The sequence below is a fragment of the Cydia amplana genome, chromosome 13 (assembly GCF_948474715.1).
Source record: "Cydia amplana chromosome 13, ilCydAmpl1.1, whole genome shotgun sequence".
NCBI classification, from domain to species: Eukaryota; Metazoa; Arthropoda; class Insecta; order Lepidoptera; family Tortricidae; genus Cydia; species Cydia amplana.
Window position 1 is genome coordinate 10,322,528 of NC_086081.1, and position 144,179 is coordinate 10,466,706.

General features: G+C 35.6%; 1 long non-coding RNA gene and 1 other non-coding gene across 2 annotated transcripts; both read left to right on the plus strand.

The window, feature by feature from the left end:
• Window positions 1–3,672: 3,672 nt before the first annotated feature.
• Trnaa-agc (transfer RNA alanine (anticodon AGC)) lies at window positions 3,673–3,745 on the plus strand. Its single transcript has one exon. It is a non-coding gene; the product is annotated as a tRNA-Ala (tRNA).
• A 43,876-nt stretch (window positions 3,746–47,621) lies between these two features.
• LOC134653278 (uncharacterized) lies at window positions 47,622–109,469 on the plus strand. The gene is made up of 2 exons (XR_010097244.1): window positions 47,622–47,670; window positions 109,254–109,469. It is a non-coding gene; the product is annotated as an uncharacterized LOC134653278 (long non-coding RNA).
• Window positions 109,470–144,179: the final 34,710 nt, after the last annotated feature.

Here is a 144,179-nt window from a genome sequence, read left to right on the forward strand (position 1 = left end):
TTTATAGGCACATAGTTCTTTTTTACCTTAAAGCCAGTAAAAGGTGTGCCTGCTACGTTCCTGGGTGCTTAACAAGAATAAAATAATATTCCCCGCTAACTATTTTTTTTTGGAAATAGAATAGGATATCTTTCTAAAGGTTCTTTTTGAGGTTGATATACAAACTGCAGGATAATAGGTTTTAGTATTTTAGTATTAAATAGTTCTGACTTAAAAATCATAGAAACGATCTAAAAATAAGTTTAGGTTGATATAGCGACTTCACTTTGAATATTACCTTAAAAACAAAATATTCGTATGAAAAAGCACTGTTAGATTTGAATATTTTATGGTAGGTATTGTAATTCTTTTTATTTTCGACCATTATCTCTATTCTCTTATAAGTTTGCATAATGCCTATTTTGTTTAGTCAAATACGTCTCATATTTTGGGATGTCGAATAGGGCCCATGTTGTAAAACTTCTCTGGAATAAGCAGATCAGAACATTCAAATCTAATAGGTAACAACTAGTATTAACCTATTGGTACGGTACCCTAAAAATAAGTTTGTATCATAATTAACCGAACCGAATAGTTATAATTAAAAGAGACTATAATATTTGCTCATGTATAAAATCGACATAAATATACAAAATTAAAGTGAAGTCTAACCTAACTCGTTTTCTTTGACAAAATTTATTGTTTCAAGTCGTTAGTGCGTCGTGGTACGATTTTTTTTTATTTCTACGTTAATGATTTTAAAATTTGTGATGTTTTGTGTAAGTTTTTTACTTACCTATCGAAACTATTAATCTTGTAAGTAACAACTACTACGTAAATAACTACAAAAAGAACATAGTTCTCGCTTATCCTATAATTGTAAAAAAACTTACACTTACTCGTACTTAAAGTGATATAATGTAATTAAAATCCAATATTTAAACTTTTAACAAAAGGAGTTTTTACTTCTAAAATAAGTTTGCACTTGACAAAATCTGAAATGTTTTTAGTCAAAATATACGCTGGTTTACTACGAAAAATTGCCTTTCCTGACACACGACACGTCTTACAAAATTGATTAAAATTTTGCGTGCCGCCGTTGCATGCTCGTTGACAGAGCAACATTGCCATGACATGTCATGTCTCGTAGCATGGCTGCACACGAGCTTTACAAGACCAAAAAGCACACAAATTTACTGATTCACCCGTTTTTCAAGTGGGAAGACAAAACTTTTAGTACGTTAAGAAAAACTAGCAGTGTCTAATTTACGAATTTTAAAAAGCTGTAAATAAATCATTATTTGGTGAGGATTGATTTTAAAATTTCAAACATGGTTTAGATACTTAAATTTATACTAGTAGTTCACTTTAGTTTACATCCACATTGCATGCTCATATTGTCTCTCCTTTCAAGTATCTTTTACACTAACTTAGTAATTATTGATGACAAGTTTAACACTTAACACGTCGATTTAATATTTGTAGCGGATATTACTTATGTACGTCATATAAAATGTCGGTTCATATTCTACTTCCAACAAAATCATACTCAAAATAATAGTTATGCTGTTTCAATCCCATACACAAATCAAAATGTTACACGAACAACTGTTACTAAGCAACAACCTTGGAACTATACTTTTATAACACATTTATTTGCAGGCAAAGTCGGAGTTGAAGGCAAAGACAAATTTGCCGCACAAGTTAGGGAAAGTTGACGGTTTCTACAACGTTCCAGCCGTATACCTTTTGTCTGATCCCGTCATTTCCCAAACATTGTTGGAACTTGGAAATAATTTCTCAATTAAATTACGGAATCGCCTATTGATTTCTCAATTCATAACAACGAAATTAATTTATTTTCTGTTAACATTAAATTATTTATGTCTACATTTGTGGGTCAACCAAATAATTTTGTATTTTTTTATGTAAATCAATCTAACAATACATAATCGCAGTCACGTTATAAGTATGTACTTTTTAAGTTGGTTCTATAGTTTTATAGTTCTTCCGTATTAATATGAAAGAATAATTCGTTTTTTACACTTCAACAATGTCATGAATGATTTGATTTAATTCAATTTTTACCAAGTTTAAAAGCCTGTCTCTTTTTAGTAGTCTTTTTAGTATATCAATAAACCTCGGACAATCTTAACACGAAACCATCAAATCGACCTATACATATGGAACTATCTGTTCTGAATAATGTTATTACAGAGGGTCATGTTTAATGGTACAGAAAATCCTTATGAACGACTCGCACGCCAGGGAATGAAGAGGAAATGGAAAACAAATATCTGGAGGACTCCGGGTAAAGATGAGGTTTCAAGAAAAGAGATATTAAGGTTCACTATCAGATGGTGGAGGTTATAGATTAGGGTGCCCGACCAAGTTTGGGGTTAGTATTATTAATTATTCTAATATGAGTAAGTAATTGGGAGTACGGGTTCGATGATAGTGATAAATACTTGCCCACTTGATCTTTTGAGAACCTTTATCTAAAAGGTTGAACAACTGTACTTTTCACGCTATACATTTTTGTTTTTGATAGACAGGTCAGTCCAAATATGTAATTTAATGCTCTGTAGAAAAGATTTTATAAATTTAGCATTTCTATTCAAGTTTTTTATTTTTTATTTATAAAAGAATAATTTTAGTATTCACAAATAATTAGGATTACATGGCTGGTTCTGAGAGAGAGAGCTAAGATAGTTAATTATAGTAAACATAACAGTAAAAAAGAACGGTAAGCTATTTATTGCGCAAATTAACACACAAAAAGAATTAGTTTTTATCGCGTAGAAATACTCGTTAAGCTGAAATCTTATCAACAAGAATAATTTCGTGTCCCTTTAAAGCCAAAGTCTTATCCAACTTGTTAATAATTATCTCAACATTTCAAGAATAGTTGCTTAATATAAATTCTACGACTGTAGATCAGTTTTATTGGCGCTGTATACATTTACAACGGACCTGTCCGGTCGTCATTACGTTCGGTTGCCGGCTGTCGGGGATTATAATCAGTACGGTTTTACATAATTCTTTGTTATCCTCTTTTGATGTGAAAGAAAAATTAAAAATTTGGAGCACGATTTGAAGCCAAGGGTTCATTTTAGTGATCCATATTACTACTACGCTATGTGGACCCCTTGGGTTTAGTGCTCTTAAATTTTTTGCTCCGTTATTTTTTCTTGACAGTAGGTACTTATAGATATAGTTATCACATACGTAGTTAAGTTTGTTGATTTGATGTATTATCGTGGCAGCATTAAGTATTGAACACAAAATAAAACAAGGCGATAGAAAAACTGAATAGAGTTAGATCAAGATAACTTTGGCAGTGATTTTGATAGGACTGACTGTGCAAGTTTAGTGTTATTTTAAACGTCAAACTTCTATGAAATTATGAAGTTTAAAATAACACTCGCACAGTCAATGCTATCAAAATCGCTGCCAACTTAGCTTGGTCTAACTCTAACTAGTTTTAAGCTTCGAAATAAATTAAAAGTGGAAAAATTCACTGTCTTGGGTGGGACTTGAACCCACGACCACTGGATCACTAGTACAGTGCTCTGCCATCTCTACAGTACTCTGGTAGCCGTTTAAGAAGTGTAGGACTCTTACGGTAGATGTCGCTTAGAGCCTACCTAGGGCTCATATATGGTGGAAATAATATTCGCTGAATTGGGTACGGTCTTAGTAGCTCAGATGGCAGAGCACTGTACTAGCGATACAGTGGTCGTGGGTTCAAGTCCCACCTAAGACAGTTAATTTTTCCACTTTTAATTTATTTAATTTTTTTTTTTTTTTATTTATTGTTCAGAACACATACAGTCATGAATAACAAATATAGATAAGATTACAAAATATGTAAAAAAAAGACCTGGAGGTTCATAATGTAAACATGTAAACATCAACTGATACAAAAGCGTTTTTGCGAAAAGAAACTAAGTAAAACATAGCTAATAATACTAACTAATATACAACTACTTATACTGATAATTTATGTTATTAACAACAGTTTGGATCTCGTATGTTCTTTTAAAACAGGAAGAGAGTGCATAAATGGATCGATATCACAGAAATAATCATTATAGTTTTTTGATACTCGTTTGAAAAAAGTATGCCTATGATAGTTAGTACGTGCGAAACTCACATTAAACAAATTACGAGGACGTAAGGAGCGATGCGGTACATTAAACATAATATTTTGTAGAAAATTTGGGCAATTGATTTCATTTTTTAAGATTTTGAAGAAGAAAATTGTATCTAAAAAGAGTCTTCTATTACAAAGCGAAATCATATTGAAATGTTTGGCTGACTTGGCTGAGGATTCCGAAGCTTAATAGCATCGTTCGCAGACGTTTCTGCTTAATACAAAATTAATCTAACTAGTTTTTGTGGTGACATAAATATAAACACCATACATAATTACATACCTAAAAAATATGCTTTTCCGTGACCTCAAATTAACCGTACCCTAATTACTATTGTGAAAGTGTCAAGCTACCCTTACAAACGTGATAAGACTTATTTCCATATTACCGTACAAACACTAATTAGAATAATAAATGAGTTAATCCGTTCGTGTTTAAAAATACTGTTAAATTGGTAGCACGAGGAATAAATTAGTTAGGTAGTTGACGAAGTAGGCAAGTAGGTATTTATTTTCACAAAGAAACAAGTCACATAAACATAATGCACTGGTCGAAAATAAGTATATACCTAAATAGTAGATACGACCTACATGTCTACACGACATAAATAGTGCAAATTAGCGGCCTCGAACATTTTTTAGTGATCATCTAAAACCTGATAAAGACATAGAAATCTGAATCAAGGCCGGTTTCCTTGAAGGGGTTCATATATTAAGGGGTTTGTAGCCGAAATGACTAAAACGGAAACCTTAGTTTGATTTGGTAGTTGCAGTTAGTTGTATTTTATAATTGTTGATGTATTATTATTATTATTATTTTATTGCTTGTATGTAAATTCAATGTTGACGTGTAAAATTAAGCACTCTTGTGGTCTATTTGCTGAATAAATGTTGAAGTTTTAAGATTGAAGCTTATAATTTTACTCTTTTCGACTAGTAAGTCAACTCTTTTCTTTTAATATTAAATTAAAAATAGAAAAAGTAACTACTGAAATGACGTAAAAAAACATGATATATAAAAATAAGAAACAACAAAGTAATTAATTACAGATACTTACATTACTTATCTTCGCGAAATCAGATGCCGCTTAGCATAATTTATATATACGACACTGGTTTTCAAGGCATCCTGGAAAAAATAAAATAGAAAATTAAAATAACATAAATGTATTATTTAATAAAAAAAATAAAAGTAGTATTATTCATCTTATTGGAAACAGGGAAAAGAGAGAATCACCTGAGATAAATCTACTAGAAGGCAAAGTATTTTCAGAAAAACCAAAATGATAACGAAGTTCAATAGAAAATACTGAACTAAAACCTTTATTTTAGTAGAACAGTACAAGAAAAAGAAGCAGAAAGCTTAAAACACCCGGTGCTGGTAACGATCCCGTCTGTGTAGGACACAGACAAGACATCCTCTAGACTGAGCATAGTAACGCTACCCCCTCTGCCACTATATACGGTAGTTTTACTCCATCTTCGAGTCAAAGTGTCAGAGTCCCCTCACCCGCCTCCCCGCCCTCGTCCGCTCACCTCGTCCCCCCGCACCCCCGTATTTTTGACGGCATCGGTTTCATGAAATAATTGCTCTAAACTCCGTCTAGAGGATTCCTAGTCTATGGTGTAGGAGCATTGCAAATGTAGGTGCCTACTCGTACACTACTCGTCCGTTTGTTATTTTGTTTGCTCTCTACTCAGTAAACTCTATTACCCAGTCGATGGTTTTGATTCGGGGAAGTCTATGTTTACATTGACTGCTTAGCTTATGTTGTTGTTGTCACAATATTTTACTTATGATCCACGCTGTGAGAAAGTTTACGGAGTGGACATCATTGTTTATCTAAGCGCGTAGGCGTGTCATCAGTTGTATTATCTTTGTAATTAAGAACTGTTCATCGAATAACTGAATATTTCCTGTGCGTTATCTGAGACGTTTTGTTTCATTCTATCGACTTTCTGCTATCGACTTTTTATTCCCGCACTACCGCCGCTGCCTACTTGGGTCAAAACAACTAATGGACTACGTTATTAGTGGCCACCTCAACGAAAAAGTGCATTAGTGTACCGTAAGTGGTATAAAACTATTTGAATATAGCTCAAGTAAAGTGCGCGGTGAGTGCTTAAACCAGTTTCCATGCAGCGATTCGCCTCAATTACTGTAATCGCTATAGTTTTATTTGAACTATTCGGTAGCCGCCTTTGTAAATGTGCAACTCAGTGAATTAAACGACTGGTTATTTACATGATAAAGCTGGATATTGCGTTTTAAATGCGCAGTTTGTAATTTTAACTCGTGCATAATCATAAATATTACATAGGTTAACTAGATTATTTTAATGTTTTGTGACTTTATTATAAAGGAAAATATTATTTGTTTAAGTATCCAATTTAAGTAGAGCTTTGCAAGTTTCACGACTTCTTTCTTCTATCTGTTTTATGGAATGATTTTGGGGATAGGACAGTTCTATGAAAATTGGTCAAGGATTTAGTTTGGGGTGGTTCATCCCGTAACCCCTTTTTGACTCTTATCACGGTTAGTTAGGTGCGCCTCGGGAGAGGATACGCTAGTTTGTAAAGAGAGTGCCCTTTCTTTGAATATTGCATTTGACATCTGAGAGGCCGGGCGGGCTAAAAGATAACCATGACGGAGAATGATCTCATGTTTGCAATACCTTATTACTCCCGAGAGGAACGAACCAAGTTTAACCATATTCACAAGAGCAGAACATTAATTACTTTGAAACTGCCTATTCACGGCTCTGCAAAAACTTCGAACTTCATATGTATAAGTCTCTGCTTACAAATTTAGTCATTAAAAACCTGCCGAGCTGACAAGAAACGCTTTTACTTTTTGAAGTTAAACAAGCCCTTAGTTTGTATTTATGGGTCGTTTGTTACGAATTACAATTTCGCATTCAGTTTCACCTTGTAGCTTAAGAACCAGTGCGCTTGCAGACAAAGCCATGGACATAATGAATTTTGAAGTCTGAATTTTCAAATAAATAATTCATTGTGAACAAGATGCGAGTTCCTAGTAATGTAAGAAAGCATATTTTAGCTCATATCGTAAACTGCAACGAATGACAACAGTCGTAAAGTTTTATGTCTCGTACCAAGTCGTCAGACTCAATTACAATTACAAATTATTACAAATTTTCAAGTGTCGTGTGGAATAGGTATGCGTGAACCGGCGCGAATCTGCTACAATGTTGGACTGTGATTTTATGGTTTCATTTTTACGCGTTCGCGCAGAAAAGGCACTGCTTTCGGTTTATTTATACATGACGAACAATAAACTGGTCGATACTATATACATCTATGGGGTCCATAGTAATATAAAGTAATATCTGTAAGGAATAATGTGTACTTACCTACAAATGTTAACAATGTAAGTCGTCGAATTTAAACTGCTGTGAGACATACCTACTAACATTGAATAATTTTACAGTTTAGATACACTTGTTTTAAGTCACTCGCGCACAATATTACAACAAGTGAGTTGTTGTGCGTGACATTCAATTTAAGTCGTTATATTTTATAACTATTTCAAACTGCGATACAACAACTTGAAAGCTTTTTGAAGTCAGAAATATGATTGCGGTTTGAAATTTAGAAATCAAATAACATCAATTAAGAGAATAATCCAAGATGATAAACATAATTCATTTTATTATACCTGGACCTCTGAATAAAGTCATCATACAGGGTGGCCCAGAAATACGTTGACAAAGTTTTCTTACACATTGTTTACAAAATTTAATTAATTAATTGAGATTATGATTATTTTACTAAAACAAAACGTATTTTCATCAAATGCCCCTTTAAGTAGTTTTGATACACAAACGCAAACGTTTGTTAACATTCTACTTATATGAACAAAAACCTCTGAGAAAATTTTTAATTTTTCACTTTAGGGAACATTTAATGAGTATGAGAAGGTTAAAATAAAATAGTCTTCGACGACACATTTGACTTCCTTCATGAGGGTTTAGAACCGCAGAGCGTAACATTACTTGCAACCACCTGTGGTTTTGTGCTCGTTTAGCTATTTCCATATACATACAATCCCATGCCATTGCCTTGAGTGGCTTGAGATTGTATATGGAAATAGAGAGACAAAATGAGTAATGTAATTGTGTATCGCCATTTTTAGTCAAATGTTAACATAAGCTTTAAAGTTTGCTCAAAAATTTTCAAAGCGTCTCTTTTCTATAAATAATGTGTCCCTACACTTGAATATACATCTATCTATATAAATAAATGCAAGTGTCCTGACTGACTGACTGATTCATCAACGCAGACCCGAAACTACAAAAGATAGAAAGTTGAAATTTGCACACTAGGTTGAATATATAAAGTGTACAAGAGATAAGAAGCGATTTTGAAAAATTCAACCCCTAAGAGGGATAAAAAGGGGATGAAAGGTTGTATGGGGTACAACTTTTATTTTAAGCTAGGAATTTGAAACTTCGTAAAAAGGTATACTATTAAAAAACAAGAAAACTAATTTCAGCGTTTTTGAAAATTCATCCCCCAAGGTGGTGAAAAAGGGGTTGAAAGTTTGTATGGATATCAAAAAAATTTTCGAACGTGGGACTTGAATCTTTGTATTTGGAGATATTATTAAAAGACAGGAAAAGTAATTTCAGCGTTTTGTAAAATTCATCCCCTAAAAGGGTTAAAAAGGGGTTGAAAGTTTTAATCCATTAGAAATGCTTTGAAACTTCTTAGAAAAGCATAATAGCCGATAACAAAAAAAGTATTTGCAAGGTTTTTGGAAATTCAACCCCTAAGGGGGTTAAAAAGGGGATGAAAGTTCGTCTTGGGGTGCAAATTTTATTTTAAGCTAGGAACTTGAAACTTTGCAAAAAGGGTTTAAACTAAAATACAAGAAAACTAATTTCAGCGTTTTTGAAAATTCATCCCCTAAGGTGGTGAAAAAGGGGTTGAAAGTTTGTATGGATATCAAACATTTTTTCGAGCGCGGGACTTGAATCTTTGTATTTGGGGATATTATTAGAAGACAGGAAAAGTAATTTCAGCGTTTTGTAAAATTCATCCCCTAACAGGTTTAAAAAGGGGTTGAAAGTTCGTATAGAGTTCAAATTTTATTTTAAGATAGGAACTTAAAACTTCGTAAAAAGATATATTATTAAAATACAAGAAAATTTATTTCAGCGTTTTTGAAAATTCATCCCCTAAGGTGGTGAAAAACGGGTTGAAAGTTTGTATGGATATGAAACATTGTTTCGAGCGCGGGACTTGAATCTTTGTATTTGGGGATATTATTAGAAGACAGCAAAAGTAATTTCAGGGTTTTGTAAAATTCATCCCATAACAGGGTTAAAAAGGGGTTGAAAGTTCGTATAGAGTTCAAATTTTATTTTAAGATAGGAACTTGAAACTTCGTAAAACAGATATATTATTAAAATACAAGAAAACTAATTTCAGCGTTTTAGAAAATGCATTTCCTAAGGTGGTGAAAAAGGGGTTGAAAGTTTGTATGGATATCAAACATTGTTTCGAGCGCGGGACTTGAATCTTTGTATTTGGGGATATTATTAGAAGACAGCAAAAGTAATTTCAGCGTTTTGTAAAATTCATCCCCTAACAGGGTTAAAAGGGGTTGAAAGTTCGCATAGGGTTCAAATTTTATTTTAAGCTAGGAACTTGAAACTTCGTAAACAGATATATTATTAAAATACAAGAAAATTAATTTCAGCGTTTTAGAAAATGCATCCCGTGGTGAAAAAGGGGTTGAAAGTTTGTATGGATATCAAACATTTTTTCGAGCACGGGACTTGAATCTTTGTATTTGAGGATATTATTAGAAGACAGGAAAAGTAATTTCAGCGTTTTGTGAAATTCATCCCCTAACAGGGTTATAAAGGGGTTGAAAATTTGTATGGGGTACAAATTTTATTTTAAGCTAAGAACTTGAAACTTCGTAAAAAGGTATTATTTAAAACGGCAAAAAACTAATTTCCACGTTTTTAAAATTCATCCCCTAAAATGGTAAAAAAGGGGTTGAAAGTTTGTATAGAGTTCAAATTTTATTTAAAGCTAGGAACTTCAAACTTTGCAAATAGGTAGTTAGGTAGTAAGTTTTATTAAATAGAGGACATGAAAATCTTCTAAGGGGGTTGAGAAGGATTATATCGAGAACAATTTTATTCAGTTAGGAGCTTGAAACTTCGTAGGTTGTGAAAGACAAGTCTCATGCGTTGTATAATATTAATAATTAACAAATGATTAACCGTCCTACTGCGATCTTTTGCTTCATAATTTTCTAAGCTAATGTAGAATATATAACCACCAATATACAAATCCACGCGTACGAAGTTGCGGGCAACAGCTAGTTCTTCATATATCTATTCTGTACTCACCTACACTAAAGAGCAATGAAAGTAAACGGCCTTATTATTGCCTTGAGTGTATTCAGACAAAATACTTGAAAATACACCTACGTTTCGTACCTCAGTAATCCTCTAAATAATACAACCACACATTATTGGCACATTATTAGCAATTAAGTAAGCGCATAATATATGTCAGCATTACTAGCAGCATTCCATTTAAGCAAAAACATGAACGCAATACAAGCAAAACAACAAACTAAACAAAATTGATACATAAAAGCCATAATGATACAGCCCAAGCGTAAAATGATTTAAACATCTATGTCCAAGTTCAAAGTATGTCTTAATGCTCTTGTTCAGTGAAGTTACTTCAGAAAGCCTCTGCTCAAACAGCCCCTGGGCTAGTCTAGGGCTCTCTGACCTACTATTAAGGACTGTCTCGGAGCACTTCGCAACATACTAAGTTTGCAGAGCATTCATCTTGCTTATAAGACGCTCGGTCTAGTTGCTAAATATGAACTTATAAAGTGCAGTATCTTATGTAATTAAAACGGAATATTGAATGGCACAGTTAGGTAGTTAATGTTATTCGCTGTGAGAAAAAGGGACAGCAGGAAAGCAGTGAATTTTTACATTATTTGATATACATATATACTTACATAAAAGAAAATTCTGCTACCTAGTATAAAAAATAATCTACGAGCAATGTAGCCGTAGGTAGCGCACTGTTACAGTTACCGGTGATTTTAATACGATTTTGAAAGTTAATTCCATTGCTTGTAGTCGTCGTTTTTTTTTGTGACTATACTGCTTCTATACTGCTGGGCAAAGTCCTCCCCCAGTTAATCCATATTTGTTGTCCTTCAGAATACACTGGATATTCTTTTAAATTTACGTGTTCTGCAGTCACATAAACGAAAGTATCATACACTAAACCATACCTGTCTTTACCCATTATCACATAACAATACTTATTAGCACTTATTTGTAAATGACGTTCTGACACCATCAATCTCGTTCTAACTGCGTCCATCCCCGATGAATTGCGAATAATTTGACAATAAATCAGACGGCTTGCCTGATGAAAAGCCATTCGTATTCATACAACAATACCTATAGCTGGCTGTCTGATGTGAATAAAAAGGTAGGTAGAGTTTATTAGTGTATGATTTGCTGGCATTAGGTAGTTTGACTCCATAATCGAGAATTGCACGGCCGTAAAATGCTTGGTGCTTACTTTTATTCGTAGTTAGCAACTCTTTTAAAAGTAGCTATGTAGATGATAGTGAATAAATAATGATAATATTTGGCGAAGTGTTTCTAACTGACATGTGTTATTAAATTTTTGTAAGTTTAATAAAACATATTTTTGGTTTTTATCCCTTGGTTTGTAAAAAATAAAAATAAGTGCTGAGTGTAGGTGGCTCCTCTGCGAATAAAGTTACACACATACACAATAAATAATAATGCCACAGAATAAAAAATAATGTTTCTTTAAATGAAACTACAACTGCCAAAAGCTCAAAACCTGACATCTGCGTTCAGTTCAGACCTTTATGTACAGACCATTAATGTAAGCTTTGCAATAGTCGATATTTGTATGTATGTATGTTTATTTATAAAAAAAAGTCTTTGTTTTGTTCATAATAATATCAACCTACCAAATCTCAACCAACATTTTAAACGGCGTTTTCCGCGTCAAAGTCTCAAATCTGTATTCCATTCTCCTCTATTCCTTCCCATATGCGACGCGCACTGTAATTTGTGACAATACGCAGATTGCGCGTCTAAGATTTATTTACATAAAACAATAGAGCACGGTGCCGGTACACTGTCATTATAGATTTTCGACCCTGAGAGCAGCCGGTAATTGTAACGAAATGAATTATTTATGGTGCATTGCGTGGCGCATTGAGACGTTTACTGGTGCAGTGCTTAAAGATTTAATAATGATGTCACGTTTTTGAGCATTGTGATGTACAGTCAGCAGCAGAAGTTGCTAAGCGGGCGAAGTGTTCAAAATTACCTTGACGCGCTCTTATTCTCTTAACAATAAAGTCGCGCCAAGATCATTTTGAACACCTCGCCCGCTTAGCAACTATTGCTGCCGACTGTATCTAACGTTTGAAGTATTCCCATATATCTTACTAGCGACCCGCCCCGGCTTCGCACGGGTTAACCAATTATACATAAACCTTCCTCTTGAATCACTCTATCTACTCGTATTAAAAGAATCTGCATCAAAATCCGTTGCGTAGTTTTAAAGATCTAAGCATACATACAGACAGACAGCGGGAAGCGACTTTGTTTTATACTATGTGATGTTCAGTAGAATTCTTGTTTAATTTACATTTTCGCAGGAAATTAAAAACATTAATTAAGGAAGTAATTACAAATTTTAGAGGAATGGACTTTTCTGTAAGTAAATTGAATATTATAATATACATTTGCCCATTAGTATTTTAACAGGATGATAAATTACTAGTAATTCCATGATTGGTAGTTGTAACTAGCTTATTTCACACTATTATAGCTGTTTGTGCTAAAAGGAAAGACAATTAAAATTAATAAGATTTTAAAACCGAATGCTCTCCTGCAGGCATATTTTCTATTTAAAATATTTTGCCAGAGATAATTAACGCTTTGTGTAAACCCTTCCCACCCTTCCTCATATCTCGGATTAACTTGGTTTCGTGCAGTTAAAAAAGTCAAGAGCAGAGAGCGAAACTCTGGTGCTGGTGACGTCATTATGACGTTAAGTCGCATATAGGATGTTTTTTTAAAACAACATTGTAACACCTCAATAGTGGTTTTGGCCGAATACCGAATATTCGGCTCCTCTCTCGGCGACCGAATATTCGACATGACATGCGAACATTTTGAGTCACAATTATTATGAAAACTGATCGCTAACAAAGCTCAACGTTAGATGACGTTAGTTAAGATATATTTTTGTTGAACAGCATTAATGATTAGAGTCAAACAAAACAGATTCATGATAAAAATAAAATATTTTTTAATCAACAAATGCTAAAAAGGGTCTTTGTATTTTAACAACTTTCCAAGAACACATTCTAAATATACCTACTTACATAGTTTTTGGTTATTTTTATTGTGCAATTTTTCTTTTTAAGTAGGTGCAACAGATATTCGGTATTCAGCCGAATAGTAGGCAAATATTCGGCCGAATACCGAATATTCAGCAAAGTGGCCGAATAGGCCGAATACCGAATAGTTGCCGAATATTCGTGGCATCTCTAATAACAACACTCTGTATTTAGCTTGACGTCATACGTCTGTCATCGGCACCAAAGTTTCGCTCTCTGGACAAGAGTTTTAAGTTTTTGCAGTTTACGTCTATTGAAACATTTTGTTTTCTGCATTTAATTTAAGAGGTACCTGCTTTTTCATTTTTGAATAGAAACCACGGAACATAAACATGACGAATGAATGTCATATTTATGTTTATTAATAGTCCATTGCTGGACAATCAGAGCTATAACCGCGAAAATCGAAGTTCGCAAATTGCGGGCATTTTTCTCTGTCACTCTAATTACGTCTTCATTGGAGTAAAAGAGAAAGATCGGATTTCAGTTTTCGCGGTAGCCCCTGAGCTTATGAACATAGTTCATAAAGAAATTGGCATGAAACTGCCATAATATAATTATTATAAGTCATCTCACGCATTTACTTTATTTAATTAATAATTTTACAGTGACAGTAGACGTCACCATGACAACTACATTGCTAAAAGTTAATTAACCCATCTAACAACGCTAGTTGTAATTAGGGCTGTGCTCTCAGTTTTGCCGCAGCACACTGCAACCGCATAGAAACACAACAACAGTATAATGTAGGTAACCATGCTCAACACACACATAAAATTTATTTATTGTTGTGCAGGCATGCCGCACGCACGTCTATTTCGCGGTGTTATTTATCGTTTGCCGATTCAGCAGTGTGCAATACGGTCAGCAATCGCGGTTGCGTTGTTTAGGTAAATAAGAGTTCATGGCGTAGTTTCGAGTGCTTATCTGGACCTAAGAGAATAACTTTTCAATCCCATTTTACGAATAATGTCTAATTTTTTTGCCAATTTAGCAGTAGTTACTTGTATGCAATACTCGTACGTATTCACGGGACACACATGAGGATATTAGAACTAATGAAATGATAATTTGGAAGTCCGAGCATTTTTCATACAAATGAATTCATCATCATATGCCAAATAAGCTGCACTGCTCGGATTACTAAATAAATCGACAATAAGACGTAGTTACACAGTACTTAAACAAAACAAACTAAAGCATTCGCTGTCACGATTGCGAATAATTTAAAGATTTGTAATTAATTTAGAAAGCAGATTTAAAGTATTCACAAGTTTATCAATGTTATTATGAATATTTTCAATCACAAGTAAATCGTTTATGTTACTTTATATAATACAACTTTAATATAAATGATCAAGTAGGTATTTTATTCAACTTTTCAAATTAAGTTACTCGTACCATAAAGAAAAACGCATTTTTTTTTGTTTCTAAATACAAACATAACGTTAAAAATGAATAATAATTTTATATCCATTTAAATAATCGAGGATCAGAGGTAATATTTCTTTAAAATAAAATCAAATGTTAGAATTTGTTTGAATAAAATCCGAATCCGCACGCCTTCTTCAAAGCCGTTAAATGTATGGCTTCGAGAGCCCATAGTTAGGTTCAGAATAACCACTAAAAGTGAACTTTGACTAAGCATTGTCAGTACGAGTATTCAGATCAGAGCTTGACACCGGTTACAAAAGGCGAGTGGTCGGTAACCGCTAGAAATAGCGAGGAAGGGAATAAAGAAGGATGTGCATCGTAAACCTCAATGATACATGCCGCTGCCGAACAATGAAATAAAATCCGAACCGTTGTTTCTATCGAGAACTTTCTGATCCATTGCCTGTTCCCGTGTGTTGCGTAACTTTGTTATCTTTTTTAAAATTTCAATAGCATTCGTAAATAATTTATCAATATGGGTATACAAATGCAGTTCATCGGCAACGATATAATAACATGAAACTAAAGTTTGCCAGAAACGGAAAATCGGTAACGATATAACGGATTTTGCTGATTTTTATTTTACTAATAATGATTTGTCTGTGAAAAAATGAGTGTGAATCATGAGCTTGGTTTTCGCATTTGAATATTTTTAACACGTCTGAACATGCGACACCGGGTAGCGTCGGCAGATAATTCTTCTATTTATATTATCCACTTACAATAAAAACATTTTTTAATTGGTCCAAGAGATTACTTACTCAATTAATTTGTATTCGTACCTACTTATTTAAATCTAGCAATTCTGAAGGTGTGGGCGCTATAGGTTACGATGCCATATGCTTGTTTGTTGCCATCGTGGTACTTATGTGGTCTATATGTATTTTATATTGTTCTGAAGCATTATTTTATAACTTATGCGATGGTATACCTAAATTATTCAACGATTCTTGTTATACAGTCGTTCCAATTAAGAATAGCCAAAAACTGATTAATGTTTAATTATTGCCAAAATACAACGGAGAACAAGTTTACTAACGGAACTTCATTATAGCTTCCTTAATTAAAAACATTGAATTTACAGGAAGTCTATTTTAATCAATCCCTATAAGGTAATTTTAGTACTCGTAAAAGGACTTTATTGTATTATTTTAAATAATTTTATGACGCTATAAAAGAAATATCTATAAACATACTTTCTATGGACGACAGGAAGGGTGAGATCCGAGTTATAGCGATACACGCATATGATGATAATAAATAGAACACGCAAATGTGATATTATAAACAAAAGCTACTAGTACGTTTTTGCTTATTTATAGGTAAGAATATCCGTATTGCAGAAACGAACTTATGACCCAGTATATTAAGTAGAGTTTTGATTGGAAGCAGCCAGCAGCTAAAACAATCTCACAATTCTTTTACAGTACATATGGCCCTATTTTCACGCACTATTGCGTAAAATAGCACTTTTCGTGCGATGTCAAAAGTTTAAAGGGCCATATGTACTGTAAAACGTTGTTCGATACACGTGCGAATAGGTAATTCGCAAGTCGTGTCGATTTAAAACACTCCCTTCGGTGGTGTTTTAATTTATCGCCACTCGTTTCGAATTTCCTCTTTTTCGCACTTGTATCGAAAATAACTATTGCTGACAAGTCATAAGTCATTTCACCTTTATAATCAAAGAAGGAATAGAGTGGCCCGCTAACATTGCGGCTGCACCTTTCGCCTTTAAATTGAACTTTGTTATCAGTCTAAGCCATGAAACGTGCTAAGAAAATTAAGCGACGAACGAATAAAATGTTATTACAAGGAGGAAGCTTTATTCACACGAATTTTCTATGAACCTAACCTTCTTTCCTGACAGCTCATTTTGAGATTTCAAGAAAACATTTCCTTCCTTGTACGGGTATGGTGGTTGCACTTTTTTCATCTATATTGTGTGTTGTGTCACTCTTGCACTTCTGTAAATGTAAGAAAATACAGGTAACAATGGGAGACGATAAAATCTGGACCATTTTAAATCTGCTGTACTGTCTAAAAATTATAGGTATTTCGATTCTACAATCAAGTGTTACTGTCGCAGTATACGCCAAAAATATGACATCAGTATTATTCCTGTAGCCTACTACCTCATAAATTAGGTAGTCCTTTGGATTATTTCAGGACCACTGTGTAGGTATACTATAATATACAATTTATACCTACAGTAGGTAATTCAAATATTACTTGTACTAAGCCGATGCCTTATTGGTGTTAAATAAATAAAAAATAATTAAAAAATTAAAAATAAACAAAAATAAAACCAAAATAAAATAACTTAATATAATATCTTTTTTAAAAAAAGGGAACCGCCTTCAAAAAACCAACCCACTGAAAAGTACAAAATAATTTTTATATGGCACCCCTTTACGTGTCCAGTCCCTACTATCCCACGGCGTAAAGCAATTTTTTGCCAAAAAGTAATTAATACCTAATAATAAGAAAATTAATAATCATCCGGGTAATTACTTAGTTTTTGAAGTCGGTGCCAAACCAAAATTTTTGAGAACCGATATTTTAGACAACGAAGAACGCTGTACTTACTTGCATTATAAAGACATACTTAGTTTACTCATTAATTTAGTTCTTGTAGGTACTACGTACTCGTATTGTTTTTCTGATTGGTAGTAAAGACTGTTTTTGTTGGTTTGGCACCGCCTTCAAAAACTAAGTAATTACCCGGATGATTATTAATTTTCTTATTATTAGGTATTAATTACTTTTTGGCAAAAAATTGCTTTACGCCGTGGGATAGTAGGGACTGGACACGTAAAGGGGTGCCATATAAAAATTATTTTGTACTTTTCAGTGGGTTGGTTTTTTGAAGGCGGTTCCCTTTTTTTAAAAAAGATATTATATTAAGTTATTTTATTTTGGTTTTATTTTTGTTTATTTTTAATTTTTTAATTATTTTTTATTTATTTTATTTTATTTTTTACTTTTTAGTGATAGGTAGATACTTCATTTATTTTAGGTTTTGGGCTAAAATACTAGTTTGTTAGGCTCTCCATTTAGTCTATAATGTTGGTGATGGCCTAACTCGATGATAATCGCGACACAACATAATATGACGTTTTGGTGCTAAACGATTTGTATGTATATTGCTCCAACTTCCACTCCCATTCCCATTCCCAGTCCCAGTCCGAGTCCGACTCCCACTCCCACTATTTTATCTAAATCGATTTTAGCAACATAAATTTGTTGGTAGGTATACCGATAGCATGGCCACCTACCGGGTCCAATTGGTTTTTCAAACCATCCATGTACTGTACACTAAAACCTTCTCCAGAATGTAACAAACACTTTTCTGAAAACCGCATCAAAATCTGTTCAGCCAAACGCGAGATAATCACGAACAAACATACACACATAATTACGTACATACATACGGGTCAAACTGAGAACGTCCTTTTTTTTTTAAAGGCAGTTAGAAAAAAGTTCATCGACCCACCTAGTGGAACTCCGCAACATAGGCACACGACGACAAGTCGGTTAACCAAAACAAAGTGTGCCTATGTTGCACCAAACCTAAGTTCCACTAGGTACAGCCAGGGTTCAGCATCAGCTCTATCTTGGGTACTGCTCTCCCAAGTGCTCATCAAGATGTGACAGATTACCAAAATAGCGTGGGCCTATGTTGCACCAAATCTGAGTTCCACTAGGTACAGCAAGGGTTCAGCATCAGCTCTATCTTGGGTACTGCTCTTCCAAGTGCTCATCAACATGTGACGGATGGCCAAAATAGCGTTGGCCTACGTTGCACCAAACCTGAGTCCACTAGGTACAGCCAGGGTTCAGCATCAGCTCAATCTTGGGTACTGCTCTCCCAAGTGCTGATCATGATGTGATGGATGACCAAAATAGCGTGGGCCTATGTTGCACCAAACCTGAGTTCCACTAAGTACAGCCCGGGTTCAGCATCAGCTCTATCGTGGGTACTGTTTTCCCAAGTGCTCATCAAGATGTGACGGATGACCAAAATAGCGTGGGCCTATGTTGCACCAAACTTGAGTTCCACTAGGTACAGCCAGGGTGAACCCTGCCAGCCAGGGTGGTTTGGTGCATCAGCTCTATCTTGGGTACTGCTCTCCCAAGTGCTCATCAAGATGTGACGGATGGCCAAAATAGCGTCGGCCTATGTTGCACCAAACCTGAGTTCCACTAGGTACAGCCAGGGTTCAGCATCAGCTCTATCTTGGGTACTGCTCTCCCAAGTGCTCATCAAGATGAGACGGATGACCAAAACAGCGTGGGCCTATGTTGCACCAAACTTGAGTTCCACTAGGTACATCCAGAGTTCCACTAGGTACATCCAGGGTTCAGCATCAGCTCTATCTTGGGTATTGCTCTCCCAAGTGCTCATCAAGGCGTGTCGGATGACCAAAACAGCGTGAGCCTATGTTGCACCAAACCTGAGTTCCACTAGGTACAGCCAGGGTTCAGCATCAGCTCAGATCTATGTATACTAAAACCTTCTCCAGAATGTAAGAAACACTTTTCTGAAAACCGCATCAAAATCGGTTCAGCCAAACGCGAGATAATCGCGAAAAAATATACATACATACATACATACATACATACATACATACATACATACATACATACATACATACATACATACATACGGGTCAAACTGAGAACCTCCTTTTTTTTTGAAGGCGGTTAAAAAGTAATACCAATAGAAATTTAGGTACTTTAAGTCAGTTGGGTTAAAATATTGTAATAAAGGTACAAAGTATACTTATTCTACTACGTACTTTATTTTAATCTCCTTTTGCACACTCAAATTCCTAATTCCAATGTAATAAGGTTCTAATTCCCATGTACTGAATGCTGTACTATACTGACTCATCACATATTTAAGCGGTCAGCTCCGAAGGATAGGTAATTAAGAACCTAACCCCAAGGCTGGTGGCCTACGGCGCTAAATGTGAACTAAGTGCATGGCTAAGCTTGTCTTTCAAGGCATTAGGTAAGCTACGCATTTACATAGCCTAACTAGGACTGTAAAGCTTCTACGTTTGAAGTGGTGTGTAATATCGTTGTGAATTGCAAATTTTAAGTAAGCTGCGCTGCGAGTATTTAAGTACCTACCTATTAAATGAATATTATAATGAATCCGTCAAGAAATTATTAGATTTAAAATTAGTAAATGTAAAATATTATAGGTCCATCAACCCTTGGAGTTGATGCTTCCGTAAGCTTGTTTGTCATAAACGTAGAGGCCAATTCGAACGTACACTGATATCAGAATGACATCATGTCGTGCAATCGTCTTATTTTATGTACCTACATTTTTTGTGTTGTGTTCTTGTCTGCTACTTCATTCTTTAAAATAATTGTACAAAAATCCAATATTGTAGAATGCGCGTTGTGGACTACTGTCAAGAACACATAGCAAAACTACTACTACTATCGATTCTACGGTGTCTTTACTTTTTAGCACTGAAAACTTGACAGCCCTCTAAGTAGCACTTCTAAATACAGTTATCAAACCCACTAGGAACAACTCTAAAATCGAGAAGACTGCACATTTCGTATTCTTAGTTTGTACCTCTACCACGCTCAACATGTCCGTTGTATCTGAAGTGAAAGCTCGTTAAATTTTATACTTTATTCTCATATGATAAGACACATAATGGAACGAGTTTTCAAATGCAGATATGGTGAAAATATTTTGATGACATTCCAATCGCGGGCGACTTGATCACTCAGATCATAGTTTTAGAGCAAAATTTCGTTACGTATGACAGCAACAAGTCTTTGGCTCTTCTTACGCTGGTTTGTTTTAAAAGTTGAGCAACGTGCCAATAGGAATACACATTCTTAGAGCGGCAGAGCACTCATCAGCATGCGACTCCGTGGTACCCGCCGGGACGATATTACGTACAAAAATGTGGTATTAGCTATAGCTAGAACTTCGTGACTTACCCACAGATGTCTGGCCGGGGCACTGATAAAATGAAACTCAGGAGATGTTAGGATGTCGGAGCGTAATTTACTGGTTGATGGCGAAAGTCGGAGATAAATCTCAAATGTAGTACGGTCGTCCACAGTGGTCATTTCGAGAAAAAGTAGACTGTGTGTGATCAGGAAACTATTACGGAAAATGCTATAAGAATTACGTTGTTAATGAATATGAATTGACAAGGAGATACTCAACTGTGTAATGTATATTCGTCATAATTTCTGAAATATTAGATGTAGATAATAAGATAAACAAACATATGTATGTGCTTGAATTCGTTGATATCCAAAACTCACTAAGAAATATATACCTTGGAACATCTAGTATGTAAAGCTTGTATTAATTTAGCACTGAACCATCAACACATGATTTTTTGGTAAATTTCATTATCAACTGATGATATGATATGAACTGCCCACTGATCCTCTATTATTTTACCCCAGTAAACGACTCTTTGGTTCCGCATAAAGCACGCGGCTTCTATAAAAACATAAGTTTCCCAGAACTTTCTTAGTTTTCCACTTTCTCTTCAGAAAAAAAAAATATTGTCCGGAAACCTTTATATATTAGCAAGAAATTCATACACACGTATGACGTCCCCAATCTAGGTACCCTATAGGGACAGTAACTAGATATTTTTCATCTTTTCATCTTTTGAATTCTGAGACTTCTGTTATTCTAGGCGCTATAAGTGTTAAAACTTAGCTGTAAGTGTTAAAACTTAGGATCCACTTATTTTAAGGCTTCTATTGCCATTTTCAATTATGCTTCTTTTTTCTCTCTCTTTTTGTACGCATGTGTGTGTGCGTAGGTGCTAGCATTAGTTGTAAATTTAATACTTTGTAACTACCTGTGAGTTCCTGTAATTGGCTTCCTGTTTTAATCTTGTTGTCTATTGTAAGTTGTAAAGCTGTTGGTTCTCCTAACATAAATAAATATAGTCCAAATTCTCTTGTTCAATGTCAGAAAACTAGATGTGGGACAGGGGTGTGGGGTGGGTAGGCTGGCGATGATAATGATGAATTAACGATTTTCTTGTCAACATAAAAAAACACTGTTAATAACTACATAAAACATATTCCTGTTTCGGATAAAGCCGGCATGCAGCATCAATCATCTTTTTTCGTTGCAAGGTGAAGGAAATGAATTAATGCCCTAAGTGTACTCAGTCTCGCGTGAAAAAATGTGTGAAAAATTGCTCCGATTACCTTTAATGACGGAGTTTAGTGACGAATTTCGGTAGCCGACTGTACATTAGACAGAGTGATATAGCTTTGACCTTCATCTGTATTCCTTCATTACCGTTTCTAATCCGTTACGGTCCCGTGAAGTAAACAAATTTCGGGTGGCCGATGATGGTGGGAATCTGGTTCTTTTTTAGTTGTTTTACTTCAATTTTGTTTTAGGGTTGAATCTATTTATTTTAGATTTATAAAGAACTACAAATAAATATTTAAAATATAGTAGGCACTTATAGTTATTTTCGATACAAGTGCGAAAAAGAGGAAATTCGAAACGAGTGGCGATAAATTAAAACACGACCCAAGGGAGTGTTTTAAATCGACACGAGTTGCGAATTACCTATTCGCACGCATGGACCTAGAATATTACGGACGGACTGTCACCTAAGACAAACTGTGACACTGCAATGGCGGACGGTTTGAATGTGTGCGTGTAGACGAGTGTTACCATGTAACACAAATTCTCCCCTAATGGTGAAACAATTATTTTTAATATCGTCCTAGTTTTTTTTAAAATTTAAAATAAAAAATTAGGACAGTTTTACGTTAGACAATAAAAAAGGTGTGTACGTATCTGATTTTATAGGTCTTGAAAATGCGCAATATCGCACAATTACTTTGTGCAAACATTATTTTCAATACCTAATGATATTTAGCATCATCTTCCTCGCGTTGTCCCGGCATTTTGCCACGGCTCATGGGAGCCTGGGGTCCGCTTGGCAACTAATCCCAGTAATTGGCGTGGGCACTAGTTTTTACGAAAGCGACTGCCATCTGACCTTCCAACCCAGAGGGTAAACTAGGCCCGTATTGGGATTAGTCCGGTTTCCTCACGATGTTTTCCTTCACCGAAAAGCGACTGGTAAATATCAAATGATATTTCGTACATAAGTTCCGAAAAACTCATTGGTACGAGCCGGGGTTCGAACCCGCGACCTCCGGATTGCAAGTCGCACGCTCTTACCGCTAGGCCACCAGCGCAGCCTAATGATATTTAGCATCGTAATGAAATCAGTTCGTCATGTTTTTTTATTTTTTCATTTAACTTGAAACATATCTGGTTTTCAACAAAAAAAATATAATACATAACAAACAAACGTTAAGTGTCGCTCCTTAGTATCGGGAAATTACCATACCGACCTAGTTTGAAATGCACAATCAATAATTTAACCATTTACCTAAATGATCTCTTAATAAATAATGATTTAATAAGAAGGGTATCAATTACCCTACTTTCGGGAAATTACCCTATTCATGTTACTGGTCACACTCCTGTTTAGCAGTTTGATAATTTAAAAACAACAAATTATCGTGATTTTACGTACTGATTGATAAACTTAAGTATGAAAAGTTATTCCGTGACTTTTTTTCTTTCGATCGGTACAATTCTAGCAGGATTTAACTACGCATGCCGGCATATTTTATATTTTTCTTCGACATGTTTACTTCAATGACGTTTCGATTCGTCTGACGGCTAACTGGTGGATGTGGGCTGTCAATGTGTGTGTGTCACGCGTAAATACTTAGAAACTGGTGGATGTTGGAATCACAGCTGTGTTGTAAGCGAAACTCTGTCCGTAATATTATAGGTTCATGTTCGCACGTGTATCTAACAACGTTTTACAGTACATATGGCACTTTAAAGTTTCGACATACGCACGAAAAGTGCTATTTTACGCACTAGTACGGAAAAGTAGCCCCATATGTACTGTAATAGTACTTTTCACGTGCATCAAACTAACGAAAACTAAGACTACTTTTATATAGTTGTAAGACCTTAGGTACGTCAAAGGTCATTCAATTAGGATTGCGTGTGGAACATAGTCCATAGGCCAGGTCCTTTAGAAGGACGTAGGAGTCGTAGGACGTACGTAAGCTGATGGTGATTATGCATGGTGATGATTATTCAGCCCTTTCTAAATACCTACATACTTATCAGTATAGTTAGTTAATAGTTTAATCGATTAACATTACAAAGAAAAAATTAAGACCGAAATAAAATTACAGCACAGTTCAACAATAAAGAGTACAAATGGTGAACTAAACCGTTCAACCATTGGGCTAAACAGAAGATTGTAGAGAAAACATGAGAGTGGACACAAGTCAAGACTATGTATAATACCTAACATAATTCGGACAAACAATTACATAAATATACCGACATATATTGAAAATTGATATATCCAATCATATATATACGTATACATATAATTCAAGCTAGTAAAATGGTTAAAATAAAACAAGCGTGTGCGAAAGAATAAAAATACCACTATATACTCACCTACGTACTGCATTACCTATAAATTAAGCCTTGACTCACCTGGAAGCTGACAATACTCATAAACAGGGAGATGAAAGGCGGCCCCTATAAGTACCTACACGAATAAATATTGGATCGTACTAATTATCATAAAAGTACGCCGGGTTAGTCGTGCGCCCATTACCAAATAGCTGTCATTAGCGGCTAGCGATAAGCTCGGTCTGAGTAAACGCCACCCACAGCGATGCACAGACTGTAAACTGGTATTATATTACTCCTAGCATCCCAGGCACGCTGGCTATCTCATCAAAACTTGCGTCTGAGTTTATACTAAAATGCCAAAGAGCTCCCAGTTATCTTAAGCAGATCTGCGCTTCAACGATCCCTATAGAGTGCATACATTACCGCGGATTACTCAGCCCGAGATAACGCGAGTAACGCGCAAAAGTTAGGGTATAAATCGCGTCAAACGTCTGGTTTCGTCTCGGTCGAGGATCGAAGCCCGCAGATAATCCCACTTCGACAGTTCCAGACTACTTTTTCCTGTGAACCCGTAATTTATGCAATAACTTTTGTTCTGTTATGGTCAAGTACGATATTTTACCGCGTAACGTAAGCTGTGGGTTTTGATATTTATCGTTGTAAATTGTGGGTTTGGAATCTATAAGCGAGGTTTAGTTTTTATCTAGTTTAGTAATAATGTCGTCACGATAAAAATCAATTGCGGTGGCTCACCTCGGGAGCTGATAGTAATAACAGTGATCGCGGGCGCCCCGAGGCTGCGCGGGCGACGGGTTGCACACGTCCCTATTCTGATCAAAGCATATATTCGTTCAAAGCTTAATACACCGACTACTCGCGCTTCATAGCATTTTTTAATCACTAAGTGCATACCAATTGGCACTAATGAAATGAATTTAAATAGTTTAAACTTAGCTGTACTAAATTATGTATCTAATTAAAAACTAGATCACTTATCTAACTTTAAATAAACCTACTTAATCTTTCTGGTTTGACCCATTGGTTGACTGGTAGAGAATGCCTTAAGGCATTAAGTCCGCCATTTGTACCTTCATGTATTGTGCAATAAAGATTAAAATAAATGACTCATTCTTCTTCTTCTTCAACCTAGCGTTTTCCCGGCCTAGCGCCTGGATCCGCTTTCCTACTCAATCCACTACTTTGCCCGCTCTTCGGCATCCTCAAGTGAGAGATTGCTCTCTTCCATATCGGCTATCACGACTTCTAGCCAGCGCTTCTTTAAATACTCATTACTCATTACTAAGGCCGGGGTCGTTTTCACCCGCCGCCCGCGGCCGACAGCGGCCCGCCGCCCGCGGCGTCTGAATGGTATGTTCGGGAATGCTCGGAAGTGGTCGTTTTCGCCCGCCGCGTGCGGCGTCCCCCCGCAAACGACCACTCCCGAGCATTCCCGAACATACCATAGCGATGTGACGAGTCCACTTTTTTTCAATTCGAATCATTCGAATTGATTCGGCCGCTGATTCGAATTCAAAATCGAGTTAACTCGACTCGACGATTCGCGTGGTTCGCGACAAGGTCACAGGCACAGGCGCGGAGTTACGCGGCAGTTGTTGTAAGAAGAACCTTCAGAGCACGGAATTAAGGTTTATTTTTGAATGGCCATACTAGCAGTGAACTCGAGTTGGTATACTTGGAATAGCGAATCAAGCGGCAGTTGTTGTAAAAAGAACCTTCGGGTTACGGAATTAAGGTTTATTTTTGAATGATCATAGTACCAACTCGAGTTGAGATGGCGAATCGAGCGGCAGTTGTTGTAAAAAGAGCCTTCGGGCTACGGTATTAAGGTTTATTTTTGAATGGCCTTAGTAACAGTGTGATAGCGTTGGCTCGGCGAGTTGGCGATTTCGCTGAGTTAGCTAGTGGTCGAGTTGATTCGAATTGCCAATAGTCTTGATTCGAATTAACTCATCTGTAGACTGATTCGAATTATTCGAATCAGATAACTCGACTCGCCCATCGCTAACATACCATTCAGACGCCGCGGGCGGCGGGCCGCTGTCGGCCGCGGGCGGCGGGTGAAAACGTCCCTTACTAAAGAAAAATATAAAACAAACTATTAGTATTGGTGAAATATTCAATTTAAACGACTTCCAGACTCCAGGAATGAATTAATGTTATTTTTAAACTTTTCGCAGAACAGTAGTATTTATAATCTTTATTTGTACAGCCAAAGTAATAAAAATGCTTACTTGTTTGGAACACGGAAAATGAAATATCAAACAAGTATATATATCTCTGAGGGAGAAAAATGGGATAAAATACATTTCCTGTTCAGAATAAGACTTTTCTGATTCAAGATAAAATCAGTTCATTATAGTCCGACAGTCATCAATTACTATTGGTATCATAGGACTAGGTGATTTTATTAATATCATTGATTTTGAAACGTATCTTTTGTAGAAACTGCCAATTAACAATCACTTTTCGACATACGTAGGTACTTAAAATAAATACTTAATAAGTTTTAGTGGCTTTTAATCTTAAAAGTAGGTACGTTCTTCTCCTCGTAAACAGACAAATATTAAAAATAAACAGTGGATTTTCCATGATATTTACAAGGCAGATTTCGTCTTGAACTAAACGAATTTTGCTTTACAGATCCACATAGGCAGTCTATTTCTTAGGTAAGCATTAGTTATGTCACCGTAAGATTGTGAACCCGTTAGTTTATAATCTAACGTAGGTTAGGTTAGGTTAGATTATAATCTCCCTACCGTCAGTTTATAATGTAACTAGCGAGATTATAATCTGACGAGTGTTTACAATTTTACGGTGACAGTTACACATTGTTAATCATTCAAGGGCGCAATTCACAACCACAACTGTCACCACTATATCATTGCTACTGATTTTACAATACAATTTTTGCTTATTTGTCAGATGCCTCCAAAATTGGAAGACGGCTATTTAACAATAAATCATTCAACCAGCCCGTACATCTTCCTTATTAGATAAATATTACCGAGTTAACGGCGAATATGTGTGTTCAGAAACATACCAGTATGTTGGCATAAAAACTCAATCTTTACTTGGAGTCTCTCCACAAACTCGTAACAATTTCATTCATACCGCGCGTAGATAACAACTTAATCGTGCAACCAACTTTTTGGAATCCCATCGACATCCATCGAAATGCATAAGCATAGGGGCGTGAGTGAATAATTTCCTCTGATTTATGTATGTTGCCTCTACCTCCGCGTCCTACCTCATTACAGGTTGACATTGAACGATGATCAGTGACAGAAAATATGGTGAACTTTATGATTTAATCGAACTCATAATTGAGCGAAAAATGGCGTTTTCAACAATCTTTTATTGGTTCACATAGGCACTTTATAATATTGTAATACCGATGTCTATTTAAGCAAAACTTTACGCTATATACATTTGCGCATTTGTATAAAAATTAACCCACTTATGTTGTTCTTGAGTGCACTTTAGCAACTGACACAAAACTTAACCTGACGCCATTATAAACCTGAAGTACGGAGATCAGTCAGCTTAAGTCGGTGTTCTTAATCAAAACTTTGTCTTCAAGAACTTCTCCAAAATGCAAAGTGACTGCATCTGTTCAAGACAATAATCCGTGAGATACGACTTAAATTTAATATCACAAGTTACTCGAGACCAACAGTCTACCTGAACCTTATAGTTTTATAACCTTTATACCTTTACATTTCTAAAGTACCTAATTATTAAACTTATATTGTATTTGGTGTCTAAGACTAATTGTGTTACAGATGTCGGTACCTACATAACAGTAGTGCATCACTGTTACAGAAACCTATTATACTATATTTAATCTAATTATGAACTTAATGGCATACAGCGTTTGCTTTGGAACAATTTTTAATACATACAAGAATATATAAGAAATTTGATATGCGAGCAATTTATATAATGATACGATCGCAAAATACTTGATTAAAATGATTGCATATAATTTGGATTCCTTTCAAGTGATTCGCTTGAACTAAGTACGTGTCATTCTGTCATTAACCACGGCAATAAATTGTTCATTAAGTAGGTATAATACGTCTAAGCAATACATACCTTAGACTCTGCTTTTTTTAATAATTCATGTTCATATCACGACTTCACATACTCCGAAAGTAAATGAAAACACTATCGTTAATCAAAGAGGGCTTAAATCGCGTTCGAGCTCAATTAAGTGTACCTATAACAAAAGCGCAATATAAAATGACATGTAATATGAATGATTATTAATATAATGTGATAGCAGTATGTAATGAGATAGTGACATTTAAATTATTACCCAATTCCTAATTTTAATTGAATATTAAACTGATATTGTAAGTTTTTATTACTAATTGTAGGTAGGTACATAGGCATATGTTAAGGCCAGTTGACATTTATATTTATTAAATTTATTTTTCCAGTTTGTAACTTATATTTGAATTGTAAATAATTGTATTACTTAGCTATATTTTAAATATCGTAAGCCGGAAAGGTACATCATAGCTACTGCATTGAAAAAACACCCTAATATCACCTGTACTAATGTATTTATCTTATTTTATTTTTAGTATTTGTTGTTATAGCGGCAACAGAGATACGTCATTTGTAATATAATAATTTCAACTGTCTAGCTATCGCGGTTCATGAGATACAACCTGGTGACAGACAGACGGACAGCGAAGTCTTAGTAATAGGGTCCCGTTTTTTACCCTTTGGGTACGGAACCCTAAAAATCTAAATATAGGTAGTATGACATTTTCATAAAATCTTTTCGTTACCATATCCGTTTTACAATGTATTTTTGGGCGCAGAACAATAAAAGTGTGGCACGTTTGCGCTGTCAGCCATTTTTCGGAAACGGATGTTAGTTGGCACTTCCGGTATCGCTTCGACGAGGCACCATGCCAACATTGCGAGGATATATCGATTTGGGTGCGAAACTGTAATTAATACTATCACTAAATCACAAATACATTTTTATTTTAGGTTTATAAATATTTTACAACTTTGTACAATTGACGAATTTGTTAATTCATTATAGAATTTATAATGTTAAACTTATTAACATCTCTTAGGATATATTTTTAAAATTGTAATCTGGAAGAGCGAGGTCTCCTGATACAGGTACTTTATACCTAATAGAAGGACTCGACCACTATGTATTTACCAACTAAGATTGAAATGAAATAAATTATTATCTTATCTTATTGACCGAAGCGTAGCGAAGGTCTACGTTTTGACTCGGGCATTTTGCTTTTGTATGTCCGGATGTTCTCCTCTACAGGTCGCAATTCTTAACCGATTTTCGTGAAATTTTGTGACCGAATTCTATGACTAAATAATTTTTTTTTGTCGATCCGGTTTTTGGAAATTTTTGAAAATGGCGGAGTCATGATAGCTCCCGCCTAAACAAATAGTCGTATCGGTATCATAAGAGTTTTTTCTTTTTGAGATATGTTTATAGATTAAATGGCCAAAAATTCAGAAAATTTGTATCGCTGGTTTAGGCGGTATTTAGATATTTAGTTTTTACTTGAGAATGAGTAGCTAAATTTCGTCAGCTTTAGTAAGAACTATAATGGCCTATTTTGCAAACGTTCGCCTTTTTTGTTTGCATCGGGAGGTCCCTGGTTCCATCCCCAGTAATTGTATACTGCTACATAATTTTTTTATTTACTTTTTGTATTTTTTTTATACTTAAATTTCGTATAGTTGTTTTTTTTTTTTTTTGAAAAAATGAAAAATTTCGTGTTTTTTATTTATCAACCGCGGGTTAAGCGTATTCGTTTAATTTTTGTTTGTAGCTTTATGTAGTTTTTAATTGTTTATTTTAATAAATATTTTTGCCATACATTTATTCAGTTTTAAGCTCTGCTTGCGAGGTCTACAGCTCACAGAGCCACTAGTCTTATCTTATCTTAAATATCGAATCTTCTTGATGGGTTTATTGGGGGATTATAAGTTCACCACCAGAATAGACCAGGAACGAAATTAGTATTTTACTAGAAGGGGGGGAATGAAAGGGTAAAATGTTTGCTACCTTCACGGTCAATAATTATAGGTTAACATTGTTAACAACTAGTAGTTCGGTTTTGTATTCTGTATACTAAATTTACATTTTACTTAACCGGGTCAACGGTATTCCGTTGACCCGGTTAAGTAAAATGTAAACCCCACCACATGTTGCATACTTAACCATTTTAGTGCTAGGTATTAGTACTACATTTAGCTTTTAGTTACCTAAAAGCTAAATGTATTGCGAAATATGTTGCAAAACGTTTTAATATAACTAAAAACATGCGGCTTGTATTCCTAAATATTACTTTTGTTTAAATTATTCTTCTGTTTAGACAGAAAACTAATCTATAATATTATTATCATTTACCTACACCGGCTACAACTATAGTTACCTACAATAGATGACTGTTTTAGAATAAAACAGCCTATTTTGGCAATAATTATAATCGCGTTAGTTATTAGGACCGTAAAGTATATACGGAAGAGTGGTTCATTTATATTCCCTGATTGCCCGCTCACTACTAGGTATATGTATATTATGGTAAGCAACAAATATATATATGTAAGAACCTAAGGTTAGTACGCCAGAACCCTTCCGCACCAAATATGTATAAATGTGTGTTAGGATAACAATATCCCTTATTCCCATCTATCGTGGATACTCATATCGGGTAATATTTTCACAAAACAAGTCACGTATTAAATGAGAATATTCGGGCGAGGCTGCGACTTATTTATCATTCCACTCGGAGCTACACCCCATGAATTTTATACAAGATTGAGCGATTTACTGAGCAAAATTGATGAAACGTCTATTGAACGGTGTCAGCACTTGATTGGAAAATGTTGCCAAATTATGACATGCACTAAGTTTGCGGGATAAAAAAGTTAATTCAAGTTACTGTGAACAATATTTTTCTGAAAAAACAAAATTTCTTGGGATGATGCGCCCTATTTCAGTATGCTTTATGACACAGTCATTAAAAATTCCTTTAACCATCCTATTTAGATGGTAAAGGTTAACTATAGGTATGTATTACATATTTAAAACGCGTTAAAACATAATTATGATCCGTGACCACAAACTGTGAGAATACTTAATAATAAATCATATGATCAGTCCCGAATTTTTTTAAAGATGAGTTTAGTGGGAAATGTGCCAAGCAAATATGTAATTTAGCGAATTTGTGTTAGTTTAACGTGCATGTACACGTATTTTACGAACATGATTTATTTCGACGTAAACAATATATGGAGGAGAAAGTAGGAGACAGTATTTTTAGTAAAATTAATTAATTATTACTAGTGTTATCAGATTATTTTGTTTCACAATTTGTTTTAATTACCTAAACCAACGAGCAGTCAAGCAGTACCTAAACTAACTTTGACACGCCTAATGCTGATTGTCATTTTTTATTTGGTGTTACAAAACATTACGAGTATCCATGTTACTTAATATTTTATGCAACCTAATGCCTCACTACTCACTAATGTGTTATAGCAAATGTAAACATTTACACCGAAATGCAGCTTAATTAAGCTTTTAATTAATATTAGTTATAAGATTAGGTGAAAAAGAATTCAGATCATAACTACAGTTACAAAACATAATTATATATTTTGGAGACAGTCAAACAATAACTTTTATTACATGGATAGAGTGAATTGCAACTTACTTCATATACGTATTTGTTTAAAAACTTTCAAGACATCTAACAAACATACATTACATACATTTAGGTGGATAATTAAAATTGCATGCGAGCATTTAAATGAAAAACTGCAGTAAAATAAACATGAATGCAGCCCTGTTGAATGTATAACGTGACCGCTTTGGTCTCGTCTCTTACGTGTGTAGTGTAATTAGGTACATGTTAAACGAAAGTCTTTGGCAATAACTATAAAACTTCAAGGCCTAAGTGGTAATTATATGGCTTAAAGCTGTAAATATACATATGTTAGATACCGATAATAACTATGCTTAGAGACACCTCAAAACATTAAAAAATAATTAAGTTCTTATTTAAACAGTGTGTACGTACTACAAAGAGTCTCAAGAACCTGCCGCTAAACAGCCGCCATCGTTAATCTTCCGCTCTTATTAAAAAAAAAACTACATGCTTAAATAAAATGTCGTTTTAAAATGAGAGCTTAACTTAAATTCTCTTTGTTCATGTGACTCTTAAATGTATCTCTCTCATGAACTTTACTGCAATCACTTCATTTTGACAAATATTATTTTTTTATGTTTTATTTTCATAGTAGTTCACTTGCACATGTAACCAGGCGGTCTAGTATGAGTTGCGTTCTCGCGCGCGACCCCGTATTTGATGTCGCGCAAGATGTATGGAGTCGCGCGCGAGAACGCAACTTATGCTAGACCGCCAGGTTTTTTAAATTCAAGTTTAGGGTTTTATGATTAACAAGCTTGATTATCAATTTATTTAAACTTAAATAGTAGACACGCAGAACAAAGATTTCATAAATAACAATAAGTCTTTGTTCCTTTAGTCGGGAACGAGATAATTTTTCACAGTCTTTTTGTATTTTTTTCTAACAATAATCGTTAGGATAGGACAATGAATTTCTGTGTCAAGGAGACTTGAACGAGACGCTTGAAATAATTTTTATAATTAAAGTGATGAGTTAAAATTTAGTAACAGTAAACGATAAATTTGTGAAAGGAGCCGGAGCCGGGATTGATGTAGTCGACTTATAAGGAGTGACGAGCTCCGTTCCTCACCTGTCAAGTGGTTTCGCATAAATGTAAAAGTGGATGATGTTCTCAGTGGGCCTGTCAAGGCTCCGGGGAGAGCAATTAATTATAAATTTAATTGAAAACATCGAAGAGGCAGGCGTTTACACTAAATAGGGACAGCGACGGGTTACTTGATTGAATTCTGGCTTTGGGGTCATATTATTAGCTTTAAGGCTTACGTTTTGAGATACCTTTTTTTATTGATTACTTTTTACGTGTCCGGCGATTTATACAATGACGGGATTGGTTGAGGTGAGGGGCTACAGAGTTACCGAGATCAAAATGTATGCAAGTACTGAGTTTTTATTGATAAACCTTCCTGTACCTACTGAAAACACATCGACTCACGAAACGATTAATAATAACTCTCAGCGAGGTAGAGTGCGGTGTCATTGTGTGAATTGCCTGGCCTGTGAATTTTTGTAGATACCTATTAAAAACATAATATAATGAACTGGCATTTTATATACCTTCTAGTTGTTTGAATTTAGTCTTGTACCTATAATTTCTCTTTACTATACTGTGACATAAAAATACAAACTAAACTAATTATAAAACTATGGTTAGGCATAAATACATGATGTAAATAAATACATATACCTAGGTATTACGCATATTGCTTGACTACAAGTTATGTATTTATACAGTTGTATAGTCGCAATCAGATATATCGGACCGACCAAGGTGTTACACAAATATCTCAAAGCCACTATTATCAAGACTATAAAGTGCATGTTTACATATTCTTGAGCACCTTGTCCGCTATATTTCATGGCGACTGTACAATTTATTTAACTTGTAAATGTAGCATTTTTTAACTCGTAATAAATGTCAACGCCGACTCATTTTAAGCTGTTGACAAGTTTATTGGTCGTGACACTAATGTCACTGGATTTAGTGCGGAGCAAATAAGTTCGGATAAAGTATACAGTTCACAAAATAAGAAGAGGTTATATGAAATAACGGTTAATAATAATGCCTGTCTAATGATGTAATGCAAGTTAAAATTCACTTCCCTTATAATTCGTAAATTAACCAGGACACTCCTTTTAAACTTTTCCTGCGTCTTAAACTTAATTTTGCTTAGAATTCCATTAAAATTTATACATAACTTCTTGAACTTTGAGGAACACAGGTGCTTCTCGTACCTACTTGTTTTAATTTACAAAACATGTTTGTAAGTTTATTATATTTTCATTTGAATACAACTATCAGGAATGTAAGAATTAGGTATGTATAGGGTTACACATTATGAATAGTATTTATAGAAATGAGTGGTGATTTATAAGGTCCATATTGTTCAATCCATGGAGATTTATAAGGAGAGGGGTATTTTTTTAAATAATAAAGTGTAAAAATTAAGCAAAGAGCACTTACTGCATATTTTGACTTTCTTTTTCCATTACAAAAATTGTTTGAAATATTTTGCTCCTTATTGAAGAGACCGCCGATTATTACCTTTTCCTTAATTTTTTAACATTATTTTAGGTCATGCTTTTGTCACTATGAGACGAGCAACAAATAATATTCTGAAATTAGCTTCTGATACCATTAAAAAATATAAACACAGTAGCTTTTAGAGTTTTATAACCTACACCACTGTAATTAAACTATGCCCTCTCGAATTTATTTATACTTTTGTCACTTGCACTGAGTCGTATAATGTTCTCCACGGCTCATTATTCAGCTGTTATCTTTATGGTGCTTCGGAAAGAACTTTAATTGGTCCCACATGTCCCAACGAATGTTCTGACGTCGCTGACAACTGTGTTGCACGTTTGGACCAAATTGTTTGTCAACGTTGACATTAATTTTTGGAGAAAAAATATTCTTTAATTAAAATTTGGGGCGGTAGCTTTGAAAATAAATTATTCGAGCAAATGGGTACTGTATCGAAAAAGTTTCACGGCTGTCATAAATAAACCTAATAAAATCATAAACAGTAGCCAAAAAATCCCAAACATTAAAATGAGTACCTATCGGACAAATTCGTAAATACATTTAGTCGCCTTAATTAGTTTTTGTTTTCAGGATATCGATTTCTGTCTCAGCCAATCATGGCCTTGCATCTCACAAGTATAAAATGTTCAAAAAACATAAAATTATTTAACGACGTCATCAAATATATCACCGCTCGGATTTAACAGGTAGTACGAAGATATACCTATACAGTTTCACGACAAACACTTTCATGGTTTATAAGAACAGTAATTTTCTCATTTTAGGGCATTGTCCCTGAAAAGGAAAGCAAGTATGTTGTTAATTTTTTATCACTAAATTTATAGCCAAAGTAACGGAAGTTCGAAGTGTAAAGGAAATTGAAATAAATCTACCGCAGATGCTTCAAGTCATTCACAGCCCATAAAAAGTGTATTGTGAAAGGGTTATAAAATTTTAACTTCTTGTAACCGAAATAGATCCGATACCTAATAAAGACACGGCTACTTAATCACGGTGGCATTTCCTTTAGCGCTCTTAATCATTCAAGAATTACGTTACATGCATTAGATATTTTTAGAAGCATTGTTACGGTTTAACATAGACTCGTAGTGACTGTCGGACAAGAATGAGATAAGATTAATGCAATCTTCCGGTGTACTAGCATGAAGGTATATACGGATTTTAAAAAGTAATACTAATATAATTATATTATTTTAAAGAGGTGATGTGACACTAATAACTGGTATAGTATTTTAAAACCTAAATGTGTCATTTGTTAAGTGTAGACATTAGGTGTCATACCTTAGTATTACGTAACTAAGAATAAGGTTCTTAGTTAAAGATTACGATTTCAAGATATACATATATTCTTGAGGTGTGTACTTGTTAGAGTGTTATTCAACCTATTACGAGTAATATAGTGATCTTTGTTCTTAGATATGTTATTGATTTACTACAATTTTAAGAGATCTAATTATATCAATCTGACTATGGCATTACCTACTATTTAAAGATTTAATCGAGTTCTAAATTTGTTGGATATTTACGACGTATCTGCGTTATAAAGCCCAGTGACATATAGTCCGGTTGTGTTGTAATTTCGCTGTGTAATGGTGCGTCCGAAGCATTATGACTTACAGCGGACGGGATGGCGGTAGTGATGTGCGGAATGTTATTCTGTTCCCATACAACAAAGTAGGTACTTTTCTCTTATTTCTAGGAACATTCCCAATAAATATTATCACATTGAATAACTTATAATACAAATCCAAATATAATGAAATTGTGGGGTTTTCTATCTTTGTCTTGTTGTACAATTTTCAACAAAGTATATTTGATTGTAAGTAATTTTTTTAAATAAGTAGGTCCTTTTTTCTCAGTTTCAGAAGGACAAATATTTCATATTTATAAAATTCCTTTTGCCTAGAAATATTTCCAGCATTTTTATATGAAACTTTGCTGTTCTAAATTACATAAAAAACCCATCATTGATCCATCAAAAATATATGGATATAATTCCTAAATATTCCATTTAGCCAGCAACATTCACGGGAATAGTAACATCACTAGTCAGGGCGATCCAGGAGATCGCTTTATTAACACTTGGGCCTTTTTGTTTGTATTGTGAGAATTAAATTAATTTAAGATGAGCATGAACTGTGAGGTTGGATTTCAAGGTGTCAAGTTTGAAATATGATTATGACTGAACCATATGGCTGTTACCAGAAAACGATTATTATTTGGAAGGACTTTGGCATATTTTATTATAATAACAGCTTATCCCAAGATATGTATAATCAGAAGTGGCAACGTATAAAACGTAAGCGATACCTAGCGTTTCTTGTTAAACCAAGAATACAAGGATTGGTGGCCCCTTGCGCAGAAGTTATCTTCTTCTTCTTTTTGGGGAATCTCGAGAGTGATCTTTTCTGGGTCATCTCTGGGTCCGTATTGGAGTTTTTGAGGTCTTTTTATGACGGATATCTATGTAGTTCGAGATCTCCCGCAATGCCTTGGTTTCCTTTCAAGTCCCAGCACTTTCCTTGTAACGTGCTTGGACTTACAAAGAAATTATAATGGATTTGAATATCAACAATTATCAACATATGTTAACATTAAGGTGCATCTATGCCACAGTTAACTGCGGTTTCTCAATTGCTAAAGTTTTTTTTTTGTCAACAATAGAATACTTTAGTAATGACCCACATCTGGCACAGTTTAGGGAAAATAAGTGACGTTTTCAACACATGTTCCTGCATCTGCTTTCCGTTCCTTACAATACAAGTCCGATTTTTGGAGACTTATGCTTTAAAATTTAAACAGAGGAAGAATTGTTTTTCCACGCCAGCCTTTGTACGTATCTGGAGCATTTTACTTTGTTATATTGCAGGGGCAGTGTCACTCGAGTCGCGGGACGTTTGTAAATTTATCACGAATACAAAGCGTCCACGTTGCAAGGAAACTGGAATATTTCAAGTAAATCCTAACATTGTACAGGGTAAGCGGTTTAAACCGGTTTCTGAAGAAGCGCTCACTCGCTAAATTGTCTCATACTCCTATCCGACTGATAAAAAGAGATGTCTTGCAAATATTATTTTGTAGGAATATAATGCGATAAGTGACTACGTTAGATTCATCGCAATTCATCTCCGTGGCAATAAATTAAACGTCATTTAATGAGAGCTCGAGACATGTCGACTAACATGGCCGGTATAATTAAAAGTGACGAAGTTATACCGGTAATGTAGTAATCCTGAAATATTTCAAATGAAATATCACAGCCATGTCAAAGGATAGAGGCAAGACAATTGTTTGCATTGCAACAAACCTGCAATAATATGTTACTCCTCAAAGGCCACATAAATATGTGACAGATCGTGTCAGATATTTTTGCGGCCTTCGTTGTGTAACATATTATTGCAGGTGACTGTACCTACTTGGCAATGGGTCCTGCAACCCAACATCATTTTCAAAGTATGCCTGTATTGATTGATCTTGATGAGTTATATTTGAAAAAGACAAAAAGTAACTCTTAAGTATAGTGTGACATTAAATAGTTGAAATTAAATAAAATGGAACTAATTTTTTTTTGGCATTTTACGTCAAAAATGTGACAGTTACGTTGGAAGTGGCGCCCTCAATTATTTTCTACAATTTCTTTATCTTATGCTACCAAAATCTAAGCAATTTTCTCATATTACTACTAATTTCTTTTGTAATCGTCCAACAATTCATATTCTCATCAATTTACGCACATAGCCTCATTTCTACTTTCCTTTGTAATGTAGTTCGCTACGTACAAAATGTCATTATTAATGACAGTATATTTGTCACAATTCATCTTGCGGATAGGTAGTGACGTTGCTCTATTACCGGAATATGCCATCTCATTGCCCGGTGGTTGGCCGCACCCTTATTCTGGAAGCTTGGTTGAAAGGTCTCAAGTGAAGTGTTAGTTTTTATGACTTCATTGGATGAGAAAGAAACTGCTGGGTATTGATGTTAGAAACAACTTTTACGCATTTATGACACGACGTTTAAAATACCCAACCAACACATACAATAGAAAGTGACCTAATTAAATCAATTGATATTTTTTATATCAATGTACCTATAGATATTTAGTTCCAAATAAATTGCTTTTTAATTACCATTTTATTATAATTCTGCATCAGTCTAAAATTGGAAAAAAAAATCATAAAAGATCCTATTAATAATATATAAAAGTGAATGTTAGTGACACCGGCAAACCCATTGTAAATGTTAATCAGTGAATAGGTCCCTTCGAATTCATTTTATTATTATGAAAACGTTTTACAAAGAAATAATCCAATAAAAAAAGTAATAGATTAAAATCGGAACCGCATTTTTAGTTACATATCTCATTGTATTGTAGGTCAAAAAAGCATTTTTTCCCCCAGAAATCATGTTCTTTCATCAATAAATCCTAAAGTTGATTTATTGACGAACGCGCACTATTCCGAACAGATTCGATATAATTTGTTAGCCAAATAATCCGGGATTTCGATGCGGACCCCACGAAGTTATAAATAAGAGCGTTCGCAATAAAAGAACGGAGACAATTACAGAGGACTGTTAGTCGGAACGAGCTAAATTTCACCCACATTATGGCAAATAATGGCAAACAGTAGGCGATACGCTCGTCGTCGCGTCACGCATCACCCTCGGCGCTCCCCGCGCCGATGTGTTACGCCCAAATCCCCTTTATATCTAAATGCACAACAGGACACCCGATAGAACCAAAAAAATCGTAACACGGGAGCCCAATAATACGAATATTTATGTCACGGGCACGTGCTGATTTCACATAATGGCAACAAGGAATTCGCATATTGGTAATCACATTAACCGAATTTTATTAGCATTTATTATTTGTTTATAAGTCCAAACGGGCTTTATGACGCATGTTGTTGGAAACGCATTAGAGAGAACATTTCGCGAAAATAGGTAAATGAAAGCATGGCTATAACGTCAACCGTTATTCCCGTTTACGATTCGAGTTGTGTCGTTAGCATATTATTTATGAATCCTAAAGTGTTCGAAACGTTACAACATTGTACACCTACGGGAAACAACCGGGCTTAGATACCTACTGTTAAAACCTTATTGAGCTCTCTTCGCTTTTTGACAGAATACCTTCAGATAGTTAATGAGAACGAAAGTTCCACAAAAGTAGATAATGTAATTTTTTGTAGTGGGGGATCAAGGGGATACGGCTGCCCCAAGGGACGCAGGGTACAGTACGTTTGCTAACTCTATAAGACGACGAGCTGCATTCACCCGAGCGGATTGCCCGAGGGCAAGACGATAGAAAAACATTTTATACTGGGAAACGCCACCTGCACAGATAAATTGAGTAATTCTGGTCAATGCTACCCTCTTGTTTGCTTGTACCGCGAGATACAGATATCTGCGTTGCACAAACAATTAGTTCCATTTGCAATATTAAAAATGGAGCCCCATTCAAATAAGGACAGCTGAAACAATAGCTCCAAGAAAACGGGGCTGCAGTTTTTCAATTTCAATCGGCCGGTGGCTCGCTTCGCTTAACAACGGACTTAACAACGGAACGAAGAAACCGAATGAAAGTCTCGCTCATCATGATTTATAGTGCAATACCTATAAAATGAAATTGCGGATTGTGAACTACGCTACAGTTTTATAGTCGGACTTATCCAACAGATGTAGGGTCATTCGGCGCCTCCAGGGAGGCAGGGGCGACGTAATAATGTTACCGAAGTTTAAGCAAGGCGGATGGCTATTACCGGACCAAATTGTGACCGTAGGTCACCCGCTATTCCACCCATTATTTACTTGCGCAAGTCCGAGGTAAATACTAGCTAAATAATTTAGTATGCCTAACTCAATTGTGCCATTGAATATAGCCGGGGTATTTTTGTAACAACTAAAACAAAAGGTTAGAGAGTTATTAAATGTCATAACAGAAGTGTATGCGCCATTAAGAGTCAAAGTTATAGCGTCGCATAGTTTGGCGTATGTAAATCTACTTTATTATAGGAACGTTATAAATCCGCCGGAGAACGGGACTAAATTGATTTCGACTGGCCGCAACAATAATTAGAGCGGTATGATGTATGATCCGCAGTAGCTTCGTTGTCTGTTTTTAATTCCATATTTATAATTTATGAATAGGGATTGTTTTGTTTGCAAATAAACTTGACGTGGTATGTTGAATTATTAAACAAGTTTAGACAAACAACTGTTATGAAGGTATACATTTCAGTTTCAATTTTGTAAATCACATCGTCAGACACTTGTTATTTCAATGGAGTTTTGTATAACATCTAACAACAGCTGGATAATATCAATAAAATGACAACCTAATCAGCCTTCAATCAGTGAGTGTAACTTGGCCTGACATCAATCAATAGAGTGAATCGGTGAGCCAATCGATCTGGTTTATGTTGTCACAAAAAATGAGTGATCATTTTATCATTCTCAATACCGCTACAAATATTTAAGATAATGTTATTTTCTTATGAAATTTACTTGTAGTAAAATATAATCAAGTAATTTTGTGAAGCGTAATGAGAAGAACATAGAGAAAAATATAGTTATACTGTATTCTGTATTCAGTATGATAAATGATGAGTAAAATATTACTGAGGTATATAAACATAACAGTAAATACCTACCCATGTAGTAATATTATGACAACGTAGTAATATATCTGTTCACTGCCGCTAAATCATTTGCTCAGGTAAAGCAATAGTCTCGGGAAACTAGATTCTAAAAATTTAATAACTCTCAAGACTCTCGTTTTACCAACGGTTGAAACGACTCTGTAATATAAATCAATATAAAACCCTTGTAGATAAAAACTAAGTGACCTTACCACCAATGTACTTTTAACCCCATACATAACTTTGTAATTTCTCCTATATAAGAGAGTGAAATAGGGGTATTATTTTTTACATGAGTTCCTGAGTTCAAGGAGATAGGTACCAAAATATTATAGCTGTACACATACATATAAATATTACAGTATAAAATATTGTATGAACAAAAAAAGGAGTTATAGCCTTATTAGAAGGTTTTTCCATTTATAGAATGTTCGCGCTAAAAATATTTCTCTTATCTGATGAAAATAACCAGAATCTATTTACGCGTTTTCCTGCCAATTTTTCTTTGTTAATGAGAACTAAAGTTCACGTATCGTCGTTCTCGGCCGATACATTTGACATGGCAAGAACAATGGTCTTTTGTACAATCGAAGCGGTCCGCTGGCTCCGCCGTATTGTACTCTTTTCAACCCCCGATCATGTTCTATTTTCCATTTATAAGGTAAAATGCTGATTATTTTTAGTTCTTGTTGTTTTGTGCTAGATACAGTTCTCTAACAATAGGTCACATTAATTTTGAGAAACAGAACTGGGACTGGAGTTTGATTAGAATGTAATATATTCGTAGCTTTTATGAACAGGAAATTAATATTTACAAGTAAGGTACCTACCATACCTACCTATTTTATAAAAGGTTGAGATGAATTGGGTTGATATTAAATAACCATGCAAATAAATAAATATGGTTAATATTAATAATAAGTACTTTTGACGAATTAATTAGGTAAGTATTCCCTTGAATGCGTGATTTCATTTGTATAAATGTACAATGTTTGAAAAAGTTACAAGAACTTGACCAACAATTTACATCACACCAACTAACAGCATAAATTACACCTTCGTTTTATAATCCGTAAATCTCAAAACTCTCAAGAACGTGATTTAATTATCACAAGCATTTTTATGCCTAATAAAGTGTGGCTTAGAGATGACAATCCCGATAATCCCAAAGGCAGTTGTGCTATTTCAATCCCGTACGAAGCCCAGATGGGCTCGAACACTTTTATTAACCAGTATAAGTTAATACGCGTTTGCTCTCTAATTTATACTGGTTATTGACTCACACGACTTCGGTTATCTTTTGGAATATTCGGCCAGTTCATTATAAATCAACTAATACCCCACATGACCTACCGTCAATACCCCGCAACACCCTAATTTACTATCGAATTAGCAGCCTGGATACTAGTCATTTGTTCAAAATGAGTGGCTTAAAATTATCGTGTTTAATTTTAATTTAATACCTAAGCGTAATCATTCGTTTGATAACGCTATTCATTGAGCTGTAAAATGTTGACGTTTTTGACTAAGGACCTGCTGAGGTTTGTCAGAATGTGGGTCCTCAAGCAAGGGAATGTACAAGTTTTAAGTCTTTATTGGTATTTATTACTTTTTATTTCACACTGATTTGCAAATGACTCTTGTCTCACCATACGAAACGTGATGTGCAGACGTTGATATAAGTAGCTCACTTTTCTGTCAAATCCCTACTTTCTAGCATTTCAGAAGTCTAGATCATAAATATCATATAGGTACATAAACGTAACTTAATGAGTTTTATACAAGCTTTTATTTATCTTGCCCTGAAATTTGATCCACTTCCTGATTTTCGATTAAGCTGAAAATAGAGATGCAATATTATGGTACCATCCAACTGATCTGATGATGGAGACAGGAGGACATAGGAACTCTGTGATGAAACAACGTTACCTAATTGTGTTTGGGGTTTTTAGAATTGTCTCGTTGAGTATTAGTTGCCTGTGGTAAGAAAAATACTGTCAGCGAGAAAAACTTGTACTACCAAAAATGAAACTTACGCCAAAAACTTATTATTGTTATCCTATTATAAGGATAATATTTCAGCGCATGTTTAAGAAAAAAGGGTTCATTTCGTTGCAGTTGTTGGCAATGCATCGTGTACGTAATGAGTACCTGTCAGGCTCGCGTGTGGGCGATCTCGGCCCGCTCTAAGTCGAACGCAAACATTTACCCTTCGCTCAACAGTAATTGTTTAAAATTGAGCCTAACTGTATGCTTACAGTGCTGATGGAATACTGATTTTATGTTTATTTACTTAGTTCCTGTAAGGATTATGGCATTTCTATATTTTTTTGAGAAACTGAGATATTTTCAGTAGACACATGCGATTGGTTTTAAGGTCGATAGACCTGCCTCCTGATAGTACTTATGTCATTAATTATTCAATTATTTAATTTAAACTGTCTTAAGTCATTCTAACAGGCTAATAATACGTATAAATCACGTATTTTTAGTCACTCGCGCGACATGTTTCGGATCTCTCTCGGAGGTCTCCATTTTCGAGCACTAACAGTGCGTGAGTAGTGTGTCACTGTCACGCGAGTGAGTTTAGCCGTATATTATATCTGTATATTAGATTATGTTATTGAAGTTAAATTCAAGATATTTCAAAGGCTACGTAGGAACTCTACTGTTCGCACATCCATAATGTATTGTAAATAAATACTTCAATGAATTCATGAAATATCTGCCAGATCGACGTTTATTTTAACGGGGTTTTAACTTGTGATTCAACGTTACCCGTCGTGACACGGAGGCAGTGTGAACGCAGCCTAACTGTGTGGGCTATGCCTGTTGCCCGTCCTGAGGGCCTACCGCGAATCACGTTCGACGTGTTGCCTCCCTGTCACACTTACGTACGAATTTACAAGTGCGACAGAGAGGCAACACGTCGAACGTGGTTCGCGGTAGGCCCTCAGCTATCCACTCACTGCCTTCTTGCTTTATTCCTGTGATAAGCATGCTAAGCGAAGCCTGAGATTGAATTTTATTTTTGCTGAAAAGTAATGTTGCTATCTTTTACTTCCTTTTGGCTATAATAAGCCTCGGTTGACGGGTTTTGCTTGTGAAGCAGATAATGCTCAATTGCTTTATTAGAGACTTGGGACTTTTATATTTTATTTTTGTTTATTTGTGAGGTGTTTTTTTTTAATTATGTGACCTGATTTAGCTCTTTTTGCTAGAATGGAGGATTTTTATAGTTTACTTTAAAAAAGTCACGTGTAGTGACTAAATCCATCATTTAAGTTTATTTCTAATCAAAGACGCGTTCATCGCTCAATGAAGCGCATGAAAGATAGTCCCGAAATATTTTTTTTAATAGACTGCCTTGGCCGTATTAGACCACTCTTCCATTATTATGAAACGATTGTTAAAAATTGTATTTACCATGTATATAAACATGGTAAATACCCAGTTTTCAGTTAGTAGTTATAATTTGAGTCACCATTATAGTTTGAAATCGTATATTGTCATGTGTAATTTAATTTGACAAATCTAAGTATTAAAATATACTTATTATTCGAGTCAATACCAACGTTAATAATTTCCATTTAAGAAGAGAGTTAAGTCGTCTAAGATACAGAGTAAACTAGATCGTACTACTAAGATACCTACGCCTAACAATGTAAGTAGGTAAATAAACTCAAATTAAGCTATAAATTCTAAATATATGATAACGTCATCGTGTGACTCACAGATTATTACAGCTATGATAATTTGTACAGGCAAAGCACTGTAGATGTAATCTGTCGACAACTTAACAGTGTAATAAAATATTTGCCTACTTGACAAACATAAGGTACGGAATAATCTATGCGTTTTCTAGACAAATGTTCAAACACTTGTAGGTTTAGATATGCTTTTCAATTTTCGCCCTTAGTGGAAGCTTTTAAGGTGTATTGATATATGGGAAGTCCAGTTTGTGTTTCGCCTACGCTATGGCTTGCTATCGTTTATAAATCTTCTTACGATCAACAGTGGTGCAATATTGTATTACCCATTAAACGTCTGGCCATATGTTAGGAGTCTACGGATACTACCTACTCGTACCTCTACTGATTATTAAATATAAGTACTGTAGTGACAGATTAAAAAAATAGGTTTGGTTGTCAACTAAATGTGTGTAAATATTCTATTTATCAAGTAGGTACGGGAAGCGTTGCACATATATTTTAGAACCAGATTATTCAGTTAAATAGTTTATTTGAGTAATGTGGGCTACTTATAGTTGTACGAGTATTTTTTTAGTATTACGCATGTCACAGAAATTCTTGCTACTTAAATTCAATACGTGATTAAAAATGAGCGTCCGAGATTAAAATTCCTAAGCTTGAGATGCACAGCGTATAAACTGCAAGCAGTGGAACACAACAAGAACGATGATCATATTGTTGTCGTTAAGCGGAAGCGATCGAGATTACCGATATACATAGCGTCTTGAAATACTTGTTTTATTATTTTTAAGAAATGTAAAAATAAACGTATACCTAATTCTACATATATATTTTTTATAAATGGATTATGTTACACGGTGAAAAACAAAAACAATTATGCAGGAAAAACAAGCCACACTGACTTTTGCGAACTTAAATATCCATACTCGAATAATTTAAAATTACTGTTGTTTTCCATAACACCAATAATATGTCATTAACAATTCTACACGCATAAATTAAGCTACATCCTAGAAAATAATTAAATGAGTACTCACACATGGAACACAAAACTATAAAGAATGGTACCTACACAATCGGCGTTATTCATAAACGTCTGTTAAGATAATCAGCTGATGATCGTCGTTTGTCCCTCTCTATGGCATAACGACAGATAGGGACAAACGACGATCATCAACTGATTAATTTAGCAGCCGTTTATGAATAACGTAAATGTATAGTTACGTAACTGGTTACTGTAGGTATCATCTTAAAAGTTGTATTATTACTGGAACTACTGTTTATGCTCAATTCGCTATGGCATTAGCCCTAGACAAATAAAATAACACAAGAAGGGGCGATACTTCTGAAATTCGATACGCATTTGTGATTTATTGAAATATCTCAAACATCTTCGTGTTAGTATAAATCGCACATAGGGGAGATAAAAAAACCCCGTGTATCTTAAAGCGTGATCCTTTTACAAACAATAAATCACCGTGTCATCCGGTAGAAACAGATTTTAGGTGTTAAGTTGCACGGATGATGAGATAAGGTAGGTAAACTTAAGTTATGGGGATTTTGAGAGAACAGTTGCGCTGTTCTTTTCAAGTTAGGTAATTGATAAACGAAGCTGTGGAATATCTCTCTCTCTCGAAGACATAATTATTTCGCGGGAGTCTTCTGACTGGTATGTAACAGCGGACCTGGTATATATAACAGCCCAAACTGAGATCGCAGTATCTGTCTCTCAAACGCCACCCCAAAGTTCTTATGAGTATTTTGGCCTCCGCACACCAAGGACCGGCCTAATATCTAAATGTAATATATTGCTTTTTGCTTCATGAGTAAATTTAACTTTTTTATGTGAGTACAGGGCCTACGCTAACCGAACATTGTCTAAAACATAACTAACAACCCCGATGATCTAAAACTCTGATTGTTTGCGCGGCCCGAAGTTGGGAAGCCATGACCGCCGCCTCGTTTTTAACAGTCAAACACTGGATGTTTGTACTAACAAAGTATGCAAAGTAGCTGCGGGCGCGATACGGGTCCTCATTATGTACCGACACGGCTGCTGTGTCCACCCTCGTCCCACATTTCAAGTATTTCGAAGCTAATGAAAATGCAAAAAATGATGCCGAATTATCAATTATAATTAGCTCGCTACAGCGTTAATGAATTTAGGCCGCTTACTGTGTAGAGCCAAGCCAAGCGGACCCCAGGCTCCCATGAGCCGTGGCAAAATGCCGGGACAACGCGAGGAAGATGATGACTGTGTAGAGTATAGATGTGTGGGGGAATGTTTACGACTCTAGGATATGAGGGTACCTACTAACTAGGCGTTTCTTGGAGCTATACTAGAGAATGTTGTTGTGTAAGTGATGATTTTGATTGATAAACATTTAATAGCGTTTTCTCAAAAATGGACGGCAAAGTCGACGTTGCCGGAACCCTTAAAACGTTTAATAATCTTCCTCGCGTTGTCGCGGCATTTTGCCACGGCTCATGGGAGCCTGGGGTCCGCTTGGCAACTAATCCCAGTAATTGGCGTGGGCACTAGTTTTTACGAAAGCGACTGCTAGTCTAAACTAGTCCCCTATTGGGATTAGTCCGGTTTCCTCACGATGTTTTCCTTCACCGAAAAGCGACTGGTAAATATCAAATGATATTTCGTACATAAGTTCCGAAAAACTCATTGGTACGAGCCGGGGTTCGAACCCGCGACCTCCGGATTGCAAGTCGCAAGCTCTTACCGCTAGGCCACCAGCGCTTCCCTTAAACGGACTCCCAAGGTCGTCCGTTTAAAACGAATCCTTAGTCAGCAAATAGCTACTTCCGAACCTCGACAATAATGTACTATTATTTAGATTTGTTTTGTAATGTTTTACAGTAAGTCGCTTTGATGCTTGCGTTTATGTGGTGAAAAATACTGACTTGATCTACCAGGCCGAGTCCTTCACACACACCACTAACCATAAACTAATGTAGTTCTAGTATTACTTGATCTCAGTAGGTACTTACTTAATTTTACAACCTTCTTTTACAAAATTATCGGTAGGTAAACACGAATTTAAATTAAGATACGAACTTAACAAAAGTAAATAGAACTTAATGTAGGTACTGCAATCATTCGTTAAGTACATTAGCTATCACAATTTTGAAACACACAACCCTCTTATGTTACAGGCTTGTCAGTGTTGGTAACCGAGTACCTGACACGCCCGGAACGGAGACTTGAACAACTTGGATGTGTTGGTCGTAGAGATAACTAAATTATAAAGACTGCACATACAAAGAGGTTTCTTTTATAATTGTTTTCAAGAGCGGCACATTATCGTGGTCTCAGTCATATAAGGCGTGTTTAATATTTATCGCTGCTTTAGGTGAGATGCGCCCAGACAACAAATATCTGCATGAGCCTAGTCTTTCTAATTTACACTTACATTTAAAATTAATAGATAGGCATTATATGACGATGCAAAATGCTGATTCAGCCATTATATAAGTAGGTAGGTAAGTATAATTTGTATATATTTTTATTTTTGCATGAAATTTATTTATTGTAATCGCACTTTATGCGCATGTTTTAATTTTTAGTTTAGAATTAAGTACTTACTTTATTTTCGAATTTTCTTGACATTTCCTTCTATGTTATTAACTCCTTTTAATTGATTTCTTGTTGTAATTGTACATGTTTAAGATAAAATATAAATATTGACGATGCAAAAGCGATTCAACAGATCCTACTTGAATAAATTGATTTTTATCTTTATCTTTTATATAGGCTGAAGTATGAATATGGTTAGACACGCAGGACACCCGCTCAAGCGCTGGGTGAACGATATAAAGAAAATTGCTGGCATGGGGTGGCCACATGTGGCCCAAGACCGAGATAGGTGGCAAGAGCTGGAGGAGGCCTTCACCCAAGAGGGGATCCCAAAATAATGTTATTCTATTTGACTGTTACAACATGGTTACAACTGTTCAAAGGGATCACAAATAAAAGGCTTTTTTATTTTATTTTTATTTATTTTATGAATATGGTTTGCTTGTCATCATCATCATTAAAACAATACGACGTATACCTACGAATACGAATTATAAGTCTTGTATTCACGTGTCTCTAGTAGGCGCTTGTTTATAACCGGAGGACCGGAGGAAACTTTGACCCGACCCAACTTTGATTTAGGACCCTAATTATACAGGATATGCGTAGGCATATACAGTGTTAATACGAGTAATTTGCTGTTATTTGTGCCTTATCAAAATTCTTCCGAGAAATAGGTAGATAATCTAGTTTTGTATTTGACCAAAGATTTTAATTTTAATTAATTAATTAAATCTCGGCAGCACCGTAACCAACAGTGGTGGCTCGGTTGACGACGTCGCCGCAAGGATCAAGAAAGCCAAAGGCGCTTTCGCACAGCTGAAACCGGTCTGGGACTCGAACGTGCTCACGCGGAGGATCAAGATTTCCCTCTTCGATTCCATAGTGAAGTCTGTTTTGCTCTTCGGCTGCGAGACTTGGAAGGGCACAAAGGGTCTGATGGGCAAGCTGCAAGTGTTTGTTAACAAATGCCTAAGATCCATTCTGCGCGTATTCTGGCCGAACACTATCAGCAACAAGGATCTATGGAATCGATGCCACCAAGTCCCGGTCAAGCAGGAGATCGCTCAACGGAAGTGGAAGTGGGTTGGGCACACCCTTCGAAGACCGGAGGACAACACGGCTAGGGTCGCGTTCACGTGGAAGCCGCACGGGAGCAGGCGGAGGGGCCGGCCGGCGCACACGTGGCAACGTACTGTCGACGCCGAGCTACGGGCAGCTGGACTGAGTTGGAGGGACGCGGAGCGCGAGGCGCAGGACAGGAGTGGATGGCGACGTCTCACGAAGGCCCTTTGTACCAATGGGGTACCATAGGACGACAACAACAATTAAATCTTAATTTTCTTTATTATTATTTGGATGTATTGACCTATCATGGAACAAAGGTATTCTGGACATTTGGGAGGCATGCGCGAAGCCGAAGCCAACACGCAGTCCGCCTAGCGGATGCTCATTGTCATGGGACGCACGCAGAGGCAGTACCCGCGAGTGAATACTATTACCTATATTGGGCGAAAGTGATGGATTAAATACTAAACGCCGCGGGATATAAAACTAAACGCCTGTCTAAATGGTATGCAAACTTATTTCCGCCAGACGATGACTCTCATCCCCACAAGACGGGCCTACAAAAAGCGACATCGGAGGTGACTCAAACAAAAGCAATAGTATGAGGGCTGAGAGAGGTGTCACTGGACTTAAGTTTAAAATGGTATATTGTCGATTTTACAAACAAAAAACATTATTTATATCAAATAGCGCGGAAATTAGTCGATTTGTGTAAGTATCTCCTCTAATATTTATATTTATTTTAAGAATCAGAAAACTACGCTGAAAGGTAAGTGTGAAATTGATTAAGTGACTGCCCGGGCGTTCGCTTTTTCTTTCAACACGCAAACTTTTTAACAAACGAGTCGTAGAGTTAAGCTTAGCAGACTTAACACTGAGCATGATGGATAGCGCACATTACAGTTTAAGGAGTCCAGTGAACCCTAAATAAGAATTTTGAAACACATTAGTTACGTGAACGCCCTTCGACCCGCGATATCAATGTGTTAGAAGAACAAAGACGTAACGCCCGAATGTATGCAACAGCCATACCACATTATTGTAGCAGAGTGATAAATGTCTAAAAAGCCCTGTGATTTATAGAGTTCAGCATAAGTACTTACTTTTTCAAAGCGGGGGTAGATAACGCGCTCGCAAAGGGGCACGTTCGACTGAAAGTTTGCAGTGGGAGAGTGCATGTGTTATTAGGGTTCTGTTGATTTAATTTTCTTGTGAGACAAATAATCACGATGAACAACAACTCGAAAAAAGTTAGAAATAAACGTAGAAAACATGTGACTAGAGGTTGATTATTTCAGTTCAATTATTCAATTGAGCGACTGTTACAAAATTATTCGCCATCAACCTGATTTTACTTTAGCACTAATAGTTCGCTTCTTTATTTATTATATTTTAATTTTTACAAATACAGTGAGCTGCAATATTTCATGGTTGCTTTATAAAGTGGTCATGTTCAATTTTGCGGCTGGGTTTATATTATTTAGAAATAAATTCAGATAATTGTAACTTGTGTTCTATTCTAAAGAGGCAACTTACTTTTCTTAGTCATATTTGATAACATATTTTTTTTTTCAAAAAAGGACAAATGCGAGAATGTTCACTTACGGAACCCTACTCCCTGTATCTATACCGGATGTTTTCCTTGTTTATTGTTAAAGGAACTACAAAGTTACCATTGCATACTTATCTTTGAACTTTGACATCTAAGTGCGCTATGACGGGGGTACTTACTCGAGCAAACGTTTGATGTTGTATGGTTTTTGAATTGCATGTTATCATTGCACTTACAAAAGGGCAAGGTTTTAGGTACGTTAGATAAAAGCATATTTACTTAAATAATCTTCTTTATACTGTTAAATATTAATATCTTGTACTAAGTACGATTCAGATAACCTTCGCAGGAACCAGCGAAAGGGACACTATAAATTTAAAAGTTTAAAGGTTTGTAGGTACTGTCTTATCATCTAAGTCATAAACAGATTTTAAAATGAGAGAATCCAAGAGGCCTTTATCCAACTTTGGAACACGCGTGTACTAACGGAATAGGTAGGTAGATAGGGTAAAACCTATCACACACTTGATCTTACGTCTAGAATACCAATACATACGTAAGGCAAAGATACCATAACCGGCATGAGATAAGATTACCCAGCGAACTTTCTAGACAGGTGCCATGTTTCAGATATCTGCAGTATTGTGTGCGGCTGACACAAGCCATTATTGATGTTAAATAATAGACTAGACCTGCAAGGACGTCTAAAATCGATTCAATTGCGTCCGAGTGTAAAGAGAGCTTCGGTAGATATAAGTTCTAAGCGGGGTCCCGTTGTTTCCCATAAAGTTTTAAGTCATAATGTATTGTTTGTTATATTATCATTAGTCATAAAACTGAAACCGTTAACATTTCAGGATTTTCGTTTGGTTATCCTATAGATAGGTTAGGTTAGGTTTGTTTTTTGGCAATCCTGAAAAGTGACGCGTTTCTGAACCAAATGAATTATGACTAACGAAAATTCGGGCAAACAATACATTATGGCTTAAAACTATTTGGGAAACAATAGAGATAGAGACCCGTTTTTTCTCAGAAGTTAAATATAATAATAAATGTTACGTGTTGTTAAGGGTAAAATCAAATGATAGGTGGATGAAACCCAAAAACCAGAATCCAGAAACAGTATCAAGTTTTTACATACGTGGGTCTTAAGGTGACGTTCGACAGTCAATTTCAGCTGCTTTACTGCTGCGACCTTGCCGCGGGCGCTGTCACTGTCAATTTTCTTACTAAAACCATGCTAAAATGAATGACGGATTGAAAGTTCTAATTGCGGCAGTAATGCAACTACGAATCACTTATTTCATCTAGGCAATTGGCAGGCACAGTGTCCGCGTCATGGCCGCAGCAGTAATGTTGTAACAGTAATGCCATCCAAACGTAACTTTTACAGTCTGACATTGGTTACTAGAAATTACTGAAATTAGTGTTTATTTTTAAGTCAACTTACCACAGTTTTGTAACCTACAACACAACCTACTCTAATTCTGAGCATCTGCTGATAATCATTTATATTTTAGAAACCATTTTAAAATACATACATGAGACTAAATAAGCTGAATAAAATATAAAAAATATTGGCTACTATTTTAACAAACAAACTCCAGTTTGTTTTAAATTCCCCTGGTAATTTTGAACAGTGGTTTACATAATGTTCCGTTTTGCGGTCAACCTATTAGCGTGTACAGAACAACAAACAATGCATTTATGCTACAGTAGGTAATTCTTCTTTATTAAAAAGCTTTTATTCAGTAGGGAATAACGTTGATTAACTTTTTTGCAGTGGCGGCATAAAGTGTGCGTCTTTTTACCTACATTTTATTGAACTTATCTATTTTTATATTAACAAAGTACCTTATTATACCTACCTTATTATTGCACATTGATAAGATTTGTCAATCCCATGAAATTTCAGCATAAATCGCGAATACAATGCACCCATTGAAAGTAGATTAAAATTTTGTATAAACCCTGCCAATTAAAAATCGCACCCCACTTCAAACTATCTCGCTTTTAATTTATTCCGCATCTCGATCTCAGAACCAGATAGAACTATTGTTGCTACATACAATTACTGTTCACATTATCAAGAGCACATTTCCCTGGAGTAAGGGCGGCCATTAACGCCAACTGTTCACATCGACTCCTTACTATCGTAGGTAATTTATATTGCACACACGTTGTGTGGATACCCTAAGTTATGATTCGGCTTTCGGGTGTGGTGCAGATTACTTACACATAAAGATATTATGAAGTGTAAAATTTGGTCTGCAACTTTTAAGAACGTCACTCTTTTAAGTTTTTAAGGAAATTGACAATGACAGCGGCCGTGCCCACACCGCAGCAGTAACGCCGCAGTAACGCTGCTACTATTCGAAAGTTACGGTAACACTTATTTAACACTGCACCGCAAGCTGCATAGTTTTTTAACATCTCAGCATGAGAAGTAGAATTCACAACCCCTATGGGCAGAGGCAAACTGTTCATTTAACACTGCATCGCAAACCGCAACATTTAGTAGCATGCTACACAATGTGCATACCACAAGAGCATGAGTGCACATAAAAGCAAGCGGGCATAGAGGCAAGTGCAAATCATCGAATGCTAGATTATAATGCGCGATCTAGTCAGAAGTAATCTAAAGCATTGTGGCTTCCAAAACGCTGAGAGCTGCGTTAATTTGTTATGTACGTAGTTTGTTTCTGTGGAAGAATTTTTGTGTGTAGGTACTGAAATTGTATATTATTATATTACTTTTATGATATTGTATGTATTTAGAGAACTTACTCTTACAGTTCGGTAATCGACGAAAAAATTCGTATTTTATAAACATATAAATATTTATATTGGTATCCACAACGGGCTGGCCCCATCCAAGATGCCTTACCACAGGTGACCCATAGCACAAAATAGAGAGAATTCCAGAGCGAAGATAAAGAAACCTGCTTCTTACGGTTATCAGACTTGATGACCTTAAAATAAATGACGATACGAGTAAAACTCGAATGTTTTTGAGTTTTCCATGGAATTATTTTCAAATCATTACTTATAGGTACCAGAATAGACTCGCTGCATTTGATCGTATCTACAATACCTCTGTAGTAGGAAAGTTAATAATACTTGGGAACCTTATTAACATCATGCAAATATTCACTTAAGGCAAGGCGGACGGAAAATAAATTGAACGGCATACCTTACTTTCCAAATTGAATTTAATGTAAGAATAATTTACCCGTAATTGATACATATAATGATTCGAGTTTTTAGTGAAGATTCTTTATTAAAACGAAAGTTTATTTTTTATAATGATCATTATTTAAACAACAAAAAAACTGGTTTAGGATATACAACACTAAAAAAATATACAAATTGTTTAAATTATGATACCGGACAATTTCTAAGGCAATATTTAGTTTAGATATACGGACGGACGGATATACTATAAGTAGATTAGGTACCTACCTATTTTATAAGTTCACTGCCAACATATATTAGAACTAAAACTGGTCATAAATTCCGACTGAACCCAACAGACTAACACTTTATACTTACTTAGACAAACTCAAACTTAGGTACCCCGCAATATCCCGCAAGGTAATAGTCTAGATTTAGGGCAAGATAGGGGCGTCATCACACGGCGCTCTGCTATTAGAGGCCCTATTTTCACACGGACTCCCTTTGAATAATGTTGTGATAGCCTTTTTCAATTTGACTCTTATGACTACTGAATAGCTCGGTTTATCCTCTTGAACTGCAGCCTGGATTTGTGAGATAGATTTCAAAATGGAACTTTATATCAGTTACTCTAAAGCGAAAAAGAGAGAGTTTTAAAAAGGTATATTTTGCGTTGATTGTGCTTAAATTACTTTTTTTTAATGATATGGTTATGTCAGTAAATATTGGAGCAAACCTTTATAACCCAGTTGATTGAAAAACCCGTTTCAATTGATTGTACAGATGTATGTATGTAGTGTTGCATAGTTTTGCTCAATGTACATCTTTACTTGTGTTTACAAATTTCATTTATTAACCATTCCTTCCATAATTGCATTTGGATAGAAAAAAAAATCACTTGAATGTAGGTATTGTACTAATAAAAAGTATAGTTTGTCAAAAAGAGATTAAAATAAGGAGTCCAAAAGTTGTTGACAAAAATTACCTATAAATTACATACATATAATTAAAAATCGTAAAGTTCAAAAAGACTGCTTTCAGATCACCTTTAGCATTTTTCTGTCAAGTGGCCTTTACACTTTATCCATTAAGACAAAGTACTGCAAAAGTTTTGACTGCGTTCAAGCCGAGTTGAAGACCCCTGTCAATCTCGCTTTATCCCTCAACCTGCGATCAATTTATTATGATTCGGGTTTTGTTACATTAAGTAGCTTGCGATATTATTATCTGTGAAAATCTGCCTTAAAAGCTGGCTGACTTACACGGGGTGCGAACGGTTGGATTGACGGTTTAATGTTTGCTCTTGTAAAAAAACTTGAAAAGGAATGAATGGATGCTGTACAGTGTGTGTTCCTATTAGCGATGATGTGAATACATTTCAAAGATTCTTTAGTAACTGGCCTAGGGTAACATCGTATGTTCTGTACCTATAGTTGAGCTGCCTATCTAAACGTCCAACCTCTCTATGGACGATATCAGTATTCACTTTAAAGTAATGTCTATATCTTAATATTAGTCCCAAGAGGTATACCTAAACATATGTATGCGCTAATTACGCGATAGTATTGTATTTTCCATTAGAAGCTCATACTAAGTATACACCGTATTATTTTACAAACAATAATTACAACGCACACGAATAAAAAAATAATGGAATATCGAAACAGCTCGTCGAAGTCCTCACACACAAATAGTTTGACTGCAACCTTCCGTGTCACCAAACGATAGCTATTCAAATCCCCAAAAACCTTGCAATACCACTGCAGTATCAATTCCGAACAAACTTCCAACAATACGTAGCAAAGTAGATGTATAGCAAAAACAAGTAGGCTGCAACAGCTGGGTGTAACGACGTCACGCGAGAAAGCAATATATTGGCACAGAAGACGCCGTTCCCGCCCGTTGCGGCCAGTAAATACTTGCTTGTCATAAGTATAGCATGGGGAATATTTCTGCTTAGTTTATATCGATGGATTTCGAAATAGGAACGTTTGAGTTCTCATGCAGTCTTTTGTTTCATAGATTATTCATGTGTGACCGTGTTTATGTTTATATATAAAAGTTGGTATAAAATCGAAGTTACGATAGCATTTATTAAACAGCTTAGGGCCACTTGCACCATTCACTAATCCGGGGTTAAACGCGGATAAACCTGGAGGTAACCCTGGTAACATGGTTATCAGTACAATTTGACACTGGGTTAACAGTTTAACTGCTTAACCCCGGGTTAGTGCGATGGTGCAAGTGGCGCTTAGTAAATTAAGACATCTATTTTAGGTAGGTATTTGGTAACAGGTTTTTGATGCAAGATGAAAATGTACTTTTCAAGGTTGTCATCATCTTAGCGCAACGGTCACCATAAAATAATTAAAATTCACATTTTGTTTAGATTCCAACTTCGCAACCCTCAAGATGAATCCGGACTTCACTCGTACATACTTTACGATGCCATCAATCTTCGTAGACGGGACACATACGACAGCGTCGTCGGTGTTGCAGGACAGACTGACAGCAAATGGTTGGGTCCAGCCGGTGAGGTACCGCACTGATTCTGACGAGCTGGCTTCCTTCTCTTTTCCTCACGACCTTCTTGAAGTCATAAAATTCATAAACGCCCGGAGAAGTTTAAAGCAAATTTTAACCGAGACAGCAATGCGACAATTACAGCCACGCAATTTTACTAAATACATGATACCGACTCAACGTTGCAGCTAGCAGTAACGGCCATCTGAATTTAACCTTTAAGTCTGCTCTTGTTAAGCCTAGTTATAGGGAAATGCATCGCAGCACTATGTTGCTTAGTTTAAAGCTACTATATAGACACGTTACCTTAAATACATTTCCATGTAACACCCCAATATTAGTGCGTGAAATCCATTTAGAGGTATATGCGCGCGCAATATATTCTAACTCGCAATTAGTGAAACCGACGCCATTATGCTGAAGTACAAGTTAGATTAATGTCGGGTTACAGTCACTCGAAAGTTCCATTATCATTAAGACGCGATAATGCTTAGGTGATACGTCGGAAGACACGTACAAATGTATACATTACATGTTCTAGCTTTAAAGCGATACGGATACCTTCGAAGTTTGGGAATGCTGTGTTAACGCGCACGTGTGGCAAACGAGTACAAACGCTTACGGTGTTCAAAGAAAAGTACCTAAAGGTTTGGAAACTCCGTTTCAAATCATTAATGTATACTAGAGGTACCCTAATTTTTCGAGTTGAGATAACTGCAGAACCAACGATTGTAATATACCATAATCACTTAAAATGAACAATAGTTTTATTTTACATATACAAGCCATCAAACAGATCATAATAAATATACTAGTCGCTCTGTGAGCTGTAAAACTCGCGAACCCCCACCCCCATGGCTCCGCCATTTAGAGAAATTTCCTAAAGTGGATCGACAGTAAAAATCTGCATAAATATCGAACCAATTCACAAAATTTACGAGAATCGGTTGAGAAATGCGACCTGTAGGGGAATCGGTCAATTATATATTACGGCGTTATTCATAAACGTCTGTGCTAAGTTAATCAGCTGATAATCATCGTTTGTTTCTCTTTATGGCACAACGACAGATTGGGACAAACGATGATAATCAACTGATTAACCCGTGGAGCGCCCTAACAAGACACGTGTGATAGTAAATCCATACTATTCTTGGTTCGGGGCGCTCCACGAGTTAAGATAGCAGCCGTTTATGAATAACGTTTTAAAAATAATTTGCACTCTCTTAACAATAAAAGGGTTAGTACTTCAGATCATTTAGACACCACTCTCGCTAAACAACTTCTCTTACTGACTGTAGGTACCTATATTAGATATCTAAGAAAACACCCACCTTACTAAGTAGAACAAAATTGCCGTTATACGATCCAAATCTGCTTGGCCATTATATAAGTATATCGCTGAATTCGCTGAGCTACGTAAAAGGAATAGTTTGAATTAATTACAACCCCCTCAAGCAATACAAGTTTAGTATCGCTTTAATTGTTATCTTGTAAGTGTCGGCAATTACGAGTAAACGACTTTCCTAAAGATTCTTGATATTATATTTTCAAAACCCGGCTAGACACCTTCACCTTTTATATTCAGTTAGGTTGTAAGTATTACCTTAATTTTGAGCTCATATCATCGAACTAAGAATGTTTTTGCAAATACCTACCTACGTATTATAAGCGATCTGAAGTTTCCCGTTCTAACAAAATAACCAGAGGGTACTTACATTTTGTACTGAACTAAAATATTTCTAAATTATACAAAATACTTTAAAATTAACTTAAAAGCTTGAGCACAACATTACTGCCGAGTACCAAATGTATTTAATGCCGTAAATATCAAAATCGAGGTTGCTCGCATTTTTAACATTTGCGGCAGCAATGCAGTCAGCAGTGATAACGCGTTGCAATACTGCTGCAGTAATGCTAGTGTAATCTGAATCCAAACGGTACCTTTACTCAGTTTATAAGGAACTCTATGACAATTATATCTATCTACATACTTACTAATTGTCTTTTGTGTATGTTTTGTTCTGATAACAATGAATATTTCATTTTATCAAACGGATGGCTAAACAAACACAAGTATTAAGTAGATCGATAGGCACAAACTATAATAGTAACAGTTGTTATTTTCAACTCTATCGTTGCCTGTGTATTCTTTGTTGTGTTTGTGTTGGTATTCTCTACTCTCCCCTAGAGTAGGTTCGTTGATAAAACTTTTTCTCGCTTTACTTTTTTCTCAGTGGAAAACAATAAATATTCATCGATACGTTCTTCGGTTCACAGTATTCCGGAATTTGAATAATTGGCTGATTTTTATGCAGTTGAATTAATGCAATTGGTATAACGATTTTATTTCGTACTGACACTCGACGGGACGAAAATTTGCTGCCGCTGTTGTTTACGGAAAACTTACGAATTTGCAAGTGTTGATACGAGTACCAACCTAACTAGATTGAATATTTTAAAATATACTACTATTTTAATAAATGTGTTTTAATTAAAAATAAAATAGATTTCTGAACCACTTAATAAACTGTACTATTATCATTCAGTGTATCAATCGTTTAATACTTAACAGGTTCCAGTGGGTCCTAAGATAGACTTTGTTACAAATGATGTAGGTACATTATATATCATATTATGTCATATATATTATATATGACATAGATTGATATGTTACTTATGATCAGACTTATGATACGTGCAGAAGCATTTCCCGCAATCATCCTACCCATCTATTTGAGATCACATTACCCCCTTACTTACCAACAAGATATAATATACAGTGGTAATACTAAAATAAATTAATAACTAGCTTAAATCTAAAATAGGCCCTTGAGGCATTGTACCAAGGATGCTGGCGACATTTCCTCGCTGTATCGCCCCCTTACTTATATATAAATATCATACACATATGGAAAACAGATAGCCTTGAGATGTATCTGTCAATAAGACCGGCTGTTTTTCCAACATATTTTGTTATTTTTAGGTATTGTTATGTTAGGTACCTACTGTTATGTAGCTGTCTAATATTTGTGATCATAACGTAATACATATATGCTACGTCTGATAAACAGAAGGGTGCATATCAAATCGGTCAGTCTGTGTCAGAACAGCTGCTGCGGATGCATTCGCAGATTGCTGGATGCAAAATTAATTCCTCTCTGTTTGGCAGACAACGGTGATTAAAATCCGTTAGTAATTGTCATGTACATACATTAAATATGTCAGTTTTAACGTTACAGCTAGGTATATCTTGGATAATATAAATAATTATACGGTTTTAGTATACAGCAAGAAAAATGTTAATGAAATCACTCATAAAACTACAAAACGCAGTATTTCTGGTGGTCATTTTAAACGACTTGAGTTGTTTAGGAAGTAATTTTAATGTGCATTTGCTGTTTTGCTGCTATCTTCATCTTCATAGTAAAAAACGAGCCACGAACATGACACAAGAATATCAGCAAACCTGCATTTTCGAACGTACGACAATCTTGCGGAGGTAATGCACGCAATTTAAAATAAAACCATTTCAACCCCTCCAATGATAAGGTGTGCCGGCTTGGCTTCAGTTATTCGATTTTAGCGCACATTGTACATTGTACAGAAGCTACGTAATTGAATTGCAGTCTAGCGGACGCCGGCGGAGGCACGTGCGACGGCCCCCTGAGACCGGCTCCAACAATATTTTTGTTTTATCTATTTTTAATAGCTACTACAGGGTTAATCATCGGCACGGATTTGAGAGGTTGCGGTTTATTTTTGCTGTTAGTGATATCTAGGGTTTGTAATGGAATGGCGGTTCGTGGGTTGCGTAATTGTGTTTGCTTATTTAATTTGATATAAAATTAGGCACTTGTTATTCTACACAGATCGGGCCGTTTGATGTGAAGGAAGACAACGTCGCTTGGCAACTGTTCTTGGTACTTGAATTAAAAAGATAGTTATATTTAATTATTCATTATATATAGTTATCCATGACGTAATCGGCAACGGCGACGGTATTAAATAGTTTATGAATCCACAACTTGTTTATCATTGGTCATTACCAAAAAAATTAAATGTTGGTGTACCCTATAGATATACATTTCTAGAGTGATCAAATTAAGGAACTGAATAGGATAGGATATTGAAATTAACAATATTAAACCTAGAGTATCGGTATCATTGTAATGGGGTACACTACATAATTCCGAAATATTTTATGCCGAATTTTAGAATATCGAATTTTATTATTCCGTTTTTTAAATGCTCGACCCATCAAAATTCCGACGTCGTAATTACGAACGATGAAAATCACGAAAGTGTATATCCGAATAGCAAAAAAAAAACGATTTTTTAAAATTCCGAACCACATAATTCCGAATATAAAAATCCCGATAGTGATAAACACCGAATTTAACATTTACGATTTTTGAAATCACGAATTCCGAAATGCCATTATTCCGAAAATTTTAATTCCGATTCCACGTGACTCCTATTTTAAATATCCCTATTTTTTTAATTCCGAATTTATCGATTCGTGCTTCGCATCTGCTCCGGCTCTACGGGCAAAGCAGCCCCTTCGCCCTTGCGTATCAAAGCGCAGGCACAATAAATGCTCGCCTACGCAGCTTCGGCTTGCTGGTCGCCTTCGGCGACCAACAGTTCGTTTTCTTGGGGGTTGCAGTTCTAACCTAACCTAACCCACTTTTCAGACAACAGTTAGTTTTCTTGGGGGACGCAGTTTTAACCTAACCTAACACATTTTTCTGGCAACAGTTTGTTTTCATGAGGTCGCAGTTCTAACCTAACCTAACCCACTTTTCTGGCAACAGTTTGTTTTCGTGGGGTTGCAGTTCTAAGCTAACCTAGGCAACAGTTTTTTTGTTGGACGCTACGGGCATCTACGGAGCATCTGCTCCGGCGCTACGGGCATTAGCAGCCTCTTCGCCGGGCTTTGCTACGGCGGGCGAGGGCTGATTCCCCTCCGCTCCTCCGGCTTTTTACATACACTCTAGGGGTAGGACAGACAAGACCACGTGGATAGTGGGGTGCTCCGATTCGGATTATGGTTAGTTAGACTTAAAAAAGTGCGTTTAAGTCTTATTTTGAAAATCACGAATTTCATTATTCCGAGTTTACAAAAGATCGAATTTCTGAATACCGAATTACTTTATTTCCGATCGGTCAATGATTTTTCGGAATAGACAAATTCGGAAAAAATATTTTCGGATTTTTTCTAAATCGGAACTTTAAGCTTTCGTCCATATGAAAATCGGATTTTAAGTATTCGGAAATAACACAGTCGTGATTTTCTTCTTTCGTGGTTTTCAAAGTCGTAATTTCGATATTTCGGACCTATAAAAAATCGGGATTATGAAAATCGAGGTTATGAAAGTCGGAAAAACATATTTCGGAATATTTGGGTGTTCCCATTGTAATGCTATAAAACTAAAATATATACGTTGATCTTACATACCCAAACAATCTTCCTAAAAACAGATAAAAATGCTAGTATCAGCTTGTATGAGAACGCAGAGAAACGTGTGTTACACAACAAAATTTCCAGGATTACCCTTAAAAGCAGACGACATTCAAGCACGAAGGTAATTTAACCGAAAAATGTCTCCGCTTTTGCGGCTCAATATGGCACCTTTAGCCTCAAAGCCTCCAAGTAAGAAGATAAGCTCAGGAACAGTTTTCATACAAGCTAGGCATATTGTAGACGCCGTATAAACGCTCTTAACCCTGCTTGCTTGGATATAGGTGGCCGTGGAAAACATATTGACTGCTTTATTAAATTTGGCAGAGTGCCTAAAAGTATTTTGTATTTTTTGCGCATCCCTTTATGAAAATAGAGACGACGTACTTACTTACATTAACGTGTAAAATATGTTTGCTATTCTGCTTGCTTTTACGAATATTTGGAGCAGATTACTTTGTGCCCAAATTATACACAATGGTAGTAATACCATGCAAAATTATACTTAAGTATGTTAAACAACAATTTTGAACCGCGTTGATATCTTGTCTACTTCCACATTCTTTTTCGTCTTATACAGGGATTAATTTTATAGCTACCGCATAGATGGCGCTGTTTGACTATATTTTTTCTCCGCACGTCCAAAATCTTATTAACGTAATCAGTAATTCAATAGCGTTACGTGATCTACGTTTCAGTTACAAATTGGAAAGTTATGATTACCAAAACACTGGCCGGTTGCCAGGCGACGGGGCTGTAATTTAGATTGTTTCGTGTATCATTTCAGCATCGAAGGCGATAAAATTTTACGATTATAGCGAACCATATGCCCGCTTCACGTACCCCTAGCGTAGTATGAATATCAAGTCTGTTTGAGATCATATTGCAGTTAGGACTATAGGTACTCATTTAATTTACACAAGAATAATAAGGAAATCCTAACTAAGGAAAGTATTTATTCTAAAATACGTAGGTAATCCGTATTATTTTTTATATTTCTGAATGAATAAATAGGTAGATAGGTATATTATTTACATAAAAAACTGACCAAGAATACGTCAAAGCGTGTTAAGTGTATGGTTTCGTAGCGGCTACTACCTGTCACTAGGTGCCCATAATAACTTGATAACCGATAAACTCTACCTTTATTGATAGTTTTCCTTTTTAATCGATTTCATGTCAGCGTATAATCGGGGAAGTCAGTCGCTGTAAATTTTTAATTTATCGTGAAATTTAACTTTATAACATCACTTCATGTTGATATAATTATTTGGGGCATTATCTATGAAAAGGGACCTTATTGTCCATGGCGCTTTTGCCGCACAGCGTCGCGCGGCATTGTATTTACTTATATCGGGGCATCGTTAATAATGGCGTAAGCGCCATCGACAATAAGGTCCCTTTTGATAACGTCACATTTTACCTACCTACTAAACGGGTGTATGAAGAAAAGCACTCGCGATCTAAAAATAATGCCAATTGAATCTGTCAGGAGCGAGTTCGAATCAATACGCCCGGCCATGTCGCGATCCGACAGCAACGAACATAAACACAATCACTGCGAAAAGCTAGTTATGCATAATTTGATTAGGAAACGTAATTATGCCCTTCGGGTAGGTACCTACATAAATACGTCTACATTATTCAAATTGGTCGCTGTGAAACATTTGCGGCAACTTCCAACCGCGAAGTTTCGTCGAACTATGCAAATTTCAGTTAACACGTTGGACAAACGGATGATTTAGCGCCACGTTTGGCGTTTCACGTTTTTGGGATACCATTTGTTTTGAATAATTCGTGGAAGTTAGGGTAACATTCTATTTCTGACCGCAGCTGCACTACTGGTACTGAACACGTCGCTGTTACTGTCAATTTCCATAGTAAAATGAACAGTAGTGCAGCTGCGGTTGGAAATGGACTGTCACCTTTAGATGTTGCACCGCTTATCGTAGCAATATCTATGTACATTGACAGCAAAGGTGGTTACAAAGTTTTGTTAAACATGTATTTTCTTAATATAATTATGTGCTTAATGAGATATATTACCTAAAGATATATTATTATATTTTAAATTTTGGTCACTTCCTTATTCTCTCACTTTCTCAAACCCATTTTTAGGGTTCCGTAGCCAAATGGCAAAAAACGGAACCCTTATAGATTCGTCATGTCTGTCTGTCTGTCCGTCTGTCTGTCCGTCTGTCTGTCCGTCCGTATGTCACAGCCACTTTTCTCCGAAACTATAAGAACTATACTGTTGAAACTTGGTAAGTAGATGTATTCTGTAAACCGCATTAAGATTTTCACACAAAAATAGAAAAAAAACAATAAATTTTTGGGGTTCCCCATACTTCGAACTGAAACTCAAAAAATTTTTTTTCATCAAACCCATACGTGTGGGGTATCTATGGATAGGTCTTCAAAAATGATATTGAGGTTTCTAATATCATTTTTTTCTAAACTGAATAGTTTGCGCGAGAGAGACTTCCAAAGTGGTAAAATGTGTGTCCCCCCCCCCTAACTTCTAAAATAAGAGAATGATAAAACTAAAAAAAATATATGATGTACATTACCATGTAAACTTCCACCGAAAATTGGTTTGAACGAGATCTAGCAAGTAGTTTTTTTTAATACGTCATAAATCGCCTAAATACGGAACCCTTCATGGGCGAGTCCGACTCGCACTTGGCCACTTTTTTTATTATCAGTAACAAATGCACATAGAAAGGACATAGCTTTAAATGAATTATTCTTCTTACGAGAAATTATAGGCAAGTCCATTAAATTTGAACCCAAAGTTAATAATTAATTAACACAAGGTGCGGGCTCTATCTTCTCCAAGAAACTAAGTTTGATTCAATATTTGTCTTCCTTTCCCATGTTGAAGTTAGCGTATAGTTATTACCTGCCTGAGGTAGAATTCTGGGCTGGCAAAGACATAAGGATAACGTTATCGCTATCTCATTCAATCATAGCTATTGCCGTAGGAAAGATAAAATTTCCTTGGAAAGAGACTGAATCTTTCAAACATAAAATAACTCAAGCTTAAACTTATTTCAATGCCCGCCTGATGGTAATCGATTACGGAGTATATGGACGCTGGGTGCCATAGGTGCTGTATGGAGTCTATAGACGCGGAAATATGATTGGACACTTAATACGAGACGACCACTTCTTTAAAACTGTCCTGGAGGAGCGGATAGGACGCAAGCGGGGTGGAGGAAAACCCAGACGCAGCCTTTTAGAACAGGTGAAAAAAAAAGTAGTAGGTAGTGTCGTATCAAAAAGCCAAAGAGTTGGCGCAAGATAGAGAATGCTGGAAGATACTCCACCGACAAGAGAATAACTCTTATATTTGAAGAAGAAGATGGGTGCTTGCGATTATAGGTGTGTCACATGCGCTTTCACGACCATTCAAAGCCTGTACCTGGATTTTGGAGACCATTGAGTAAATCTACTAGATACTAGTCCATTAACCCTTCTTATGTAACTGATAAACTTTGGTCGTTGATAAAAGGACTGTGGTAGGTATTGACATGTTTAATTTGATTAAAGAGATACACTGATCAGTGCTAAGATATATCAAAGGTTAAGTTAGATTTAATAAACTAGTCAATAGACCTACAAACCTGCTCGAGTGCCAATTAAAGGTTAGGACTCCAAAGACATACGCCCTTACGAACACTACTATCCATTGCATTTATGTGCAATTGATACCAAAGATACGTTTACACTTGTGCACCTGATTATATCAATATAAAATACAAATACAACATATTATACTAAGTAATCCTTGGAATGCCGCCTACTCAGTACCTGCCTTAAGCAACGGTTGTTCCTTGTTCTGATACTTCTGAGAAAATAAGTACCTATATTGGCTATATTTAAGCCTTATGATTACAATCAATCGGTGAACGTGGGTTGTTGCTAAATCTATCAGTTTGGCCCAGTGATGCTTTATAAAAATTCTAAATCTGTATCAGATACTAAAATAAACATGACAAAGGAAACCGGCTTTTAATAAAATGTGCAATATATACTTATTGACAGCACTGTGTTGTGTATAATGTGTATCACCTTAATATTACATGCACTATGAGGATGTTATACATTTATTTACAAATGTAACAAAACTAGTCCCGGCCTCTCGCGACGGGGAAGTTTTTTATTCGAGCCGCCAATAATTCAAGATACGACGTCAAACTTCTTTATGGCACCAACTTTCCAGCGTACAAATATTAGTTTATCCGGCCATCATGTCAACGTATGAATTATTGTGTTATTTTTGGTCAGGATGATTACTTATTTACCTACAACATGTCAACAAAATGTTTGCTCGAATATTGATGGAACATGATTTACAAGGGATATTCGATTTTCGCGTGAAAAATGAGATCACGGAAATCTTTATTGCGCCTACGTGGTACGCTGCTATTGTTATTAAACTGTACCGCGATGATCACACGCAATAAAAAGGTAATTGGGAGCATTTTCACATTGATAATAGGAGCGTTACCCTTAACAACATCAAATAGGAATGCTCGATTGTCATGTTTTAGGAGTAGCTAAAGAAATTGCCAATAATGTTTATTCAACTTCTCGATGTTTGTCACATAGGCTATTAGTGCCATTTAATATTTTAGCGACTATTAATATATTGCCATTTTTCAGCTTTTATTTTATTTATTTAAAGAAACGATATTTCATTGACTTAGGTATTCAGGAATCGATCGAGGAAGGGATTGAATGATAATTATATGTGTAAAATTTTGCAGATTTATTTGGCACATGGGTACCTACGGGTTTATGACTTTTATGAGGCAGGGCTTCACTTAAACTGTACAATATGATGTTTCAAACAAATATACTTAGTATTTAATTGTATCCTTTAACATTGTCACCGCCACTTGACAAAATTAAGTAGGTAGTACAATACAAGATCTATTAAATAGATTTTTGTCATTAAAACCATTCTAGCTGGTCACGTCAAAGGCCTACCTATCGAATATATCACCGCGTAAGTATCTCATTCATTACCAATTATCTTCATGAACATATTACGAGCGAGTAAAGTAAGGATTGGAAAAGTCCTGCTGTATTCTACATTGTCGTATTTATTTGTCGTCAAATTGATGAGCAATAAAATCGGGTATTTGAGCGAACTCATCATCGCGTGCTCCATATTTGTCGATCCCGCCGAAGATTGCGCTGTGTTTTGACTCTAAAACTCCGCCATCCGCAGTTAAGTGGATAATAAAACATGGAAGGTTGCTTTCATTAGCCAGCCTCGTGCGATATAAAACCCGGTTAAGGGGGTTTCACATAGACCCACATTGTTCAGCTGGAACAAACAACTTGCAGTTCACTGGTGTGTTTGTTGGGCTCGTTATGGCGATTGGGGTTGAGGAAGGTTTATATAAAAATATCGTTGGCGTGTGTAACCCTTATCAGAATTCGGATACCTTATCTATTTCTTGGAAAATATAAAGAAAACGTGAAGATATGCTATTAATGCAAACACTGCCAAATTTGGATAAAATAAAATGCATAAGTATTTACGCGTATTAAAGGATATGACCGCTTTTAGGTTCTCAATGAGTCTACAATTTTCACAAAATTTGTGAGTGAAATAAAAAACACAAACATTAATTTACGGAACTGATTTTTGGGTAAAAAATCTTCAAACCGTTATGCAGTTTAGAAGTAAAAAGTCACACGGTGGAGTTTATAGCGTTTATACTGTGAGAACCTTACAGGGGTAAGTAAGTCCGCCTTTGTAGCGACATTTCTTAAGAATGTTGTAATATATGTTTTGTAAATTTTTGTCGACAACTACCGGGTATAATACTAACACTATATGTAAATAAATAACAGTTGTATACGTTTACAATCTTATCAACAATAACTAGCATTAATGTAGCGTGTGAAACATCCCTAAAACGCTCCACCAACTCCTAATGTAACCTTCTCTTTTATGACCGTTATAAAATTTCAAATTTCGCCACTCAGCGTTGTTTGATCTGAGTACCTTTGTTTGTTGCCAACGAGATCGAGCCTCAATCTTTATTGACCAACAGAAACTTAGGAGGTCGTCTAGTTTGTCGTAAATTACGGTATTAAATAATAATTATGTTACGCCCACGAATAGAACACAATAGTATCGATTTAAATTCAGAGTAACATTCAATATTTTAATTTACCTAATAATATATGTTAATGATGTTATTTATCCTTTCGAAATCTTATAAGATAATCTTTTAAATTTAATAACATAATATATGAACGTCGTCGCCCGTGTTCGATGCATTTTGAAGACAGCTCATTTTTTTTTATAATTAAACTTTAATTAAAAAAATATTATTTTCATTATATTGTTATATATTCATTTAATTTCTTAGATTAGGTTCTTTATAATATGAATGAACCACCACACCTGCGACGAAAAAAGTGCCAGCTCCGAGAGGCTATAAAAACCAAATGTCAACCCACACTGCCTATCCATAAAGACCTCACTGACTTTGGAGAGAAACGACTCAAGTCTCGTAACCCGCCAGCTCTTGGGATGGTGCATATTGACAACGAGTGGGACATACACGACTCATGGATGACCGAGTGGAGTGCCCAACAACTTAAGGGTGAACAACTTTTCACACTCAACCCAAAAGCACGTCCACCTGGCTTCGACAAACAGCGCCGGGTATGGAGCCAATTGAACCGCATCAGAACAGGCGTGGGAAACTGTGCCTACCATTGGCATAAATGGGGCTGGTGTGACTCCCCCCAGTGCGCCTGTGGTGACCCTGAGCAGACAGTCGAACACATTGTTCTAGAATGCCCTTTCACCAAATTCAACGGACGGATCGAAGACCTCACGAACCTCAGTGAAAGGGCCATCGAGTATCTGAAGAGTGCAAACATCAATCTCTAGGATAATATTTAAATTAAATCCAGTAACTTTAATGCCATACGATAACTAACTAACTAACTAATATGAATATAAAAGTAAAATATAAAAACACTTACAAAACAATAAAAAATACATATTAAACACATTATAAAAAACCATTATATTATTATTACGTTAAGTCGTGTTATATTTTTCACTTTCAACAATTTTTTTTTTATATTTGTATAAATAACTTTTTAAATTTGAACATTTTTTGTTCGTTTTATAAGTACATTCAAGAAAATGCATGTTAAATGTTTTATTTTAATTTCGATTATCAGTCGGGCGTCTTTGCAACCGTCTCACTCTTGGCGGTTCTTGCGTTAACGTCACTGTTATTTTGAAGAGTGTATTTAATTAAAATAAGAGCGATATTTACTATTGATTGTTAGTACATATATAACTAGATAACACGCAACAAAAACATTTCCTAAACTATAACAGCCAGCCTATTATGGATAGCTTTATCCATCTTTATCCACGTGATAAAATAACTGTCACTGTTTAACACCGTGGGAAAGAAAGTGACGGACACCGTTTTATCACGCTGTCACGTAGACAAGAACGACCATCATATCCGTACTGGTTTGTGTGGTTAACAACTACGAGTAACACGAGCTTCGGCTTTTATGACGACCATTCCGCCAAGCATTCCCATCCGCTGACTCCAATTCGACGAAACTCAACGTTTGCATCACCTACATCCAACAAATACGATCACAATTGAAATCTAAATTGCATCGCATTAAAAAAAAGCAATTCTTTTTCTATCTAGCTGACTCGATAATTGCTTGTGATAATTGGATTTCCGGTCATAAAAATGTAAAATTTGTGCGGTTTCTGAGTCGCCCTTTCCCGCTTTCAGGGGTTCCCTTATTTATATGCTAATGGAACGCTCTAGAAATGCCACGCACGACCAAGGTGGTGCACCTGTACAATTATAAGAACAACATTCTCCCCTTGTGCATTTTTATGGAATTTTCTGCATGAAAATTGAGCAAAATTTTAACACGTTTCAGCGCGCGAAACTTTATGAGCGTTTTGTAAATGCATGCTAGCGTATGTATAAATAATAACAGTTAGAGAATGTGTAGGTAGGTTCCCAATCTTTGTATGAAAAAAATAGAACGTACGATTATAATTCAGACTAAAGGAAACTAATCATTTTACAAAACTAAATTATGAATGGTGGAAGAGTAAAGATTTTCAATGTTTTTTGAATAACATATTTAGCTTACCTTACATTGAAATTTCTTATATCCCGATTCCCAATGCTAGAAGAGTTGTTATCCTGAGTTAGCCAACACGCCCGCTGCAATCAAGGCTATACACGCGCTTCGGAATCATTCGTAAAAAGAGGGCCTACCGCGAACCACGTTCGACGTGTTGCCTCTCTATGGCACTTGTAAATTCGTGCGTAAGTGTGACAGGGAGGCAACATGTCGAACGTGGTTCGCGGTAGGCCCTCAGAGTCTCACCTTTACTGCCATTATCAGTATTGCCATTTATGTTTCTGGTGTTCCCCACCCTAGGACATTAGTATTCATGGAGTCAGTCGATTGAGAAAAGAATTTTCGCACCCCGGTCCGATCTTGACGAGGGAATGGACTGAGTGGTTGCCATTTTCTTTTTCCCTTTTATTTTTTCTCCAACAACTTAATGGAGTCGTAAAGAATGGGCTGGCATTTCATTATAATGTATTAACTTTATCCAGGCTGGGTGTGCATAATTACGTGTTTTGCGGTGTCTGCACGCGGCCTCGTGTCAACTGGCCTTTTCAACCTTTTCGTTTAATGTAATATTCACTTGTTTTGTCGCTTTTGTTTAATTTGTTGTTGATTTTTGCAGTTAGCTAATTAAATTTTTGTTTTATATTAAATCCTATCTACTCGGTACCTTTGTATTTAACTACCTATAGGTAGTTACCTCGAGCACGCCTCTTTAAAACACTTTGTCAAGCCATTTTTTTTATTTCAATTTGTAGGTTGGTCATTGGTTTCAAGAACTGTTGAATACACGCTGCCTCAATTTTGTTTTTTGCAGAGATATTTTAAAGCGAATGCTCTTTTGAGGTAAAAGTATAATCATAAATACTACTGGGTCTGGGGATATACTCGTAATGCATACCGAAAACGTAACGATGGAATTAACACACTTAGATCAGAACTGCGATATCTATAACATCTCTTGTCCCACGATGTTACATCTCGGTTCCAAAGGAGGTATTTAGAAGTTTAACACAATATGAAACCATCACACGTAAACTGCTCAAAATAGCTCACAAACTAAAATATAAAACTCGAAATGCACACAAATTTCAAGTACTCGTATTATATTCAGTTCAATTCAAAAATAGGCATGACGCATTCGTATGCGAGTTAGTCACGGGTGATCTTCATTGTTTGTACTTATTTTTTTGATTTTTCGATGTTTACTTTCGAACTTTTGAATCAAACATTACTTTTACGTGTAAGTATATTTGAAGGAACATGGTATTATTATATTTACTTAGAATAATTTGTCTCAACCTTACAAATTACCCGCAATTTCGAAGATAAAATTTTAAATTACTTCTCAGAAAGGGGTTCGCAAAATTTCCATTTAAATTATTTTAAGTAAAAATTTGCCTTTGCCGAAGACACATTTGCTTACTTAGCGTAGGTAGCAAGCGAGGAATTTATCTAAAGCAAATCTCATTGTTCCTTGCCCGAGACGTGAGCGGAACTTACAAGTAAGACAAATTTCCATCGACTTGATTAAAGTTATCACAGTAAGAACGTGAGAGATGCAATTTGACGCCAGCGAGTATAACTCCAGCGTGGCTGACGTGTTGTGATTCAGCTATGGGTAAGTTGCAGTGGCATTGCGTCTAATATATTTATAGGGAAGTCGGAACTAGTATGTTTTTCTGCTTCTTCAAGCGTTGGACAAATGTAATCAATACGTTATATTATTTTAAGTTTTATAATGCATGTTTTAAATACGTTAGTAGGTACCTACTTGGAAAAAAATCTTGCCAGGGTGAAAGAAAAAACAATAAAAAAAAGAAAACAAAGAACAGACATTTTTTTTTTCTGTATAAATCTGTATATATAATCATTTATTTACAAACAAGATATATACAGTTGTATTACTAAAATAAATTAAAAACTAGCTTAAATCTAAAATAGGCCCTTGAGGCATTGTACCAAGGATGCTGGCGACATTTCCTCACTGTATCGCCATGCTGATATGTTGTGCGAGGTAGCCGCCAGCTCTTCGGTCACCAGTTACGTCAACCAGACGCTTCGCGATTTCTGCGAACAACTTATGCGCGCTGGGACCCCATGGACCTAGAGTTAGAGACAGATTATTTAAAAACGAAGACCAAAGTTGCAATACAGCGAAAAGTCCACAGTCAAACTTTAAATGTAGGCGAAAGTTACCTAGGTAAAGCAACGTAAACTCAATTACTTAACTCATTTAAAAATGTCTTGATACGCAATTTTAACCAAATTACAATGTAGGCAAACTTCTTACACCGGACATAGGATATAACACAGGGTTTAACAAAACAAATTGGAAAAGTTATAACACAATAAACTAGTGTTACATTTGCTAAAACACCGGGCTTATGTAACTTCAAAACTGATGTCTAAACTTTCTACATTGTATTGTAGTGCAATATAACGACAAAGATTAAAGTTCGAAACTAATTTTAAAATACAACACTTATTTGTTACAGTTGAAATAATCTTATTCGCATGAAGTAGGAATGATAATAATAAGTACCGAATATGAAATTTATTTGCGAAACGTTTTTAACACAACCAGTCAAATTTAATAATCATATTTTATCTGACGTATTTCAGTTACAAATACGTATACTGTAGTGAATATAGAAATAATCAGATTATCACAGAGCTGCAGTACAAAATACAACCACCCCTATGCGAAGTCACGTCTAACAATAATAGCATCCATGTATATTTCCCAATGCAACACCGTTGATATTTCTAATCCACGAAATCCTTGGCACGCGCTAGTATGCAGATTACACATTCAAATAACGCATGCTAGTTGCCACAGACGGTGTTTTCCAACACGCCCCGACACGGCGCTGTGTCATTCTCGATTGTGGCATAAACCTCGGCGTCGCCGGGACCTGAGCCAATTCGCCGCACTGTGCTCTCTGTGTCACTGGCAGAAAAACGACCTGAGTAAACTAGGATTTAGCCCAATTTCAGGGCTTATGCCTCTAAATGTTTACTTGCACGGAGCTACATGCATTGTCGTACTGTTGTTTTGGTTGAAACTAAATAAGCAGACAAAAATACATGAAGCTGTATGAGAATTACACTGCTTGAGGATTTGTGTCAGGTACACAGACGGAGTCGTTATAATTGCAATTATTTGATAACATAACTATAATATTCTTTGATAAAATTGGGGTACCAATTTTTTTTATAGCCCGTTTTAGTGTCCCACTGCTGGGCAAAGGCCTCTCCCCTTGATCTCCACAGCTCCCGTTGTGCTATTTCTGGCCAGTTACTGATGAAGGCGTCTAAGTCGTCCCGCCATCTCTGTCTGGGCCTGCCGCGTCCGCACTTTTTTTGCGGTATCCACTTGGCTGGTGGCTATACTGTCCAATAATGTCTTTAAAAACTAAGTTACACATCTGTAATCAATATTGTGAAAATGTATTTTATCTTGCTAAATGCATTATTGTAACAATAAAATTAGTACAAGTAAATATACTACAATTCAACTTTATTTTACCTTGGGCGCAATGCAACAGAAAGTTAAAGCAATACTTTATATCGCTGCACGAGGTCTAATTTGCAGCCAGGCACGCTACTGAAAAAGACGGAACTTTATAATTGATTGTTGTTCCAAGTTGCAGGAAGGGGAACAAGATATACTTCCACGTTTTGTTGGGCTAAAGTAGGAATTTGTGAATAAATGCGTTGGCATACACTAGACATAATTCAGTTAAATATACTTAAGTTTGATAGGTATTAGCAAGTCGCAACGCAAACAATCTGCGAAAAAAGTTAATCCAGCCCGACAAAATCGTTTTTAAACGACAGACATTTATTCTGTAGTTAAGTACCTACGTTTACACCAAGACAGACTTTTGACATTTTCTTACCCATTAGCTTTTAATCGTGGATAAAGTAGAACAATGACGCAATATAAGTACTCAATTAGGTATTTGAAGTTATTCGACCTAAGGTTTAAAAGTTAATAAAGTATTTTTTGTACAAAATGTGCCTTTGTCACTCCTGCGGCGCCTGAAGTACCTAAATATGACGACAAGATTACACATGACATCTAAAATCCATCGATTCAGTGACAGTACGTACGTGAAAAAGTGGACATATATCCGCGTCCAATTTATAAGACTAGAAAGCAAACATCACGTAAGCCGCTACATCAAAGTGTAATGGAAGCAACGTCAAAGAAGTCGCGTCAAAATAAGGGATTGCAAGCACGTAGCAATAACGAACCGATTGAGTGACACACCCCAATGCAGCGGATGCAGGACCTTTAATATTATTACGACCCCTTCATATAAGTTGATGTTGTGAAGGTTTATCACGACATTTTTGGGAATTTTTGACGGGTAAAAAGCGAAGGGTGGGTACCTACCTAATAAATAAAGGCTTTTAGGAACCTAAACATTTTACTTTTAATTGCCGATAAGTACTCGTATATCAAACAGAAGAGTAAAGCTGTCAATCGTTGCAAAATAACTTTGTATTAAAATAATTGACTTGTAAAATGACATTCAGATGTCGACTGCAGATGCATTACTGTTGCTGCGTCGTTGTTGCTGCCACTATATAAGCAAATTTCCTTGATAAAATGTGTTACGAAATGACGTCACTCCTTTCATCAAGGAAACGCAGCTACAGTTGAAATTCGAACGTCACCTAAATAATTCTTGTAAGTACTTTTGTTTTTCGATATTACAGTGACAGATCTCTAGATAATCAAAAAGGTACCAATGAATGTGGTATACGACGAAGTCAACTAAAAACAGTTTGCTAACATTTTAAGAAGGCGTAGGAGTAGGAATTTAAACACGTTTTACAATGTACTGCACTAGTGCAATACAAAGAATGCATGACAATAGTCATCAGAACTAATATTTACGTTATACCCTACTAATACCGTAAGGTGCCTATCACGGATTGCCCCCATAGTAAGGTATTCTTTAAAGGTAATATTAGTCAGTGTGGGCATGATTGTGATGGCGGTCACGCAACGGCGGTGAGTGACGGCGTGACAATGCCCCTGGAAATATTGCAATTGGTAACGCGTCTATGACCTTTTTTAGAGATTCTGAGTTAAAAATTACATAGCTTTTAATAATACAAGTATTTGTTTTTTTTTACGTTTTTAATGGAAATAAGTTTGAAATGTTTTAATTAATAAGTTGTGCGTTCCACCGTGTTGTGTTTTCCAGGAGCCATGATTTATTTTTTAATGTTGCACAATGTAAATAGATAGGAGACGGCAGAATAACTTTACACATCTCGTATAAGCATTGTAAAGTAAGGCGGAAGTTATAGGTAACTATCCAAAGAAAAATGACGGGATGGAAGAGAAATTACACTGGTAAGAGAAACAATAAATAAAAATATTAAGTGATGTAGTCATAATTTAACATAAGTCTATTATCCGCATTATGATCGATAATGTTCTCCAAAACTTGAGACGATTCTAAGATTCTGACCCACTTAGCGACAGTCGTTAAGTGTCGAATTGCAATCGATGCACCATCAGGGACGGTCCTGGCCTCGGCTGCCTACATGCATTGATAGATCGCGACATCAATCGTGGCGGCAATCCAGTCGCCTCACTACAACTTCCGTATTCGAACTTCAAGATATTCACAAGAGACGACACGTACTAGATCCATTTTAGATACGTTATAGTTTAGATTTCAACTAGTTCTCTTTTGCAGCGCAATTCGAGCAACCAATGTCACTTTTACGTTAGATAGAGTTAGATATTTATTAGATGTGAATTGGAACTCTAAGCCATATCTTGTGGAAATCGTTCAAGAGTATCTCCAGAATCGCGGAAATGTCAAATTTGACAGGTTAGATCTTAAACATATCGTTATCGTATCTTGGCGATGTCTAAAAGATATCTAACAGATGTCTATTTCAAAATTCTAATCGGGCCCCAAGACGATTACTATCGACTACTTTAAAAGTTCGATGGTCCGTATTAATATTTTATATTTACCATCGACATCCAAAAATAAGCCTAATTTGTTGTAGGACTAAAGTGAGTTTTCTGACCGTGAATATATGTGCAATGTTGTAAGGAATTAACGTATGACAGATAAATACTACACTTTAAACTCTCGCGTTTTGTACACATATTTAATTACACAAACGGGTCTACCGCGATATAATTTCATTGTTTTTACCTTAAATTCCGACGTTTCAGCTGAGTTGCACCAGCTGTGGTCACGGAAAGACTGACAACCCAGCAAATGTCGACGGAGATATTAATAAAACACCACTAAACTACCCGAAATTAGTTTATAAAAATATTCGGGATACACAAAGAAATTTCATGTAAATTTATTAATATCTCCGTTGACATTTGCTGAGTTGTCAGTCTTTCCGTGACCACAGCTGGTGCGACTCAGCTGAAACGTCGTAATTTAAGGTAAAAACAATGAAATTATATCGCGGTAGACCAGTTTGTGTAACTAAATATAGATAAATACTAGCAATGAATCAAGTGGCTACTTAGCCCGTAACCAGTCAATGTTCAAAGTAATATTTGGGTTTTTAAGGTTACGTCACACAGGCGCGTTTTCCGGGCGGGGCGTGAGCGTTTTATATGTAAAAGCGGCGAGCCCCGCTCGCGCCCCGCCCGAAAAACGCGCCTGTGTGACGAAGCCTTTAGACCACCGGCCGTTAACGTCCTAGGTATTGTAGATATAGTACATAGTACATACAATCTCACGATAGTAGTACAATTTAGACAATATCCGAATCATTACACTAATTTAAGTTGAATTTGCGTAACTTCAATGGATCATTTTGAAAAAGGAAAGTATCTATAAAACCAGAAGCACTTCATCCTTACCTATAGTTACTTTAGCAACACATGTGCTACTGCACCGCTTACCAAGGCATCTTGCTTACTATTGCTACCTACTATTAGTAGATATTTGCCATTATCAAAATCATTCCACTTTCGTAGTTACCCCAATGCACCTTACTGACCTAGATAACCTAGCTGCATGTATATTCAGTGTCTGTAGTAACGACCTACTACCTACTAATTAATATAGAATAAAGCCAACTCGTTATTTAAAACATTTTTAGAAATTCTAATGTAGTTGGAAAATATGTTTAAAATCATAACAGCTAGTTAACTACATCAATGTTATTTTTAACTTAGAAATTCTCTAAGATAGGTAGTGCAGTTTCTCTAGACTACTCTAGAGAATAACATAATTAATTATTCATTTTGTTCTTTTACGTGACACGCTCTTGAAAAATGTTCCTTAGTTTATTAGAACAGTTATTTTTTTTAATGACTCCCACCTACTCAAATAAAGAACAACACTAATGATATTAGCTTGCAAAAAAATAAGGCAAAACGAAATTAATGTATCAGAAAAAAGCCAAGTCATTACACGATACCAAGAATGCAAACGACACTTCATTACGTATCCTTAACTTCCTTAATCATACCAACATGAGCAGCCAAAACGTGTATGTACGAAAAAAGGGTACACGCAAGACCATAGCGTGTATGCACAATCACGATCGCTGCGTATATAAATATCCCATTTTCAGAGCGTACATAAAAGCGGATCACATTAATTAAACGTGTATCTGGTCTCTGATTAAGAGTACAGTAGCGGAACGAAGCCACGGGGTCAACTTTAATTGGCTAGGTGCTGTATTTTAGATGTGCGATACGCCGGTTGGGGTTAATGAATAGTCCAACATGTGGACATTTGTTGTTGCAAGTGTTCTTTGTTACGTCATATTAATCAGTGCGGGTTTTAGTGGGGATCTGTGTTGTGATTTAATTTTGTGTTTCTTTGTTTTGGTATGATTTATTGTAGCACAAAAAATGTGAAATATGATTTGTGAGTGACTTACAAATGAGCTACATAGGTATTAAGATGGGGAGGATTAGTAAATGAAAATGTCTGCCTAGTCACTAGGTGGATTTTGTAATACCTTCCTACATATTTATTAATTAAGCTTCCTTTAGGCGTAAAAGCGACGACCTATTGAAACCTTGGAGGCTGCTATTAAAATTAATACTCGTACAAATGTAAATACGCATCAACATCAAGCAACTTCAAAGTTAAAACATGCTCATAAATAAATGAATTCATCTCAATTACACACGAACATATGATAAGCCAGCTTGCTAATCTAGTCATCTAAAATTCCAAAAGTGAGCAACAAAAAGACTGTAATTTGTGCCTTAAATTAAATTTTAACTGAAAGACTCGAAACGGTAAAGTACGCCTTTTGCCGGGTTGTGTATTTAACGCGGATGTGAATTTTGCCGCATCCGGCCAAAAATTAATGAGCTTTCTTCCGCTTACTTAATTAACTGCCGTGGCCTGAGTTTACAGCCTGAATAAATTAAAATTAATATTTCGCACTCGTTAAGTGTCGCCTTTATACCGGTATGATTTTGTAACACCCGACGTTTGCGCATTTCTGTAAAGACGTCAAGACTAATCTGGTTTTATTTATTACTTTATTACCCACGCGTCCAATTACATAATTTTCTTTCTGTACGTTCTGGCACACATTTTCTGAATTTATCTAATCCACACCGGAAGGCTCCATACGAGTGAGATAGTAAAAAACACATGTAACAGCAGTTTCAGTCCTCTCTATAGATATATGTGGTACGTAACCTTGTTAATACATCATTAGTCCAGTAAAGTGCTCCCAATATTTTGACGTTTGCAAAATATAATGCTGAGGCCATTAATCCATTGGATGGCCACGTGGCGTCGCGAATGCTTACACACCCGTCGAACGAGTGAAATATGGATGGTGGCTCCCTAAGGCGTCGTTCACACTGATTTTGTTGGCTTATTAATGAATAAAAAGTGCAGTGTAGTGATTTATCGATAATGTTGGTGTTAGATTTTGTTTGATTCCGACGGAACTTAAACTTATTAACTTTAATGTTACAAAAAACAGCGAGCCTTATTAGCTACTACTTGCAAATTTTGACAACGCACCATAATGCCTTAATATTTTTTTGTGACTGATACCGTAACATAATTTAGATATTTTTCTGTTGTTTGATACGAAACCTACTACCTATTGTTTTTATTTAATATTTGTTTATAGATAAGGTATGATTAGCAATATTTTGATAATTCAAACCATTATTTGAAAACTCAACTTGCTTTTTGACGTAACTTAAGGGGCCCACTGATTAACAGTCCGCCGGACGATATCGGCCTGTCAGTTAGAACAAAAAGTTGACAGCTCCGAACAACTGACAGGCCGATATCGTCCGGCGGACTGGTAATCAGTGGGTCCTTTTACACTTGTGGCTATAGCCGGTGAAAATTATGACGTTAGGAGGCATAATTATCATAGGCATTAAATCATTTTACATTTCATATCATTATTTTGAATACGTAAGACCACTAATAGGATTGCAATGGAGTTTAGAATACGAGCGAGTATAGCGACATTCCTAATAAGGATTTCATTAGTAAAATGGTGATATTTCAAAGTTCGCTCGTGGGCGCCGCCTTACGCTGTTTGTTACGACCCGACCGGCGTATAAAGCCGGCTCATACATCGCGATAGGAGGAGGGTTAACGCTTGTTTAGCAGTTTATTCAACAATTATAACGACTTGCGCCGCACGGGGGGGAAAGTTACTGCCCTCACGTGATGGAAATTATTTTAGATAATTATCTTGCTTATCTATTTTAGCTCGAGGGCGCCCTATGATAGTGACGTTAATCGTGCGATTATAACGAACTAACGTATAATTATGCTACTCATTGGTACCGCTGGTAAGTTTGATCATCTAGTCCCCCAAAAAGGTGGACTGGAAAATTGGCCAAGGATATTGTAAAGGTATTTTTGAAAAGAATTTGTGCAGCAGTGGTATTTTGACTTTAATAAGACGAAGGTGAAAATAATTTTCTCTTGTGTGTCTTTAATACTGTTCCCATAGTATCAATAGCTTAGAACTTCAAAAAAATCCTTTTCATACACCTTATAACCTATAATATATAAAAAAACATATTTGTAATTTATATATTTGGTGATCAATATTTTCCACTATTAATTGTACTAATGAGCGCTTTCCTGAGATACTAAATTCTTCCAAATATTTCGTGGCTCACGCTACTAAAGAAATGTATTAGTTAGCACGCAGTTACGGCTGGCTCCGGCCCGGCGCCGGAACGGTCGAATGACGTGCGTTTTCCGGTCTGGGCATAGACTAGGAATCCTCTAGACGGAGTTTAGAGCAATTAAGTATTTCATGAAACCTATGCTGCCAAAAATACTGGGGTGCGGGGGACGAGGTGAGCGAGTCCCGTGCCGTGATTGGTCCGTTAAAAGACACGGACGTCACACAAAGACACTTTGACTCGAAGATGGAGGAAAACTATCGTATATTTGTGGCAAAGGGGGTAGCGCTACTATGCTCAGTCTAGAGGATGTCTTGTCTGTGGGTCTGGGACACTAGGGGAAAAAGAAAATACCGTTTTCCCACGTAATGTCAGACTGGCACAGCTAGAGGTATTATTGTATTCCATTCCCGAAGTAATTCTGCGGCCGTCAAAAATAATAAATTGCCTATTCCGGGTCGTGGCAATTTTCTAGTTAGCCTCGCCTTGTTTGTAATTATTGTAATGATTACCTAGTTGCCTAATAACTGGGCTGATTGTTGCGCGATATGGTAATAATCTAAAATTTTTATAAAATCAAATTAATGTCAAAGAAAGGTAGAAAACCCAATACAGTTGAATGGAGAACGTGCTGACTGACTTATTATGATAACTGGCATATAAGAAATTCTAAGTCAAATGAAATTGATGTCTGTCAATTCGCTTCCCTTAAGTCATGATGGTCAAGCAAATCTTGTCAGTAGAAAAAGGCGGGAAATTAAAATTTTCTATAGGACGATTATCCCTTCGCGCCTACCTTTTTCAAATTTGCCGCCTTTTTCTAGATCTGCTTGACCATCTATATGTATACTGATTGATCTGAGGACAAAAGAGCAAAACAAATAACGTAATTTATATTTCAGTCCTCCCTGTTCTCGACATTCAAATTTGTTGCAAAAGCAAATTTTGAAATCAGTTATTTTTGTTAAATATGTTGTGATTTATTAAATTTCGCGATACTATGAGGTCGTTATAAAAATTTATACCTATTATTCAGAAATTCATGAGTCTGTTTGGAAAGAGACGAGTAGTGGAATATATTGAGCCCCAACCCCATACATTTCACGACTCTTCTCTTTCCGCACAGACTCTACCTATTATTGATATAAAACTATATCGTGATAACCAGAAACCATTCCTCTAAAATCTCCATATTATTACCATTCACTCCCATCTTGAAATGAAAATCTCGCGGGCAATTATTTGAATCGATCGGGAACAATTACGTAATCGAAGGTACTCGAAGTTTAATGAGTCCCGTTGTAAGACAAACTGTTGAGCCACTGGACACGGACGACGAAGATGTACAGTTGTCGGAAGAGTATTTTTATTCAATTTGTTACGAAAAGTTTTTCTTAGCGTAGTCATATTGTAAAAGTGTTTTTTGTTACGAAATCAATTGTTTTTTTTAATGGTGTTAATTATTCTCCGTAATTAATAAGCGTATGCTACTCCGTAAAACAAAAAAAAACCTAACTGAAACTCTTACTGGCAAAATTTAAAGACAAAGTTCAGATTTTGCTATGATACGAATATGTGTAAGTACGTGAAGTGCATGTTAAAGAACAAATTTTTAAAGTTGCTTTCATTACAGAATAATATAACCGTGTCAATAGGTATCATCTAAAACAAGTAAAAGTTGCCTTTACATCGATGAACCTGCATTCACATATTGAGCAAATGACACCCATTACGTAACAGTCCCTTCCAGCAAATGTAAAGGTCCACTCAAACTGGACTCGGCCAAGTTTTAATTAAAGCGAATATCTCGCACGGGCTGAATGTGGACATTCCCTAATGGTGTTTAGCCGGGGTAATAAACGCGGTAACTTGCCCGCTATTTGAGTTCTCAACTCAGGTTAGCAAAGGATTTATTAGTCGCTTATATTGTTCAAACAAATTGGTTATTTCCAACTTTACACATTTACATTTACGACTTTATTCAGTTACAGGGTCATATATAATATGTTAAAAGTTCAGAACAATTCCGAAGCAATAGCATTTACATAGATGCTACACCGTTTAAGATAACACATTAGTTTGATTCAAATTAGATAAGACCGAACTTGAATTAAACACCTTTATAGTCTGACTACCTATATTATAAGTATTTATTTAAATATGATTTGCAAGTAAGTCTAACTGTAATTATTTTATTTACAGCTAGCCGTAAAAACATGTAGGTAAGCTACGCTGAAGTGCATAAAACTGCGCTATAGTGCGCACAATATAAGTTACATAGTATTAACTATGTTGATGTAATTGCAACTTACTGCTACTTTCAGACCTGCAAATCTTGGGGTTGTAGAAAATTCTTAACGTCGTTAAGTCGTCGTCCATCAACTCATAACTCATTAAAAATACATACACGGCTAGCAATGAAAAAAAAACCAGAAGTATCTATCCGTCACGCAAAGCTAAAGCCCTTCTCCCTGAGAACCCCCCGTCATTAAGAGTGGGCACGCAAAGGGAAATTATCCTCACTTAACCCTCCTGGAGGCGTTAACTGGCACCTCAGAGGAGAGCCCTCCGCGACGATTACTTTATTATACGGATTGGAACAGTTGAACGTGCTGAAACAATTTTTACGCGGATATTGAGGGTTAAAATATATTTAAAAGGCTAAAAATGCCGTCCTGAAGTGTACGTAATTTATTCCCGAGTTTCTCCAACGAATCCAGTCTGTTATAAACTTGTTAATAACGTCCATGATGATTAAACATAATTATCAGTAAATGTTGAGTTCATGGGATAAACATGGAGTACATGGTATAAAACTTTACAACTGTGTCTCTCGTGGCAACTGTGACTCACGTAGTACGTCACAAAGCGCATATGATATTTATTGTGACTACCTACGACTCTTACGAGTCGGGTAGATATTTAGTTTTATTTTAACAAATAACAGTTTGACTTTTTCTAAGTAAGTAGTCAAGTAAAGCAGACGAACTGCCCTGTCACCGTTGCCCATGGATATAAGCAACATCGCAGAGAAGCCATTTATGCAATGCTAACCCTTGAGAACCCTGAATACCCGCTTCTTGAAGAACAAACGTCGTAGCGTAAAAGGAAATACCTAAATAAATTATTAATATTATGTCTTTTTTTTTGGAAATGGCTGTCCGACTTTTATAAAACAGCGATATAAATAATTGAAGCTAAATGAATCAAGTGTTCTTGCTTACTTGAAGTAATCTATCTTCAGACGGTTTGACTGCTCACCGTGAACCGTAATAAACCTTTAATTTTGTCTCTTCAATTTGCGAACTCTAACGGCAATTGTTTTTCCGAATGAACGCCTCAAAATAACAATTCGTTAAGTTGCCGGCCGCCCTTGCCACCCTCCTCGTACCTATTACGTATTGTGTGAGCGCTGATTGTACCAATAGAAAACTTTTCAAGTGGTAGTCGGACCTTGTATAATTAAGTAGTAGGTATTCAATCGAACACTTTTAACGCGCCTTGTTTTGTGAAAATTGAGTTAAAGGCATAATTAAAACTCTTCAAATAATTGATTTTAATGGCAGTAACCACACTGTTTTTGATTAGTTGTAGTCTAGGTACCTATGTTTTTTTTTCGTTTAAGTAGGTATATATTTTTAGAATTTAAAATTTTTGATAATGACACTTGTAAATATTCTTAATAAATACGAATATCTGTTTGTTTACTGGTTTTCTTACGCAAGATGAAAAACATTGTAGATTAAACAATAAACAATTTATATTTGTATTTTTATAAAAATACTTCCATCCACATTTTTAAACGATAATATTTTGATAGGTATCATAAAGTACATGGCTGTATAAATAATTAGGTATGCTTATGCTTAGTTATGCTTATCTTTTATTTTGGACATGCAGAATATTAAAATCTCGTGCACAAAATGTTTTGGGTAAAGCAATCGGATTGCAGCGCAGGGCACACAATTACTGAATTATACCGATGCGTCGGCTCAAAATGGCTTTCGTATGCAAAGCAAAGCCTCATCGCATCAGCTCGTCATTACTATAACTGCTTTAAGAGTGTTACAAACGACATAAACCGATTCGCGCTGGCCGTGCCGCCATTCATTTCGTTTGAGCGGGCGAGTCAAGTTATTTTCAAAACCAGTGTAATGTGAGCTCGAGAATAATAACAACTATGTGGTAATAAAAGACTGCTCTTATACTGGTTTCCGTAAACTTCTGACTTGCCTTTACTGAATCATCGACTAGAATGTCACCCCTGCAATCGGCAGGCCGCACGCTCGCCAGTCCCCGTTGGGCCGCGGGTTTGTCATTATGTCAATGACAATATTTGTCTATACCAACACGCCAATCGATTCCAACAATGCGATTGTGCTGTTAATGTGACAATTTCAACTGTGCATGTCGGCTTCGTAGAAAATGGACTAAATAATAAATAGAACGCGGTTATAAAAGCTGTTTGTAAGTAATAAAAAACAAAGTACCTACTTTATGAACCTTAATGGTTATATTTATATCTAAACAGAAAGCTTTCGTACAGAAAGGTTTCGTGAAATAAATAAATCAACATAATATAATAATATAATAGTGAGAATAATCAGTAGGTAATAAAAGGTAAGGTTTACACAGTAACACACGCACAGAACAAACCAAAATAGAGCAAAACATTCCAACTAATAACGGTTCAAACTTTTTTCAGTTCAGATCTACAAAATACAAATCCCTACAGCAGAATTACATCCCCAGTATTACTTAAAGCCATTTAACAGCAACCGCTAAACTTACAACATAAAAATAACAGAAAATTAACAGTAAATGGAAACGAGCTCTTCCTGGTAACTTGATCCCGCGGAAAAGCTACAGAAACCTTCCCAGAAGTTTATCAATAAAGTATACATAAATCTTCAATGAGCCAAGTTATCTTGTAAAGTGTTTTCATCGGTCGGCATGGATCCCCGGCAATATCCGATGCGGTAATTAGTTTTGCGCAGTAATTAAAGGATATATCCCAGGGGCTTAGGGGAGACATGCAATCTTCGTGTTCTATCATTGTTCAACGCAAAACAACCGTGCGTCTGTAAGTATTCTATTTCAATCGTAAAAAGCCTATTCAGTCTTTTTTACAATTCAATGAACTCCTAAGATACTTAACTATGTCTCGTTGTTTCTGTGGAGTATATGAATAGCGTTTACTCAATAACGAATTATTTTGATAACAGTACATTTAGACCACAAATAACAATACTTTGTCTCTTTTATTAGGCATTTAAGATTAAGCCGCCTGAGATTACAACTGATAGAATAACTTTGAGATGATTTGCCTATTGTTTTAACTTGCTATTGTACCTCAGTGAGAGGCATTTACTTACGAGGAGGCCCGCTTATTCAAATAAATAAACAAAAAATATATATTATTAAGTAATTGTTTAGATAAAAGTTAAGATTAATTACTATAAGTTAAAAACCTTAAAATGTAAACTTTAGATATGAGTCGGAATAAAAGGCTTTTATTGTACCTCAGTAAGCGCCAATAAAGAAGAAGCCAAAAAATACAAAGTAGGTTTGGCAAATTTAAAGTCCTATGAAGCAATGTCGCTAAACTGAAATGTTTACTAGTTCGTTGTTACTCCTCTGCCCTGATGCATTGCAAAAGTAAACCCAATTGCGCAACGTTGTTAAATTAGTAGGAAATTGAATGTCGCTGAATGCTAGCACGAATAACAGAAATGCTCAGAATAAGTCAACATGTAACTGTGGCACTGTATACACTATGGACAATAAGTGTACATTCATACTAAAGCAGTTTGAACAAGCACTCCACTCTTAACGACAACTTGAAAAGCATGTCACAACAATACATAACGAGCATGAGAGCACTGAGATTTGCATTCCTAACCTAGGGTCGCTCTACTAATACTGTTACAAACTCCGTGCCAGCGTTATTCTGGTGGCGCGGTCATCAGAAACTTAGATATGAAACTGCTTCGTACTCGTAAATTTCACATCTGATTTAGATATTGCGCGAAATATTTGAAATCACATGTTTAAACGAAAGCTAGATTAGGATTTTTTTTTTCAATGTGGTCAGTGGGCATACCCACTACCAGAACCCAGTACCAGAAATACCCATAGGTATTTCTATTATTAATAAATGAATAATAAAAACATTAATATTTGGGGACAATTTTACACAGCAAGCCCCAACTAAGCCCCAAACTAAGCAAGGCTTGTACCTACAGCAAGTTCTAGGCGGCGATATAAAATAAAAAATAAATAAATAAATAAATATTATAGGACATTTTTACACAAATTGACTAAGCCCCACGGTAAACTCAAGAAAGCTTGTGTTGTGGGTACTCAGACAACGATAGATATAATATACAAATACTTAAATACATAGAAAACAACCATGACTCAGGAACAAATATCTGTGCTCATCACACAAATAAATACCCTTACTGGGATTCGAACCCAGGACCGCGGCTTCACAGGCAGGGTCACTACCCAGTAGGCCAGACCGGTCGTCAAACTTATATACATACTTATATTGATTTACTTGCGGTCTTATAAGAAAAATCTCAAGCAATATTTCTTGGTATTATATTTAGTCACAGATTGTCACATTTTAAAATATGTTTTAATCTGTCAGCTCCCACGGCTCATATATGAGCCAGAACGCTTATGGTGACGTCATATCGTGGGATTCGACAGGTTAAGGATGACTCACGCTAGACCGGGTCGGGGCCGGGTCGGAGCTACCGGCGCTTCGTTTTCTATGGGTAACACCACGTGATCACCGATCAGCCATCATAGAAAATGATACGTCGGACGCCTAGGCGCGGATCCGGGCCGGTCTAGCGTGAATCATCCTTTATGGTGCACGTCTTGTTTTAATGCTGTATAAATAATATACTTAGCTGCCTAATGAGAAAACGATATTATGAATCTACGGATAAAGATTTAGTCTGCGTCTAGAAGTCTTGTGCGGTCTAACTGGCAAGTAAAAGTAATAAAAGTTTTCTCGCGAAGTACGTGACGACGATACTGAGACGATACGTGTGACGAATGGACAACAAAGTAAAAACGTATACGGCGAACGTAAGTGGGCTTTGTGAAATTATGATATCACTCGGGAAATACTGTGTGTTCAGATGTCAAGTTAAATGGCAAAATATACAAATTTTAGATATGCTGAAATAAATAAAATGAAATGAAATTGAGATATCATATCATATTAAAAATATAAGGTCTCAACAATCTTGCCCAATTTCAGTTTGCTGTTTTTAATAACAGGTTAAGAATTAGATCTAGTTTAGACATGGATATTATGATCTGTCAGTGTCAATTAAGGGTAACATTCCATTTCTGACCGCAGCTGCACTACTGGTACTGAACGCGTCACTGTTACTGTCAATTTCCATAGTAAAATGAACAGTAGTGCAGCTGCGGTTGGAAATGGACTGTCACCTTAGTCACATTTATACAACCAAAAACGTTCTTACCCTATTATTAAAATCATAATACGTCTGTAAGCGATAATTTGACCAATAATAATACAATCGCACAGCCCAGTATTTAGTTCATCGCTCTCCCAATACCTTAGTTTACCCAATACCTTAGTTCACCCAATAGCTTAGTTGAATTTAGATTCCATTAACTCTCAATATTCTTTAAACCCTGACGAGTACTGCCTGTACGTTCATCCCATGACAAGGGCATGGGCAGCATCCGCTCAGTGTACCGCTTACATCTTACAAAAATATCAAAAGGGACTCTACGAGTTGGTTTCGCCTCCGCGCACGTCTTTCAAATGTTTTTTTTTTATGGGTTACATAATAAGTTTGATTTTTAAGTCACTAATCATTTTTAATAGACTTCGGATATATACAACTGTGTAACAATTAGAACCAATTCTTAACTTAATATTCAGATGTAAAATGCATAGTTGTAAATTAATCCAACTGGTATTTTTATGGATAGTTACAAAACAACCCTTAAATCAAAGTGTTGCATTCCACCAAGCCATTACTAATCGCATGGAATACTCGACAAAAATATTATTTTCACACACAGGAACATTTTTTAGGTTCGTGTGTAAGTAAATTATACTCATGTCAACCTTGTCATGTTAAGATATAACCGGTTTCGCTACACGGCGACCGCCATCATTAATCAGAAGCGGTAATATATTTCGACCTTGTATGACATGTCGGCCTAATTGTTAATGATACTAGTTCAAGTTAATAGAGGTAGAAATTATTTCGCTATTCCATTTTAGCTAATAAATTAATTGAGTTGCTATTTCACGATGAGATAGATTCTTGTCATCGGCTTTAATTAATAAATTCGTTACAGTTGAGATTGCATTTTGTCAAATAGTAGCATTTAGGCTATTGTCTGATTGGATCACTTTTGTCTGATGTGCTATTTTGTTGTTTATACTCTTTGTATGTATTTTAAAGCTTTATTGTTTAAAAGTTTCTAAAGTGTCAAATAGAACACTGACACTGACATATCTAATCTATATGTAATATTTGACGTATCTTAAAGTTCGGATCGGACCGTTAGTGTTATAGCTACGAATATATTCGCAGATAACAAACTGGAAAACACCCGCTACGCGCTACGGCGTAGCGATAGAAAAGAGCAGCGCTATGAAACAGCTGGTTGGGCAGCGATATTGAACACAGTGAGTTTTAGTCCACGCATTCACGTCGGCCACCGCTGAGTAACGCCGTTGTTACTAGGAATGTTAATTAAACCACAGCAAAATGCCAAACACAATATATGGCGGTCTAATTACAGACCCAATTTCCGATAGAAAATAGATGGTTTCCATTTTCACTAGTTGCGTTAGGTAGTTAAGACTGGTTTAGCAATAATTAAATTAGGCTTTGAACAGGTTTATGTCTGACAGCGTACTAAATACGTTAATGTATTTATAATACCTTAATAAATTATTTCACATTTTCCTGCTGTTTCAAATGTTGGTCCTAAATAGAAGGAAAGTAAAGTATGTAAATAAATCGTACCAACCAGTGTCTATACACTCGCTTGATCAGATAAATGAAATTAAATACTAAAATTTAAAAAACACATATTAAAAGTCAAATCTCATTGTAGTAGCTTCTGCCCGCGCCTTCGCCTGTGCCAATTTTCATCTAAATCAGTTCAGCGGTTTAATCGTGAATAATTTCATCCCATTTATTTAATTCCGAATACTATAAATGGGACGAAATTATTGTACGCTGCTATGATATTTAAATTCAGATTTATGCCCTCCAGTTGTAATTCAGAACTTCAGATTTGGTTTACTTTATCACTAAAACTTCATAATACGCGTAACGTGCTGTAATGTGTTCCCCACATATCACTTAAAACCTATCCAAATAGCCCGAAGCCTATTAAAAGCAATTCGAAACAGTAACTGACATTTCTCACAGCTTTATCTTATCGTAGGCACGTTATAGACCGTAATATTTTGAGATCCCATGAACGAGTTTAGTTTGAAAGCGAGCCGATGGCTGGCTATTAGGAGTGCCGATAACCCTTATGGCCCAAGTTTGCTCTAGTTTAAAATGTATGCATGCTCGTGGATATTGGCGTAGTTATTAGAAAATACTGCGCTTTTAGGCTCGTTGACACAAGATTTACGAAATGCCTAAACAGGTTATTTGTAAAAGTACATGCCTCGATATAAAATACTACAAATCGTCCTTTTTTTTTATTGGGAGGAAAATCCGTTATGGATACCTCCGCACCGCAGGGACAGCGCGGAGGTTATGTCGGACATTCACCGACTAAAAACCTCCCAGTTGTCCTCCTCGGCGCATTTCGGACGGCTCTGGGATCTCCAATGAACGCGCCAGGTCTATATACCCTACGATGGATCAATAATCGACCTGATTATTTGCAAGGATTCATTGAAATATAAGTATAAGACCCGTCATTGTGGAGGTCCTAGGAAAGCACCAGCAATGGACGTATTTCAGCTTATGTTGTGAGGCGAAAGCCATCCATCAATCCAATTTTCCCATCCATTGTGTTTATTTGTCAGCATAATAGTCGTTTTTTGTACAGGTAATATTAGGTGGCACGTTACAGTCACAGACTATAGTTTAAACTAGATACTGCAAGGACTCAATGCTCTATGCTAATTGTGACATCTTTAATATCGTCATCAGATGTCTTGTAATAGTATTAGAATAATTAACAGTTCAATTCATTTAAAGAATCTTTAAGATTAACAGCGTTTGACCGTAAAGGTGAAAGTCCATTTCCAACTGCAGCTGCACTACTGTTCATTTTACTATGGAAATTGACAAGACGTAACAGCGACGCGTTCAGTACCAGTAGTGCAGCTGCGGTCAGAAATGGAATGTTACCCTAACTCTATAAAGTGTCGACAACATTAAATGGGCACTAAGCTTCTTATTATTTATGAAAACACACAGTTACATCAAATCGTGAAGCGACGAGGCTGCATTCCGTAGTTACTCCCCAGCGTTCTAATCCGGAGATCTTATTTAAAATTTATTGAAGGTAGGTTTGATACAGAAAAAGGCGAAAAGAAAAGTGGAATTTCAGATTCAGAAATGAAATGAATACGAGGCTTCGGGCGTTTCGTCGCCAATGAATAATTTATATTAGAACCGGGTTTCACAAAATTACTTGCCATCTCATTTTGAAAGACTCTTTCGCCCGCTGAATCGACTGCTAATGCGATGTGATAATATAAATACTGGTATTATATTTTAATCAACTTGCAGCCAGAAATCTGAGCTCTCTATAGATTTCGTTTTAGAATTCTCGACACCCAAAAATATAAATTACTTCGCATATACGAGTATTTATATAGATTCTTATTGTAGTTATGAACTAATCACATATACTACAAGAATTTATTTTTTAATGTTTTAACCCGTGGAAGTACTTTATAAAGTACATATAATCATAGGATTAATGAAACTAGCTTCTAGGTTTGTGAAGTCATTTTGCATCTAAAAAAAAAGGTACGTTGTATAAAGTTACGTTGTCTTGATAGATTGAATAACAAAACACTTCGTATAGGTATTTTAGTAACTTTTTTGCTCAAAATATATACCTACAACAATGTACAAATGGCGGACTTAATTCCAAATGACATTCTTTACCAGTCAACCACAGGGCCAGTGCAGAGAGAGAGAGAAGTATTATATTGAGTGAGGTATCTTATTTGGGAAATTTTCAAGACGCACACGTTTTTCGTATCTAAAAGAACAGCGGTTACAGCGTCATCACAGACGGAACAACGAACGTGATTGCCACCCCTGTATTAACTTCGTTAACACGAAATGAGCCTTCAATAGCCAAAGTTAAATTAGATTAAAGCCAAAGAGGGGGTAACGAAATAGCTGTTTATATTCTTCCCCACTTCGCTCTTTTACAAACCCAGTTAACATAATAGGTTGTTCGCAAATATAAGAAAAAACCTTTGCCGAAAATGGAAATTGAATGTTAATATTACCGTGTCAAAATTCGGAGTTAACTTGGATATTAAGTCATAGCCCTTTGATTAGCAAAGTTGATCCTACATTTAGGGAATTTTTAGTTGTGTATTTAACGATTATAAATGATAATAAACTGATAAAGTAGTAGTTTGCCCCCAACTAAGAATTTACATTCGCCAAAAACGTGCAATTGATAAGTATTTTGACCACAGAATTGTATAGAGCGGATCCATAAGACAGCTACAAAAGTACCCGATAATAAATAGCACATCAGTCTTTGGAAAGAGACTCGACTAACTTCGGCATCGTACTTAAGGCGTTGTCACACACTACATTTTTGATGATTGTCATAAGATATTTTTACTCACAAATACAACACAGAAATTCAATCCCAAATGTAAACTTTCGTACAATTTCCATACATTGACGACATCACTCAAAACTCTTCTTCGAGTCAGATGGCCGTTGGCCTTGCATCGTAGCATACGTGTACGTCGTCGTAGCTCGTTTTTGACATTATTATAGACATTTCATCATATACGCATACGCAAATGTATACCAGTAGATAAATCCAAACCAATGATGATATCCGCAACAGGCTTCGTCATTTTTAAACAATAATGCAAAGTTAAACAAAACAATTGTCACGAATCGTACATCGTACCTGGCTCAAAAGTCCCCATCACACTGGCAGCGTTACCACGTTGAATGGCCAATGAGATTTGTTGAACCAGGTACGATCCGGACCGAGGGTCGCACCCCCTGTCCCTCAGCCGCCGGCCCAAACCCCCTACGAAGATATAATAACATAAGATATCGTATTAAAAGTTTACATGTCATCGATTTGACGTAGACTATTAATTAAGTCCAATAGGTGAAGTATTTATGTGATATTAAACGGCACTTAATAAATACGATGATTAATGGACGATCGCCAGTAGTCGGAAATCGTTGTAAACAGCCAATTGTCTCTTTATAAAGACAGATGTCTTAAATAATTATCGCCAGATACTTTATTTATTTTCATGCAATAAAAATGATTTTGAATAAATAATGTTTGACTATGGATGGGATGTTAAACGACCTTGCAGGTGCTCAGATATAAATTTTCATTTTGATTGGGAGAAAAATGAATATATTCAAGATATCGCTATCTTCGCCTGTATTTTACAATTATGACTACAAATTCGTATTAAGAGACCTTTCGAACCTCAAATATCATCACAATCAGTACAAAAATGAATAAATTCTAGAATGAAATCCTGAAAAAGTGGCCATGCACTTCATGGCTTACAAAGAGAGTTGACCAGTATAGCCAGACCCCTCCTCAAATAACTTTTGGGCCTTCCAAATCCATAACCCCTTGATTCGGTTTCGATCCTACTCATGTTAGAACTTAAAAAATTTGGCCAAGTTCGAGTCATAGCTCGTGGCATTTAGTGTACCGCACGCATCGTTATATTTTACAGAGATTGTTTGCCTGTTTTTAGATACACATTTTTTGATACACTGAGCATGACCATGCTCTTGGCCGGTTTTTTAGCTTCTACGTTTAATATTGTCTTCGATTACCGCGATAGTTAGGTACTGATGAAATAAAACTATTAAAACGGATTATATCGCATATATGTATTGAATTTATACTACATCAAGATAGACAAAAGTAAATAAATTCAATATATAGGTACGCTATATAATCCGTTTTAATAGTTTTAGTTTTATTTCTACGTTTAATTTACCGTGTCATTAAGAGATAGCCTGCATTAAAAGTACATCGCGGGTTACGACGGTAATTTGTATTTTGGGAAAGTATCCTATGAAACTCCGTGACACATTTATCCTCGATGTAATCATTTGCAAGTATATACGAAAAGCGAGCCATTGTATCCGACAACAACCTAGAAGATAATTTATCGCTATCGCTACATAGTATTATAAAACAAAATCGCTTCCCGCTGTCTGTCTGTATGTATGCTTATGCTTAGATCTTTTAAACTACGCAACGGAATTTAATGCGGTTTTTTTAAATAGAGTAATTCAAGAGGAAGGTTTATGGTACCTATAATTTGTTAACCCGTGCAAAGCCGGGGCGGGTCGCTAGTAGGAATTATAGGAGTCAAAATGGCAAAACTACAGTGCAACGTTACATCGAAGCGCTCAGACTCGATAGGTCCTTAGTAGGTATTCTACGGTTCACCATTAATCATTATAGCTCGGTATTCTATACTGCTTTAATTTGAATTAAATTTAGAACTTATTATTTTGATTTGATTTTGTTTCTAGTTCCATACCATATATACATGGACTTAAATATTATATTATAGTCATTATAGAACTGTTAAAAATGCAGAATTCGTCCAAGCTAACAAAGTGAGAGAGTGTAAGCAAAATTAATTTCAATGACATTTTATGGATGAATGCTTGTCGCTAAACTACGTTCAATTGATACTGAATTCAGTACGAGTTTTTGTAATTCAGTTTTTATAATGTACTTCTAATGCAATATAAACCGCATTAATAGATTAATATCTGGGAGACCGAGCTTTGCTCGGAAAACATATAAAAACTCAAACATGCGCGTTTTCTCAGAGATAAAACCTAGCTACATCAATTTTTCGCCCCCGAAAACCCCCATATAGCAAATTTCCTCGAAATCGTTAGAGCCGTTTCCGAGATCCCCGAAATATATAAATATACAAGAATTGCTCGTTCAAAGGTATTAGATGACTTTGTTATCTCTATTCTATACGCCTTACTAACTCTATGTGCTTTATTGTGAAAAAACAAAACACAACGACAGTGAAGAACGGAATTCTTAATTTAAATTTTTACAGATAAACTCCAATAATAAATACGATTCTTACTGAGCACATTGAAATAGTCTTTTGGTTGGAAAGCCCGTTCAAAATTTTAACTTAATAGCATTTTAACAAGGTTGTATTTTGTAGATCTTTTTCTCACTCGTACAATTATAGTAGGCTATTCAGAAAAAAATTAATATCCAACAAAAATAAGTAAGGAGAATTAAACTTTGTGTCAAGCACATAAGTCATAAATTGTATATGCCAAAGTTGGAAGTAAGGATCTTTCTCGCTAAAACTACTTCCTTATATGAAATGACCAGTGTTAGCTAGTAACCTTAACCCTAAGCAACCAAAGATCAGGCTGCAGTTGAAAAACTAATAAAGATAAAGTTAAGTTGATAATTTTCCCGCTGTCTCCATGACGGTTTTAGTTAGGTATTGACTGGTCAGCTGCCTGTTAGCTATAGTTTTCGCGAAAATCGCCAGGACAGAGGTGAAATTATTTGTATGAAAACTTGCAACTTTAAATGCATTTTTTAGCGAAACCACTGCACTCTAAAATGAAGTCAAAATCAGTCCATCGGCTCAATTTTTTGCAAGCTTTCCAATGGTACCCGACACGATTCTTACAAATAAAAAATATTTTGAGCTGACCCCTTTCAACCCCCAAATTTTCCCCTGAACTAATGAGTAAGCGGTTTTGACTTATTAATAATGTTAGTGCTGGTAATTGCTATAACTGTTCCAAATTTTAGCTATCTACGTCAAACGGTTTCTGAGAAAAACACATTTAACTGATTTGCAAGACCGATGTGATCCCATAAGTGTACCGCGAACAAAGTTTGTGCGGTACACTAAAAATATACCGCTGTCAACTAACCTTTCACCGAATTTCATTTAAATTAGAACAAATGTAGATAAATACTAAAGTTATCGCGGAACAAATATTTTGATCCGTGATTAACTGTGATTTCAATTTAAAACGTTTACTTGTGCATTTTGTAACTATAATATGTAGTATAAGGTACCGTTTGCAAAATACATCAACTAATTACGTAGTAATTTAAAAAGCGTTAGAAGAGAATACAACGTAATTATATACTCATCATACAAATCATTTTTTTTAAGTACCTACTTATACCTAGGCACTGCAGTCACTATACTATATAATGTCTATTGTAGTCTTCACATCAACTTGGTTTATTATACAATATCATACACATAATAGAAAGATTAATGGGATGAATGGCATAGTGACACGAATAGTGACCACTACGCATACAGACAAGATCGATGGGAGCTCACAGCTTTTTACCACTTGTTTATTACTGTTTTATCTCCCCATTTTGTGTTCGTCGATCGTCACAATTCACTTTTTAATACCATGTGTGCTAAGTGCTAACAACGATCAATCATAGTATTACGAGCACGCGTCTTGCTGACATGGGTGAAGTCTCAATCTATTTTGACCTGTATTTCAAAAGGAATAGAGTTTCCCTGGATACAGAACTCGTCGCGTGTAGTCCATGCGTGACCCGCTCTTGAATAGCGACATCCTTTTGCAATGGTTAAACCAATATGTGCTCGTACAGTTGGCAAGATAAATAACTTTGAGTAACTTAATGTCAATAATTGGTGTTACCTTAGCGTATTGGTTATTGGATCGTGGAAACCAAAATATAGAATTTGTAGTAGTACGGCAAGTTCATAGAAAACTGACTGTTAGCAGACTATTATAATTTCCGTGATGTAAAAGTGGTCTAGGTCATAATATTATCTGACTTTGCTTGATGTATGTAATATATTTTGCCGGAAATTAATTATGTAGTTTATTATTAAGTCGCGCTAGTAGCAATTGTTTCCAAAACGCAATAACAAACCACTTTGTAAGTTAATTGACCTTACCTTAAGATCCATTAAGGAATGTGCAATGGCTTCATTATGGTATCAACACAAAGTAAACTCATTATTCAGTCAGTTACGGCTTCTGTCTGTACTGTATGAGCTTAATACCCGGTGTCAATCATTATAGCATGCCGCGCTCGTGTTCACGCAACTAGATTACGAATTTCAGAATGTTTCCGTTTTTACTCATTACAGTGGAATTACGTCACGCCTATTGTAGTTTTGATCGTAAAATATAATAGCGTGTTACAAATTAGTTGCAAATTTATTCCATTTGCTTTGATTACCTTCATATAACGAATATTTATAAACTGGCTAGTGGTAATCACAAAAGAGTTCGTCGTTTACAACGAAATGTGTACCTTTTTAAAAAGTAAATCTGATTTTGTGAACGCTCAAAATCCAAATTTAATCCAGTGACGACATTATGGATAAGGATCGATTAAAATAAACCGCATTGCGATTGTTCGCGTCTAGACGATTTTGCGAGCAATAAGTGTGTGATCAAACACAATCAATTCGTTTAATCAGAAGTGTAAGCTAATATTTATATCTAGAAGAGCTTAATACGATATAAGATTTGGAGATGTATTTTAATTATTAACGGCACCAGGCTGGGACGCCAGACATGCCAGGCCCGCCGCAAAACTGATGGCGCGATGATTACGATCCAATTGCGTTGTGGGTAACCCATTACGGGAGACACAATCTACGGATTGTATATACACTCTCCACAGTATAACATAATTATTAGGGCACCAGAATACTTTTACATGCTTAGCAGCAGAGAGTGGAACTAGATAGGCCAGGGACAGTAATGATTTCAAACCATTTGACCATCACTGAGGCGAAAAAACATTTATACCTCAGCAGGTCGAACAAGGGTGCTTTGATGCTTAAAATAGTGAGAAAAATTCGATCATACTTAATATTAGCACTCGCAGTAATAACGAACTTTGCTCTTTGTTGCACAAATAACTCTGAATCGTGTGGCTTAATGAAATCGTGTTTACATAAGCGACTGTAATATTATGTACATGAAACGTGAATTTGTGTTAAAAGCACTTCTTTCAAATATATGTAGGTAGGTATAAAAACCAGCTTGAATATTTTAGCCGCACCTAACAATTTGCATACCTTTTTTATATTACTTAGTCTCATAAATTAATTATAACAGTAAATCACACTAATACAACCGTTCGTTTTGTTTTTATTACTATACGTATCAAATTAAACTACTACGTAAAATAGTAGGAATCCAGTTTTATAGGGGTACTAAATCAAAATTTTACTGTTAGACAATTACACTGTACTGCATAATTACAATCAGTACCTATCAACGTAATAGTCAGGGAAATACCTTAAATGGGGAACGTTAAAGTTTGTGTTCAAAGACATGTTTAGAAACTGACATTACAGTTGGACTTCGTAATTATGAGCTGTAAAAATTAAAAGGAAATTATGCGACTTGCTTTACAATGATTGAGGGACTGTAGTTGTTGAGTTTACAGCATAATGATGTCATTGCAGAGTTTAATATTAGATAAACACAAGATTAGGACAATTTGAAACATGTCCGACGCTGCCATTTTTAGGGTTCCGTAGCGAAATGGCAAAAAACGGAACCCTTATGGATTCGTCATCTGTCTGTCTGTCTGTCCGTCTGTCTATCCGTCCGTATGTCACAGCCACTTTTTTCTGAAACTATAAGAACTATACTGTTGAAACTTGGTAAGTAGATGTATTCTGTGAACCGCATTAAGATTTTTACACAAAAAAAACAACAAATTTTGGGGTTCCCCATACTTAGAACTGACACTCAAAATTTTTTTTTCATCAAACCCATACGTGTGGGGTATCTATGGATAGGTCTTCAAAAATGATATTGAGGTTTCTAATATCATTTTTTTCTAAACTGAATAGTTTGCGCGAGAGTCACTTCCAAAGTGGTAAAATGTGTCCCCCCCCCCCCCCTGTAACTTCTAAAATAAGAGAATGATAAAACTAATAAAAATATATGATGTACATGACCATGCAAACTTCCACCGAAAATTGGTTTGAACGAGATCTACTAAGTAGTTTTTTATTAATACGTCATAAATCCCCTAAATACGGAACCCTTCATGGGCGAGTCCGACTCGCACTTGGCCGCTTTTTACTTTGCTACCGAAAATTACAGTAAGATGCAATTTGTTAAATCAAAAACGCCAGCCAATTAGGTATCACTAATTGTACCCAATGAAGGTGAATTACATGGTAGTCTATTAATCATTTAGCTAGCAGCTTAGCAAGCACATAAAGATCCCAGGACAGCATCATTAATAATCTCTTGACTTACGAAAATAATATATAGAAATATCTTAGACTGGTATTCCATTCGTCTCCGTCACGTAGGAACAATCTCTCTTCTCTCATCTTAGCCCTTTTCGGTCTTAGAGACGTGTCGTACATCCTTCCTTCAATTTTCAGGATTATTTTCTTTTTCTTCACTCTTTGTACCCATTTCGATCCACGTATTAATTTGATTTCGTCATACCAACGCATTTTAGGCTTTCCTACAGTGTGACTCTCCCCAAGGTTTCTACCAGTCTTTTGCACTATGAGCCGTCTTTACGCCACATGCCCCAAAAACAAACAATAATCACCAGTTTTTACTAATAAAGTAGTTTCGAATAGTCCCAGCACCAGGGTAGCCTATTGTACGTTCATTTGTCTTCACGCCTAAGGATTAATTAATAGCAACACTTCAACATCAATCGATAAGGCTTAACCGCACTATCCCACATAAAGAAGTCGAGTCACGAGTCTCGAGTGTGTACGATTCGGGTGCCCACTTGTTTGAGAAAACCGGAAATAAATATTCTCCAGTACGACTAATTGGTTCCCGTTGGATTCGACAGGCGTCCTCCCGCCCGGCGCTGCGGTCGGCCGCATAATTTATTAAGTCGACTGTACCGACTGCTAGCTTTATATTTACGTGCCGACGTTGCAAATCGGTTCTTAGATTGCAATAGTTGAATTATACTTCTAGTGGTCCAAGCTAAGATGTTGTGTACAAGTACGAATATTAATTTAATGATATTGTTTATTCTAGAATAAAAAATATACTTCTAGTTTTGCTATTTATTATTATAATAGCTGAAAAATATGGTTGCTACTAACTGCGACTAATATAAACTCAATCTCTCTTCACAACTGTACAGACTTCATTTGCTGCTCGGCTACATTTACATGAATGTTCGAGGCAAACACAATTTCCACGGCGCCGACTCTCAATTCTTAAATAAGCCGCAACAAGAAGCTCACTCGTAAAACATTAAATTGATCTTGAATAATTCCGGCCGCGGAAAATTGTGGATCCGTTTTTCACATCTTTAGCTCAACGTTTTTGCCCATTTGGATTCCGGACCGTACCCAACTGAGCCTGTTATACTCTAACTTTGCCTTCTCGTGGAAAAACTCGTGCTATTACCGTAAATATCAATTTGTATGAAACTAGAGGGAGGAGTCGAGCCGGGAACTTTCTGCTACAGTCAGTTACAAATTGAAGCTCCTTGGTAGGATTTGAAATTTTGTAATTCTGTCTCTGATAAATTATGGAAGGATGACCTTCTAATGCTGCCGAACTTTTCACTTTAATCATCTTTCCGCTTCGTTACTGAGCCTTGGCGCAATATATTCCGGCATGATATATCCTTTCTCGTAAAAGAGATACATTTTAACGACAGTTGACTCAGAACTTCGACTATAATAATGTTACAGTTTACAGTTAATTTTCAAACATATTTTATAGAGTTACTCACAATCAGACGAGAGATAAATATTAATTCAGTATGACAACTGAATGAATTAAGAGAGTTTATATTCTAGAGTCTAGACATTTGTATTTTTTGTTTGATGGTTTTTAATTGACATTTGTATATATTATAATTATATTAGGTAGGTACTGTTTTTGACATTTTGTATATATTACTTTTTAATTTTGTGTAAGTCATGTATTTTTAATTTTATTTTTAATTTGTATTGTATATTTTGACATGTGTTTTTGACATTAAAGATATTGAATTAAATTGAATTGAATAAACACGTAAGATTAATAACAGTAACATTAAAACTGCCAGCGTATACTAAATACCTACAGAATAAACTGGAATTAGGTACTATCCCATCAATAAAAAGTCTAATTCAGTTCTAAATTAAAGTTAATGTGACCAGGGGGTTGCTGCCAAGCATTGTCCTGCAAAGGTGGACGTCGAGACACTCCCTCAGGGCATGGGAGGGTCGTTGTCGCAATAAATTCTTTACTGAAGTCGATTCTAGTAAGAACAACGCAAAAGTAGTACTATAGGCGACACGAAATTGACCTAAACCGTGTTACGACGGAATAAAGCCAACTATTGGCCAGTGAAGTATGTTGACGTTTTTAAGGAGGAAAAGGTACATGGGCGTTTAAATGCAAACATCAAAATTTTCATATGAATATACATCCGTGCCGTTTTTGACACCTCTGTGTTCACCTGAATACTTACTGTGTTAATAAATATGACAATGGAATTGTAAAAATTGTGATCTCGATTTGAGTCAAATGACACAATATATGTTGCTTGTTCCTTAATAAACTTTACTAGTTTATGTCTATGCTAGTGGCGTCTGAGTGGAATATTTGTATATTGAGTATTAGCCATGAAATGGTATAATATAAATGGGACGTTATCTATGAAAAGGACCTTATTGTCGATGGCGCTTACGCCATTATTAACGATGCTCCGATATAAATACAATGCCGCGCGACGCTGTGTGGCGTAAGCGCCATCGACAATAAGGTCCCTTTTGATAGATAATGCCCTAAATAAACAGGTTGGCTGGTTAACCTCAAAAGTAACCATCTCCTTTAATATGTCTGTTGTTTTCAAAGTTGATTTATAAATCCGGTTTTAACCTACATTAATAAAGTTCACACAAATGTTATAACAAAGTGTATTTCAGTGGATTATAAAACACTACGTTTCAATGCATCAGCTAGAGATTTCAGTAATGGCTGTACTAGATGCTAAAAGATGAAGTTTGCCAGTCGACACGTCCCGGGGGACACGTTTCAACAAAGCGCAGTTAAACTCCCGATTCTAGGGCTAATGCATATTTAATACCTAGCTGACTAAAGTTTCAGGTTAAGGTGCTCATAAAGCGCTTGGCGTGACCTCTGCAACCCTTGTCAACATAGTTTGACATATTAAGCAACTATCACAGTGCACACTCCTAATATGACCTCACAGACAAGACATCCTCTAGACTGAGCGTAGTAACGCTACCCCCTCTGCCACTTATACGGTAGTTTTACTCCATCTTCGAGTCAATCCCGTGCCGTGATTGGTCCGTGACTTTGAACGGACCAATCACGGCACGGGATTCGCTCACCTCGTCCCCCCGCACCCCCGTATTTTTGGCAGCATCGGTTTCATGAAAATAATTGCTCTAAACTCAGTCTAGAGGATTCCTAGTCTATGTATGACCTACTTCCTAGCAGCAATTAGTGGACGTGTTAAATCGCCTGTGGCAGATACTTGCATATGTAATAACGGCTAATTGTAATGTTCGCTATTATTAATTAAATTAAAATTACAGCGGATAAAATTTTTGTAATTGCTCGAAACAATCATAAGATTTTTTGTAATTATTTACTAGGTACAAATAAATAAAACTGAGATTTCAATTTCGACACTGAAATCATAAATTGAAGTTCTTGAGTTTTTGATATTTTTTGTAATAGGTAATCGAAAACCGTTCAATACCTACTATCAAATAGTCAAAAGACAGTTTTGTGCATCCGATTTTCACGATACGAGCAGCCTATGCCTGTAGTATGGCGCACTCAATTATTGCGCGCAATTATTCATATTTCATTTTATAATTAAAATTTTAAAATTAAAATTTTAGTGATGTTTGCTGCGGCCGTGAAACGAATGAATCGATGATACTATGGCTCCTCTTCACGATGGGCCAACGCTGGCCACTCCAAGGGACGCATTTGTGCGTTAGAGGGAGCAAGTGATATTGCTATCTCATTCTACCGCATGCATGGCTGCGTCCCTTGGAGTGGCCGGCGTTGGCCCATCGTGTAGAGGAGCCATGAAATGAAGTAGGTATTTTCCTCTCGTCTTAATCTCGACCGCTGCCTGTTATTGTATTTAGTCAACCTTTTATTATCTGCGTGGATATCTTGTAAGTATCACTGTTAACAACTCATACGCGTGATAATTTTCGTTTTCACACTAGCTGTATGAACGATCAAAAATCAATGTGCCTACCTGGTTTACTCATGCTGAACAAGCTAAATCCTACTAAAGTTTCAATTCCAAATAACAAAAGGCTGTAACATTTTCCAGTAAAAAAACAACGGGTTGCACTCTGGGAAGGTGCCTGCAGAAGTGAAAACTCAATGACTAGTGCAAAATGTCTGCAGCACTATGTATAATTGAGGTTAACGCCATCTAGCGTTATTTCGTCGCATTACTTGAAACCCCTAAGCACATCACTGTTAGTACTCGAGTTATATTAAATATTAATACCAGTTAGAGGGATACTCACTAGATGGCATTTAAATCAATAAAGAAAAACTCAATGACATTACAATGCATTGTAACAGTTTTTCGATCAGGTCACGTGTCCGTCTTACGGTCACGTGACACCTGCTACGAGTTTAACATTTTTTCCCCACCTCAAAAAGTGCACAGCGCCGCTAAAGAAGTTTTCACTTCAAAAACCAGCTCGTATACTAACCCAAAATAAAAGTTACTCCAATCCAGGCTCAAAACTCTAAAATCTACCTACTATGTCGCATTCAATGAAAAAGGGCCGCCGAAATTATGTTTTAAGTGCTCCCTTAGGCCGATGAGGTGATCTCGGTCAACTTTTCCACTTCATTTAACTTCTTTACTTATATTGTACATAATGGCAGAAAGTCGGGACTTCAAAAAGATTTAACAATGCCTATTTCGAGGGGTCTTTTCCTGCCTATTCCTGCATTTATCTTTAACAAAGCTTTGTGATATAGCGGTGGCTCTGAGTGAAACAGATTGTTACAAGATGTTTTAAATTATAATAATCCGATTTATTTTATTTCACACTGTGGAATTTGAATTAAAGATTTGAAAACATTTAGGCCTTGATCTCTGGTTAACCCAGTACGATATACAGGGTGCTTCCTGTAACAGGAGGAATAAATTAAACTAAAGGCTGTACTCCTCAAACTGACCAAACATTTGTTCAGCAACTTTTAAAAATTATAAATCCTTTAGACTTCCTCTTTTTCATACCAAATAAATATTGCCTTCAATGTACGCTGACATCAGTCTGTTTGACGTTGCTTGTCACGATTTAAACATAACAAAATTTGCAATACATTGCGTCTTAGAATAAACTTTAAAGTGTAATAAAAATCAAAACATGAGTTATTTTCAAAAGTTGCTGAACAAATGTTGGTCAGTTTGAAGAGTACAGCCTACAGTTTAATTTATTGCTCCTGTTACAGGAAGCACCCTGTATTCAGCTCCACATTATAAGGGAAGACAACAAGTAAGCATGTACTGGGGACCAAGGCTTTGCTATTCTTGGATGGGGAAGTGGCCAGTTTGTTTTTAACAGCTCCTGTCATTTAGTATCTGGTAATACCAGGACACTTTACGTTTAATTTTGTCAGAAAAATATATTATTTTACATGGCCCGATGTTTTGGTAAATATTTTTCACGCATATACTTATATACGATATTACGATTTATCAATAATATTTTTCCATCCTGTCTTACTATCAAATTTTCACTTCGAGATACAATCACGAGTAAAATCCAAGACCATTCTCAACACTTCAAAGCAATTTCAAGCTCAGAAACGCCGAAACTAAATCAAATTAAAGATATTCTGTAAAAGTAACTATACAGATATTCACAAATGAACGTATTCTCTATAGAGGAATAAAGCTCGAGACGATTCCCAAGTTTAATTATGAAGTTAATTAGGTCGGTTTGATGAAAAATTCAAATCCTCACTCAAGTTAATTTCCTCAGAATCTGTGGAAGCATTTTCTTATTCACATTCTAACAGATGAATTTAATCCAGATGAAGGGAGCTTCTTAGAAATCATTATTAAGTGACTAATGATTGCTCTACAATCTGTACATTGTGTTTGACGTTTATTATGATCTACGTACCGACTTTTTCCTTCGTATGTTTACAAAATTAATATTTAATAGATTACAGTAATGCCGATATCTGCTCGAGTTTAATTAAAACCATAGTATAAATATTTCTGCTTGAAAAACAAAAAGTTGCTCGCTTTTGTTATAATTAAATTTCACTTAAAAAGTTGGAACATTTCCATAACGCAATTTCAAGGACATAAATACGTACATCACGTACATATTTTTTATGGGATTTCGTTTCGAGATGAAGCTACTTATCTCGAAAAATTAGATACCTACTACTGAACATAATAATAGCATAAACTATCAATATATAAAACTAGCTATTTAATGTTTTTAATAATCATGACTGGTCCAAGATACAATCATTACTTAGAAATTAATTCAAAGCATAACATTAACTCAATCTAATGACATATTTATGAGCTGTGACATAAAGTAGGACGTGTATGCGAATAATAAATCTGTCGTGAAAGTTAACGCCCGGTCACAAATTGTAATTTACCGTCATGTGTGCCGAATGAATAGTTAAACTTCGCCATTGATACACACCGTCAGAGAGTGTTAATATTAGAATTATTATAAACAGCTTTTAGTGTTAAATACTAGTCTAGGCTTCTACAGTGCGCTGCAAAAGTACATACCTTCCAACTTCGTGAAATGTGGGTATACCGTTTCGCAGCTTAGTGTAAATGTAAAGCAAGCTGCAAAATTTCATGGACACATTATGAATGAAAGTCATTCACAAGCCATGCACTTTTTGCAGCTGAGTGTAGTCACAGAAACAAATTGTTGGAAAATAATAACTATATAAGCATGTAAAATTGTACATGGTTGTGCGTTGTCTGCCAGTAACCAATTAACGGGACTATCTTGAACATACATAGCAAAATAAATATTTGTTATTGTAAACACATATTTTTATAACGCAAACGATCAGAATGTACAAGGAAATTAAATAAATACAGATGCAACGCCTATTAGATAATAAATATTAATAATTTTAGTTACTGTTTTACAGGTTGAAAGCGCTTGTGCATAAATTGTGTAGTCATGAAATCAAACGTATTTATTTTCTAATTATCTACATTGAAACAGAGATACTTAATTTATGAAATTGTAATACAAGTACCATTTAGCAAACCAATGCTATTGCGAAATGGAAAATTGGTTAACTTTAAATACATTTAATTTGAGTTTTCAACAATTTCAAATCTATACTTCTTCGAAATAGGTATACGAACCGAATGAGTTTATAAACTGTAAAGTCACTGCTCTGGGCAACTAAAACAACAGCATTAATACTCGTATGTAGGTTACCTAAAACTTGACTATGTGAAATATACCTACGAGTAAAAAGAAAAAAAACGAGTTTTTAGAAAAACGAGCAGAAGGCTTAGGAAACTTATTTGTATATTCCATATATCTGAATTAAAACTAAATAATAAGTCAACTGAAGAACTTAATAAATGGAAACACGAAATAAGGACGGTCATTATTAAAATTATGGCTACAGATCGAAGAATTACAGCGTGCATGTGCTGGTTAGCTTAAGTCAATAAGTTTACTTCAATTATATCAGCAATCGTCATTTATGGAGCCTGTACGTTGCTCTGCTCTACTTAGCTACAGCATAAATCTCGAAACTAAACAAGAACAATGCCAATTACTTGTTTCATTTATGTGACTTATTAAAACTTTTAACTTTTGAGGCAAACCAGTCAAATTGGATTCAACGCCCAACAGACTGGCTTGGCTTGTTGTTTGTCAACTCCAATATTTAACTTGTTCCCTGCAGTTTCTAAGTTTCTTCTACCAAGAGCACAATGGCTTAGAAAATAGACGACATTCCCGTGTTTAGTTTGAAGTTGCTATATGGTTCGTGTTCGGGCGGACTCGTGATAAATTACACTGAAGCGCTCGGTGCGTGCAAAATTGAATTTGTGGAGAAAATTTTTCAATCGAAAACTTTAGAGGAGGAATTCGTAACGATAGGTTTTAAATTTTCATGCAATTCACTGGAATCAGAATCACAATATAAAACTTTTTATTTACCTAATACACATCCGTTTAAAGTTAAACCAATGAAATGTGGGTATTAGTATTCTTCTTTGTGACAACAAAGTTCGAACCCGGTAACCGTTACCAACTTTTAGCCTGTCCCCAGAACTGATGGTAGACAGTGGCGGGTCCCGTCTCGTTCTGAATACTGCCTATGGCTACGCGGAGAAACCATAGAGGTTCCTTTCCTTATTGACTACAGAACCCTAAAATAAACTCCGGCATTTTTTAAATTTTGATTATAAACCATTTATGTATTTAATCGTATTGCAAACATATTGTAAAAAAAAATAGAAACAAAATATAAATATAAACCACTTTATCAATGTATTAAGCCCTTACGCAAAATATTCTGATTTTTAGCCGCGCCGCCCACAACTATCTACCGGGATCGGAAATATTCTTCACACATGCTTAGGTACATCTATCTTTAATATTGTCGAAGCAGCTCGTTCGTCGGTGAAGGTAGCGAGTAGCTCGAAGCCCACTAAAATGCGGAACTAAGCCCTAACTGAGACTAGTTAGACGAACTTTTCCCGCAGCTTTCATTAAGTCCCGATGAGTTTGTGCGTTTCCGCGGGAGATGGGTGGGAAATCATTTCATAGACTGTTCGAGGCAGTTGCAGGGGCTATAAAGTATAGTATGGGATACATTTTCCTACTAGCCGATGGCTAATAATTTTATTTGAAACATTATACCTATTTGAGATGCCACAAAATATTCGCTAACAAACTGTCTTCAGTTTAGCGAAAATATTGTACGAGTATAGCTAGTCCTAGGTCTTTTTTTATAAATAAATATATAAAATACCCTATATAGTATGTCCCCAAATTTTTTTCTAATAATAACCCTGATATAAAACATATTTAAATCGCTGGTGGCCTAGCGGTAAGAGCGTGCGACTTGCAATCTGGAGGTCGCGGGTTCAAACCCCGGCTCGTACCAATGAGTGTTCCGAAACTTATGTACGAAATATTATTTGATATTTACCAGTCGCTTTTCAGTGAAGGAAAACATCCTGAGGAAACCTGACTAATCCCAATAAGGCCTAGTTTCCCCTCTGGGTTGGAAGGTCAGATTGCAGTCGCTTTCGTAAAAAACTAGTGGCCACGCCAATTCCTGGGATTGGTTGCCAAACCGACCCATGGCTCCCATGAGCCGTGGCAAAATGCCGGGACAACAAGAGGAAGATGAAGATGATTATGATAAAACATATTTAAATACCTGCTACACTGCAGCGGTACGGGGTCAATTCGACCACATTATAGTTAAGAGCTAATGGCCGCATAAAGGAGAAGGATGAGAATAATTGTCGACTTCACTAATTTTAAAACAAAACACACGTGCTTGTTATTTCGTATGTTTCTAGAATCTCCGATAAACAAAACATTACAAGAACCGTCCCATCTTCCCGGTCTATCCATTCTTTATCTTTAACTACCCAATTCCGTCAGCATAAAAAGCGCTTTCTTGCCATTTAGCGCTGTTTTCGTCCTTTTTACCTCAAAACCGAGGCCATAACACCTCTCCGGGGTGCGGTAATATTTGCATTTAGAGCGAACGACTGATATTCTGACCTTATCGGGGGAAGATTGTGTTTGGGCTCGAATTCTGATGACACGGCGAGATGATACGAAAGTATGTAAGTACCTATATAGGCCCAAATATCTAAATATTTACCCACCTACGGCTTATTTTAGTAACATAAAAACAACACACCTTTTCAAGCGAGCCAATGTTCCAAACAAACTATAACTGCCAGTGCAGACACAATTTTTAGAAAAGACGATTTTATTATACAATTTTTAAAATACCCATTATTTATCAATAACGTAAATTAACAATCTTCTTCTTCTTCTTCTTCCTCGCGTTGTCCCGGCATTTTGGCCACGACTGATGGGAGCCTGGGGTCCGCGTGGCAACTAATCCCAGGAATTCACGTAGGCACTAGTTTTTACGAAAGCGACTGCCATCTGACCTTCCAACCCAGAGGGTAAACTAGGCCTTATTGGGATTAGTCCGGTTTCCTCACGATGTTTTCCTTCACCGAAAAGCGACTGGTAAATATCAAATGATATTTCGTACATAAATTCCGAAAAACTCATTGGTACGAGCCGGGGTTTGAACCCGCGACCTCCGGATTGCAAGTCGCACGCTCTTACCGCTAGGCCACCAGCGCTTTTTTTAATAACGTAAATTAACAATAAAAATAAAATAAATAATTAAAAATGTAATAAAATCGCCTTTGTAAAATCCAGTCCTTCTTTTGGGAAGTTGGTTGAATTTAATATTCCTCCTACAAATCCCGCTTATTTTCACCTGATTTACCTGCTGAAAATCTACCCTCTATAATAAGGTTACAAACGAGGTGAAATTAAAATCATGATTAACCCAAAATGATATGAAAGCGGCAGTCAGGTCGAATCGCACAGGGTTGGCAACAAGTACGAAGAACCCTCTGAAATATGATTATAATATCCAGCCCTGTGTTTCCCTCACCTGTCCGTGATGCTTTTGTTTTTTGTATCCTTACCTAACGAGCATCCGTTTTGCGGTTAATTTGAATGCGTGTTTTTGTTACCTACTAGAATTTTGTGATTCTTGTTTCCTCTTTTCGGTGAGATTTTTTGTTTCTTTTTATATACTTCGTGAAATTTATGAGTTCTGCGCCAATAATTTTGTTCATATCTGGGTGAGCCAACTTTTCTTGTTATTCGTTACTGGTTTTATGTTATTTAACTAAACATACATATGGCAGTTATAAGACTTATAAGTTATAAGCCCTTTCCATAATGGGTCATCTAGTTAGCATAATAGTATTTAGAACGTATAGTATGACCATAGAGAAATATAGTAAGACAAGAGTGCTCACTCCATACATCAGTTAGACCATTAATTTCAGTGTCTACATCTAGCATTGAGTAGCGGAACTATCAGTACTGCTACTTGACAATAGATGTAGCACCGACCGGAAAGTCTTATCTCAACAGCATAAGACTTTCCGGTCGGTGCAACATCTATTGTCAAGTAGCAGTACTGATAGTTCCGCTACTCGATGCTAGATGCTAATAGTCTTTTTGATACTAAAACGGATGTATGGAGTGAGCAATCTATGTATTTTTTTCTTTATGGTATGACATTTCTTCTAACAAACATCCACCCATCTAACATTTTTCCACTGTATAACAATAGGAAATGCCAGTGTTTGACTGTAGGTCACAAATTGGCTGATAAAAAAGACTTGTGTAGTTGCTTCAACTTTGAGACAGCGTCCTCACTGACACTTTGCATTTTATAATAATGACTAAGCTTCCAGACTGGCTAATCTCATTATACCTTTATACCTTTAATACGGCTTGCATAACTTACCCAACTCACCACCTCAGCATGACCTACATCCAGATTTTTATATTAATTGTTTCGTTCTCTTTCTCGCAAGGCCGCGCGGAGATTAATAGCAACATTTATCAGACTTTCGTTTGTTTTGAGTGTCGCTGTACCCGGAATTAGGTTGTTCACGAAATGTGCTGCTAAGTCTCATAATCCAATTTAAAATATTACTTCCTTTACTTAAATTGGGCATGTAAATAAAGTCAGCTCGTCGCCGTTGCTATCCTCTTAAACTGATTAAGTTGTCTGTATTTCTAATTGTTCTTAGTTTTATGTTTGTCTTTATAAGTATTTTGCGTCGGCGTTTTCTCAAAAAAAACTTTTACCCGTGGTTTTACTCTCATATAATTTGTATACCTACGTTTAGAGTGCTTCACTGTAACGGGATGCACTTTCTGAACGAAGGTAGCTTAATCATTTCAGTTTAAATAATGTGCTAGGTAGGTATGTTTTTTTATAAAAATACCTAGCTCAAAATGTCACTTGTAAGGTTCTCGTGAATACAGAAACGTTAAATATATATTGAATATAACCATCATCATTAATTTAATTATTCAAAAATGAACCAACTTATGGCATTACAACGATGGAATTATTTCGGATTTAAATTATAATGAGCACTACCAAATTATTAAGTATTTATTTATCAACATTCACACAGTCAGCAACAACTATCTTACATATATTTTGGAACCTATCTATTTATATAGGTATAACACATTAATGTTCCTGTCTGTACAAGACAATCATGGATTAAAATAAAATATCAGTGTTCCATAAGAAATATTTAATATGTAAACATCACACAATATACACTTATGCCGCTAAAGTATAATAACAACAGATAAAGCCGCTACTAATAATATAGAAACGTTTTTAAACTTTTTAACACGCTATTGGTCTTTTTGCTGACGCTTAATTTGATTGCTGTCGGGCGGCCCACGCAATAATCTGCATACATTTGCAATCGGGATCCTGTCTAAATTAAAATGAAATTGACATCGGCACGATAGCAACCGGTACAGCGCTTAATGCGCTTTACGCAGAAAATATACTAGCAGAAGCTTAATTGCACTCTAAAACAATGAGTAAAACACTGTAAGCCATTTGTTCCATAGTAACTTTTTTCCACGTAGGTTAAAATGTCGTCCCTGGACAGGAATAACAATATTGGCTCTGTAATTTCGACGATAAGGTGGAACTCCTGTAACAATAAGATAACTTTTAGTAAATAAAACATTCACATACCTAATCATAAAATAAAAATAGCGATTGATAATCAAGCACGTTCCTTTTTTATTATAGACTGACAATCTAAAGGTTTTTTCGGTTTTTAAACTTAAGGCTACGTTTACTTTAACGTACCTATTTACATTGTATGTAAGAATATCAGCGACAAAAAAATGATGACGCATTTTTATTTACCGCCTTTGTTTTAGCATTGGACGTCGTCAAACTAAAAGCTCTCTTATATTAAAAGTTAAAAAGCACTGTTTCCCTTGAAACTGAGAATATAAGCATGCCTATTTTAATCTTAGGCATAATTCATCGAAACTTTACGAGGGACGATCATAAAAAAATATTACCATAGAAAGGAGAAGTCGTAACATTATAAGACTCAAACATTACCTTGGCCTCCGTATTGTATTTACATTTTTAATGCCAATTTTCTATGGTTCATGCTGAGTACTCTACGCACGAATGCGTGGGTTTTAGCCCTTGTACAATTACGCAGTTAACCTGCAGTAAAGGTTACTGCGGTCTAAGCGAACGCTAAATGTTTGTAGCCCCGTACCTACATCGGCTGTAGTCACAGATATTTCGTAATATAGGTAATATTATTCACATAAAACACAACTTGTGTGAAGACCAAGTATTTTGCATCCATGCATCACATCTATACTATTGGAGGTTGCATATATGTACTGACACAATATGTTGTAAACCTATTACTGTCTAAACTCGAATGTAATGTCAATGTCAGTGTCTTGAATATAAAATATATGGATTCTACCCAAAACTAGCCTTGAATATCTGTTCCACTTATTCTGCTGTAAACCAAGAGTATGGTTATTTTAATGAACCATACTCTTGGTTTACAGCAGAATAAGTGGAACAGATAGTCAAGGCTAGTTTTGGGTAGAAACCATATATTTTATATTCAAGACATTGACAATAAATAGACAGTAATAGGTTTACAACATATTGTGCCAGTACATCATATGCAACCTCCAATACGCCCTCTTAAACTATTACGGACATACATAATTACTTTTGTACTCGTCTGTACTCGGTACATAAAATAAAATTTATATTCTAAACTATTGTGCCTGACTGTACACAAACATAGAAATCCGACAACAAATTAAATCGCATAAAAAGAAAAACTAGAAAATTATTCTATTACCTAACACAAAACATTAAAAAAAAAACATATAACACATATGAAACACCTAACTGCTCTAATCCGCCCTCTTAATAGGATAATTTGACAGGGATAAATCCTTCAAAAAACCTTTTAACTTTGGGCCAGAAACACTCTTAGTTAAGATGTCCGCTATCATTTTATCTGTTGACATATACCTTATTTCAACTTTATTAGTAAAGGAAGAAAAGAGTCGTGAAATGTATGGAATCCAATACATTCTACTACTCTTCTTTTTTCGCACATACTCTATAATTGTCGCACGTAAACGAAGATACTCGAGTTCATTTTGAACCATAGTTGGGGGCTTTTAGACTATAGTTGGGTGGTTTTACAGTACTGCAATGTACTTACACAAAAAGGACTTCTTCACATATTTTCACAAGCATATGTGTTGCGCTGCCCACATTCAACATTTTTTGATGTGAAAACTTCTTTAGCGGCGCTGCGCACTTTTTGTGATGGGAAAAAAATGCTAAACTCGCGAGAGGTGTCACGTGACCGTAAGACGTAAGACGGATACGTGACCTGATCGAAAAACTGTTACTTCAATGTCTTTGAGTTTTTCTTTATTGATTTAAATGCCATCTAGTGAGTTTCGCTCTAACTTGTATTAATATTACTCGAGTACTAACAGTGATGTGCTTAGGGGTTTCAAGTAATGCGACTAAATAACGCCAGATGGCCTTAACCTCAATTATACATAGTGCTGCAGACATTTTACAACAGTGATTGAGTTTTCACTTCTGCCAGCACTCCCGGAGTGCAACCCGTTGTTTTTGGTGACCTCATCCTAATAATCAATACATTTTATTAGGAGTCTTTCTATGATATGCCTACATTGCCTATTGGAACCGGAAATGGGACAGTTTCCTGAAAAATTAAGTTCATAAATCTTATAAAAGTTATCCAAATCAGAACCAAAGAAAAACGCCACGAAACTATGTCGGTCTAACTAAATGCCTGGAGACATGCCAAAGTAAACTCGGCCCAACTCTAATATAATTTTGTTCCAGTTTGGAAACAAATCTCATATTCCGCTGCAAGATTGCGTCCATATGAAGTCTGTTATCTATTCAATATTGTCAAAGAATCTATGCTGAAAGTATAACAAGGTTTGCAATTTTGCAACCCTTAGGTATGATGTTTTTTTATCTAAAATTAACATTTATAATTTATTAGATAATGATTACTTACTATTTTATTTTCTTTGTCACCTCTTACTTAACTTAATTTGTATAGTACAAAAACATGACAAAAAAAAACAATAAATTACAATGAAACTAAGTACAAACTACAAACGACTAAGATTATTTTAAGTATTATATTGCATGTAGTTTAGTTTTACTGATTAGTTTGTATTTTTATTTTTATGTCCCAACAAATAATCAGTTCAAATTGGACTTTTAGAGCTGTATATAGTTACTCAGAATAATTCTGCGGATATCCAACAAAGACATAAGTACCTAACTTATATAATTAAGTAGTAGATATTCATGACAAATTGCTTGCTGACATGAACTACGATGAACTGAATGAAATTAAAAGGTACATATTATTTCTAAGTACACAAAGGATTTTCGTTATATGGGCGTTTTTTTTGTTGTCCCCTACACTTTTTTTTCAAATTTGGGATTTTTTATGTTATTTCTACTCAGAATCACGAGCTCTTTCTATCCTAATAGGAGAAAAAAAGTGTCCCAAAATTTCCATACATTTTTCGATCTTTCCATTCCGCGACCGCCATACAAAGTCTATGAAAAATGGTGACGTAATGGAAATAAAAACCTTAGGACACTTTTTTTCTCCTATTAGGATAGAAAGAGCTCGTGATTCTGAGTAGAAATAACATAAAAAATCCCAAATTTGAAAAAAAAGTTCAGGGGACAACAAAAAAAAACCGCCCATATAAATGTTTGAGTAACTTAACAAAAGTAGGAATTTACTTACAGTCATTATATTTTGAAATACATCATTCTGAATTGAATGTCAATTTTATAAATGAAACCCAGACTGTTAATAAATACCAAAAATCAAATCTACTTAAAATTTGGAGTTCTGTAGTCAAAAAGGAATATTTTGTTTCGCCATGTTAGTCCATCCGTCCGTCTGTTCACGGCTTTACTCAGACACAGTTATGTACCTAGTACTAAAAGCTGGAATGTGGTAAAATACAATATACACGTATAGCCTGACCAGTAATATATGATATTTGTCAAGAGGGCGCTGTTATTCTCATGTATAGGGTGACAATTCAGTGTAGTATGAAAAAATTAGTTCTAGTGAAATTCCGCAACATGGCGCACCCTCAATAGATCCTGGTTCACCTATATATTTAATGGGGACGACATTCATCAGTAAATTAAAAAAAATATTTTAACACTTTAAAAAAAAATTAAGTGTTATCTTTAGACCAACTATTAGTTAAATGAAATAACATTTTTGATATATTTTCGAAGTTCTATTTGTAGCAGAAGATACGCAATACTAAAATAAGCAAAACAATAGGTCATGGTCTTGACGTGTTTTTTTTCTTTCAGATTTAAGTACCTTAAACTTTCCTTTAATATTCCTTTAATAATCATGCAAAAATATTCTGAAGTAAATAATCCTACAATGAAAAGACATTTGTATTGCATAAACAATATGTACGTATAAGCATTTCATTATTTTGGTAGATCTTCTTAATGTCCACGGCAAAAGAGCCCGATATGGCCAAATACATTTTCGTCAAAAAATGCTCCTGGAAACCTTACAAAAATACGTCGTATTGTGTGATAAAAAACCTCATATGTTCCTTTATGACAGGTGGAATGAAGAGAGGGCTAGAAAATACAACACATTGTACATAACGAAAAGCACCTCCAGGAAACATATTATTATGACAAAAATATTTTATAAGGAGAGATACGAACGAGTGAGCTCATACAATTTACATTTTGATCACAACTGCCAGACTCGCTTTTACTTTGCCAAATAAAATGGAATTCTGTTACTACCGAGACGTCACTAGGGAATTTCGTTAAATAAGTGAGAAACTATATAGTTAAGTAGTGAGTGAGTGAGCTCAAACACTCAACTTAAATTTCTATGTTTAATAAATCAGTAATGCTATTTTAATTAGATTGCCCTGTTAATAACATTTTTAAATAATAAGTTAAACATAGATAGTTTGGTTGCTAATGTTTTGCTTGTAAAAGTAACTTTTGTAACTAAGAAACAATTATTTTTTTAATGACTAGAATTTCTGAAATAAAGTAAATGTCTTTGCAAGTATTTTAATTTAGACGAACGATGTTTTCTAAAGAACTATAAGGTCTTGTTGTCAAACTCTGATACGAAACTTTAGTACCCATTCCTCTTGAGTCCTATAAACGCTACTGCTTTTATTTTATCGTACTAAAATTTATTGGTATGCCGATTTGTACCTCGCAGTATACAGTATTAAGACCCGATTTGTAAAACTGAATTGTTCAACTTAAAAAGCTATTACTGAGTTGTTGGCTGTGCAATTTAAAAACCAGAGATTTCAATTTCAGAGCCTAAATAGTAAATAATATTTATTTTAGTTTTATCACAAACCAGACATTATAAGAACAAACTTTTTAAATACTTAAAAGTCTTCATGCACGAATAGTTAAATTTGAATGGGTCTGTCTTCCTTACCATCTGCCATTGCTGTACATGTGGTCTAGTTATTTGACAATTAGACTATCAAGAAAATTAGGCATCAAGGTGATATACCTAGGTACCTCTATATTATTGACCTACGATTTATTTATGATGAGTGTATTACTGCAGCTATATGTAAATCACAATAATTAATACCACATCATTAATTATTTTAAATTCAAATGGCGGCAGTTCTATTTAAACCTCTATATTTCTCTTTCTCGCTAAATTATTGAATTGCAAATTGGGTTCTTAAGATATAAAGCTACTAGCTGTGTCAGAGTAAATATGTTATGTAACGGACGAGTATTAGGAATAACTAAGCCAGTAAGTATTTTATAGTTACGAAGTCTATTAGTTTAGGTAAACTATAATGGAGATCCTATTATAGTTTAAACTAATAGAGTTCACGACCTATATAAATATCAGATCAAATAACAGTCAGCATCAAATATTTAGGTACTGCCAAAATGGCCAAAGTGCAAATGTGTATTTATACTAACTGGATGAAAAAAATTGCTTAGCAACTAAAGAAATAATGACTATTTGTTCTGTTGATTCTCACGGCATTGCAGTATTGTCAGCATCAAAGTGTTGAAAAGAAATTTGTAATTTTGTCACAGTACCATAAATACTACGAGTACTGCCATAAATATTAGTTTTAAAAAGATAATTCAGTTATTGTGGACATAATATGAAATTATAAATGCTGCAGCCACAGGTCTAGTTTTAGGCGTCATCTCATACACATAGATAAGAGATATAGCAGTATAGACCTGACGCTGGCCCAGTGTAGACTCATTAATTGGAACAAATTAATGAGTATATAAGTATAACCTTATACTCCCCTCTCTCCAACGCGCATTATCAAATCAACTCAATACAGTTTTAACACCAACTTATAAGTTAGTTTGCATTTTTTTAAGCGATGTTTCTGGCTGCATCGGCATCTGCTTCTGCATAGGGTTGCATCACGTTCGAAGTTTGTTGAAGTTGAATATGAAATGTTGAATAATTTTACGGTTTAGACTCACTTTGTTTCGGAGAGCCTCGGAGCCTTGTTTCGGAGGTCTCCTTTCTCAAGCACTAACAGTGCGAGCAGCGTTCACGACGGCCGTGTATCGCGATAAAACAAGTGAGTCTAAACCGTAAAATTATTCAATGTTAGTATGTCTTACAACAGTTTAAATTGGATATGAAATGTTATTTAAAAATTTTACCTATTAAAAACGAGAGCCTCTTCCAGCACATTTCCGAATCTTGGCACCCCATCACGATCGCTCGTGACGGTCGCTTGTCTCAATTCAATAAGGCTCACATGCAAATTTGTGTTGATTGTCCCCTGTATCGGCAAATAATCGATCCCACTGTCTGACCAACCTCGTGTCGGTGCGAATACTTGGTTTGCAAATACGCTTTGAGCAGGCCTTTGTTGAAGGTTTCGTATGTAAAGTGGGTACTCGATTTTGATATTATGTAACTGGTACTTGGTAAATCAAAACAGTTTACGTAATCGTTCTTTTGATCGCATGTGTAGACAGCCCTAAATATTTTTAACATAAATGTGCCGCTCATATGAGTAAAAGCGATGGAAACGGCGACAATAAAAACTCATAAATATGAAATAGGGAAGTTGTAACCTAAATATTTACAGAAATTATCTTTTCTTAGAGAATTAAAAATCACGAATTTTCACGTCACTAAAAATACGTGTACCTTCTCGGTAATCATAAATAAATATAATAAATCGTTTATGTTTCGTGATACACTTAGTTTACATACAAAAGTAACATTATAAGCTATAAAACATACATAATTACATATTGTTTAGCACGAATTATGCTCGCCTCAGCATAATGCTGACCCGAGTAATCATCAGCATTAATAGGGTGTATTATCTTCTAACAAAACAACCGCATGTTATCCAAAAGGAACTTGTCAACGCGGGCTTAACAAGCTCTCAGAAATGTGTAAATAATACAACATTATTATAGCATCGTACTAAGCCTTCTAATCAAAACCGAGTACATCAGCCATGTATACTCAGTTCTAACGTAAGCCTCAACACGTGCTGAAGACGTATATGCACGCGTGTTAATGTACAAAACATACGAACCATATTTGCGGCGCGGCGCTTGAATCTGGTAAGATTGAATGGTGAAAAAAAAAGCGCTACTAATACTCACTTCAAATTCATGACAATTTAATATTAAATATAACTATTTAGGCTATGTAGATAAGACTTCACTTACCTTAAAGTATGGCCATCCCACTTACACGGTCTACGGCTGCCAGATTTACTTTAAACTTTAAAGTAAATCTGGCTTTAAAGTTTAAAGGACTCACACTGTGATACAAGTCCCTAACTGACTACGGTGTTTCAAAAGTTAAACCAAGTGGGATAATCTGCCCATATGATTATTATTTATTTTTGTTAAAACAATATGTAAAAAAACCTACTCGTGTTTATTTGTTATTGTTAGTTTTACGACTTCGAGTAAATATTGACAATTAATTTACCCAATTTTTTTAAAATATACATATAAATATCTTAGATTTAAAGGTGTGCTATGAAAAAAAGTGTTTATACTCAGACTTGCTAAATAAAACACGCTTATTGGTACATGCATATGGCCTTCTTTTCGCATCACGGTTAAATTTCGCACACTCGGGCGATATGGTCAATGAATATTCGTAGAGGACACTGAGCGAATGATGGTGATTTTCATTTTAAGTTCACTTGTCACTTGTGGAAATTGTCAGCTAACAGCGCCACAACACCGTGTGTTCTGTCTTTAAGCGCAACCTTATAATGTGACGGATAAAGCACTGGTTATTTTAGAAACACGGTAAACATGTGCTATTTATTCTCTTAGATACGTTGTCATACGCAAAGTTCGTGACGTCCCAACAATTTTCAAAACTTTGCCGGAGATATTGCACTTCTGATAACTAGCGCTTTCGTGTACATTAACATTCTTCTTAGAAATAGATACTACAATGACATGTAATATCTAATTAAATCGTACCTAATTTTAATGGTTCTCTTATTTCAAGATTTCATTTCTCATGTTTTTTAAACCAACAGATTTACTATAAAAAAAAAATTTAGAGATTCAAACGTTCTAAATAAATGCTCGACAAAAGGTTTAAAAATTTACGTTGCAAATGGGAAAATTCTCCAAATTCGCAATGTCTGACGTATCCCGAAAACTAATCACCACTTCTGGAAATCTACGAGCAGAATCATTTCGTCACGAATTTCTCCAGCATCGGATTTAATTGATGGTTTTTAGTGCATGTAGAGTAGTTCATAATTGGACCTCTGTAAGTACGCTAACGAGAGCCGCGCACATGCCAAAACACGCGTTGGGTTTCCAGGAGGGTTGGCAGAGATTTCACAGACTGCCAAATTCAGAATACTCGCTGTGTCCTTTTCACTACCTAGTTATCAAACATTTGAAAGACTGCGACGGCATGATACTGGTTTTCTAACTCTAGTTATGACACATGCTTTTGTAGTTAGTGTTTGTATTGTCTGTTGTTATTAGCTAGTTGATTTGGAGAGCTTGCGTCAAATGTTTTGAATTCGGTGACATAGTTTCGTACTGAAATTGGATGGATTTACCAAACCAACGTTCGCAATTATAGTTACATGGTTGCATATAATGTATTAAGTAAACATTTTTATCTACACACATGTCGTTAGTGCTCTATAATGCGTTCAGAAACCGTAGGAAATGACAAGCTTTATTACAACCAATTTTACTATGAGAACTTTCTTATCTGTGGTAGTAGGAAAATTTGTACTTTAATGTACATAACGTTATCGATTTTGATCTCGAGTGACATAAGAATAGGGACTTCATTCTTTTGTCTAGGAGTTTAAAAAAACTACGAATGTGTGACGTGCGTGAAAAAAGTTTTCATTTACCGCCATTTGACGTACAGTTGACGTACAGTTTAGTTAGTTTTAAGTATGTGTATAGATAAAGTACTGTATGTAACTGTACATAATTAGGCATTATATAGCAGTCACATAAACTACTATTATAGCAATAAAATAAACTAAACTGTAGCAAGTTAAAATGTGAACTTACTCGTACCAAGCATCCAAATTAGAATTTCGTTAAATTTCACCTACGATTGCAAAGCTTTTCAACATATCTAGAACATTGAAATGGTCGAAGAGTCGGCAGTAATGTCGCGCTGCATAACTGCCGCTAATGTCATAATCGCTGTTGCTGCCCGGAACTGTGACATTTGCGGCAGCAAAGCATTCGGCACCGACAGTAATGTAGCAATAATAGCTGTAATGTAGTAGTATTAGCTGGTGCAGTCTGGTTCCGAACCTCACCTTAAGCTGAATTAAAAAATATAAGAAAACGGCAACGGTGACGTTAAAAAATTTCCTTTCACGGCTGAGTCTAACAGCAAGGCAAGTATTCCAGGGTAAGTAGGGATCAACCGGGATCAACTTTTACTATTTATTTCTATCCTCTTCACTTAGTTTTTAAAACCCGAGCTAAGTCTTTTAACAGCTTTATCCTAGACGAGACATAATATACAGGGTGTGACCTGTAACACGAGCAAAAAATTAAACTGTAGACTGTACGACCTCAAACTGAACAACATTTGTTCAGGGTAAAATAATGTATTGCGAATTTAGTTATGTTTATAGCGTGACAAGCAACGTCAATTACACTGGTGACTACATTGAAGATAACTAATATTTATCTTGTTTGTATGAAAAATAGGAAATCTAAATTCTTCATAATAATTTAAAGTCGCTGAACAAATGTTGGTCAGTTTATTTTTTGCTCGTGCCTACAGATTAATTTTTCCTCGTGCCTCTCAGTCTCAGTCTAATTTGTAAAGTAGGTAGGTACCTAGTAATTCTATTTCACTAGGTAGGTTATCGAAAACCTTATGTCTACATTTTATTACTTTTCTATGTTTATCTTTATCATGAAACTGTTTAAGTGTTACATAAGGCGAAGACAATTTGTGAACTAATATTTAATTATTTTGTTTGAAGTGAAAAGGTGAAGTTTTGCTAAATTAGTTTTCATTAAGACGTTAAACGAAGTTGAAACTTAGAACAGGAAATTGAGCAATTTTGGCATTACGTCGCGTGCAATACGGGTTTAACTTATAGATGACATGAATGTATAAATTTACAACTTGTATCTGATTAAGATTTGCTTAAATTCAAAATGAATTTGACACGATAATAGAACTTGTATTTGTAATATCAATAATTAATTTAATTGAAACTGAAACTACAAATAAAATTTGCTAGGTAGTTATATAGGTAATAATGAGTAAGTACAGAGTTTATTTTAATTAAAATTAATAAAGCCAGTTATAATTTTACGAGCTACACTACATTATAGGTACAGAATGACTTGGTTCTGACCATACCCTGTATACTTTAAAAGCGTAGGCAATATTCCAACTCGGCACAAAAATGAAAGTAATAATTAACTTGTGTCTTGAAATTAGTAAACAAATTCTCTGTAACAATAATTGCTTTCCGATACCAGCCTGCTTAATGTATTTTAACTGCCCAATTATTCTAGCGTAATGATTATTTTAGCAACATTAATTAACAATCAAGTAGCACTGTCTACAATGCCTAATAAATTCTCTTTGTGGACAAGCAAATAGGTTGGAATGAATTATTTACACAATGAAACAATGAATAAGCGCTTCATCAGAAATTAAAAGCACTTGAGATCATTGGAACCGACCCTTGTCAGTGGAACTTTCAGCAATGCCGGCTACCCGGCTCAAAACGTTTTTGTTGAGCCCCTAAAACGATACGCCAAGTGTAAATTAACATAGCCAACAGCATTGTTCAATATTGAAGTTCTGATCACTTTGATTAAATTTGATAAGAGATACTGTAGTGGACGGAACTCCGGTGAACGAGAGCGAATTTGTAAACATCGATGTTAAAGATGGAACGGAAGTTATATTTAATTACACAAACGGGTCTACCGCGATATAATTTCATTGTTTTTACCTTAAATTCCGACGTTAGACCCGTTTGTGTAATTAAATATGTGTACAGTCGACGTCAAAGATATATTTACAATTGAAAGTTACAAAAAAATCTTTACATTAAAATAAGTTGCCATGTAATGTGACAAGACAAGTACTTGTTTACGTGATATATTACAGTTTTATATTTTCACACAATGTGCCCAAAATATGTTTACACTATTTAATCCATGTAGTTTGCCCCTTTTTCTGACGTATGTTCATTTACATGACAAGTTACAGAATAATATTTACACCCAATGTGTCAAACGTGATACACGTCAAGAGCAACATTTCTGTTTTTACGTTTCATGATGCATAAAAACTTTTACGCATTCTGCTACAAAAACATATTTACACAATTCACCTGTTTATTTACTAATTTCTTTATAATTCACCTATTTCATTCTGGCCTACTTTTTATTTATGAAACCTCCTTGCTATAATTTTCTTTACCTTCTTACTTATTTTTATTAATTCATATTAAGAATATTCATATTAGCTTTTGCGTTTGACATGGCGCCGAAAAGGGTTAACTTATAATTCTTCAGTATCTATGCATTTACAAAATAACCGGCCAAGGGCGAGTCGGATTCGTCCATTAAGGGTTCTGTACAATTGGCAAAAAATCACGTTTGTTGTATGGGAGCTCCACTTAAATATTTATTTTATTCTGATTTTAGTATTTGTTATTAAACTTAACGGCACAGAAATACATCGTCTGAAAGTTTTAACTATTTGTGAGATAGATGCAGTCTGGTGACATACAGACAGACGAACGGACAGTAGAGGTTTAGTAATTGGGTCGGTTTTAACCTTTGGGTACGAAACCCTGAAAATCAAAAATACTGAAAATGGTTTAAATGTAAACATCGGAATTACATACTCGACATAGCATTGACGTCATCTAAACGAACGAGACAAACAGACCATTTGACAGTATGGTACTCTTTTCGACGATTGTCATTATTTGAAATTAGAATGCAGCTTTCAAATGTTTCTAAAGATATTTATTTAGCAGGAGGTATAAAACTGTTTATGTATGGTTGATTGTAAATATTACATTAGATCTTTACATGCAATTTAATTTGGTACATAAAAGTAAATATTATTCTGTAACTTGTCATGTAAACGAACATACGTCATAAAAAGGGGCAAACTACACGAATTAAATAGTGTAAACATATTTTGGGCACATTGTGTGAAAATATAAAACTGTAATATATCACGTAAACAAGTACTTGTCACATTACATGGCAACTTATTTTAATGTAAAGATTTTTTTGTAACTTTCAATTGTAAATATATCTTTGACGTCGACTGTACAAAACGCGAGAGTTTAAAGTTTTATATGGAACGGAAGTTGTCAAAGCTATGTAAGTTATTAGATCACAAATTATTTATTATTTGTAGACAACGAGGTGCTAAAAGGTAGGTATTGCCCAAAACTACTTAATTGTGTATGGGGTAGGTATGCGATGCGACGTATGAATTTTCGATTTTACAATATGTACACTCCTTTTTTTTGGGCAGTCGTGTAAAAATGGAATGACTCGCAGTTGCTGCCAATTTGAATGAAATAACTAGCATTATTAAGGTGTTTTTAAGGTTTGTTACGATATTTTTTATTAGTAAATCGTATCAAGTTTGCCTCATGGAACACTGAAGTATAATATTGAAACATGGCATTAACCGGGTTATTTATTTTAAGGAACACTATTTAACACTTACCTGTGTACTAACCACTGTTGTGAGTATAATGCTGTCATTGTACATTAATGTTATGGTTTAATATCAAAGGAAGATTGGTACTCTTCCGCAGACATATTATAAGACCAACGTTATTATGTTCCATAAAAGAAGAGCACCTAGGTTTATGATGAGTTTTCTGATAAAAGAGAACGTAGAATTTATACGGTTATTCTTTAATATTAATAAAATTGAAACATTTTATCGTCCAAAGCACCCGAAGATAGGTACACTGTGTTGACGGTGAAGGGTCTTCATTAGGCAGTACTAAGTTATCAATGCAACATGATCCTAGTTCACCAGAACAAATACGTATCTGCCTACTGTGAGTGATATTATTTGGCACAACGTTCACCTTAGCTTAACATTAAACTTGCGAATGAGGCCGCTGCAGACATGCCACAAATTAAGCCAAAGAAAATTGCTACCATCCCCAAATGGCTCAAGTGTCGCTTCTGAGCATTACACAACAAAGGATAAAAGGCCCAAAAATATCTAATTAGAGAATCTTCATTGTAAAATAAATAATGGGACAGATAGCAGAGCAGTGGCGTTGAACAAAATTTCAATTATATCAGTGGAGGAACACAAACGGGCCGCGTTTCCTCCGTTCTCGCCTTCGGCCTAGAGTTTCTGTTTACATTTTGTTAACGGAATGGGAATTTAAAGCGAAATTTCTTACGTACAAATGTGCGTTAAAAGCCAGTGTGCGAGAGAAATTAGTTGTAGCGTGAAATCGTCGACTCCGTTTTGGACGTTTTCTATAACTTGAGAGCGACTTGTGTCAGGCTTACAGACGTGTATACCTACCTATTATGAAAGGGACCAGCTTCGTGAAACTTATGTGCCTACCTACGTATAAATTACGGAGAACTTGACGCATGCAAAATGGATCGGATTATGTTTGTTAGCGACCATGATATATATTCTACCTATATTTTATGCTCGCATACTTATATACAAGCATTTAAATTAACGAAAATATGTGACCCACGGTGAGTTCATTCTATTGGAGGTTCACTATTTTCTCTACTTCACCAGTAAAATAGCTCTAAATGGAAGGTTTTCAAAAATCACCTACCTACATAATACTCTTTGCACCCTTAAGGCCGAGTGCGCCGCGAGGGTGAATTAACCGATTTCAAAAATACATACTTTGGGAGAATGTTCTACAGATCAACCTAGTTCCAAGCTAAGAAAAGCTTTTGTAGGTTACTCTGTATGCTATACGATACACATACATACTTATATAGATATGATATAAACAAATGTAACATCCAGCTTGCATGGTAGCCATGGTCATTACCGACTGGACAAAGAGGCCGAAGGAATTTAAACAAAAAATAATCTACAGGGTGTCCCAAGAAGTAGTGATATACTGAAGCTGGGAGGTAGAGGACCTAGAAGGCTATCTGAATCACTCCCATGTATGTTCCGCGATTTTTCGTATTTTCGGAGTTATGATTTTTTTTAATTTTTCACCTATCGCCGAGTACGATGAGATTTTTATTTATGGTGACGTGAATTATTGCGGTAGATGCTTGATTTTTTTTGTGTGCTAAGCTGATAGATAGGCCAATTCAGCATGGTAACATTTACTATCGTTAGATCTCTGAATGGACTTAAAAAAAAAAATTAATGCCAAGAAAGATAAAATTACCCAGTATGTTTTATTTTTCTAAGCGCCCTTGAAGTTGTGAACATAATCGCGGAACATACATGGGGGTGATTCAGATAGCCCTCTAGGTCCTCTACCTCCCAGCTTCAGTATATCACTACTTCTTTGGACACCCTGTATATATCTCGCGCGCGATATACCTACTATTGCGGCACGCTGGAGATGGGACTCTGAAATAAATGTCGTAAATATAAATAAATGTAACTGTTAATTCTTTTATTTTATTAAGTCAATTCGTGGAATAAAACGTAGCAAACAAACCTTGTATCTATATACTGGTATTCTTGGAATCTAAACAATCAGAGCCTAAACTCTATAGGGGCATTGCACTGAAAAGGGATTTACGGCAATAATAATTATACTATAGCTGACCTAGATATTCGATATTAGAGAAGGCAACGTGATTTCGGAGTGACGGGTATCGCTTTAGGTATAATATATCAATCTATTCAGCTTCTAAACCCTGTATATTATTATAATGTATTTGCTTGTTCTTTCACTAAGCTTGATACATTTAATCTACATGAAAAAATTACATTATTTTGTACCTACTCGTTGGTACAACATTCAATTCTAAATTATGAAACCTAGGTAAACCGTTTATTCACCTTCACTAGTCGTATTAGTGCGGCATTGTAGGTACTTTATTTTCAGTATGAAATCCTCAAATCTCCTCAAACAGGGTCAAAACTGACTTTGCCGCTCTGTGTCTCGGGCTGCTAGAACCGTCGTTAAAAGTTTTCGGGCAGATAACACGATTACACTTTTTCGTTTCGGAACTTTGTAGAAGTCACGTCTGCCGGGCGGTCGTTACGCAGACGGTTCTTCTTAGCCGGTTTCTAACGCAGTGTTTTTAGTTGGCAATATAATTTATATATTTGTAACTACCAATTAATTTATTTTATTCAATAACATAGGTTAGAGGTAATTGTACATTTAAAAAAAGTAACTTATCTAAATAAAACTAAATTAAAACTAAAATTAATACTAAATAAAATCAAACAAGAAATTGGGCCCCTTTATGTATTTAAATTAAATTTCATGACATAATAAATGTGTACAGGCAAGTCTCAAAACTTTGAGGTCGATTACATTTTAATAATTTAATTATTTTCACATTACATAAATACGTAGGCGTTTCATTAACATTTATTTTAATAGCTAGTAGAATAAAGTTATGAGTTTCAACATTTATCGACCAACCTATTAAATGAATAATCCAAAACCAAAAGTATTATAATTATAATTGTTCATTCCTGATTTATAATGAAATGGTATTTGCTAACAACAACGACCCATAATAATGCATGCATACATATTGTCCCAATAAATCATAATTATTGAATGAAACATAAAACGTCGCCAAAAACATTGAATTACAAAAAGTGTATTCAACCAGCCTTTACACTTTAAATCAAAATTTACCAACAATTTAATGCAAAAGCTCCAGCTATTTTAGAGTGCCTTCACTGAAAACATTTCATAATTCATTCTGTGCACTAACCAAAAGGATTTATTTGCCAAAGAGGAAAAATAACGACGGGCAATACTTACAATTACTTAAACTAATTAATCGGTTGTTTTCCTGGATCGTAACATCAGCATACTTTTTGCTTAATGAAGCGAGTAATAAAGTACGATATCTGATTTGCCAGGGTTGCCCCCGTTATTTAATTAACCAGTAAGGAAACTGGAGGCGAATTGGGATTTGACCCGCGATATGGCTCTCATAATGTTTGCCACTTTTATGTTGGTAGGGTGGGATAACAACGATTGTATGTTGTAAATGATGCCACAGATTATAGTCGTAGCATGTAGTAGTAGTCAGTGCTTAACAAAGAAATACTATAATTTTTATATGCTTAATGTCAGCATGCGTTGCGTAGTCGCATCAAGTTCGCTTGAGACTATCATTAAGTATACTATCAATTTATTTCTAGGTTTGGAATTTGGGTTTAGTGTTTAGTGTGGTTGTTTAGACAAAAAATTTAGTGAATATGTTATATATAGTTAATATGTTTTAATAGGAATGAGTAAACTCTGAAGAATTTTTGATCCATCTTGCAGTTACCAGTATGAAATAATCACACTAATTTTGAAAAAAATCCATAAACGCCAATTTTAGAACACATTGCTTAATTACATAATTTTTTACTCGTGTTATATTGATTTCTTTTAACTTACAAAAACTAACTGCAACATATACGATAGTAGTTCCTTTTAACCATGTTGATGTCGCCAACCCTAGCTTAAAGGGAGTATTGCAATCTTCTAATGGGTCGGTCTCAAGTGTACGCCTAAATTATTGTTAGCCTCCGCACTGTTTTCCGCCACTTGAACGGAAAAATCCACACAATTTGCCCAATTTGCCAATAGCTGTGCTCGTACACAATTAGCTTCCGACGCTTGGCAATTTGCTTTGAATTTTTAAATGCTGAGGGATGCTTCGCTTTATCTTATTTTTCAGACTTGATGCAGTTTTTTTTTGCTATGGAATATTTTTTCATGGCCTGAAAAGGAAAGGTACGTTATCGGAAAGGTATGAAAAGAGGTTCGATATCATGTCTAATATAAATAGTCTCTCATCTTTTCAATAAAGAATATCCTCTTCAGATAATACATTTTAACAATTTAATCATTTTTGGATGCTTAGTACCTAAATGTGTTTGTTATCAATTGATGAACCAAAATATTCCGCCGAATTAGATTTGAACTGAACATTCGGACGAATATTCGTATTCGGCAAAGTCCATATTCAGCCCATCTCTAATATAATTTTCGGTAAGTAGGTGCCTAATAACAGTTTTAAGTGTTAATTGAAAACTAAGTACAGATTTAATATAAAACAGTTAATTAATGCGCGTTCAATTTTCACTGAACACTAAACTGGTTTGCAAATGACTCGTTAAATTTCAACTAACTCTAATATTTAGACAACTACATTAGATATACCACACCTAAGCAAATATTTAGTATCAATCTACGTAATTAACTCCTTTCATTAAGAATTGTCCTTTTACCACTTGCTCTAACCGTTAAAACAATTACGTAGTTTAAACTAACACGTAACTGGCCAGAGACATATTCAGTTCTAAATAACCAGCCACCTTTTGCGCTACGAAGCGGTAAATATATTTGTAACAGGGTCTCGCCCAAGGACAAATGCAAACCGCCATGAAATTAACAAAGCTACGGGCTCGTTTTTCGTCGTCGGGCAGCGTTTAACGGTTGATGACAGCCCGCGGGCGATGCTTCCAAACAAAGGACTACTGTAAACTGGACCGCAAGGGAGAGGACGTGTGGTGCAAACCACAAGCTTAAGCTTTATGTAATTAGAACCTCCCTTATGAGGATAGTTCGGTTCGGATTCTGATACTGGCAGTAACTTTTAGAACATTTTCCGAGTACTTATTTAGTAAATTGATAAGTAAAATATTTGAGATCTGGTTCCAAATTTTGGAAGTTGTTCTAAACATGAAGAGCTGACAAATGTAGAATCGGGACGTTTCCAAAGAACCAGCACCAACAACCAAGAAGCCCTATTAAAACTGACAAAAATCTGCATCTAAGGGCCACTTGCACCATTCACTAACCCGGGGTTAACCGTTAACCCAGTGTCAAATTGTACTGGTAACCATGGTAGCTCCAGGTTTAACCGGTTAACCCTGGTTTAGTGGAATGGTGCAAGCGGGCTAAGCTGCCTAAAACTTACCTACATATGTTATTAAAACGGTTAACGTCACGCGCATACATGTACGAGTATGTAGGTACACTTAAACACTCATCCATTTAAAGGAGACACTTCATACATATAATTTATTAAAATTCAAACGTGACGAAACTTTCACTACTTGAACACTTGATTTATTTATGTTACACTCTACAAAATGAGGGCAATAATGGATCTATAGGCCAATTCTAGTTTTAATTATTCGATCTGTTTCCGATATGATACTAATCTGTCAGTGTCAAAAGTGACGTTTTTGGTTGAAGAATGTCATCAGTATCATATCGGAAATAGATCGAATAACTAAAACTTGAATTGGCCTGCTAGATTCGTATTCGGAAACACTATATAAATGACTAATTTCACATAAATATTAGTGTGTCGCACTTAAACACATGAAGGTGGAGCACGTAATTTAATTTCAGGGTCGATTTAAGATTGGTACTCATGTTTAAAATAACTAAACGATTCCCTCTTAACAGTGACCATACGACTACAGTAGTTTCCTTTGACCACATAATAAATAATAGTACAGAAGACTCACTCTCTAACAAAACGCGTCTGTTACGATCAGGACAGATATGGCCGCTAGGTGGCGACAGCGCCACGCGCGGCTTATGGCTAGCCACCAAAATTGGTGTGGAACGGATGTACTTTTAGCTACCTGTAGCAAAGCGACGAAATCACGGAGTGAGCCACGCCTGCTTTGACTTGGACCCATGTCTGAGACCACAACAGCGACGTGGCCGCTACACCTGGTTGAATTTCGCAGCGGTCATGCCGAACTTTTAAGGGTAAACGGTATACTTGTTAAGGGAATTATTGCTATACCGAATGTCGCCTCAAATGTGTCAACAAATTTACCCACGTTTTATTTGGATATTCATTTTCATTCATGTTTATCCGTACCTAATACGTATTTTATATATTTATGTTAAATCAGTCATCACTGTCATCAGATTAGTTTTTAGGGTTCCGTACCCAAAGGGTAAAAACGGGACCCTATTACTAAGACTTCGCTGTCCGCCCGTCCGTCCGTCCGTCTGTCACCAGGCTGTATCTCATGAACCGCGATAGCTAGACAGTTGAAACTTTCACAAATTATGTATCTCTGTTGCCGCTATAACAACAAATACTAAAAATAAAATAAAATAAATATTTAAGGGGGGCTCCTATACAACAAACACGATTTTTTTGCTCTATTTTTTGTTGATGGTGCGGAACCCTCCGTGCGCGAGTCCGACTCGCACTTGGGCGGTTTTTATCAGTCAGATAGCCTTTTTAATTTCGGAAATGTACCAGCATTATTTACTGCAGTATAGCGGCGCGACATTGCTCACGACAGCATTGATAAGATAAGGTAAGATAAAATTACGATACGCTTATATAGTGCTTAAATACTGTAAACGCCACTTGCACCATCTCACTAACCCGGGGTTAACCGATTAACCCCGGGTTAGTAGGATGGTGCAAATGGCGGTTAATGTACTAACATGATGCTGTAGATGTATCAAATCCGGGTATCAACATTGATGTTGACATCAGCCTGTATATTGACCACAGACCAACAATTACTTTTTACCCAAAAATTAGTTAAAATGTCAACATAGCGAGTTCTCAATTATGTCATACAAAGGATTAGCAATACCATCCGGTGTGGGCATACCATAATACACGCTTGAATAAAAATATCAATAGGTAATTAAAACCGCGGATGTATAAAATAGGATTTTTATTGCTGTTATAAATTCTAAGACTAATGCAATTTGATTATAATTTAATTTAATAAAATAAGATGCAAAATGTAAAATGTTTTATAGCATGTAATTAACAGAACAATATTAATATAATAAGACTGCTAGGTACTGTAATTTTCCTATAAGTAATATAACTTTTTATTTGATTGAGTATATTAAAGACTACAAAAGTTTGTAATGAAAAAATAGCTGCTAAATAGCAGCTAAGATCTCACAAACTTAACTAAGCCGATTTAAACCAAATAACCAATATGACAGTGTAACAGTCAAATTGTTGCATGAATTTTACTTATATAAGCTCTGTTACCATGCCTTCATTGCCCTCCGTCGGTGGTCGTATTTTGATTGCGTTTTTAATAATTTTCATGTTTTGGTCAAAGGTTGACGAGTAGAGAAGAGAATGTCTTAAATTTGTATATTCTTCCATTCTCCAACAACATTTAAACAAGGATATAAATATTGATGTTTTGTCTGAAATACCGTCCCACGAAATATAAAAGCTAACGGTTTAACATCATGATTCGCTTATCTAAAATCGGGTATCGTAAAATGTTTACGGTAAATCGATGATGAATATCCTTTGAAGTGAAGTTCTCTTTTTAGGCGTTTAACGTCAATCGTTTATAAGTGGCACTTCAAGGAATTATAGGCCTGTCATTATCTGTTTCTTAGTAATAAAAAAACATAAATCACAATTGTTAAAAATGTACTTTTAATTATGAAAAAAATGTTAACAAATACGTATTTCCGGTTACTTCCGAATGTGGAATGATTCGGAAAAAGAACCAATTTTTCAATCATAGGTAATTAGTTTGAGTCCACTTTCGGAATTACCAAACTACACCTTACTTACGAGTATCATATTATTATCATAGCATGGCCAACTATGGAATGGTTGAAATATCTGTGCCAAAGGGGAGTCCCGTAGAAAATTAATATTTTACGTAAGTACACATGTACCTTTTCATAAAAATCTACTGAGAGGTATATGTCCCTAAATCGTTGCATAAAATTTCAGTCTTAATTATAAGACTTTTAAGTGAGTCGTTTTGTTTTAAGTATATTTTAACAAAGTACCTTGCTTACGCAACCAAAGATATTTCCAAAAACGTTTCCCTTGCAACAAAGTAAGAAGCAACAAGGAGAACTCGCACCTCTACGTTTTCCAGATATTCACAATTTCACACTACACTCCGCCCAGTCGGCAGCCAAAGCTACATTATTAGGTTAAGATAAGCAGCAGCAATAAATTCGACACTTCGCGCCGTCACCTCGTATAAAACGCACTGCGATCAGTGTTGTGAATAACGCTTATTTGGAGGCTTAAAGACTCGAGCCCTCAAGACTCGTAAGTCTTGAAGACTCGACTGTATTTGAGAATTGTATTTATTTATTTTACGCGTATGGATGTAAGGAAATCGTCTTTGCCGCCTTTGAGGCGTTAAGCCTCGAGAGTCTTAAGGGTTCGAGTCTTTAAGCCTCGAAATGAGCGTTATTCACAACACTAACTGCGATTACCTGTAATGGCACAATGGGGTTATTGAATATCCCACCTGCCACTGACAATACTCTCTTAAATATAAAGCGTCGTACGCGCACTAAGTGCGTGTGCGCTTTATGCGAATAACTTGGAAAATATATGTTTGAAGGGTTTCAATTGAGATTTTCTGATACTATGAGCTTTACATACCCGGAGAAACGAAAAAATATAAAATAACAGTTTCTAGACAACTGGCACTTTCTTGCTCTTGAGTGTAACTGCTCCAACATTAAGCGATATTAAAAGAAGAAAAATATCAACAGAAGATAAAACCAAAAATACCGATGGTTAAAAATTGTAATAATTCAACAGTTTCCTACTACCTAGCGAATAAAAAGATGGAGGCTTGTTTGACAGGTTTTATACCATTTTCCCAGCAAGGACTTGGTTACTAGTTTTTTTAGGGGCCAAATAAAAGCTACGAAAGGCCACAATAATATGTGTCTCCCATCTTTTAAATTGAGCGAAAAAAATATGTAAAATAACTAGAAAATAAAGCTTGATAAATAGTTTTTTCAGGATATATATGATCAGTTAAGCCATGCAGATTTTTTTCTCAAAAAACTCAAACTTAAAAGACGTAAGTGCCGCGAAGAGGCGCCCTTTTGCTTGTATGGCTTTTTGGTATAGGTACCTAGTGAGAAGGTCTGTTACGCGTGGTCCAACACGCATATGGCTATTTTTTTAAATACTAAAACTGAAAGCTTATAAATTTCAGATCACAATTTGCTTGAAGAAAGGAATCAATAAATTGTTAGTGAAAATGGTATTGACCCAGTTGTTTTTATTAATTAATAAGAATAATAAAACAAGAGCAATAATCCAAGTTGACCATAAACAATTTACTGCTGGATCGAATTTAGAGTGCATCCGCGAGTTTACGCTTTTTATTTTACACGGCCATTGCTCCTAATAAAAACGTTGTATATTATTATAGAGAAGCTTATTACGAAGTGAGGTACATACGTAGATTACGTAGAATGCGAATGTAGAAATCGTATTTACTTTCTAGAGCTTAATATTTTCTTGCGTCGGTTTGAATTTGAATTTAGCTGTGCAGACTTTAAGGTTGATTTCGCATACTTACAATTTCGTCTGATACGTTTCTGAGAATTTTAGTAGTGGAATGTTTTCTTTGGAGCCACTAAGTTTCGCTTGGAGTCAGTACTTGTATTTTAGCGGCGACTTTAATCTTCGGAATTTAAAGTTGGTGGTTTGAAAGTTTGTTCATTAAATTACTGCTTAAAGTCAACGGGATAGAAGAGAAATATTATAAGTACTGTTCGCAAAAGCTTATTTTATTTTAATTGGATATTTCAAAGTAGCACTGCCGGGCTAGCACATGATTGGCGCGACGGTATCTCAGATAGACTACCCGTCCCTCTTTCATTAATACAGTTAGAAAAAGACGGATAGTTTATCATCACACAATCATGTGCTAGGCCTACTGTAGGTAAAAGTGACATTCTAATGACGACAGCAAAGTTACTGTAGCTATATATTGACGCGTAAAGGCGATATCGGCCTGTCAGTAACGCAAAAGGGGACAGCTCCAAACAACTGACAGGCTGATAGTGTCCAGCGGACTGGTCATCAGTGGGCCCCTTTAGATGCCACTGGCAAAAGAGTGGCGGATTAAACGTTCTAATATAATTGTTTATAATTGTAATCTTTTTTGGTATGTAGTGTGCTAAACAAAAAAAATTAAATGACTTGTAGTTAACGCTTGTTATCAATAAACGATAGATTGATTGATTAATCCCAACAATAATGCGGAAACGATATCAACGCAATTGTCAATGACCTTGGCACTGATATCACTCGCGTCAACGCCGCGATCATTAACGTTTCAATAGTAATGCTGAGGGGCTACCGCGAAAACCGTTTTACGCAAATTGCGGGGATCTTTATCTTTTACTCCTATGAAGGCGTAATTAGAGTGACAAAGAAAAATGCCCGCAATTTGCGAACTTCGATTTTCGCGGTTATAGCTCTGCTACATCATGGTTATCCGAATGTCAGCTTAAAAGCTAATAATGTATAATTTTACTTACAAGAAAAAGGGTGTTTACTAAACCACCATAGTTAAATAAATATTACATTTCATTTACATGAAAACTATACCATTATAATTCAAGCCCAGTTCTAGAAATCTAAATAATTGCAGCCGTTTCGACCCGAAAATATACAACCAATATGTTTATTTAATAAGCCACAGGTTCATTGTGATGTTTTAGCTTGAAAACGGCTTTCGTTGAAAATCATAATCATAAGCCTGAATATTGATCGCGTATTTTTATATTTTACGCTTTGTGTTTGTAATATAAAGTAGTATATATATATATTACTTTTTTCTAAATTATTTTTCCTGTGTTGGCACTTACATGATTATGTTGTAATTCGCTCCAATATTAAATAATTATTAAATTGTACAACAGGACTTAATCGCGTATATAAGTTTTAAGATTTATCTCCGACGTTTCGAGGACGGCGTTGTCCCCGTGGTCTCGGAGAAGACTGGCTTAAGTTGACATCAGCATCTTCTAACCGCGCGAGTTTTTCGAACTACCCGCACTTGGTCTTGTTTATCAACTTGAACGTTATGCGCACTAGGGATGTCACTCTGTCGACACACAACACTAACGATATTCGATTTATCGACTGTCGATAAAATCGTGAAAGTTTAAATCAGTATTAAATAGTTATGTTCTAATCGAGATCAATTACCAACCCGCCACTACCAAAGTATTCGCAGCTGCAACATCAGATAGCCTTATTAAAACCGATTGCTACCCTATCATCGTTCATACCTAGAATAAATAAACCAATCGTTATTCGCAGCATAATCTTAAAATTAATAAAGTAAATCGATCCGACTCCCGTTCGACTGGTTTCTGTTTGTTAAGGCATGTCAAAACGTAATCTAGCCGTGGACACTTGCAAATGAACGTGCATCACTCCTTTAGGTACAATACAAACTTTAAATATACACTTAAGAGAACGCTGCTCAAAGGAAATTGAATCTTTATTTCCCAGGATAGGTTCCAATGCCGCTGACATTTGTGTTTAACAACTGCAAATAAAGCGATGTAGTGTTTATTATAAAGCTGAGTGCATACGTGCGTTTCAAGCATGCATGCTACGTCCTACAAATGAGGTATAGCTTCGTACGAGGGCAAGTGTTATGTCAAGGCGAATGCAGGTAATTAATGCAAAGTGTAGCTAAGAACTAATTATGTAGACAGGTTAGGGGAGCCCAGCGCACGTATATGAGAGCTATTAGGTATATCGCACGAATGTTGGCATGTTAATTGCTTTTTGTGATTTAAATGAATGGATAACGGTAGTCTCTCAAGGTCTTTAACTAGCGTTAGCACAATTAATTTCACCTATCCTATGAATATAGTAGGTGTTTTAATGTGTTTTTTGTACAATTTATATTTTTTGAGTTAACCTTACCTGTAACCTCGTTTACCTCGCCTGTCCTATATAAAGTTGGTGCAAAAAGCGGCCCACCCGCATCTCGAAATGGCTTGTATTAAATAATTTTGATTCAAGTGAATTTTGTTTCAAACATTATCCTCTTGAAGCAACTCATTAATGTAGACGTGTAACTTATTTTACCAATGGCGGTGTGCCACGACACAACTTGACCTGCGGGTGCAGCATGGTTCCATTTTTATCGCCTGTCACTATGCCTGTCACTATTCTTGTTGAACGTGACAAGTATGGTAACAAGCGATAAAAATGCGACCGTGCTACCGCCGCTGATGTTTTAACATCTTTCTAATAAACAATCAGTGTGCGCCTAGCTTAACAAAACTCGTTTTGCAGCTAAGAGAAGTACAGACAGTATAAAAGGATGTTAATTGGTGTTCCTTACTTTCTGAAGATAATTGAGTCGTAACTAGGATGCTAGACAATGCGAATACCTGGCAACACTGTCGCGCGTCGCGCATCTTGTATTTGCATACAGAGGCCTTTAACTTACGTGCGGAGGGATTCCTCGGTAATTACTTGTACGATACGTTAACAGAGGCTGAACATGTGTTTTGGTGTTCGATTATCGCCGGACAAGTTCGTATCTCGATATTTAAATTATAACTACAATTATTACAGCTAACTGCGTGTTGTAAAGGGTAGACCGATATCGTATCTCCCTTGCATGTTCCTTATCACTTGCGTATTTCAATGATAAAATGTTTATTTTTGTTGACGTCTTATTTATTTTAAAGTAGTATTTATCTGTACCTAGTAATGATGCGGTTGAATTCAGCTTTGTAAAAAAACAATAATAATGATATGATCATTTTTGGTAAATAGCTCTAGGTACAATAAAATAACACGTTTTGAGTATGCCGAATTAAAGCGAATACAGCCTGGATTTCTAGAAGAAGCGAAGGTAGGAAGGTCATATTAATGTACCAGATATTGGGATTTAATTGCCGAGCGGACCTGGGGCTCCTTTAAAATGCAATCAATATAATAATATCATAATACTAAAGTAGGTAATTACTTTATTCACCATATCCAAGTTCAATATTTTTATTAAGTATCATAAAATTCACATATTTAAATGTTATTTTAATATATTATGCTACATTCTTGTCGTCCGCTTAACTGGAAACAACAAAGTTTTCGGAGTTCACCATGCAAAAGGACGAAAGTAAAAATATGAACCACAAAGCGTTCTTGCGGTGGCTTTGTATCGTTTTCAATCTACGTTATGAAAGGATGTTGTAAGCCACACAAAGCAATATGGCTGAAAGCTTAATAAGTATTAACTGCCCACTCTAGTAAGTTTGACCGAATTATTCTAGTGTTACATACAGGCTTCAAATTGTTTGTAGGTATACCTATTATTTATGTATTATTTCTATGTATTTATATCATCATCTACTTAATTTTGGTTATACCCAGATTTTAACTGCAATTCCGCTTAACGTAGCGTAATAAGTGTTAAGTAAGTTTATAGGTAGTTCGTGTTTTTTATTTTATTTCTAAGTTATGATATAATTGTAATTTGTTTGTTCCTTTAATAACCTTTTAATAAAATGCGAGTATAAAGTTAAATATAGCAATAAACAATAAACATTTATTCTTATTTTTTGATTAAGGTCACTATCGAACGGCTTTTTGATGTGAGGCACACACATCGAAGTGGCCCTACACCATACCCCGCATACACTAAAATGACCATAATGAAAAAAGCCTACGCCAAATATTTGTATTGCAAACTGTGAGACGAAAAAAATGAGGTTACATTTTATTCTACAGCAAGTAACATGTCAGTTATCAAAGGGATACCATCAAACGTTCGCGAGCATCGTTAAAAAAACTTTTTTACTTAAATTCCCTTTCAACGGATTTCCGGAAAAAGAACTCAGGGTGTTCTATTTAAACCGTCAAGAAAGTTACGTTCGAGAAAACACCGAAAACAATTTCTAACGAAAGCAAAATGAATTATAGAAAATTGTTTGGAACGTTTAATAATATTTTACCTCGCATTGGGTTTAAACTTTTAAGACGTGTTTTCTCGTTACGAGTTAGCGAGGGGAGGGGCAAGGGGGGCGACATCAAAGTGAATTAGCGAATGTTATCTAGGGGCGTCCGTTTGTAAGCCGCTTTGAAGTTAGACTACCTGCAGCGAACTCCGCTGAAATGTGCTAAAGCGTAAGGCGTTTTATTTTGATACCACTTCGGGTGAGGGCTCGAAAACGCGATACTTTCATTAGAAAAAATGTACACCACATTTTGCTTTAAAGATTTTCCGCTTTAAATTGTAATATTCACGCAGAAAAAAATGCTCCTATTTCATAGCTAACGTCGTTAACAAAGGAGGGTGAATAGATCTCTCTTATAATAGAGCTTCTGAAGGGGTTGGTGCCGAAAATGTTCATGGATTTTTGCGGACCTTTTTGTGGCGCAACTCGAGATAACGTCGCATTCGGTCTAAATGCAAAACTACCCGCAACTAATTTCACATTACAGCGGGCGACATGAGCTCCGGAGCGACGGATATACGTTATATAGCTTGTCCTTTAGTTTACTATGCGGCGAAACAAGGAATTTAGATAAGTTAGAAATATGTAGGCACTTACATTTGCCGTTGTTAATGTTGTTATACTTTTGCCTGAAGATCACTCATGAGTAAATTTGAAGAATTCGTACAATAGTTTTTTTCCGCCATGTGTGATTCTCGCAATAGAACATGTCATTTTTCATTCCTTTATATTTCTAAACGTAGAAATATTGTTTCCATGTATCGTTGCATTACAATAAAGCTATTCAGACCAGATCAAAGGTAGCTAAGTGGGTACGGTGCCAAATGGTGTTGGGAGAAGCTTTGCTTTGGGGCTCTGTTGGCGCTTGGCTCATATTCGGTAAACAGATTTTAAGTTTACATTGAAACTGGAACGCTGGAACCACAATGCTGCAAAAGAGAAATGCTATTCTGTTTTTACGTCTCGCGGTTACGTGCGAATATTTAACGAACAAATGTGAACTGCGGCGTTTCATATTTAAATCCGGAAAAGGAATGAAGGTGAGTACTTTATGCATGTGCTTTTCTACCTACATGCATTAATCTAGTGTACATATAATACCGGCCAATGACCTTCAAGTTATATTTAAAGAATTTTTAAAACTTAGGTACTTAAAATGATTATACTCATATTGTATATCTGATGAACAGACTCAAACTTCTTTAAGCGAATGTTTTAAAGAGTTATCATGATGCTTGTATCATATCCTTTGATTGTTCATTTATAATACATACCTACACTTAGTTTAATTTCAAAATTTTCCTTCGATACTGTAACTGTGCCTTCCTACTAGAAAATATCGTTATCATTTTACTAAGTATAGAAACGTGAAGATTCATCTGCTTCAAAACAAAAAACTGTTTTTTTTTCCTTAATACCTTTTCTGGCTTGATACGTGAAGCAAACACAGTCCATATTCAGATAGTGTCCGCAGGGAAAATTTCCCCAGGACAGCGCTCCGCGGCTCGTTCGGAATGCAAATTTGAAAATAAAGACGGAAGGGAAAAGCGGAAGACTTATCTTGAAGGTTCCGGAAAATTATGAGAAAATAGTTAAAGAAGGAAAGTTACTATATCGTTTTTCACGATGTACTAAACCAATGAAGCGTAGGTAACTACAACTATAATATTAGTAACAAACTCCTAAAACTAAAAAAAAAATTAAAAAATTGTACCATGTGGCAAATTTTTTTAAGCAAAGGAATTCGTAAGGAATAAAGTCGTTTTTCGGTTTTTATAACTTTGATAATTTTCGTGGAGTTAGATTTATGATTTCTCTGTATCTGTATTAATATATAATGTCATACGATTAAATAATAATAAACGATTTTCAAAGCAAGAGAGGCCAACTGTACTCTACAAAACGTGTTCGTATAATGTAATAAAAAAAACTAATAGAACAAGAAAATTGTTCACCTAAAGACTTATTTTTTAACGAAAGTATTATTGTGCTACTTTTCTCAACTAAACAGGAGGCATGTTCTGCTTAACAGTCTTACTTGTAAGACTAAGTTAGCAATCGCTTATCGTTTAAACCAAATCATTTTCCTACCCAGCATCATAGCCTTGAGCCGTAGCCTCAATTTTTTGTTCTTTACAATAACATCGTCTGGCGGTATAAACTCGTATTACAATAAAACCTCCCAACTTATATAGTAAGTACAAAGCAGAAAATACCGCAACATTTATTCCAAGCTAAGGACAAAAGATGGACCACAATGTATGTTTTCGGAGACTTTTTCTTTCGGTTTACATCCAGTTGTAGCATATCTTTATTCTTACTTACTCTCAACTATATTCTAACTTCACAACACAGTAAAAAAAAGAAAAAAAATTACGAATAGAAATAATCATAAAACGAACCAAACAAGGACAAAGATTTGATTGAATAAAGTACTCCAAGAGAATATTTGTAAAATATTTACGTAGGTCGCAATAATCATTTTTTTTTTAATTAATACAACCACCATTTCAACAACAATTGTTGAAACGGCAAGTTATTTTTACATTATTACAATGAAAACCTGAAAAAAACGGAAACTGTTCGGTTTCAAATTATTTTCCTCGTTTCATATTATTATTTGGCAATGAAGCGCTTTATTCCCTTTTATGTTAAATCTCTATTAACGAAACAAATGGGCATTCAAAATTTCAGTGTCCAGTAAAGATATCGACTAACTACCATAACAATTCAGTTCGGTAATACGATCTAAATAACTATTAACTACCGTTATCGAAACTATTATTTCATGCAATTACTAAACAATTTATGATCTAATAATTACACCTAAACAAGCAATCTGCGTCACTGTTGTCCATTATAAAGTCTACACCTACAGTGGCTAAGGGTTGTAAACATAAATTGATGGAGTACCTATTAAAACTTAATTCGAACTCTTAATCAATTCTAGGTGTGTAGGATAAATGTTTATGTTAATTACATGAAAGTATTAACTTACAGTTAGATAAAGATAGCGTATTTACTCTCTTCATGTATTTATTTCACTGGAATTCGAATACATCGAAAGAAATATCTAGAAATATGTCTATAAGGAATTAGAATGTTATGTGTTGTTGTACGTACCTTTGGACCGCTCTCCTTTAAAATCTGGACTAAGGGCTGAATTTAAAAGCGTGCGTAGCACTTGCACATGCATAGTTCACGTAGTAAGATGGACATAAAGTGGACATAATAGTTCACACTGCCAATGTGTATTTGATATAGTTTTGAAATATAAAGTTTCCATTTGAGAATAAGGCTTCAGTTTAATGTTGACATTTTGATTGGTATCAGTATTGATGTTATGGGACATTATTGCAGTAGAGTCGTGCATTGCGCATCTATGTAGATATCGCGGGGCGATATCGCAAGTTATTGTGTAGGAAAGTTTGTTCGATAACGAGCTTTCTACGGGAGACGAAGTGGCCGCTTGTTACACTGTTACAGCTCCTTTTGACTCTATTAGTCAAGCTGTTAAGTTTAGCGAAATTATTATTAATAGTTTATTATTATTACTATTAATCTCAGGTGAAGTGGGCGGGATGGCCTGGAAGTACATCTCAACAACTGATGGCCTAAGATTGTCCAAAACCGAGATGGATGGATATCGATGGGAAAGGCGTTTGCCCAGCAGTAGTAGAACACTATCATACACACAGTCATTTAAATAATTATTTATATTTGTGCAGTATTTTAGCAACTGTGCCAACTAGTTTACACAAAACATGCAGTTAAAGTAGAATAATTGTTGACTCATTATTAAACAATCAATATCAGTGCTAAAATAATCAAGAATTAAATTGCTGTCAAGAATGATCAAAAAAATCAAAAATAAGTCTTTTATACCCCAGCATCCAAAATATTACCCAAAATCAGACTTCTTGATTGAACTGAAGTCCAATATCTTATCTTCAATTATCTCATATCTTCAATGAATAGTGATTTGAAGATATTGGAATAAGATAATTTGAATTACCACTATATTCACTACATAATGTCATAACATTAACGAAAAAGAAGAACCTACAATTTTTTTTTTATTAAATAAATAAACTTTATTGTGACATAAAAATACAAACTAAACTAAGTACATGCATTATAAAACTAAAAATAATCTTAGAAATAAACTTATAAATAAACTTATAAATAAAAAATGCTCCCTAGCTCGCTGTCCTGAGTTATGGTGCCCAGAAGACTGGCAGCGTTACCTCTTTGATTTATTTATTGATAATTTATTTAGACTGTTTAGTGCAGCAGGCCTGTTACCCATTTTGTTAGAATAACAACTGTTAAACATGTTTAGTATCAGTACGAATCGTTCTAAACGTCGGATCTCCGGCAACAGATTGACGTCAAGTCAGTCTATTAAAAGTTTTCGAGTCGATGACGCGTTCGATTTCGAATCGCCCCTCGGCGCAAATAAAAGTACATTTTCAAATAAAACTTGTATTATTAGAAAGAGTTTCAATTTTCATTTGGCATAGGTACATAAATATATATTCAGCGCATTACTTGTAATCTGTAGTAGTTATCCTATTATTAGGATTTCTCACGAAATTTTAACTTTTTAGGTTCGTTTCGTGTACCTACTTAATTATAATATGCATATCACTTTTTCGAGTTGTTTTTGCGAAACCTTTACCTTTCTTTAAAAGCAATACTATAAAGACATTTTTTTCTAATCGAACGGTGGGAAGTCTCCCGAAGTGAGACTGCTAACAAGACATCATTTTGAAATTCGTATTAATTTATGTGAAATCCCTACTTTTACAACGAAATACTTGTCTTATTCTTTATAACAAACATTAATTACCTACGATTTGTCACCCTCATAATTTTCCAATTTCCGCAACCTATAAATCATTGTTGAAACTTTATTGCAATTCAGGTATTTAGTGCCAACGTTCTCCGCTCCACGTAAAAAGTAGGCCACAGCAGTTTAAACCAGATTCTAGCCAAATAAAACCAAAAACTTTAGCGGCTGGGAGTTGCTTAATTTTGTTAGCAGTGTTGGATTGCTTTTAAATCGTCGTAAGTAATCGTCCCGTTGGACGTAATTAGTTCAATTAATTACTTGCCATTACACCGGGTGGACCGTCGATAAACATAGATTTCGCGGCCGGAAACCGATATTTGCTTAACTTAAGGGCCAATCGACATTTGTACAGTTGAAAGCTTTTAATGGACCATCCACACTGTACCTATATACGGGCCTGCCCTTATGCGTTGTCCTTTTTCACCACGCATTTGTGTGATGAAGGTTGTGTAAACGCCTTTTAAACGCCGATGAGTAGTAAAAATCAGAAAAATCGATGCGTATTATCATAGCATT